The sequence below is a fragment of the Tyto alba genome, unplaced genomic scaffold (genome assembly GCF_018691265.1).
Source record: "Tyto alba isolate M040663 unplaced genomic scaffold, T.alba_DEE_v4.0 Super-Scaffold_24, whole genome shotgun sequence".
NCBI lineage: Eukaryota > Metazoa > Chordata > Aves > Strigiformes > Tytonidae > Tyto > Tyto alba.
In genome coordinates this window covers 259,334-373,759 of record NW_024881298.1, presented here as the reverse complement: position 1 = coordinate 373,759, position 114,426 = coordinate 259,334, and the positions used below count along the sequence as shown (strand labels likewise).

The following is a 114,426-nucleotide window of genomic DNA, read 5'->3' as shown; positions in this document are numbered from 1 at the left end:
AATTAGAATAAATCCCAGAGCAATTTTAACAAACCCCAAAGCAATTATAAACCCCCTGGAAGTATGTATAAAAACCTCCAAAGTATCTCAAATGAATTATAAAATATTCCAAAGTAGTTAGACGTTTTCTCAAAACATTTATAACAAATCCCAAAGCGATCGTGGAAAAAACCCCAAAATATTTGTGAATTATCCCCAAAGCAATTCGAGCAAGTCCCCAAGCAATTCAAACAAAACCCAAAGCAATTCAAGCAAAATCCCAAAGCAAATCAAGCAAAATCCCAAAGCAATAAAAGCAAAATTCCAAAGTAATTCAAGGAAAATTCCAAAACAATAAAAGCAAAATTCCAAAGTAATTCAAGGAACATTCCAAAGCAAATCAAGCAAAATCCCAAAGCAATAAAAGCAAAATCCCAAAGCACTAAAAGCAAAATTCCAAGACAATTCAAGCAAAATCCCAAATCAATTCAAGCAAAATTCTAAAGCAATTCAAGAAAATCCCCCCGGAATTTCTAAATTATCCCCAACAAATCCAAACAAACCCAAAATGGTTAAAAAATAAAAGACAAAATGTTATAAATCGCTTAATTCCGGCCTCTCGGCACCTGCGTCAGAAACGCTGAACACTTCTGAGCGTCCCCAGAGCACCAAATTCTCCAGAAATCCAACAGAATCCATCAGGAATTCCAGGTCATTAATCACTGGCCACTTTTGGACGGCGTCCCCGAGCAGAAGATTGAATTTGCTCTTTTTTGGCCCAAATATTAGCGAGGGGTCGGAGGTTCTTGATTTCCTGGGAAAAATGTTTTCTCCGCCATCCCAGGTGTCTGTTCTAGGAGGGGGCAGGGATGAATCCAGGGCAGGGGTGAGGAAATTGACTTTTTTTGAACAACAACAACAACAAAAAATTAAAAAATGGGCGGAGGCAACGCCCCGAGTTCCAATTTCCAGGTGAAAATTTTCGGGGGGTGCCGGGGAAGAGGGGGAGGGGCCCCCCGGGGGGGGGGAGATGACTTGGGGGGCCCTGGGGGGGGGTCAAGGCCCGAAAGAGGAGCCGGAAAAAAGGTCCGGGGGGATGGTGCGGTCACTGCGAGGTGAAATGAGGGGCACTGAGACCCACGGCGAGGGGAATCGTGACCCAGAGAGGGGAATCGTGACCCACGGCGAGGGGAATCGCGACCCACGGCGAGGGGAATCGTGACCCAGAGAGGGGAATCGTGACCCACGGCGAGGGGAATCGTGACCCACGGCGAGGGGAATCGCGACCCACGGCGAGGGGAATCGTGACCCACGGCGAGGGGAATCGCGACCCACGGCGAGGGGAATCGTGACCCACGGCGAGGGGAATCGCGACCCACGGCGAGGGACGGCGCACACCCCAGCGCGGCCTCCCGCACCCCAAAGCCCGACCCCCCCCCCCCGGCTCCTTCCCGCCCTTCCGGCCCCGAGTGTGCAAAATCCCGGGGGGGGGGGGGGGCAGGGGGGGAGAAAACGGCGAGAAAAAACGTTTTGCTTTTTTTATTTACCTCGGGGGGGAACAGAAATCTGAGGTGTCTCCCTCCCCCGGGGGTTGGGAGGGGGCGGCCACGTCTCTGCTGTCGCCATGATGGGGGGGGGGGGAAAAAAAAAAAAAAAAAAGGAAAAAAATTAAAAAAAAAAAAAGCAAAGCAAAGCGAAACACACTGCCCCCCGCTTAAAAAAAAAAAAAATGGAAAAAAAAATATAGTTTAAAAAAAAATTTGGAACAAATTCAAATATTTGGAACAAATTCGGAGCTCCGAATTTCCCCGAAAGGCGAGCGCAGCTGGCGGGGCCCCCGCTTGGTTTTTGCAACCCGAGATGCGGCGAGCGGAGCTGAAGGAAACACTCCCCCCTTCCCCCCCCCCCCCCCCGCGCCTTCACTATCTCACTCCATTTCCTAATTTTTTTCTTTTTTTTTTTTTTTTTTTTTAAATTTTTACAATTTTTTCGCCCCAAGCCATTGCCGACTGCGAGCGGGACAGGCCGCAGTTTGCAAACCCCTCGGCTGCGCTCTGCAAAAAGCAAAATCCTACCCCCCCCCCCGCCCCCCCCCCCCCCGCCCCCTCCCGGGGTTAATCCCCTCCCGAACCTTTCGCAATCTGCAAACGGCTTCCCCCGCGAAAAGCAAAACTGCTCTTATTTATTTTTTAATTTCCCCCCCCCCCTCCCCCCCGATAAGGAACCCGGATCCCGGCAGGATTCTGCTGGGGTTTGTTTGAAATTTATGGGGGGGGGAGGAGGTGGAGGGTGATTGGCCCAGGTCAGAGAGAGGGGATGGAGAGAGGGGGAGGAATAATCCAGCCGGAGTGCAACTGCAAACGGGGGAATGGTTTAACCCGGTGCAAATGCAAAAAAAAAAAAAAAAAAAAAAAAAAAGAGAGAGAAATAATTAAATCCGATGCAAAAGGTGCAATAATTAAGAATGATGCAGATGCAAAAGGAGGGAGGAATAAACACTCTGAGTGCAAACGGTGCAATGATTAAACCAGCTGCAAATGCAAAAATAATGAAGAGAAAAAATTAAACTTCATGAAAAAGCAAACAGAGCAATGAGTAATCTCGGTGCAAATGCAAAAAGGGGCGAGAAATAATCTAGTTGGGGTGCAAATGCAAACAGTGCAAGAATTAGAAATGATGCAGATGCAAAAGGAGGGAGGAAGAACCAGGCCCAAGTGCAACTGCAAATTATGCAATGGTTAAAGCAGAAGAAAATGCAAAAAAAAGGAGAGAAATAATCCAGGCTGAGTGCAACTGCAAATGGTGCAATGATTTAACACCGTTTAAATGAAAAAAAACCAAAAAACCAAAAAAACGGAGACAAATAATTAAATTCGATGCACATAGTGCAATAATTTAAAATAATGTAGATGCAAAAGGTGGGGGGAAAAACTTGGCCCGAGGGCAAATGCAAACGGGGCAATGATTAAACCCAAAGAAAATGCAGAAAAGGAGAGAAATAATCCAGTCCGAGTGCAAATACAAATGGTGCAATTGTTTAACCCGCTGCAAATACAAAAAAAATGAGAGAAATAATTAAACTCCATGCAAATGCAAACAGTGCAATGATTAATCGCGGTGAAAATGCAAAAATGGGGGAGAAATAATCCAGTTTTGGTGCAAATGCAAACAGTGCAATAATTAGAAATGATGCAGATGGAAAAGGAGGGAGCAATAACCAGGCCCAAGTGCAATTGCAAACTGTGCAATGATTTAACTCGGTGCAAATGCAAAAAAAACCCAGACATAATTAAACTTCATGCAAAAGCAAAGAGTGCAATGCGTAATCTCAGTGCAAATACAAAAATCGGGAGAAATAATCCAGGCTGCGTGGAAATGCAAACGGTGCAATGATTTAACCCAGTGCCAGTGAAAAAAAAAGGAGAGAAGTAATTAAATTCGATGCAAATGGTGCAATAAATTTAAATTATGTAGATGCAAAAGCTGGGGAAAAAAATGTGACGCAAGGGCAAATGCGAATGGGACAATGATTAAACCAGACGAAAATGCAAAAAAAGAAGAGAAATAATCCGGTCTGAGTGCAACTGCAAACAGTGCAATGGTTTAACCCAGTGCAAATGCAAAAAAATGGGAGAAATAATTAAACTTCATGCAAAAGCAAACAGTGCAATGAGTAATCTTGGAGCAAATGCAAAAATGGGGGGAAATAATCCAGTCTGGGTGCAAATGCAAAGAGTGCAATAATTAAAAGTGATGCAGATGCAAAAGGAGGGAGGAAAAAACAGGCCCCAGTGCTACTGCAAACGGTGCAATGATTAAACCCGGTGGAAATGCAAAAAAAAAGGGAAGAAAAAAAAAAAAAAAAAAAAGAATGAAAGCCGCTGCAAACGGAGCAATAATTCCAAATTAGAGATGCAGAAGGAGGGAGGAATAACCCAGGAATCTGGGGGCGCCCATGACCCCCGCTTTGCTTTGCAGCCATGATGGGGTTGGTCAGGATGTTACTGGTGAGGGTTGTACGGGTTGGACTGGGAGGTAAGTGCTGAGGGAGGGGGGGGCTGTCCCTGTGATCCTGAGTCCTTTTTTTGGGGGGGGGGGGGGGTGTCCCTCCTGCCACCATTTTTCCACCCTCGTGTCGCTGCTGCCATCTGCTGCCCCACTTCAGACATGCTAATATATGCAAATACATGCTAACGCACACACACACCCCTTTTTGACCCCCCCCTTTTTGCACCTCTTTCCTTCACCCCTCTTTTTGAACCCCTATTTTACACCCTGTTCCTGCAACCCCCTTTTCCCACCCTCCTCCCGCACCCAATTTTTGCACTCAAATTTACACCACATCCTGCACCTCCCCCTCACACCCCCGCCCTTGTTGCACCCCGTTTTGCAACCCCTTTTTGCAATTTTTCTGTGCACCCCCCCTTTTCAACCCTCTCCCTGTCCCACCCCATCTGTTCCACATTGAATTTTTTCACCTTTTAATTAAAGTTTTTATGAGTTTGGGGTTGGATTGGGTTGGGGTTGGGGTTGGGGTTGGGGGTTGGGTTGGGGTTGGGGTTGGGGGTTGGGTTGGGGTTGGGTTGGGGTTGGGTTGGGGTTGGGGTTGGGTTGGGGTTGGGGTTGGGGTTGGGTTGGGGTTGGGTTGGGGTTGGGTTGGGGTTGGGGTTGGGGTTGGGTTGGGGTTGGGTTGGGGTTGGGTTGGGGTTGGGTTGGGGTTGGGGTTGGGGTTGGGTTGGGGTTGGGGTTGGGTTGGGTTGGGGGTTGGGTTGGGTTGGGGTTGGGGTTGGGGTTGGGTTGGGGTTGGGGTTGGGGTTGGGGTTGGGTTGGGTTGGGGTTGGAGTTGGGTTGGGTTGGGGGTTGGGTTGGGTTGGGGTTGGGGTTGGGGTTGGGTTGGGGTTGGGGTTGGGGTTGGGTTGGGGTTGGGATGGGTTGGGGTTGGGTTGGGTTGGGGTTGGGTTGGGTTGGGGTTGGGGTTGGGTTGAGGTTGGGGTTGGGGTTGGGTTGGGGTTGGGGTTGGCGTTGGGTTGGGTTGGGTTGGGTTGGGTTGGGGTTGGGTTGGGTTGGGTTGGGGTTGGGGTTGGGTTGGGGTTGGGTTGGCGTTGGGTTGGGTTGGGGTTGGGTTGGGGTTGGGTTGGGGTTGGGGTTGGGTTGGGGTTGGGTTGGGGTTGGGTTGGTGTTGGGGTGTCAGGATTTTGGGGGTTCCCAACTGGAGCATCTTCAAGGGATCGAGGTGCTGGTGGGGATGTGACGGGGAACCCCAGGGGGTTCTGGGTGATTTTGGGGAGGTCCCACCTGAAGAATCCTGGGGGGATTGCGGCAGCGGGGTGGGGCGGGGGGGTTCAGGGTAATACAGGGGGACAATTCCTTCACGACAGACCCAAAAGCCTCGTTTCTTCCCCCAGTTTGCTGCAGCTCCCCGGCTCCTTCCGGCATAAAGGAACGGAAAAAAAAAAAAAAAAATAGGGGAAAGAAATTGTTTTCTCTCCTGGTGCTTTTCTCTTCCCCCCTTTGCCCCCCCCCCCCCCCCCCCAAGAATACAACATTCCACCCTGGGGACCCCAAAACACCGTGGGGTTCCCCCAAACCACTCGAGGAACCCCCAGGGCTCCCTGGGGTGCCCCTAAACCCCCTTGGGGCCCCCAAAGTGCTCCAGGGATCCCCCAAATCACCCCCCCAAACATGTCAGGTGACCCCTAAACCCCTCAGGGACCCCCCCAAAATGCTCCAGGGATCCCCCAAATCACCCCGGGACCCTCCACCCCTCCCAGGGACCCCCTTAACAGGCCTGAAGCCCCCAAATCCCTCCAGGGGACCCCCCCAAATCATCCCAGTACCCCCCTAAACTACCCCAACGACTCCCCAATCCCCCCAGGGACCCCCCCCCCCAAACCCATCCGAGGGCCCCCTCAGCACCCCAGAACCCCCCCAAAACCCTTCGAAGGACCCCCCCAAATCCCCCTTGGGACCCCTTAAACCACCCCAGGGACCCCCCTAACCCCCGAAGGACCCCCCCATACCTTCCCGGGACTTCCTCAACCCCCCTGAATCCCCCCAAGCCCCACGAGGGGACCCCCCCAAATCACCCCAGTGACCCCCCCCAAATCCCCGGGGGTGTCTCCAGCCCCCCCGGGGACCCCCACGGTCCCCCCGAATCCCCCAAACCCTCCCGGGGACCCCCCAAATTATCCCAGTATCTCCCTAAACTATCCCAGGGCCCCCCCCCCCCCAACCCCTCTGGGGACCCCCTAATCCACCCCAGGGACCCCCCCAATCCCCTTGGGGAGTCTCCAACACCCACCCCCCACCCCCCCCGCCAAGGACCCTCTCACTCCCCCTAAACCCTCAATCCCCTCCAAGGGACTCCCCAAATCCCTCCAGAGAACCCCAAAATCACACCAGGGACCCCCAACCCCAACTGAGGGCCCCCCCCAAACTGCCCCGGGGACCCTCTCAACCCTCCTGGAACCCTCAAAACCCTCCAGGGGATCCCCAAATCCCCCCCGGGAACCCCAAAACCATCCCAGACACCCCTTAAACAACCCCCAGCAATCCCTGCACCCCCCTCCATTGACCCCCCAACCCCCCCCTGGGGACACCCTCAGCCCCCCCCAAAACCCCCAAATTCCCTCCAGGAACCCCCAAACCACCTTAGGAACTCCCTAAACCACCCCAGAAGCCCCCCCAATCTGTTCAGAGACCCTCCCTCCTCCCCCAAGACCTCCCCAAACGCCCCTGGGAACCCTCTCAGCCCCCCCAAAACCCCCAAACACCCCCCAAACCTCTCTAGGAACCCCCAAACCACCCCAGAGACCCCCCAAATCTGCCCAGGAACCCCCTTTCCTCCCCCAAGACCCCCCCAACCCCCCCCCTGAAAATTCTCTCAGCCCCCCCCAAAACCCCCAAACCCTCTCTAGGAACCCTAAAACCACCTTAAGGACCCCTTAAACCACCCCAGGTATTGCCCCCTCCTCCCCCAAGACCCCCCCAAATCCCCCTGGTGACACCCTCAGCCCCCCCAAAACCCCCAAACCCCCTCTAGGAACCCCAAAACCACCTTAGGGACTCCCCAAATCACCCCAGAGACACCCCCCCAATCTACCCAGGAACCCCCACTCCTCTCCCAAGACCCCCCGAAACCCCCCTGGGGATCGCCTCAGCCCCCCCTCAAAACCCCAGACTCCCCCAAAACCCTTGTAGGAACCCCAAACCCACGTCAGAGACCCCCCCCAATCTGCCCAGAGAACCCCCAACTCCCCAAGACCTCCCCCAATACCCCGCTGGGAAACCTCTCAGCCCCCCCAACCCCCCCAAACTCCCTCCAGGAACCCCCCAAACCATCTTAAGGACCCCCTAAACCACCCCAGGGATCTCCCCCTCCTCCCCCCAAACCCCCCTGGGAACACTCTCAGCCCCCCCCCCCCCCCCAAACACGCAAACCCCCTTTAGGAACCCCCAAACCACCTTAAGGACCCCCTAAACCAACCCAGAGACACACACCCCCCCCCCCCCAATCTACCCAGGGCCCCCCAAGACCCCCCTACCCCAACCCACAGGTATCCAAAGGGGGACCCAAGAGTCGGGGGGGGGGGGGCGCTCACGATCCCCTGGAGCATTTTGGGGTGTCAAGCGTCCAAGGGGATGGTCCCAAATATCGGGGGGGGGGGGAGGGTTCCGGGGGGGGGACCCAAGTGTCCGGGCCCCCTCGTTTGGGGATTCTCCGGACCGTGATGCCCCGGTGCCGCCTGTTCATTTACTCAGCAATTAACGGCGACGGGGGAGGGGCTGACCCGCACCCGGGTGGGGGGGGTGAGGAGGGGTGAGGAGGGGTGAGGGGGGGGTCCCCGGGTAGCTGGAGGCCTTTTTTGGGGGGCTGGGGGAGGTCCCCAGATCTGTGATCCCCGTTTTTTTTGGGGGGGTGTGGGGGGTCCCCAGATGCCTGGGCCCCTCAGGGCCGGTTAATTTGGGGAGGGGGGGTACTTGGGTCCCTTTTTAGGGAGGATGGGGGCTCCCGGGTGTCTGGGGCCCTTTTTCGGGGGGGTACCCAGATCCCTGGGCCCTGTTTTTTGGGGGGGTGGGGGGTCTCCGGATGCCTGGGTCCCTCAGGGCCAGTTAATTTGGGGAAGGGGGGGCACTAATGTCCCTTTTTTGGGGGGGGGTGTGAGGGTCCCCGGATCCCTGGGTCCCTCAGGGCTGGTTAATTTGGAGGGGGGGGGGCACTTGGGTCCCTTTTTAGGGAGGATGGGGGTCCCCGGGAGGATGGGGACGTTTTCTGGGGGGGTCCCCAGATCCTTGGGCCCTGTTTTTTGGGTGGGGGGTGGGGGGTCCCCGGATGCCTGGGTCCCTCAGGGCCAGTTAATTGGGGAAGGGGGGGCACTAAGGTCCCTTTTTTGGGGGGGTAGAGGGTCCCCAGATGCCTGGGTCCCATTTTTTTTTGGGGGGGTGGGGGTTCCCTGGATGCCTGGATCCTTCAGGGCTGTTAATTTGGGGAAGGGGGGGGCACTAAGGTCCCTTTTTTGGCGGGGTGGGGGTCCCCAGACACCTGGGTCCCTCAGGGCTGGTTAATTTGGGGAGGGGGTGATGAGAATTTGGGTCCCTTTTTGTGGGTGGATGGGGAGGGGGGTCCCCGGATAGCTGGGTTCTTTTTTGGGGGGGTCCCCAGATGCCTGGGCCCCTTTTTTTTTTGGGGGGGGGGGGTTAAGTGTCCCCAGATCCCTGGGTCCCTCAGGCCCAGTTAATTTGGGGAGGGGGGGGGCACTTGTGTCCCTTTTTAGGGGGGATGGGGCAGGGGTCCCCATGTGGCTGAGGCCCTTTTCGGGGGGTGTGGGGGTCCCCAGATGCCTGAGCCCCATTTTTTTTGGGGGGGGTGGGGGTCCCCAGCTGGCTGAGTCCCTCAGAACAGGTTGATTGGGGGGGGGGGGTAGGGGTTGAGGGGAGGAGATGTTTGGGGGACTCCTTGGTGACATTTGGGGTATCATCCCCAGACACCTGGGTGTCCTGTGTGGCCCCCCCCCCCACTCCCGATGCCTGGGTCCCCGGGTGCTCCATGGGGCCCTGCCCAACACCCCACCCCCCCCAAAAGACACCTGGGTCCGTGGGTACCCCCCCCATCCTCCCCCCCCCACCTTATCTATTGTTCCGGAGAACAAAAGGCTCCTGCCCTGTCGCAGCCCCAATTATCCGGCGCAGGAGAGCAGAGGGACCCAAGTGTCCCCAAACAGGGCCCGGCCCGGCCCCCCCCGGGGTCCGGGGAGGGGGGGGGAAGGGGGTGCCTGGGGGGAGGGGGAGGGAGGGGGGGGGAGGGAGATGCCTGGAGGGATGGAGGGATGGTTGGAGGGGTGATCGGATGGTTGGAGGGACAGAGGGAGAGGGATGAAGAGATGGTTGGAGGGATGGAGGAAGTTGTCTGGAGGGATGGTTGGATGGCTGGAGGGCTGGAGGGTTGGAGGGGTGGAGGGAGGGATGATTGGGTGGTGGGAGGCATGGTGGGAGATGGCTGGATGGATGGTTGGAGAGGTGAAGGAAGAGGGGTGAAGGGATGGTTGGATGGAGGGAGGGATGGAGGGATGGTTGGATGGATGGTTGGATGTTTGGAGGGTTGGAGGGCTGGATGGTTGGGTGGTTGGAGGGATGGCTGGGGGGATGGAGGGATGGTGGAAGGGCTGGAGGGAGATGGCTGGAGGGATGGTTGGATGGTTGGAGGGATGGTTGGAGGGATGGAGGGAGATGACTTGAAGGGTGGTTGGATGGTTGGAGGGATGGAGGAAGTTGTCTGGAGGGATGGTTGGATTTTTGGAGGGTTGGAGGGCTGGATGGTTGGAAGGGGTGGAGGGAGGGATGGTTGGATGGTTGGAGGGATGGTGGGAGATGGCTGGAGGGATGGTTGGAGAGATGGAGGAAGAGGGGTGGAGGGATGGTTGGATGGAGGGAGGGATGGAGAGATGGAGGGAGATGACTGGAAGGGTGGTTGGATGGCTGGAAGGATGGAGGGATGGTTGGAGGGATGGAGGGAGTGATGGAGGGATGGTTGGATGGTTGGGTGGGTGGTTCAATGGAGGGATGGTTGGAGGAAGAGGTGGAGGGACGGAGGGATGGTTGGATGGAAGGATGGCTGGAGGGATGGACAGACGGAAGGTGGGATGGGTGGATGGACAGACGGAGGGAGAGACGGGCAGGGGGATGGGTGGGTGGGTGAAGGGTTGAGCAGAAGGAGGGAGGGATGAGGTGAGGGACCATTGGAGGGAGGGAAGGACAGACAAAGGGATGGAAGGACAGACAGAGGGAGGGAAGGACAGACAGAGGGAGGGAAGGACAGATGGAGGGAGGGAAGGAAGGACAGACGGAGGGACCAACAGAGGGATGAATCATTGGAGGGAGGGATGGAGGGATCGTTGGCTGGAGAGAGGGATGGAGAGATCATTGGATGGACAGATGGACGGACGGACGGACAGATGGCTGGAGGCATCACTGGGTGGACAGACAGACAGAGGGAGAGACCACAGAGGACCCACCCCCCCACACCCCGCGCCCCACTGGCGCCAGCCGGCACCCAGAGCCCTCAAGCCCCAGATCTTATCTCTGCCCTGGGGCCCAAGGTGCCCCCCAGGCCCTGCCCCCCTCCCCAGGGACCAGTGGGGTGGCACTGGGGGGGGGGGGGGGGGAGGGGGGCAGGCGGAGCCAGCACGCCATTGGTTGACGCCACCCCGTTGGCCCCTACAAAAACCCGGAGCCCTTGGAGGAGTCACAGCCCCGTGGCCCCGGCACGGTGAGTCCCGGACATCAGGGACCCCTTTCCATTTTGGGGGGGTTATGGGGTCTGTGGGGCAGGGTGCGGCCAGGATTTGGGCGGGGTTACGGGGTCTATGGGGTCTATGGGGTCTATGGAGCAGGGTGGGGCCAGGATTTTGGGGGGTTATGGGTTCTATGGGGCAGGGTGGAGCCCGGATTTGGGGGGTTTATGGGGACTATGGGGTCTATGGGACAGGCTGGGGCCAGGACTTTGGGGGATTATGGGGTCTATGGGGTCTATGGGGCAGGGTGGGGCCAAGATTTGGGGGGGTTATGGGGTCTATGAGGTCTATGGGGCAGAGTGGGGCTGGGATTTTGGGGGTCTATGGGGTCTATGGGGTCTATGGGGCAGGGTGGAGCCAGGATTTGGGGGAGTTATGGGGTCTATGGGGCAGGGTGGGGGGCCCAGAGGCCTGGGTCTCACATTCCTCTCCCCAACGTGTGGGGCAGATGGGGCCTCCTCAGACGTTGCTCCTCTGGCTTTGGTTCCTGGTGCAGTGCGGTGAGTCCCGTTTGGCCAAAATCCCCGTTTCTTCCCCCAAATTCCAGCCTGCCCCTCTCCCTCCTCCCAGCTCCGCCCATCTCCTCCTGCCCTGCCCTGCCCCACCTTGTCTCCGACCCCAGATTTGGCCTTTCCAGCCCCAAATCCACCTGTTTTTTCCTTCCACCTCTCCTTCTGCCTCTGCAACCCCAAATTTGGCATTTCCACCCCCAAATCCACCCACCCCTTCATTCTACCTCTCTTTTTCCATTTCCAGGCCCATATCCCACATTTCCAGACCCAAGCCCACCCACCTTCTCCTTCCACCTCTCCCTTTGCCTCTCCAGCACCAAATTTGGCATTTCCAGACCCAAATCCACCCACCCTCTCCTTCTGCCTCTCCCTTTCCATCCCCAACTCCAAATCTGGTATTTCCAGACCCAAATCCAGCATTTCCAGACCCAAATCCACCCACCTTTTCCTCCCACCTCTCCCTTTGCATCTCCAGCCCCAAATTTGGCATTTCCACCCCCAAATCCACCCACCTTTTTCTTCCACCTCTCCCTTTGCTTCTCCAACCCCAGATGTGGCATTTCTAGCCCCAAACCCACCCACCTTTTCTTTGCACTTCTCCTTTTGCCTCTGCAACCCCAAATTTGGCCTTTACAGACCCAAACCAACACACATCTTCATTCCACCTCCCCCTTTGCATTTCCAGACCCAAATCCAGCATTTCTAGACCCAAATCCACCCACCTTTTCCTTCCACTTCTCCCTTTGCATCTCCAGCCCCAAATTTGGCATTTGCACCCCCAAATCCACCCACCCTCTCCTTCTGCCTCTCCTTTTCCATCCCCAACTCCAAAACTGACATTTCCAGACCCAAATCCAACATTTTCAAACCCAAATCCACCCACTTATTCCTTCCACCTTTCCCTTTACCTCTCCATCCCAAAATATGGCATTTTAACCCCCAAATCCACCCACTCTCTCATCCCACCCCTCCTCTTGCTTGTCCAGCTCCACATTTGACGTTTCCAGCCCCAAAATCCACCCATCTTCTCCTTGCACTTCTCCTTTTGCCCCTCCAACCCCAAATTTGGTATTTTGAGCCCCAAATTCCCTTCAGAAGGAGCCACAGTGAGTGCTCAAGGCATATTGAAGCCCCTGGGGAATCAACACCCTAAAATCTTCCAAAGAGCACGGGCCCAAGGGAGGAAAGAGTTAAAGTGAGAGGAGAACAAACTCAATGGGGAATTCAGCCTCAGTGGACAACAAAAGAATCTGCCCCACCCAGCGGGAGGGGGTTCTCTGGTGTCTCATAAGGGGTTGGGCTGTTGCTCACTCAGCTCCTGCTTTTTCTCCCGCAGGTGCTGATCCGCCAGCCCAGAGTGGAGCCAAGCTCTGCCGTGGGGTGCGGTGCGGACCAGGGAGCACGTGCAAAATGTCAGACGCCGGGCCCAAGTGTGTCCCCTTGCCCTCGTGTGAAAACTACCAGTGCAAGGGGGGGACCCAGTGCAAGATGGTTGATGGGTGGCCCAGGTGTGTCCCACTCCCTTCATGCAAGAACTTCCAGTGTGGAACTGGAACCCAGTGCAAGATGGTGGATGGGTGGCCCAAGTGCGTCCCACTCCCTTCATGCAAGAACTTCCAGTGTGGAACTGGAACCCAGTGCAAGATGGTGGACGGGTGGCCCAAGTGTGTCCCAATCCCTTCATGCAAGAACTTCCAGTGTGGAACTGGAACCCAGTGCAAGATGGTGGACGGGTGGCCCAAGTGCGTCCCACTCCCTTCCTGTGAGAACTTCCAGTGTGAAACTGGGACACAGTGCAAGATGGTTGATGGGTGGCCCAGGTGTGTCCCACTCCCTTCATGCAAGAACTTCCAGTGTGGAACTGGAACCCAGTGCAAGATGGTGGATGGGTGGCCCAAGTGTGTCCCAATCCCTTCATGCAAGAACTTCCAGTGTGGAACTGGAACCCAGTGCAAGATGGTGGACGGGTGGCCCAAGTGCGTCCCACTCCCTTCCTGTGAGAACTTCCACTGTGAAACTGGGACACAGTGCAAGATGGTGGACGGGTGGCCCAAGTGTGTCCCACTCCCTTCATGCAAGAACTTCCAGTGTGGAACTGGAACCCAGTGCAAGATGGTGGACGGGTGGCCCAAGTGTGTCCCACTCCCTTCCTGTAAGAACTTCCACTGTGGAACTGGAACCCAGTGCAAGATGGTGGATGGGTGGCCCAAGTGTGTCCCACTCCCTTCATGCAAGAACTTCCAGTGTGGAACTGGAACCCAGTGCAAGATGGTGGATGGGTGGCCCAAGTGCGTCCCACTCCCTTCATGCAAGAACTTCCAGTGTGGAACTGGAACCCAGTGCAAGATGGTGGACGGGTGGCCCAAGTGTGTCCCAATCCCTTCATGCAAGAACTTCCAGTGTGGAACTGGAACCCAGTGCAAGATGGTGGACGGGTGGCCCAAGTGCGTCCCACTCCCTTCCTGTGAGAACTTCCAGTGTGAAACTGGGACACAGTGCAAGATGGTTGATGGGTGGCCCAGGTGTGTCCCACTCCCTTCATGCAAGAACTTCCAGTGTGGAACTGGAACCCAGTGCAAGATGGTGGATGGGTGGCCCAAGTGTGTCCCAATCCCTTCATGCAAGAACTTCCAGTGTGGAACTGGAACCCAGTGCAAGATGGTGGACGGGTGGCCCAAGTGCGTCCCACTCCCTTCCTGTGAGAACTTCCACTGTGAAACTGGGACACAGTGCAAGATGGTGGACGGGTGGCCCAAGTGTGTCCCACTCCCTTCATGCAAGAACTTCCAGTGTGGAACTGGAACCCAGTGCAAGATGGTGGACGGGTGGCCCAAGTGTGTCCCACTCCCTTCCTGTAAGAACTTCCACTGTGGAACTGGAACCCAGTGCAAGATGGTGGATGGGTGGCCCAAGTGTGTCCCACGCCCTTCATGCAAGAACTTCCAGTGTGGAACCGGAACCCAGTGCAAGATGGTGGATGGGTGGCCCAAGTGTGTCCCACTCCCTTCTTGTGAGAACTTCCACTGTGGAACTGGAACCCAGTGCAAGATGGTGGACGGGTGGCCCAAGTGCGTCCCACTCCCTTCATGCAAGAACTTCCAGTGTGGAACTGGAACCCAGTGCAAGATAGTGGACGGGTGGCCCAAGTGCATCCCACTCCCTTCATGCAAGAACTTCCAGTGTGGAACTGGAACCCAGTGCAAGATGGTTGATGGGTGGCCCAAGTGCGTCCCACTCCCTTCCTGTAAGAACTTCCAGTGTGGAACTGGAACCCAATGCAAGATGGTGGACGGGTGGCCCAAGTGCGTCCCACTCCCTTCATGCAAGAACTTCCAGTGTGGAACTGGAACCCAGTGCAAGATGGTGGACGGGTGGCCCAAGTGCGTCCCACTCCCTTCATGCAAGAACTTCCAGTGTGGAACTGGAACCCAGTGCAAGATGGTGGACGGGTGGCCCAAGTGCGTCCCACTCCCTTCCTGTGAGAACTTCCACTGTGAAACTGGGACACAGTGCAAGATGGTTGATGGGTGGCCCAGGTGTGTCCCACTCCCTTCATGCAAGAACTTCCAGTGTGGAACTGGAACCCAATGCAAGATGGTGGACGGGTGGCCCAAGTGCGTCCCACTCCCTTCATGCAAGAACTTCCAGTGTGGAACTGGAACCCAGTGCAAGATGGTGGGCGGGTGGCCCAAGTGCGTCCCACTCCCTTCATGCAAGAACTTCCAGTGTGGAACCGGAACCCAGTGCAAGATGGTGGACGGGTGGCCCAAGTGCGTCCCACTCCCTTCCTGTGAGAACTTCCACTGTGAAACTGGGACACAGTGCAAGATGGTTGATGGGTGGCCCAAGTGTGTCCCACTCCCTTCATGCAAGAACTTCCAGTGTGGAACTGGAACCCAGTGCAAGATGGTGGACGGGTGGCCCAAGTGCGTCCCACTCCCTTCCTGTGAGAACTTCCACTGTGAAACTGGGACACAGTGCAAGATGGTTGATGGGTGGCCCAGGTGTGTCCCACTCCCTTCATGCAAGAACTTCCAGTGTGGAACTGGAACCCAGTGCAAGATGGTGGACGGGTGGCCCAAGTGTGTCCCACTCCCTTCCTGTGAGAACTTCCAGTGTGGAACTGGGACACAGTGCAAGATGGTGGGCGGGTGGCCCAAATGTGTCCCACTCCCTTCATGCAAGAACTTCCAGTGTGGAACTGGAACCCAGTGCAAGATGGTGGATGGGTGGCCCAAGTGCGTCCCCACTCCCTCGTGTCAGAACTTCCCCTGCAAGGGCGGGACGCGATGCCAGATGGTGGCCGGGAGACCCAAGTGCCTCCCCACGCCCTCGTGTCGCCTCTTCCGCTGCAGTGAGGGCACGTGGTGCAAGATGGTGGGCGGTTGGCCCAAATGTGTCCACCTCCTGCCCTCCTGCCGGCCCATTCGCTGCCCCAAGAGGACCCAGTGCAAGATGGTGGACGGGTGGCCCAAGTGCGTGCGCAAGCAGCTCTTCCAGAGGGAAGCGCCACCACCTCCGCCTCTCCACGGGCCACCTTCGTGCCGCCACCACCCGTGTCCCAAAGACTCCACGTGCCAGGTGGTGGATGGGTGGCCCCGGTGTGTCCCAACCAAGATGTCCTCAAGGCGACCTTCTTGCGGTGACATCAGCTGTCCCAAAGGGACCACGTGCAAGATGGTGGACGGGTGGCCTCACTGTGTCCAAAACCAACCCTCCTGCCACATCTTCCAGTGCCAGAAAGGAACCACGTGCCAGATGGTGGACGGTTGGCCACGGTGTGTCCCAACCCAGATGTCCCCAACGCAACCTTGCCAGGGCGTCCGATGTCCCCAAGGAACCTCGTGCGAGATGATCGACGGCCAACCGCGCTGTGTCCACAACCCACCCTCCTGCGACGCCGTCCAATGCCAGGTGGGCACCGTGTGCCACGTGGTGGGTGGGTGGCCTTGGTGTGGGCCGCCGAAGCCGTCCCCCTCGCCACCCGTCCCCAAAACGCCGACGTGTGAGGACATCCGGTGCCAAAAGGGGACGGCGTGCAAAATGCTGGGCGGGCGGCCCAAATGCATCGGTCCCCTCCCTTCCTGCAGCGACATCCAGTGTCCCCAAGGCACCGTGTGCAAGATGATCGGCGGTTGGCCCAAATGCATCCACAACCCGCCCTCCTGCAGCGACTTCCGGTGTCCCAAGGGGACCACGTGCCGGATGGCGGGTGGTTGGCCCCATTGCGTGCAGAGAGGGCTGTCCCACCACCAATCAGCTTCTCTGGCTTGGGCGGGAAGCAAAAAACATTCCTACAGCCATCCCATCCCAAAACAAGGGCCCGGTGTGCCACCATCCTGCACCGATGCACTGTGTCCCCCAGGGACCACGTGCAAGGTGACCGATGGCCAACCGCAGTGTGTCCACGCTCCGCCCTCCTGCCGGGACATCCAGTGCCAGAAGGGAACCATGTGCCAGATGGTGGATGGCTGGCCACGGTGCATCCAAACCAAGATGTCCCCAAGGAGACCTTCCTGCAGGGACATCCAGTGTCCCAAACACACCATGTGTCACATGATCAATGGCCAACCACAATGTGTCCAAAGCCAACCCTCCTGCAGTGACATCCACTGTCCTCAAGGGAGCAGGTGCAAAATGACCGATGGGCAACCACGGTGTGTCCAGCACCGACCATCCTGCGGTGACATCCAGTGCCAGAAGGGAACCGCGTGCCAGATGGTGGATGGTTGGCCACGCTGCATCCAAACCAAGACCTCCATTCAGAGACCTTCTTGCGGGGATGTTCATTGTCCCAAAGGCACCACGTGCACAATGACAGATGGGTGGCCTCGGTGTCTCCACACCCTACCCTCCTGCCAGGACATCCAGTGCCAGAAGGGAACCACGTGCCAGATGGTGGATGGTTGGCCACGGTGCATCCAAATCAAGATGTCCCCAAGGAGACCTTCCTGCAGGGACATCCAGTGTCCCAAACACACCATGTGTCAAGTGATCAATGGCCAACCACAGTGTGTCCAAAGCCAACCCTCCTGCAGTGACATCCACTGTCCCCAGGGGACCACATGCAAGGTGACCGATGGGCAACCACGGTGTGTCCAGCACCGACCATCCTGCGGTGACATCCAGTGCCAAAAGGGAACCGCATGCCAAATGGTGGATGGTTGGCCACGGTGTGTCCAAACCAAGACCTCCATTCAGAGACCTTCTTGCAGTGACATTCACTGTCCCAAAGGCACCACGTGCAGGATGACAGATGGGTGGCCTCGGTGTCTCCACAGCCCACCCTCCTGCCTGGACATCCAGTGCCAAAAGGGAACCACGTGCCAGATGGTGGATGGTTGGCCACGGTGCATCCAAACCAAGATGTCCCCAAGGAGACCATCTTGCAATGATGTCCACTGTCCCCAAGGGACCACGTGCAGCTTGTTCAATGGCCAACCACAATGTGTCCACACCCCGCCCTCCTGCCAGGACATCCAGTGCCAGAAGGGAACCACGTGTCAGATGGTGGATGGTTGGCCACGGTGTGTGCAAATGAAGACATCCCTCAGGAGACCATCTTGTAGCGACATCCAATGTCCCAAAGGCACCACATGCAAGATGACGGAGGGTTGGCCTCAGTGTGTCCACGGCCCACTCTCCTGCCAGGACATCCAGTGCCAGATGGGAACCACGTGCCAGATGGTGGATGGTTGGCCACGGTGCATCCAAACCAAAATATCCCCAAGGAGACCTTCTTGCAGGGACATCCAGTGTCCCAAACAGACCATGTGTCAGGTGATCAATGGCCAACCACAGTGTGTCCAAAGCCAACGCTCCTGCCGTGACATCCACTGTCCCCAGGGGACCATGTGCAAGATGACGGACGGTTGGCCACACTGTGTCCACATCGCGCCCTCCTGTGGTGACATCCAGTGCCAGAAGGGAACCACGTGCCAGATGGTGGATGGTTGGCCACAGTGTTTCCAAATCAAGATGTCTCCTCGTCAACCATCCTGCAACGATGTCCACTGTCCCCCAGGGACCACATGCAAGGTGACTGATGGCCAACCACGGTGTGTCCATGCCCTACCCTCCTGCGGTGACATTCAGTGCCAGAAGGGAGCCACGTGCCAGATGGTGGATGGTTGGCCACGGTGCATCCAAGTCAAGATGTCCCCAAGGAGACCTTCCTGCAGGGACATCCAGTGTCCCAAACACACCATGTGTCAAGTGATCAATGGCCAACCACAGTGTGTCCAAAAGCCAACCCTCCTGCAGTGACATCCACTGTCCCCAAGGGAGCAGGTGCAAAATGACCGATGGGCAACCACGGTGTGTCCAGCACCGACCATCCTGCGGTGACATCCAGTGCCAGAAGGGAACCACATGTCAGGTGATTGATGGCTGGTCACGGTGTGTCCACACAAAGACATCCCAGACACCACCTTCCTGCAGTGATGTCCACTGTCCCCAAGGGACCACCTGCAAGACGACAGACGGTTGGCCACACTGTGTCCACATCGCGCCCTCCTGCCAGGACATCCAGTGCCAGAAGGGATCCACGTGTCAGATGGTTGATGGTTGGCCCCAGTGCATCCAAATCAAGATGTCCCCAGGGAGACCTTCTTGCAATGATGTCCACTGTCCCCAGGGGACAACGTGCAAGGTGACCGATGGCCAACCACGGTGTGTCCACACCCCACCCTCCTGCCGGGACATCCAGTGCCAGAAGGGAACCACATGCCAGATGGTGGATGGTTGGCCACAATGTGTCCACACGAAGATGTCCCAGAGACCACCTTCTTGCAGTGATGTCCACTGTCCCCAGGGGACCATGTGCAAGATGACAGACGGTTGGCCACACTGTGTCCACATTGCGCCCTCCTGCCAGGACATCCAGTGCCAGAAGGGAACTACGTGCCAGATGGTGGATGGTTGGCCACGGTGCGTCCAAATCAAGATATCTCCTCAGCAACCATCTTGCAACGATGTCCACTGTCCCCCAGGGACCACGTGCAAGGTGACCGATGGCCAACCACAGTGTGTCCACGCACCGCCCTCCTGCGGTGACATCCAGTGCCAGAAGGGAGCCACGTGTCAGATGGTGGATGGTTGGCCCCGGTGCATCCAATCCAAGATGTCCCCAAGGAGACCTTCCTGCAATGACGTCCACTGTCCCCAAGGGACCATTTGCAACTTGATTGAAGGCCAACCACGGTGTGTCCAGACCCCGCCCTCCTGCAGTGACAACCAGTGCCCGAAGGGGACAATGTGCAGCATTGTCGATGGTTGGCCCAGGTGCGTTGAACTCAAGACTTCCATCACGAGACCTTCTTGCAGAGACGTCCAATGCCACAAAGGGACAACATGCAGAATGAGAGACGGGTGGCCTTACTGTGACCATAACCAACCCTCCTGCCATGATGTCCAATGTTCCAAGGGGACTACGTGTCAGGTCACGGGTGGATGGGCTCGTTGTGTCCCCAAACAAACCTCCTGCCAGGATATCCAATGCCAAAAGGAAACCACCTGCCAGATGATCGATGGTTGGCCACGATGCATCCAAATCAAGACCTCCATTCGGAGACCTTCTTGCAGGGATGTTCGATGTCCCAAAGGGTCCACGTGCAAGATGCTCCATGAGTGGCCCCAGTGTGTCCACAGGCAGCCATCCTGCAGCGATGTCCAATGTCCCCAAGGCAGCACGTGCCACTTGGTCAACGGTTGGCCCCAATGTGTCCAAAAACAACCATCCTGCCATGATGTCCAGTGCCAGAAGGGAACCACGTGCCAGATGGTTGATGGTTGGCCACAATGTGTACAAACCAAGATGTCCCCAAGGAGACCTTCTTGCAGGGACATCCAGTGTCCCAAACAGACCATGTGTCAGGTGATCAATGGCCAACCACAGTGTGTCCAAAGCCAACCCTCCTGCAGTGACATCCACTGTCCCCAGGGGACCATGTGCAAAATGACCGATGGGCAACCACGATGTGTCCACAACCGACCACCCTGCGGTGACATCCAGTGCCAAAAGGGAACCACGTGCCAGATGGTGGATGGCTGGCCACGGTGCATCCAAACCAAGATGTCCCCAAGGAGACCATCTTGCAATGATGTCCACTGTCCCCAGGACACCAAATGTAACATGATTGAAGGCCAACCACGGTGTGTCCACACCCCACCCTCCTGCCAGGACATCCAGTGCCAGAAGGGAACCACGTGCCAGATGGTGGATGGTTGGCCACGGTGCATCCAATCCAAGACCACTCCGAAGCAACCATCTTGTGGTGACATCCGCTGTCCGAAAGGCACATCATGCAAAATGCTGCAAGGGTGGCCCCAGTGTGTCCATCACCAACCGTCCTGCAGTGATGTCCACTGTCCTCAAGGGTCTACGTGCCACGTGGTCAATGGTTGGCCCCAGTGTGTCCAGCACCGACCTTCCTGCAGGGACATCCAGTGCCAGAAGGGAACCACGTGTCAGATGGTGGATGGTTGGCCACGGTGTGTCCACACGAAGACCTCCATTCAGAGTCCTTCTTGCAGTGACATTCACTGTCCCAAAGGTACCACATGCAGGATGACAGATGGGTGGCCTCGGTGTCTCCACAGCCAACCCTCCTGCGGTGACATCCAGTGCCAGAAGGGAACCTCGTGCCAGATGCTTGATGGTTGGCCACGGTGCATCCAAACCAAGATGTCCCCAAGGAGACCTTCTTGCAGGGACATCCAGTGTCCCAAACACACCATGTGTCACATGATCAATGGCCAACCACAGTGCCTCCTAAGACAAATCTCCTGTCATGATTTTCAGTGTCCCCAGGGGACAACGTGCAAGGTGACCAATGGGCAACCACAGTGTGTCCACAACCAACCATCCTGCGGTGACATCCAGTGCCAGAAGGGAACCACGTGCCAGATGGTAGATGGTTGGCCACGGTGCATCCAAACCAAGACCTCCATTCAGAGTCCTTCTTGCAGTGACATTCACTGTCCCAAAGGCACCACGTGCAGGATGACAGATGGGTGGCCTCGGTGTCTCCACAGCCCACCCTCCTGCCAGGACATCCAGTGCCAGAAGGGAACCACGTGCCAGATGGTGAATGGTTGGCCACGCTGCATCCAAACCAAGATGTCTCCAAAGAGACCTTCTTGCAGGGACATCCAGTGTCCCAAACACACCATGTGTCACATGATCAATGGCCAACCACAATGTGTCCAAAGCCAACCCTCCTGCAGTGACATCCACTGTCCCCAGGGGACCACATGCAAGGTGACCAATGGGCAACCATGGTGTGTCCACAACCAACCATCCTGCCAGGACATCCAGTGCCAAAAGGGAACCACGTGCCAGATGGTGGATGGTTGGCCACGGTGTGTCCACACGAAGACCTCCATTCAGAGTCCTTCTTGCAGTGACATTCACTGTCCCAAAGGCACCACGTGCAGGATGACAGATGGGTGGCCTCGGTGTCTCCACAGCCCACCCTCCTGCCAGGACATCCAGTGTAAAAAAGGAAATACATGCCAGATGGTTGATGGTTGGCCACGGTGCATCCAAATCAAGATGTCCCCAAGGAGACCTTCTTGCAATGATGTCCACTGTCCCCAGGACACCACATGTAACATGATTGAAGGCCAACCACGGTGCATCCACACCCCGCCCTCCTGCGTGGACATCCAGTGCCAGAAGGGAACCACATGCCAGATGCTTGATGGTTGGCCACGATGCATCCAAACCAAGATGTCCCCAAGGAGACCTTCCTGCAGTGACATCCAGTGCCAGAAGGGAACCACGTGCCAGATGGTGGATGGTTGGCCACGGTGCATCCAATCCAAGACCTCCATTCAGAGACCTTCTTGCAGTGACATTCACTGTCCCAAAGGCACCACGTGCAGGATGACAGATGGGTGGCCTCGGTGTCTCCACACCCTGCCCTCCTGCCGGGACATCCAGTGCCAGAAGGGAACCACGTGCCAGATGGTGGATGGTTGGCCACGGTGCGTTCAAACCGAGACCTCCATTCGGAGACCTTCTTGCGGGGATGTTCATTGTCCCAAAGGCACCACGTGCAGGATGACAGATGGGTGGCCTCGGTGTCTCCACAGCCCACCCTCCTGCCAGGACATCCAGTGCCAGAAGGGAACCACGTGCCAGATGGTGGATGGTTGGCCACAGTGTTTCCAAGTCAAGATGTCCTCAAGGAGACCTTCCTGCAGGGACATCCAGTGCCAGATGGGAACCACGTGCCACATGGTTGATGGTTGGCCACGGTGCCTCCAAACCAAGACTGCTCTGAGGCGGCCATCTTGCAGTGACATCCAGTGTCCCAAAGAGACCTCGTGCATGATGCTGCAGGGGTGGCCTCAATGTGTCCACCCCCAACCTTCCTGCAGGGACGTCCAATGTCCCAAGGGCACCACCTGCACCTTGACGCAAGGCTGGCCCCGTTGTCTGCCCAGCCTCTCCCTCTACCGATCTGTCTCCTGGGGCCACCCTGCTTCCATCCCTCCATTTTCTCCGTGGATCTCAACGTCGCCTTTGTCCTGCACCGGCCCCCAATGCCTCCCCATTGCCGGGTCCTGCCAACACGTCACCTGCAAGCCCGGCACCGCCTGCGTGGTGGTGCACGGCCACCCCGCCTGCGTGTCCCGCCCCTCCTGCCAGAACCTCCGCTGCGAGGCGGGAATGGGCTGCAAGGTCCTCAACGGGTGGCCCCGCTGTGTCCGCGTCCCCTCCTGCAGCGAGCTGCGGTGCCCGCACGGGTCGACCTGCCGGGTGGCTCAAGGGTGGCCCAAGTGCGTGCGGATGGTGAGGAGCGCGCCTGCGGCCTCCTGCGCCAACCTCTCCTGCAAATCCGGCACCGTGTGTCGCCTGGTGGAAGGTGGCCCCCGGTGCGTCCCCCCCGAGCCCACCTGCGCCGCCGTGCGCTGCTTGGAGGGCACCGCGTGCCGCGTGGTGGAGGGTTGGCCCACCTGCGTCCCCAACAAGCCGTCCTGCGACACCGTCCGTTGCCCGCCAGGGACCACCTGCCAGGTGGTGGACGACTGGCCCAAATGCGTGCCCAACAAGCCATCCTGCGCCGAGGTGCATTGCCCGGCGGGGACCACCTGCCAGGTGGTTGAGGATTCTCCGACGTGCGTGCCCAAGAAGCCATCTTGCAACGATATGCATTGTCCAGCTGGGACAATGTGCCAGATGGTGGAGGACTGGCCCAAATGCGTGCCGAAGAAACCGTCCTGCGATGATGTGCGCTGTCCATCCGGAACGACGTGCCAGATGGTGGCAGCCTCCCCCAGATGCCTCCCCAACAAGCTGTCGTGCAAAGACCTGCAATGCCTGAAGGGGACAACGTGCCAGATGGTGCAGGGTTGGCCCAAATGCATGGCCAGCAAGCCATCTTGCAACGACCTGAATTGTCCATCCGGAACGACGTGCAAGATGGTGGAAACCTCCCCCAGATGCGTCCCCACCAACCCATCTTGCAACGATGTGCAGTGCCCAAAAGGAACGACGTGCAAGATGGTGGAAACCTCCCCCAGATGCCTCCCCGTCTTGCAGCCCCCTCTCGTCTGCCATGTCTTGGGGCGTTGGCGGTACCGGGCCTTTGATGGGAAGAACTACGGCTTGGCCGGAGCTTGCACCCAGCTGTTGGTGACCACCTGCGACACCCAGTTGGCCACCCTCCAGGTTACTGCGGGCGGCCAGGTGGGCAGGGGACCAGGTGCCACCTTTGGCCACATCACGCTCCGCGGTGACGACTACGAGGTGGTTCTGCTCCGAGGAGAGGAGACGATGGCGAGGGTGAGGATACGGCCCTGGGGTCTTCTCCAAGAGGGGACCCAAGCGTCTGGGGTTTCCCACCCCATTCCCAACACCCCGACCCCCATAACTGGGAAGGGGCATCCGGGTGTCCCAGCTGAATGTCCCCTCCCTGCAGGTGGCCGGGCACCAGGCCCGCCTGCCCCTCTCGCTGGCGGGGGGCCGGGTGCGGGTGGAGCGGCGGGGGGGCCAGAGGCGGGTGACAACAGCCACAGGCGTGCGGGTGGCCTTCGGTGGGGACGGCGCAGTGACAGTGACGGCACCGGCGCTGCTGCGGGGACAACTCTGCGGGGTCTGCGCCCAGCCGGAGGAGGGAGACGGCGGGGGACAGGGGCCGCGGTGCAGTGAGTGGGGTGGGGGGAGGACGGGGGGAAGCAGGGGGAGGAATGGAGGTGGTGGGCTGGAGGAGGAGGAGGAGGAGGATGGGGGAGTGGACAGGGAAGGAGTGGAAGGAGGATGGAGGGATGGCGAAGTGGGTGAAGGAGGATTTGGGGATGGAGAAATGGGTGAAGGAGGGTGGAAAATGGGTGAAGGAGGATGGAGGGATGGAGAATTGGGTGAAGTAGGATTTGGGGATGGAGAAATAGGTGTAGGAGGGTGGAAAAATGGGTGGAGGGATGGAGAAGTGGGTGAAGGAGGATGGAGAGATGGGGAAATGGGTGAAGGAGCATTTGGGGATGGAGAAATGGGCGAAGGAGGGTAGAGGGATGGAAAAGTGGGTGAAGGAGGGATGGAGAGGTGGGTGAAGGAGGATTTGGGGATGGAGAAATAGGTGAAGGAGGGTGGAGAAGTGGGTGAAGGAGGGATGGCGGGATGTAAAAGTGGGTGAAGGGAGATAGAAGAATGGGTGAAGGAGAATGGAGGGATGGAGAAATAGGTGGAGGAGGGTTTGGGGATGGAGAAGTGGGCGAAGGGGGGTGGAGGGATGAAGAAGTGGGGGAAGAAGGATTTGGGGATGGAGAAGTGGGTGAAGGAGGGTTTGGGGATGGAGAAATGGGTGAAGGAGTGTGGAAAAGTGGGTGAAGGAGGATGAAGGGATGGAGAAGTGGGTGAAGGAGGGATGGAGAAGTGGGTGAAGGAGGACTTGGGGCTGGAGGGATGGATGGAAGGACGGAGGAAGGAGGAGGAAGGAATGGAGAAGGGGAAGAAGGAGGATTTGGGTGGAAGGAGCGATGGAGAGGCTGGAGGGAGGGACGGGAAGTGGCTGACGATGGGCTGAGAAGGTGGCGGGAGGGCTGGAGGAAGAATCCTTCCCGAAGGACACGGGGCCTCCCCCCCCCCCGCCCCTCCTGTCCCCACAGCTCCACCCTGCTCATCCAAAACCCACCAGGAGCCCTGTGTCCCCACCCCTGTCCCCCCCCGTGTCCCCCCCCGTGTCCCTGCCACTTGTTCTGCCCTGGGCCTGGGCCACCTCCGCACCTTTGACCGCCTCCACCGCGACTTCCCCGTCTCCTGCGTCCACCTCCTGGCCGGCTCCTGCCGCGGCGCCGGGGGAGCGGAAACTTTCCGCGTCCTGGTGCGCGGCGGCGCCGGCGGCATCGTCGGCGCCGAGGTCCTGGTGCAACGCACGCGGGTGGGGCTGGAGCCTGGGCGGGTCACGGTGAGTAGCTCCGAGGGCGAGGAAGGGAGGAGGAAGGCACGAGCATGGCTGCGGGAGGGCGGGGAGGGAGTCAGAGAGGCGAGGAGGGAGGTGTGAAGGTGAGTAACGCAGGAGTTAGGGCTTTCTCCCCGCGCTGGTAGTAAGTGGGGATGCGTTTGTTGGGCAAGTGATGAGTAGCGAGGGAGTAGTGGGCGTAAAGAGTGTTTTAGCCGGTCTGGAGGGCCCAAGGAAGGAGTAGTAAGTGATGAGTGAGGAACGCGTGTGTGGATGAGCAAGGTGGGCGCATGTAAGGAATATAGGGTTGCCCAGGGATGTGTAGTGAGTTAAGGGTGAGTAGCGAGTGAGTAAGCGGGGTGAAAGCAGTGAAATCACGTAAGCTGGAAGCGCTGAGTATTGAGTAAAGCGTAAGTAGTAAGAGGGCTTGTGCCTGTCCAGCCCCTGCCACCGGCTGCCCTGGAGGGCTGGTCCGAACTGGTGAGTAGCAAGTGAGTAAACTAGGAGCAGCCTGTGAGTAAACCATGAGTAGCAAAGAAACGGGGTCCAGGATGGCCGAATGCAGATTCCGCCCCTGTGTTTTGACCCCCCCCTGTTTTTCTTGCCCCCCCCTTCCCTCTCCAGGTGAACGGGGTGCCAACCCACCTGCCCCACGCAGTGGGGGCGCCGGCGGTGACCCTGGAGTCCCGGGGTTGGGAGGTGACGGTGAGGACCCCCCGGGGGGTGACGGTGGCCTTCGATGGGCGCCATGGCCGGGTGAGCGTCCAGGTCCCCGGCGGTTACGGGGGGCGGCTCTGCGGACTCTGCGGGGACTTGGACGGGGACCCCCGCAACGACGCGGCGCCGGGGGGAGAGGGCAAAGGGTGCGGTGAGGTTTTGGGGTGCGGGGTGGCGGGGAAGGGGGAGCCGGAGGGTGGGGGAGGGTGCGGGGTGGTGCTGAGGAAGGAGGGCCCGTTCCGGCTGTGCCACGGGACCGTTCACCCTGAAACCTACTACCGGGATTGCGTCGCTGACCGGTGTCACGGTGAGGGCGTGTGCCGCGTCCTCGCTGCCTACACCGCCGCCTGCCAGGAGGCCGGGGCCAGGGTCCTGGAATGGCGCTCGGACGGGTTCTGCCGTAAGTCACCCACCCAGCACCCCGGGGATCCCGGGAGGGAGAATGGGGGGGGGACAGGGACCCACAGAGCACCCAGGGACCCAGGTGTGCTGGGAGTGGGTGGGTGGGGACCCACAGAGCACCCAAGGGGGCTCAAGGCACTCAGGGAGGGGGGACAGGGACCCACAGAGCACCCAAGGGGGTCCCAGCACCCAGGGAGGCGGGGACAGGGACCCACAGAGCACCCAAGGGGGTCCCAGGTACTAGGGGAGGGAGGGACAGGGACCCACAGAGCACCCAAGGGGGTTCCAGCACCCAGGGAGGGGGGGACAGGGACCCCCAGAGCACCCAAGGGGGTCCCGTCACCCAGGGAGGGGGGGACAGGACCAACACCCGCCTCTCCCCTCCCCCCCAGCACCCAAATGCCCGGCGGGCACCCATTACGCTGTCTGTGCCCCCGGCTGCACCCATGGGTGCCGGGAGGGCTGCGTGTCCCCCCCCGGCACGGGGGGCACCCATGGGTGCTGGGCACCGGAGGGGAAAGCACCAGGTGCCACCGGCCCCCCGGGGACCTGCCGGGCCGTGGGGACGCGGCACTACCTGAGCTTCGACGGGGCGACCGTGGCTGTGCGGGACAACTGCTCCTATGTGGTGGCCCAGAGCTGCGGGTCCCCCGGCGTCCACCCCGCCTTCGATGTCACCGTCACCGACCCAGCCCGGGGTGACGGCAGCGGCGGCCGTAAGGTCACCGTCACGGTGGAGAAGCAGCGCTGGGTGCTGTGGGGAGGGCGCCCCGGCGTCGTGGAGGTGAGAGGGGATGGAGAAGACCGGGCTGGGTGGATGGAGGAGGAGAAGGATGGGCAGAGGGATGGAGGAGGACGTGGATGGATGGATGGATGGATGGATGGATGGATGGATGGATGGATGGATGGATGGATGGATGGAGGGATGGATGGATGGATGGATGGATGGATGGATGGAGGGATGGATGGATGGGTGGATGGAGGGAGGGAGGGAGGGATGGAGGGATGAAGTTTGGATGGATGAGTACATGGAAGAGGATGGAGGGATGAGTGGATGGATGAAGGTTAGAAGGCTGGATGGGGAAGGCTGGACAATGATGGAGGGAGAAGGTGGGATGGATGGATGGATGGAGGGATGGAAGAGGTTGGATGGGTGGGAGAAGGTTAGAAGGATGGAGGGAGAAGGTCGGATGGATGGAAGAGGTTGGGTGGGTGGAGAAGGTTGGATGGATGGGTGAAGGTTGGGTGGATGGCTGGAAGAGGTTAGAAGATTGGAGGGATGGATGGATGGATGGGTGAAGGTTAGAAGGATGGATGGAGAAGGTTGGAAGGTTGGATGGATGGATGGTTGACCTTCTGGAAGGAGATGGATATATAGAAAAGGTTGGATGGAGAAAGTTGGATAGATGAGTAGATGGAAGAGGATGGAGGGATGAATGGATGGATGAAGGTTAGAAGGCTGGATGGAGAAGGATGGACAACGATGGACGGAGAAGGTGGGATGGATGGAAGGAGATGGATGGATTGATGAGGGTTGGAGGGAGAAGGTTGGATGGAGGGATGGATGGATGGATGGATGGACAGATGGACAGATGGATGGACGGATGGATGGATGAACGGATGGATGGATGGATGGATGGACGGATGGATAGATGGATGGATGGATGGATGGATGGATGGATGGATGGATGGATGGATGGATGGATGGATGGATGGATGGATGGATGGATGGATGGATGGATGGATGGATGGATGGATGGGTGGGTGGGTGGATGGATGGGCGGGTGGATGGATGGATGGATGGGCGGGTGGATGGATGGATGGATGGATGGATGGATGGATGGATGGATGGATGGATGGATGGATGGATGGATGGATGGATGGACGGACGGATGGATGGATGAGGTTGGATGAGTGAGTGAAGGTCAGAAGGTCGGCTGGAGGACACGGACAAGCAGCCTCTGGCTAGAAGGAACATGGTGGAGGCCCGGTGGGGCGGCTGACCGTGTCCCCTCCTTGTCCCCCCCCCAGGTGGACGGCACCCCGGTGGCGCTGCCCTTCTGCCCGCAGGGCGGGGCCGCTTGCGCTTCAGCCCGAGGTGCCACCACCCTCCTCATCCTCGCCGCCTTCGGCCTCCAGGTGACGGCCGGCCCCGGGGCCGCCCTGGCCGTCACCGTGGCCCCGCGTCACCGCAATGGCACCTGCGGCCTCTGCGGCGACTTTGACGGTCACCCGGCCAATGACCACCTCCACCGGGCCACCGCCGGGCTCACGTGTCACCAGCCCTGCCCCGGGCCTGCGTGTCCCCCCTGCCACCAGCCCCCCAAGAGGACCTTCGTCCACGCCAAGCTCTGCGGTCTCCTCCGCCACCCTCAAGGACCTTTCGGGGAGTGTCACGCTGTGGTCCGACCCGGGATCTTCTTTGACATTTGCCTCCGGGAGCTCTGTGAGGCCCGTGGGGATGACGAGGTCCTCCACGAGGTCCTCCACCAGGTTCTGGGCGCCTACGAGGCCACCTGCCACCAGGCCGGGGCTCGGGTGGGACCTTGGAGCCCCCCCGACGGATGCCGTGAGTTGGGGGCCACGGGGCCGTGGGTTTTCTGGGCGTGGGCGGGTTCCTCGGTGGCCACCCGTGATGTCCCCTCTGCCTCTGTGGCCCTACCCGTCGCTCTTGACCTCCACGCAATCTTCTCCAGCTCTGTCCACCCACGACATTGTCCCTCCACAGTGTCCCCGTTGGGTGGCCACACCCCCTAGGGTGGCCATCCGTGCCGTCTTCCACCCATGACATCTTTCCGTCTCTCTCCGCGGTGTCCCCTCTCCAGCTGTTCATCTGTGGTGGCCTCCACCTCTCGTCACGTGTCCATCTCTGGTGTCCCCTCTATTTCTCTTCACCCATGACATCCTTGTGTGTCCCCCCATGACGTTCTCGTGACCTCTACGTGTCCATGACATCCTCACATGTCCCTCCATGACATTCTCCACCTCCCTGCCCACCCATGACCTCATCATGTGTCCCTGATGTCTTCTGTCTGTCCCTCCATGACGTTCTCCACCTCCTTGTCCACCCGTGACCTCGTCACGTGTCCCTGATGTCTTCTGTCTGTCCCTCCATGACATTCTCCACCTCCTTGTCCACCCGTGACCTCATCACGTGTCCATCTCTGGTGTCCCCTCTATTTCTCTTCACCCATGACATCCTCGCATGTCCCTCCGTGACGTTCTCCACCTCCCTGTCCACCCGTGACCTCCCTACCCATCCCCTCCATGCTGTCCCCCGCGGTCGCCGTGGCCCCACCCAAGCCCCGTGTCACCCACAGCCCCGTGGTGCCCCGAGGACTCTCGCTGCCGCCCCGGTGACACGTGCGGCTCCCACCGGACGCTGCGGCCCCGGGACCTGCCCACAGGTGAGGGGCCACCACGGAGGGGGGACACGAAGGGACCTCCAGGTGAGGGGCCACCGTGGGGGGTGGAGAAACCAGGAATGGAGGAGGAGTGGAAGGATGAGGAGATGGAGAAACCACTGAAGGCCAGAGGGATGGTTGGGTGGATGGAAAAACCACTGAAGGTTGACGGTTGGATGGCTGGATCCACAGAAGAAGGGTGGACAATTGGGTGGACAAATCCAGATCTTCAATGGTTTCTCCATCCATCTGGTCACGGAGATGTGGATGGAGAAAGGTCTGGAGATGGATGGATGGATGGATGGATGGATGGATGGATGGATGGATGGATGGATGGATGGACCATCAAGGAAGTTCTTCAACATTTTCTCCATGCATTGAAGACGTGTCAATGGATGGATGGAGACACCAAAGAACTTCTCTGGTGGCTTCCCCATCCACCTGTCCCTGGAGATATGGATGGAGAAACCACTGAAGGTGGAGGGTTGGGTGGATTAGATGGATGGAGACACTGTTGAAGGTCGACAGTTGGGTGGTTGGATCCCCAGAAGGATGGATGATTAGGTGGACAAATCCAGGAGATCGTCAAGGGTTTCTCCATCCATGTGGTCATGGAGATGTGGATGGAGAAAGGTCTGGGGATGGATGGATGGATGGGTGGATGGATGGATGGATGGATGGATGGATGGATGGATGGGTGGATGGATGGATGGGTGGATGGATGGATGGATGGATGGATGGATGGATGGATGGGTGGATGGATGGATGGATGGATGGATGGATGGATGGATGGATGGATGGATGGATGGATGGATGGATGGATGGGTGGATGGATGGATGGATGGATGGATGGATGGATGGATGGATGGATGGATGGATGGATGGATGGATGGATGGATGGATGGATGGGTGGATGGATGGATGGGTGGATGGATGGATGGGTGGATGGATGGATGGATGGATGGATGGATGGATGGATGGATGGATGGATGGATGGATGGATGGATGGATGGATGGATGGATGGATGGATGGATGGATGGATGGATGGATGGATGGATGGAGAAACCATCAAGGAAGTTCTTCAACGCTTTCTCCATCCATCCAAGAAGCGTCAATGGATGGATGGAGAAACCAAAGAACTTCTCTGGTGGCCTCCTCACCCACCCGTCCCTGGAGATATGGATGGAGCCACCATCAAAGGGGGTGGAGATGGGGGGCGTGGGGGTCCCAGCAGAAGCCCCCTAACCCCGTTTCCCCCCCTTCAGGGGAGCTGCTGGGAGCACTGCCGCTGCAAGGTCTCGCCCCGGCTTTGGGGACCCCCGGGGGCATCGTGGGGCAGCTCCTGGGGTGGCCCCTCGGCCTCCGACCCCTCGGGGTTGTCCCCGTGGTCCCATAGTTCCCCAGAGGTCACCCGGAGTTGGAGGGGGGAGGGGGGGGGTGGGGGGATTGTCCCCCCTTACCCCCCCCCCCCCCCCCCCCCCCCAGTTTGTCCCCACCCCCAAGTTTTTCGTGAATAAACATTTTTTCGTTCCGGGCTCAGGGGGGGTGGAGCTCTGGTTTGTCCCCAAAATCAATGCGGGGGACACCCCCACACCCTTTGGGGACGTCCCCACCCACCTTGGGGACACCCCCACACCCTTGGGGACATCCCGCCCCGCCCCTCCCAGTACAAACCACACCCAGGACCAGTTCAACCCTTTATTGGCTGTGTGCCCCGCCCTACCCCCCACCCCCCCCCCAAGGTGACACCCGTGTCCCCTCCCCACCTCGCCAGGGTGGGGGGGGTGGCATTGTCACCCCACGGGGACACAGATGTCCCCTCCCCACCCCAGGGGGGGGTGGGTGAAGCTCAGATCTTGCCGGGGAAGGTCCCCTCCTCGCGGTACTCGTCCCACGTTGTCACCTGGGGGGGGGAGGAGGGGGGGCAGGGTGACAGCGGGGGTGACGTCACGGGACACACACACACACACACACACACCCTGTGGGGACACCATGGGGGAGCCAAGAGGGACCCAAGGACAATGGGGACACGGTGGGGAGCCTGAGGAGGACCTGGGGACACCCTGGGAACATGGGGGGGGGGACGGACACCGAGAGTCATGGGTGACACCCTGGGGACATGGTGGGGACACCGAGGGTCATGGGGACACCGGTGAGGACACGGTGGGGATCCTCAGGGCCGTGGGGACACCGTGGGGGGACCCGAGAGGGAGTCAAGGACAATGGGGACACCGTGGGGACAAGGTGGGGACCCTGAAGAAGACCTGAGGACCATGGGGACACCCTGGGGACATGGTGGGGACACTGTGGGGACCCTCAGGGCCATGGGGACGTCGTGGGGACACCCTGGGGACATGGTAGGGACACTGAGGCCATGGGGACACCATGGGGACACTGTGGGGACCCTGAAGAAGACCTGAGGACCATGGGGACACCTTGGGGACATGGTGGGGACACTGGGGATCCTCAGGGCCATGGGGACACCCTGGGGACATGGTGGGGACACCAAGGGCCATGGGGACACCGTGGGGATACCGTGGGGACATGGTGGGGACAGCATGGGGATCCTCGGGGCCATGGGGACACCATGGGGGACCCAAGGACAATGGGGACACTGTGGGGACAAGGTGGGGACTCTGAGGAGGACCTGAGGACACCCTGGGGACATGGGGGGGACACCGAGGACCACGGGCACATCCTGGGGACATGGTGGGGACACCCTGGGGATCCTCAGGGCCATGGGGACATCGTGGGGGACCCAAGGACAATGGGGACGTGGTGGGGACATGGCGGAGACCCTGATGAGGACCTGAGGACACCCTGGGCACATGGGGGGGACACTGAGAGTCATGGGTGAAACCCTGTGGACATGGTGGGGACACCATTGGGACACCGAGGGTCATGGGGACACGCTGGGGACACCGGTGAGGACACGGTGGGGATCCTCAGGGCCGTGGGGACACCGTGGGGGGACCCGAGAGGGAGTCAAGGACAATGGGGACACCGTGGGGACAAGGTGGGGACCCTGAAGAAGACTTGAGGACCATGGGGACACCCTGGGGACATGGTGGGGACACTGTGGGGACCCTCAGGGCCATGGGGACATCGTGGGGACACCCTGGGGACATGGTAGGGACACTGAGGCCATGGGGACACCATGGGGACCCTGAAGAAGACCTGAGGACCATGGGGACACCTTGGGGACATGGTAGGGACACTGAGGACCCTCAGGGCCATGGGGACACTGTGGGGGACCTGATAGGGACCCCAAGACAATGGGGACATTGTGGGGACCCTGAGGAGGACCTGAGGACACCCTGGGGACACCGAGGGCTAAGGGGACACCGTGGGGATACTGTGGGGACATGGTGGGGACAGCATGGGGATCCTCGGGGCCATGGGGACACCATGGGGGACCCAAAGACAATGGGGACACTGTGGGGACAAGGTGGGGACTCTGAGGAGGACCTGAGGACACCCTGGGGACATGGGGGGGACACCGAGGACCACGGGGACATCCTGGGGACATGGGGGGGGACACCCTGGGGATCCTCAGGGCCATGGGGACATCGTGGGGGACCCAAGGAGAATGGGGACGTGGTGGGGACATGATGGGGACATGGCAGGGACCCTGAGGAGGACCTGAGGACCATGGGGACACCCTGGGGACACTGTGGGGATCCTCAGGGCCATGGGGACACCGTGGGGGACACAATAGGGACCCAAGGACAATGGGGACACTGTGGGGACACGATGGGGACCCTGAGGAGGACCTGAGGACACCCTGAGGACATGGGGGGGGACACTGTGGGGACCCTCAGGGCCATGGGGACATTGTGGGGACATGGTGGGGAGCCTGAGGACCATGGGGACACCATGGGGACACTGTGTGGACATGGTAGGGACACCGAAGTCCATGGGGACACTGTGGGTACACCATGGGGACACTGTGGGGATCCTCAGGGCCATGGGGACATGCTGGGGGACCCAAGGACAATGGGGACACCGTGGGGACATCATGGGGGACCCAAGAGGGACCCAAGGACAATGGGGACACTGTGGGGACACAGTGGGGACCCTGAGGACACCCTGGGGACATGGTGGGGACACCGTGGAGGACCCTGGGGGACGTCATGGGGGACCCCAAGTGGTGTGGGGACACTGAGGGGACACTGTGGGGACTCTGAGTGGACCCCGAGGGGTTTGGGGACATCCGGGGGGACACCATGAGGACCCCAAGGGGCGTGGCGACACTGTGGGGACACCAAAGGGACTTCAAGGGGACCGTGGGGGCTGTGGGGACACGCTGGAGACACCAAGGGTCATGGGGACACTCTGGGGGACCCCGTGGGGACACTGAGGGGACCCCCAGGGCCGTGGGGACTTTGAGGGGATCCTGGGGGCAGTGGGGACACTGTGGGGGGACACGGGGACCCCACGGGGACACTGAGGGGACCCCAAGGGGTGTGGGGACACTGTGGGGACACTGTGGGGACCCTGTGGGGCTACTGAGGGGCCTGGGGACACTGTGGGGGGACACGGGGACACCACGGGGACACTGAGGGGACTAAGAGCTGACACTGAGGGCTGTGGAGACACTGTGGGGACACCATGGGGACTTTGAGGGGATCCTGGGGACCGTGGGGACCCCAAGGGCTGTGGGGACACTGTGGGGGGGACAGGGGGACCCCATGGGGACACTGAGGGGACCCCAAGGGGCGTGGGGACACCGTGGGGACCCTGAGGGGACCCTGAGGGGTGTGGGGACGCCTTGGGGACACCGTGGGGCTACTGAGGGGTGTGGGGACACTCTGGGGACTTTGAGGGGACCCTGAGGGCCATGGGGACCCCGGGAGGGACCCTGAGGGCCGTGGGGGGACATGGGGACACCACGGGGACACTGAGGGGACTAAGAGCTGACACTGAGGGCTGTGGAGACACTGTGGGGACATCATGGGGACTTTGAGGGGATCCTGGGGACCGTGGGGACCCCAAGGGCTGTGGGGACACTGTGGGGGGGACAGGGGGACCCCATGGGGACACTGAGGGGACCCCAAGGGGCGTGGGGACACCGTGGGGACCCTGAGGGGTGTGGGGACGCCTTGGGGACACCATGGGGCTACTGAGGGGTGTGGGGACACTCTGGGGACTTTGAGGGGACCCTGAGGGCCGTGGGGACCCCGGGAGGGACCCTGAGGGCCGTGGGGGGACATGGGGACACCACGGGGACACTGAGGGGACTAAGAGCTGACACTGAGGGCTGTGGGGACACTGTGGGGACTTTGAGGGGATCCTGGGGTCCGTGGAGACACTGTGGAGGGGACGGGGGGACCTCACGGGGACACTGAGGGGTGTGGGGACACCGTGGGGGGGCTACTGAGGGGTGCAGGGACCCCGTGGGGACACTGAGGGGACAGCCTGGGAACTTCGAGGGGGATCCTGGGGGCTGTGGGGACCCTGGGGGGACCCTGAGGGGCTACTGAGGGGCGCAAGGACCCCGTGGGGACATCTTGGGGTCCCCGTGGGGACACCCTGGGAACTTCGAGGGGATCCTGGGGGCTGTGGGGACCCCCGCGGGGACCCTGAGGGGCTATTGAGGGGTGCGGGGACCCTGTGGGGACATCGTGGGGTCCCTGTGGGGTGTGGGGACCCCGTGGGGACATCTTGGGGACCCCATGGGGTGCCACTCACCCAGGCGGTGGGACAGAGCGACTTGTAGACGCGCTGGTACCACTGGCAGGGAGCGACATCCGCCCCTTTGGCCGCCATCGCCTTCTCGCAGCGGTGGAAATCTGGGGGGACATGTTGGGGGGGGACCCTGAGGGACAAAAAGGGCCGAAGAAAAAAAAAAAAAAAAAAAAAAAATGGGAGAAAAAGGGACAAAAAAAAAGGGAGGAAAAGGGACCGTACCCAGGTAGTTTTGCCAACAGTTCCTGGTCTGGTTCTGGTTGGGGAAGCGGCTGTCGAACGGCGCCGTCTTGTAGCGCTCCAGCTTGGCCTTGATGTCCTCTGCCATGGCTGGGGAGGCCGGGTAATTAAAAGGGGGTTAATTAAGCAGGGATAATTAATTACACACACACACACACACAGCCCCCCCAGGTCCCCTTCCCGTTGCGAAAAGGGAGGGGGGGTAATGGGGGAAGAGTGTGCTGGGGAAGGGGGAAGCCCTGTAGGGGGGTAATTAGCAGGGGTAATAAACCCCCTCAGGACTAATTAACATCCCCTGGAATTAATTAACACCCCTTAGGCTTAATTAATTAGCCCCAGAAATAATCAGTCACCCCGAGCTACCTTTCTCATAATGAAAAGAGGGAAGGTAACAGGGGGAGAGTGTGTTGGGGAGGGGGGAATGCTGGCAGGGGGTAATTAGCAGGGGTAAATAACTCCCCCTGGAGTAATTAACACCTCCTGGGATTAATTAACACCCCTGGGATTAATTAATTACTCCCAGAATTAATCAATCACCCCCAGCTCCCTTTTTCATAATGAAAAGAGGGAAGGTAAGAGGGGGAGAGTGTGTTGGGGAGAGGGGAACCCCAATAGGGGGTAATTAGAAGGGGTAATTAACTCCCCCTGGACTAATTAACACCTCCTGGGATTAATTAACAACCCCTGGGACTAATTAATAAGCCCCAGAAATAATTAATCATTCCCAGCTCCCATTCTCATAAGGAAAAGGGTGAAAGTAATGGGGGGCAAGAGAGTGTTGGGGAGGGGGAGAACCCCAGCAGGGGGTAATAACCCCCCTGGACTAATTAACACCCCCTAGGACTAATTAACACACCCCAGGCATAATTAATCCCCCCCCAGCTCCCCTTCACATCATGAAAAAGAGGGTGGTAATGGGGGGAGAGAGTGTTGGGGAGGGGGGAACGCTGGCAGGGGTTAATTATCAGGGGTAATTAACTCCCCCTGGACTAACACCTCTTGGGATTAATTAATAAATCACAGAAATAATTGATCACCCCCAGTTCCCATTTTCATAATGAAGAGGGAAGGTAACAGGGGGCAGGAGAGCATTGGGGAGGGGGGAAACCCTGGCAGAGGGTAATTAGCAGGGGTAAGTAACCCCCCTGGAATAATTAACATCCCCTGGGATTAATTAACATCCCCTAGCATTAATTAATAAGTCCCAGAATTAATTAATCACCCCCAGATCCCCTTCCCATTGTGAAAAGAGAGATGGTAACAGGGGGAAGGAGAGTGGGGGAGGCCCCTGCATGGGTAATTAGCAAGGTTAATAAACCCTCCCGACCAATTAACACCCCTCAGGACTAATTAACACCCCCCAAAAACAATTAATAAGTACAAGAAATAATTAATCACTCCCAGCTTCCCTTCCTGTCATGAAAACGGGACGGTAACGGGGGGCGAGAGTGTCGTGGAGGGGGGAACCCCAGCAAGGGGTTATTAACAGGGGTAATTAGCCCCCCTCAGACTAATTAACACCCCCTGGGACTAATTAAGAATACCCCACAGAATAATTAAACCCCCCTGGGATTAACTAACCGCCCCGGGGAATGCGAAGGGGATGGTAATGGGGGAGGGGTGGGGAGGCAGTCATGCTGGCGAGGGGTAATTAACGAGGTTAATTAATCTCCCCAGACTAATTAACACCCCCCTCGGGGCTAATTAATAACCCCCTGAGACTAATTAAGCCCCCGGGACTAATTAAGCTCCGCCCCCCGGGACTGAAAAGGAGGAAGGTGATATGGGGGGGTGTGGGGGGGTAATTAATGGGGTTAATTAACCGCCCCAGTAATGAGGGGGGAGCGGGAGGTTCCCAGTAACGCCCCCAGAGCTGTCCCAGTGCCCCCAGTTCCCCCCCCGCCTCACCGGGCGCCACCGACTCCGCTCAAAGTGACCCTCCCGTCGGAACCAACGAGACGCGACGGAAGCGCAGCGCGCCGCCGGACGTGACGCAACGCGCCCAGAGGAATCCAATGGGAGGAGCAGTGGAGACGCAAGGGGTAGAGCGGCCGAGGCGGAGGGAGGGGCCGGTGAGGGGGAGGACTGCGGCGGCCATAGAGATAAGGTGGGAGGACTGAGGGTCGCCGGCGGCCGAAGGACCCCGGAACTCCCTCAAAACACTCCGAAACCGCCCCAAAACGCCCCTAGGACCCCAAACTTGACATTAACAATCTCGTGTGTCCCCCCCTCCCCCCAATACCCTGTTCTTGTGCTAAAATATCCCCCAGGACCCCCAAATCCTCCCTGGACCCCCAAAATAGTCCAAAATGGTACCAAACACCCCACTCCACCCCCCCCCCCAAATCGTCCAAAACGGTACCCGAAACCCCCAAATAATCCCTCTAGACCCCTAGAATGTCCCCAGATATCCCCCAAGACCCCCCAAATGCCCCTCGGGACCCCCCCAGATGTCCCATTCCTGTCCTCAAATCCCTCCAGGACCCCCCAAAAGTCCCATATTTGTTGCTAAATCCCGCAAGAATGTCCCCAAATCCCCCTCCAGAACCCTCCAAAATGTCTCATCATTGTCTCTAGAACCCCCCAGGACACCCCCAAAGTCCCGTATTTGTCCCTAAATCCCCCCAGGACCCTCATAGTGTCCCCAAATCCCCCCCCCCAAGACCTCCCAAAATGTCCCGTTTCTGTCCCCAAATCCCCCCAGGATCCACAAACACCCCCTAGAACCCCCCAAAAGTCTAATCTCTGTCCCTAAATCCCCCCCCCCAAATGTCCTCAAATCCCCCCAGGCCCCCCCAAATGTCCCATCTGTCTCCAAATTCCCTCAGGACCCCCAATATGTCCCCATATCCCCCTCCAGGACCACCCAAAATGTCCTATTTCTGTCCTCAAATCCCCCCAGGACCCGTAGACACCCATCAGGACCCCCCAAAAGTCCCATATTTGTCCCTAAATCCCCCCAGCAACCCCAAAATGTCCCCAAATCCCCTCAGGACCCCCAAAATGTCCCATTTCTGTCCCCAGATCACTCCAGGATCCCTCAGGAACCCCCAAATCCTGCAAACTGTCCCCAACTCCCCCTCCAGGACCCCCAAAAGCACCATTTATGCCCGAAAATGTCCCCAAATCCCCTCAGGACCCCCAAAATGTCCCATTTCTGTCCCCAAATCCCCCCAGGACTCCCCAAATCCCCATCCCTGTCCTCAGATCCCCCCAGGACCCCCCAAATCCCCATCACCGTCCCCAAACACCCCTCCAGGACCCCCAAAAGCACCATTTCTGCCCCCAAATCCCCCCGAAGCACCCCTTAAAATGCCTCAGCCCAGTCCCCAAATCCCCCCAGGACCCCCAAAAAGTCTCACCTCTGTCCCTAAATCCCCCCCCAGGACCCCTGATTTAATTGACTGAAGTCCAATTTCAGAATAGGCGTACAATTTTATTTGGGTTCAATCAATTCAGGGTGAGAAGCAATAAGCAAAGCAGCGCGGGGAGTCTCAGCTCCGCGACACGCACCCCGAGTTCTAACAGCAGGGTCCTTTATGCCCTTGCACCGGCGTCTTGGCCAAACCCCGTTGTCCTGCTCTTCCTCCACTGGATCATTCGAGTTGCTGGGGTACGTGGCCGTCCCCTGTTGAGTCCTTTGAAAGTCCGGAGGTCTCTGCCTCTTGCCTCGCTGTTCTCCTGTTGCATCTTTTGAAAGTGGCGGGGTTTTGTCTTTTCGGCGGGATTTCCCCAGCAGAGGTTGCTGCAGCTCAAGGCGGGGTTTCTAAGAAGCGGTTGCATTGTTCCGAGCAAGAAGCACACTCATCTAATAAAATTATTCTTGCAGAGTCTCGATTTGATTCCGACATTCATCACAATTACTATGCCGGTTGTAATGATCACACATCATTTCAGATCCACACAGGGTACAACAATTACACTTATCACATCATATTCTATTTAGACACGAATCGTGCCTGTGTTTTCCACAATTCCCCACTTTGTTTATCTCATTGATTCATGTCTTGGTTTCTAATTCGATAACAGCTTTCCGTGCTGCCGTTAAAGTTGGGGTTGTTTCAGTCCCTAATACCATTAATGGTGTCTTATTATTCTTTATTTCCGATTGCATACTTTGCACCACCGATCGTATTAACCAAGTAAAACATGGAATTATACAAGGGATAGTTAACAACCCTCAAAATATCCCCAGGAGTAAAATACCCACGTTAGTAATCCAATCACCATTAAAGAATGACATCCATGATCCTAAATTTCCAGTGTTAAACCCATTCCGCGTTTGCACTGGGACATGGGCTACTTTCTTCATTTCTCTAACCAGTTCATCTACAGCCCTTCCTTCGTCATCTATTTGTATACAACAATTGGTGAGGTTAAATTTCCCACAAACTCCCCCTTCTTGTGCCAACAGGTAGTCCAACGCTGAACGATTTTGGTATATTGCAGTTCCCATTTTTGCATTTTGTTTTGCAAGTAGGCTTAAGGCATCTCTGGTTTGTTCACTACTGTTTCAACTACTGCTTGTAGCCGTATAATCCTGTTTAACATATATATCGGAGTTCAGTAGCCCCAAGATCCATCCTCCGCCCATGTTGCAGGATCATAATAGGCTATTATTCTCTCTGGAGGCCATTCATTCTCTTTCCAATTCCCAATTTGTAAATCTCTCTTGTATCTCCTCAACTTATCAGATTCTGTACACACAGGAACCCCCAATCGTTCTCCCCTACCTATTGGCAACAAGAAGCAGCTACATCTAATTGTACCTACTATACATGACCCAACCCAATTCTTCGGTAAAGCTGCGAAGGCTAATTTTCCACAAATCCAATAGTGTCCCTCCGGTGCAGGCCAACCACTAGGTATATCGTTCCCATTTGTCCAGCTGGCCACTTGTGGATTTATTTCCATTGGGTCCCCCCATTTATCCCAATCCTTCCTCGTTTTATTCCATATATAGCCTCCTTCACAAATTAAATTTCCCACTGGCTCCCCTTTCTTGGCTAGGTGTTAAAAACAGCTTCTCCCTATTATATTAGCTTGTAAAATCCACGGTTGTCTTCTATCCTGACTATTTATCTTCTAGATCCTAGGGTCAGTTTTATTACTCTCTAAGGCTTCCCAAGGCCAATGTTCTCCCTGATTTGTCCCTCCACACACATAACAATTCATTACTTTTAGCACTTTTGCTATATTTTCAGTTCACAAACAGATTTTTAGCAACTGTGGGAGTTTCATACTGGACTCCTGTTTCCATTTCATGATAAAACGAGTTGAATAACAAACAATGTTGTATGGTTTGCCTTACTTCTTGATGATAAATTATTCGGATTATGGCTCCTGGATTGTAACCAGAGGCCCAAATCTTGATTCCGAAATCTGTTACCTTTTTTGTTACTCTCCAGGACAAGGGATCTATAATTGTCCAATTGACCAGCGTACAGTTATAAAGTCCACAAGTTGAGCTTGCCTTTATCTTTTCCAATTTGGCCTTCAGGTGGGGACAATGATGTTCCTAGCCCCAGTTAGTTGTTGCCCAACACACACCCTCCCATGTATTTCCACACAAGTGGCCTCCGTGGACCCCGGAGGTGAGATAAGAATTTCCACGATTCATACACATGTATTTTTCAGTTTTCCTGTATTGTCTCCTCTGATATATCTCCACAGTCAGCAGAGTAATAGTCCCTATCTACCGCTTGGCAGACATCAAAAATGACCGATACCGGGGAATTAGGACTATAAACCGGATTACTTACTGCCAAAGTTTTCCATCCATCATATTTATATTTCCCTTTCTTCATGTATCCCTCTGTTTTCAATTCTATCCAATAGAGAGTTGGAAGTACTTCAGGATTATAGCACATGACTGTGTTGGCTGAAAGATCCTTGCGGAGTTTATATTTGGTTATATATGCAATCACCCACAATCTGCCCTTTACATTCGTAGTGGCCATGGTATATCAATGTATGCGAGACTCTATCACCTTGCATTGTTACAGCAACACACTCACTGCAATGGTGGGAAGAGGAGTCCACACCTTCCCGCAGGGTTCCAGTCAGGACCCACACCAAGAGAGGTCCGGTCAGGATCATAATGCTCAGCGGTCACCGCCCCAGGGGTTGCAGCCCTCGGCAGACCTTGTCAGCTGCAGCACCGATTCCCTCCGGGCTTGCCCTCTCTGGCTTTCACCAGGGTGTGCCTTCCTTCTCTTTGTGGGTCATAGGAATTATTTTACTCCATACAGGACTTTCAACACGAACAAGGGCTTGGAAAAAGTGGGGAAAAGCGGGTTCCTTTAGTCAAAAGATAATGTCTGCTCCCTGTACGCTGTTCAATTAGAATTTACCTTGTTACAGGAGTCAATATGAACCTCCCTCAGCCGTCACACCAAGTCCTTTTAAGGGTAGGTTTGGTATTTCCAGGTTCAGTTACAACCCTCCATTCCTTTATAGTTCCCTTCACCCTTGATGCATGTGTCCATCCCTTTTCAGCTGTCCTTATTGCCGTTTCTGTGGTTAAAGGAACAAGAAACGGACCTTCCCATCGGGGGTTAAGGCTGTCTTCTTTCCAGCTTTTTACCAACACTTTATCTCCCAGCTGAATTTTGTGTATTGCAAAATCCAAAGGGGTGCTCTGGGCTAATAATCCTTTAGCCCTCAGCTCCTGCATGTTTTTCTTCAATTCTATGATATAATGTTGAATAGTCATTGCGGAGCCGCGGACGAACGACACGCTGAGATGGGTTCAGTGTGGGTGATAGAGCATCAATCAACGTGTGTTTTTATTGGTCCAGGGTACATATATTTATACAGACAATGATAATTATTATGCCTACTAGTCACTAGCTGATTGGCTTAAGCTCTAAAGGTCGTATTCGCACGGTCCACCTACTTGCAGTTAGCTTAAAGCCCAAGCTTCTCATAACACTAAGTTTCTCATGCTACTATTTCTGATTCCTGTTGACTTGTTTTCAATACACGACAGTACCGTAACACAATGTTTCTCAGACCACCGTTACCATAACACTGGGTTTCTCAGACCACTATTCCTAATTCCCCTTAACCTGTTTTTGACACACCACGGTACACAGGGCTGAAGCGTCCTTGACATTCCTCCTGTATCAGCAGCTGCGAGCAGCTGCAGGCAAACCCTAGTGAGGCCCAGCATCAGCAGCTAGAGCAGGCTCTGATCATACAATTGCTCGGTGGGCTCAGGACCCTTGTCTCTGAGCCATTCTCCAACAATTCCCCCTTTTTCTTTTTGTATGAGCAGAGCCTGCGCTAACGTTCATTCAAAGATTTTCTTAATACATGACAAGGCACAACTTAGGCATGCAGGCTTACAATCTACTGGCTAAAGGCACAGGACCCTTGTCTCTGAGCCATTCTCCAACAAGTCATATCTTCCAATTTAGGATGATCTATTGGCAACCCTTGGGCATAAGGCATTCCATACAACATTTCAAAAGGTGAAATTCCAGTTCCTGAATTTGGCATAGTTCTGATGTTTAACAAGGCCAGGGGAAGACACTTTATCCCTGACATTTTTGTCTCAATCATAAGTTTGGATAACTGATATTTTAGAGTCTGATTTACCCTTTCCACTCTTCCAGAACTTTGGGGATGCCAGGGAGTGTGATAGTCCCATTGGATTCCCAAAGCTGATATAACATTTTTAAGAATCTTAGATGTAAAATGAGATCCTTGATCTGAGTTGATTACTTTAATCATCCTGTATCGGGGAATGATTTTCTCAAGTAATTGCTTTGCTACTGTCTGAGCCGTGGCTCTTGTAGCAGCGAATGCCTCAACCCAGTGTGTTAGCTGATCAATGACCACCAAAAGATACTTATAACGTCCCACCTTTGATAATTCAGTAAAATCCACCTGTATCCTTTCAAAGGGTCGGTGAGCCAGAGGCCTCCCTCCTTTTGGTGTCTGTCTTATTTGGTTTTTATTAATTTTCTGACAAATTAAACAATCCTGCACCTCTCGTTTTGCAATTTCAAAAATTCCTATACACCCGTAAAATTTTAGGAACTGATCCACAAGAGCTCTAGCTCCCCAATGCATCTGTTGATGTAACCTTTGCAATATCCTTCTGGCATACCCTTTTGGTAACATTTCCCTTCCATCTGGCAAAATCCATTTATCGTCTTTCTGTTTAGCTCCTCATTTTTCATATTCCAATATTTCACGTTCGGAATAAGCCTTTTGTTCATTCGTTTGTTCCTCTTTCAGTCCTGGTTGCTGACTGGTTGTCAAGGTTAAGAGAGCCGCTCGCTTGGCTTCTTCATCTGCTAAATTATTTCCGCTAATTCTAAATTGCAACCCTTTTTGGTGTCCTCTAACATGAGTTATAGCTATCGCCTTGGGTTCTCATATAGCCTGCAATATTTGTTTTATTAGTTCTTCATGGACTAATCCCTTTCCCTGGGTATTTATTAAACCCATTTCCTCCCATATTTTTCCAAAGGTGTGGACTATTCCAAAAGCATATTTTGAATCCATAAAAATTGTTCCTTTTTGATTTTGCAATCTTTTCAATGCCCCCAAAGGGCGTATAATTCAAATGCCTGCTCTGACCAACTGGCACTCAGTGGCCCAGATTCTACTACTTCAAAATTGTTCCCGTCTATGATGGCATACCCTGATTTTCTCTTCCCTTCAATCACTCGCGAAGATCCATCTATAAATAATCTTTCCCTTTCCTCCAACTCTTCTTCCTCTAGATCAGGTCTAATTTTTGTTTGCAACTCTACTAAATCTAGACAGTTATGCTTGAGTACCGCGGCCTCCTCCCATCCCCCAAACAAAAACTGTGCTGGGTTCTGTGCCACAGTCATCCTTAAATCCAAATCGGAGGAGTGAATTGAAATAGCATTGTATTTTAATAATCTACTGTCGGTAAGCCATTTATCTGCTTTCTGTTGGAGGATCCCTCTAATGTCATGAGGGGCATATACTACTAAAGATCCCCCGAATGTAACCTTCCTCGCTTCTTCGACTAACAAGGCCACAGCCACCACTGCTTGCAAACACGTTGGCCATCCTCTGCTTACCGGATCTAATAGTTTTGAAAAATACCCCACGGGCTTTTTACTTCCAGCCCGATCCTGAGTAAGCACTCCATAGGCAGTATAATTACTGGTTATTTACAAAGAGTTGGAACGGTTTATTTAGGTTGGGAGACTCAATACAGGAGCCGTTACCAGGGTATCCTTAAGACTTTGGAATTTTTCATCATCCTGTGACGACCATTTTATCACGTTCGAAGTAAGTTTTTCATATAAACACTTTACCTTCTCACTGAACCCCTCCATCCATTGTCTGCAATATCCCAGCAGTCCCAGTAATTGTCAAATTTCTCTTTTTGTTTTTGGAGCCGTCAAGGCAACTATCCCTGCTATCCTGTCTGGGTCTAATTTCTTCTTCCCTTTAGTGATCCAATGCCCTAAGTATTTTACCTCTGGTTCAGTAAATTGCAATTTACTCCGTGACACTTTCAGTCCCCTTTCTCCAAGAAAATTCAAAAAATCTATAGTGTTCTCCCAAACCTCCTTTTCCGATTTCCCCGCTATTAACAAATCATCTACATATTGTGGGAGTTTTACTTCACCTTTAGTTTCGAAGGACGTGAGTAATTTTTCTAGTGCCTGTCCAAACAAATTTGGAGATTCAGTAAAGCCTTGAGGTAGTACTGTCCACCTCAGCTGTTGTCTTCTGCCTGTGACCGGATCTTCCCACTCAAAGGCAAAATAATCCCTACTGGCTTCTGATAGTGGGCAAGCCCAAAAAGCATCCTTCAAATCTATTACACTGTACCAGATATGTTCAGGGGATAGTTGATTCAATAAAGTGTGTGGATTTGCCACTACCAGGAACCTAGTGATGGTCCTCTGGTTGACGGCTCTCAAATCCTGGACCGGCCGATAACTACCATCTGGTTTCTTAACTGGAAGGACGGGGGTATTATGTGGGGACATGCAAGGCTCCAAAGTCCCTTTTTGAATTAAATCATCAATTATTGGTTTTAATCCTTTTCTTCCTCCTAACGAGGTTGGATATTGCCTAATTCTTATTGGTTCTCTTGGGTTTATGATTCCCACTCCTAGCGGTTCAATATCCAATTTTCCTATTTCTCCTTTATTATACCAAACCTTCTGGGTTATCCGTTTTTCATCCTCTTCAGTTAAGTGATACAACTTTACAGAGATATTGTGTCTCTCTACCTCTAACCCTATACCCAATTTAATAATTAAATCTTGTCCTAAGAGATTCTTCAACTTCTTCTTCAACTAATAAAAAGTCTCTTTTTATTAGTTGAATAAAAGTCTCTTTTTATTAGTTGAATAAAATATTCTTCTACTTCTTCAACTAATAAAAAGTCTCCTACACATATTCAAGTTTTTGATTCAATTTCTACATTCTTAATAATGGGGACTCTAAAAGGTTTCCCGTTAGCACCCACCACCAGGGTTGTATCCCTGCTGATTTGACAACCTCTAGGAATATGCTGGACCGTCAATTTTTCAGCCCCTGTATCTACTAAAAATGCCACTTCCCCTCCTTAGGGACCTATTTTTAAATTTATCCAGGGCTCCGTTATTGTTCTGGTCCCCAAAATATGTAGCCCCTGACACCCCTATTCTTCATTCTTAAAACATCTCTTCATCTTTCATTCGCTTCCAACAATGCCTTTGGATATGTCCCTTCCGCCTACAATAATAACATTCAGGTATTCCCCGAGGAGAACCCCTATTCCTCTCCCTCGGGATCATTGACTGCCCTCTTTTACCTTCCGATCTGGGAGTTTTTGAGATCGTTCTCTGTTGTTCCTTTTGCAGAATTTCCCGGACCGCCGCTACAAATAGTTTTGCTTTCTCTTTCTGCTTCTCCTCATCTCTCCGCACATACACTTTCTGAGCTTCCCTCAACAATTCCTGCAGTCCTCGATCTTGCCAATCATCCAACTTCTCCAGTTTCTTTCTTATATCTCCCCAGGATCTGGCTACAAATTGGGGTTTTAATAACGCTTCTCCAACCGGAGAGGCTGGGTCCACCCCAGAATACATCTGTAAATTTTTTCGCAACCTCTCTAGCCAGTCCGCAGGAGACTCGTCCCTCCCCTGATATTCGCTAAAAGCCTTGTTAATATTTTGCCTATCACGGGCATTTTGGTTATTCCAGTTTGGGTTCTGGTTAGGCCATTTTTGTTCTCCAGGAGGGCCCTGTTGGTGCCTTCTCTCCCACATCCACATTCCCGCTTGTCTAATCATAGATCTTTCTTCGGCCGTAAATAATATTCCTAAGATAGACTGCATTTCCTCCCGGGTGTAGGTATGAGGACCTAGGAACTGATCTAATCGTTCAGAGGCTCCCAAAGGATCGTCTAGTAAATGACCCATTTCCTTTTTAAAGAGTCTCACATCACCTGTATTTAAAGGTACTGTTACAAATCCAATTCCTCCTATGTCCCCTCCCATCGGTACCTCTTGAAGCGGGGCTAGGGTCACTGCTTCTTCTTTTTCATGAATTTTATCCCTCTCTCTCTGTACTGTTTTGCTCCTGGTGTGACTAGAAGGAGGAGAGGGTGGGGGAGCCAACGGAGAGGGGTCAGGAGGCAGTTGGGGATTTATTCTCTCCTGACGGCCTTCCGCGTTCTGCCTTATATAAGGTGGGGGTAAATTATCTAATGGCTCCCACGATAACGCGTTTGGTTTAGTTTCTATTTCTTCTGTTTCCTTTTCTTTCTTTTCTTTCAAAGGAAATAACGAAAGCGATCTTCCAGTTTCCGAGCCTTTCCACAGTGCAGCATATTCACTCTCTTCCTGGCTAAAGGGTTCTTTACTATTCACATATAGATTCAATACCTGACAGATCCAATCATCAAAAGATCCAAATATCGGCCAATATAGGTGATCGGGCCGAATTTCCTCTTTTGTCCATACTTCCATACAGTAATGGACCATCTTTTCCTTAGTTTTCCCGTTCTGAGATGGCCAGGAACCCCAGTGCTTAAGCATTGTCCCAAGGGGACTGTCTGGGGGGATATCTGGCAATTCTTTTTCCTCCTTTCTTCCCTTTTCAGATTTTGACCCCTTTTCAGATTTTGACTTATTTTGGCCCATTCTTAGGAATTTTGTGGCAACTCCTATCGCCCTTGTAGGGGGTTGGATCCAGGGAGTTGAATCCCTCACCCACCCACGTATCCCTTGGGAATTCTGTGGCAATTCCTCTCGTCCTTGGTTACCGGTAAGAGTGTCTTGCGGGGGGGTTGAACCCTTCACCCACCCACGTACCCCTAGGACCCACGCTCCCACCCACGAGTCCTATAGGATCCGCTTCGGTCCTTCACCGGCCGAATCCCCTGCGGGAGTTTGGAACCGCGGTTAGCAGACCTCCGCACCCGCTTCGGAACTCAAATCCTGGCTCCGAAACTATTTTTGTTTCCAGGGTGAGGTTCCGTCTCAATCACACTCTCACGCCCAAGCAACCGAATCCCACCCAACCGAACGGCAGCCCTTATACTCACGACTCCATCGTCTTCGCTCCGATCTTCGTGCACCGGAATGACGGGTAATTTACACTGCGGTCTTTCCCTTGGAGCTCCGATTCCTTTGGTTATTGCCCCTCTTTTCGCTCGTTGATCCCCAGAGATTAACCCGCACTGCTGCTCCTCGAGCCACAATTTGTGGGGCGTCCCCCGAGGAACAACAATTCAGGAAACCACTTGGAGAGCAAGTTGGGGTTGCCCAGTTGATATAATTGACTGAAGTCCAATTTTAGAATAGGTGTTATAGGTAGATTAAGGCAAATCACGCCCAAATATGGATTAATGAATCTTTATGAAGGTAAGAGAGCAAATGCAGCGCTGGGGTGGCCGAGGAGTCGCAGCTCCGTCCAGGCTCACCAAATTGTTTAAGTTAAAACCCCCCTTTTTATCCACACAGCTGCTGGTTTCAACACCTTCGGCACGCCTCCCGGCTTCTTCTGCGATCTTATCTTCCTCTTTCTTCTCCTCGCTTCATATAATCTTAACAAAGCAGTTAGCTACAAATTTCGTTAACACAAGCTGCTTCCCATGCTTTTGGTTACCCAGGGTCTTACTCGAGATATGTTGCTATAGAAACATAACCTTGTGGTTTCTTTAATGTTTACTCGTATATCAATGTTACAGAAGCCATGCTTTGTTCCCTTCTCAGACGGGATGTAACCGTCTGGTTTCAACATCCTGTGCAGGGGCCCCCAACCGTAGGTTCTTGTCTGACTACTTAATACTTTCCCTATTAAGCTCCCTAAGCAAAGCAAGAAATTCAAAGGTTAAATTCTTAACATTCAGCAAATTATCTTTTAACCATGTATAACAACTCCTGCCCTTTTCTATTTACCCTTAATTTGCTGATGCAACTTCGCTAATACATCACGAGCTGCTTCTAATTCAGGATTTTCATCTAATATTGTTTTCATCTCTATTTCAGATTGTCTCACCACCATCAGTTGTACCTTCTCTAATCTATTTTTAACAAAGGCTACAAACTTATTAAGAATACATGCCCCAACTGTCAAAGCGATCAAGATCATTACGAGAGGTCCAACCAGAGTGGATATTAAAGTAGTTAACCATGGTGACTGATTGAACCAAGATTCGTACCAGGAGGATTGGGCCTCCCGTTCTCGCTTTCTTTTCTCTAGTCCCTCCCTCAATTTGGCTAATGAATTTCTTACAACTCCAGTGTGGTCGGCATAAAAACAGCACTCCTCGCCCAAGGCGGCACGTAGTCCTCCTTGTTGCAAGAACAAAAGGTCCAATCCTCTCCTATTCTGTAGAACTACCTCAGATAGTGAGGTCAATGACTTTCCTAAATAGGATATAGGTTTCTTAATGCGGGCTAAGTCCTCATCTACTGCGGCTCTTAAAGAGGTTAGGCCCTGTTGTTGCACCAAGGAGGTTACACCTGTAGCGGTTCCAGCAATTCCCAATCCTAACAAGGTTGTGATAGTGATAGCAGATACAGGTTCCCTCTTGCTGAGTCGGTGTGCTGAGTTACTCCAATGTGAGTACATAGCTTCTTCTCCATATAGGAGAATCCTTGGTACCGCTGTGACTTGAACACAGAATTCAGAGGTATTTTGTTTAATAGTGGTGATAGATAGGCAGGGTGTTAGCCCACCATGCCCCTGGACTTGGTAATACCCATTTAGTGGTGGGCGAAAAGTTCTGACTCTGGTTTGTGCATAAGGCCTTTCTCCCATTTGTTACTCTCCCTATGCACCAACCACTCCCTCTGACCTGTTGGAGAGTGGTCCCTGCTTTCCGTTCTCTCCAGTTACATCTGGAGGGGCTCTCCTCATCAGAAGTGTTGAAAGGAGAGGAGACAGCTATTCCTTCATAGAAAGGCGGCTTAATGTCATAGCATAACCAACAGGAGATAGTGAAATTTGGATCTGTAGCGTTTAAAGCCTGATAGGCTGCCTGCTTTACAGCCCAAAGGGATACATCAGCCTTTTGCTCATCGTTCATCTTAAGGGTACTGGTTGGATCTGACCCCTGAGATATTGTAGAAGTCTCTACTTTTTTATCTTTTTCCTTTTACCCTTTTGTTCTTTAATAATTCAATTTGGGCCTATAACTTGGGAATTTTTAACCTCATGTTTTTGAATACGTATTAGGACCCCCCTATCGGTCCCAGGTTCCCAAAACCTTATTCCCCAGGTTCGTCCCGTTAGCCATCCGGGATCTTGGTGTTGCAATATCGAGACCCTCAAGGACTTGCAAGTCCCAGCTCGATTTATTCCACCACCGTGATTATAGGCAGGCTTCTGACACTTATTGGGCCACCAGTCAACACTCAAAAATTTGTCCCTGTTAGGTGCCTCCCATCCTCCAGTGGTTATGGTTTCACAACCCCAATAGGCACAATAATAGTGGTTAGGGAAGTTGCAATAACTTTTGCCGGGATTTGAACTGGGACACCAGTAGGTAGCTTTTAAATTTGTCGCTCCCCAGGAATATTGTCTAGAGGGGTGACATTCAGAGTGTTCCGTGCTTCCAGCATATCCTACTGTGGAGTCTAATAATTCACAATTGGTCATGTTAAAGGAGGGTGCACCCGTCGTAATGTTAATCTTGAGAATTTTAGAATCGTCCCATCTAGCGATGGTCCAAATGAAAGGCTGATGATATTCACTCTCGATGGTGAGGCCAAATAGCAATATTAACAGAATACCTGTTTCCATTTTCTCCACTATTCAATATCTCTCTGCCTTTTCCTTGTCTACTCCCTTGCAAGGAGCAACAGGATCTCAAGGTCTTCTTGCCAGCAGTAGATAGTCTTCAGGGGAATAGAACAGGCACCAAGTTACTCCTGTTCAGGGCCCTCTTCTTTTCTTACCTCCAGGGGGCTGCGGCCACACCACTTTCTCTGGTACACCAGAAAAAAAAAATGCCTACTATCAATACCCCAAAGGTGACAATGAGCACTGTTAGCAGCATGGGTTCAGCTACTAATAGGTCTGGGATTTATGCAGTGAACTTGCAATCTTGGCAACACACAGTCCTAATGCTCTATACCAATCGGTTTTGTAAATTTCCCAGCGTTCAGGCACTAATAATTCCCACCCACAGAACAATTTGCAAATTTCCACCTGGGCTTCTGGACTCCTGTTGATTATGCCGCGACACTTCATACAATATGGTTGTCTTCTAAATGATATACAAGACCATTCCTTATTACAATTAAAGCATTTACACACTACCCAACATAAATGTTCTGAATCAGGGTGCTTGATGCAGGGAATGTCCAGCAAATCTCCGAATTGGGGTGTTTCAGGAATCTCAGTCTCTACCTCACAACATAATACAACATACCAAAGAGTATCCACCAATCTATATATTCCAGCACCGCCTGTTTGTTCAGGTAGTGGTTCTTTTATGCTCCAGGGTGCAAAGCGAATTCTCCATAGTGTCCCTCCTGGTAGAACCTGAAAGAATCTATTTAAAGTGTCACTTATCTCCTCGTCAGGGTTACTCATTCACTCAGTTCCTGCTTATTTTCACCCGCAGTGTCCCGGGCTGTGGAGTGGCAGTCCACTTTCTTGGTGAAACCGGCCCTTCAATTCTGCTGGCGTGTGTCCACCCCTTCTCCGCAGTCCGCACAGCTGTATCTGTAGTGAGCAAAACAACAAAAGGCCCTTCCCAACAAGGTGTTAGGGAAGTCTCCTTCCAGGTACTTGATCTCCAGGTCGCATTTTATGGATTGCAATATCTAGCGGAGGCCGTTGCACCACTAAACCCCTCCTTCTTAACTCCTGCCTCCTCTTGGTAAGTTCCATAATGCATTCTGTTAAAATCTTATTTTCAACCTTAGGGTGTTCGACTGGTAAGCCGAAATCGTATGGCATTCCATATAACATTTCGAAGGGGGATGTACCAGTGTCTGTTCGTGGCTGAGTTCTAATGTACAGCAAAGCTAGGGGTAGGCAGTTAACCCAATTCATTTTCGTTTCTATCATGAGTTTTGTTAAATGTTTCTTTATTTCCCCATTCATTCTTTCCACCTTTCCAGAACTCTGTGGATGCCAAGGAGTACGATACTCCCATTTTGTACCAAGTAATTCAGTTGTTTCTTTAATTATTTTAGATGTAAAATGTGGACCGCGGTCTGAATCAATTACTGCAATTGTCCCATATCTTGGAATGATTTCTTCCAGGAGAATTTTAACAACCGTTTTTGCAGTGGCTCATACCACTGGAAAGGCTTCCACAAAGTGGGTAAGATGATCAACCAGAACTAACAGACGCTGATACCTCCCAGCCTTCGGTAATTCAGTGAAATCTACTTGTATCCTCTCAAAGGGTCTTTTAGCTAACTCCCGACCTCCATGAACCCTCTCCCTAAGTTGTCATTTATTTACCTTATGGCAGGTTAAACACCCCTCTAAAATTTTCTTGCCTAACCCATATATCCCTACACAAGCGTAATTTATTTCAAATTGATCTATCAAAGCTTGGGTTCCCCAATGTGTGGTCCGGTGTAATTTGTTCAATATCCCCCGGGGCTAATCCCTTAGGAAGGATCTCCCGGCCGTCAGGCAATAACCATTTATCGCCATCTCTCCCTGCCCCGATTTGCTTTAATTTGTCCAATTCTTGGGAAGTGAAAGTTTTATCCGATTTAAACTTCTCTAATTTTGGTTCCTCTTCTAAAGTTTGGACCACTAAAAATGCAGCTCCTTTTGCCTCCGCATCAGCCAAATTATTTCCCCTTATCAGGGGGGTGAGCCCTTTCTGATGTCCTTTGATGTGAACTACGGCTATCTTCAATGGTTCTCTTAATGCTTTCAGGACTTCTAAGATTAATTTCTCATGAACTAATCCCTTTCCTTGAGTATTAACCAGGCCTCTCTCTTCCCAGATTTTTCCAAAGGTATGTACCACCCCGAATGCATATTTTGAGTCCGTATATATGGTTCCAATCTTATTTTCCAGGAGCTTTAACGCTCTCAAAATGGCGTATAATTCACATGCTTGCGCGGACCAGGCTTTATTCAATGGCCCTGATTCTTTTACTTGGAAAGTATATCCATCTATGATGGCGTATCCTGATTTCTGTTGCCCTTTGACCACGCGTGAGGAACCGTCTACAAATAATTTTTCGCCTTCGTCTAATTTGTCTTCCTCTAGATCTTCTCTTATTTTTTGTCTGCAAGCTTATTAATTGGAGGCAATCATGTGTTAAATTTTCTTTAGGCTCCCCGTACAAAAATTGGGCTGGATTCTGAATAGAGGTTGTTTCCATTTGTAGCCTAGGGGAGTTAATTAAAATTCCCTTATATTTCAATAACCGACTGTCTGTGAGCCACTTGTCCGCTTGTTGTTGTAACACCCCCCGGATGTTATGTGGAGTATACACTTTCAATTCACCCCCTAGAGTAACTTTCCCAACCTCTTCTGCTAATAATGCAGTAGCCATTATCGCCTGTAAACATGTGGGCCACCCCCGACTCACAGGGTCTAATATCTTAGAATAATACCCCACAGGTTTCCTTTGCCCTGCCCATCCTTGGGTCAGAACTCCATAAGCGGTCCCTTTATCTACATTAATAAAAAGCTGAAAAGGTTTACGAATGTCAGGTAAACTGAGGACGGGTGCTTCTGTTAGATCTCTTTTTATAATTTCCCAATGCTCCTCATCCTCCATCCTCAGGGGTCCATTTCACCAGTCCATTTTTAGTTAATTTTTCATATAAGAATTTCACCTTACTGCTATAATTTTCTATCCATTGCCGGCAATACCCTAATAATCCCAATAACTGTTATATTTGTCTTTTAGTAGTGGGTGCTGTCAAGGACAGAATCCCTTTAACTCTCTCAGGATCCAATTTCTTATAACCCTTTGTAAGCCAATGTCCCAGGTATTTTACTTCTTCTTCAGTAAACTATAATTTAGGCTTGGAGACTTCTAGTCCTTTGAGACCCAGGAAGTTTAACAATTTGATACTTTAATTCCTGACTTCTTCTTGAGTTCTTCCAGCGACTGGTAAATTGTCTACATACTGTATTAGAATCAATTCCTTACTGAATTCGTAAGACTCTAATAGTTGTTCTAAAGCTTGTCCAAATAAATTCGGAGATTCTGTAAACCCCTGGGGTAAGACAGTCCAGCGTAATTGTTGTTTCCTGTGAGTCTCAGGGTCTTCCCATTCAAAAGCAAAGTAATCTCTACATTTTTCCTCCAGGGGACAAGCCCAAAAGGCATCTTTTAAATCTATAACACTATACCATTTGTAATCTGGACTCACTTGGTTAAGGATAGTGTGTGGGTTGGCTGCTACAGGGGAACGAGTAATAGTTTGTTCATTGACCGCTCTCAAATCCTGTATAAGACGATAGGACCCGTCCGCCTTCCTTACCGGCAGGATCGGGGTATTGTGAGGGGACATACAAGGTTCTAAGAGACCTTGAGCTAAAAGTCTCTCTATTATTGGTTTTAATCCCTCCCTTCCTTCTCTAGAGATGGGGTATTGTTTCATTGTAATTGGCCAGTCCGGGTCCCTGATAGATATGGTTATTGATTTTATATTTAATTTCCCTACTGACTCCGAGTCATACCATGTTTCTGGGTTGATTTTCGCTTCATCCTCTGCGGTTAAGGCATAGAGCCTCACCTTTAGTTTTTCTTGGTCTATTTCCAGGTTAACCCCTAATTTTACCATTAAGTCCCATCCCAGGAGATTGTATTCAGCCTCCGGGACTAATAAAAACGTTCCTATCCTGTATTTATTGGGGGTTTCTGTTGTCACATCTTTCACCAATGGAACTCTAAAAGGTTCACCTTTTGCTCCAATTACTTGTAATTTTTCCTTTGATTCCGTACAGCCCGATGGTAAACGCTGAACAGTTGATCTTTCAGCGCCCGAATCTACCAAAAATTCAAACACTTCGTGCTGGGGTCCCAGTTTTAATTTTATCAAGGGCCCCGTGGTCTTAGAGGTCCTCAGCAGATGGAGCCCCTGACCTCCCTAATCTTCCTTAAAGACCTCCTCATCCTGCATTCTCTTTCTGCAGTTTTTCTTTAGATGTCCCTTTTTATGACAGTAAAAACACTCCATATTCTGCAGGTCCGGTCTCCTATTTCCCGCAGGATTCTTTCGGGGGCTCTCCTTTCTCCTATCATGATTTTGTCCTTCTCTCACGGCTGTCATCAGGATTCTGGCCTGCCTCTTTTGGCTTTCCTCCTCTCTTCTTACGTACACCCTCTGAGCTTCTCGTAATAACTTGTCTAACCCTTTGTCTTGCCAGTCTTCTATTTTCTCTAGTTTTTTTCTTATATCCGTCCAGGATTTAACCACAAACTGGGTCTTAAGTAGGGCCTGACCCACCGGACTATCAGGGTCCAGACCCAAATATAATTGCAAGCCCTTCCTTAGATGCTCTAACCATTCAGTGGGGGTCTCGTCCTTCTTTTGTTGTTCATTGAAGGCCTTATTAATATTCTGCCCCCTTGGTACTGAATCTCTAATTCCTTGAATTATCATGTCTCGGAGGTCGATCATATTATTTCTATGGACCGGGTCTTGATTATCCCAATTAGGTCGCTGGGGGGGCCACTTTGTATCCCCAGCGGGTCCTTGTTGATGTCTTTGGTCCCAGTGTCTCATCCCAGCGGTTCTGATCATTCCTCGTTCCTCACTAGTAAACAGGATTCTCGAGATGGATTCCATCTCATCCCAGGTGTAAATATTTGGGCCAAGGAACTGATCAAACCATTCTGCCACCCCTAGAGGGTCCTCCAATAAGTGTCCCATTTATTTTTTTTCTTAAATTCTCTCACATCCCCGGAGCTGAGTGGGATGGATACAAAACCAGCTCCAGGCTGGGCTCCTCCCGTTGCTGTTTCCCTTAACGGATATAATAATGTTTCCCTTCTGCTTTCCCGAGTCTGACTTCTAGTCGTCCTCCTAGGTGGAGGAGGAATTACTGCCTCATCAGACTCAGAATTTAATTTTTTAATTAACGGGGACTCTGGGGTAGCGGAGGGAGAAGAATTCCGCCCAGAGTCTTGGGGCGGATTAAAAGGGGGAACATAGGGAGGAGGAGGAGGTGGAGTGTCATCTATATCCTTATTTTTCTTGTTGTTTTTCTTTTCCTTTAGCGGAAATAAATTTGAGGTTTGTGATGTACTTAGAATCCATAAGAAAGCGTATTCACTCTCCTCCTTATTAAATGGCTGTTTGTCATTTACCTAAATATTGAATTGTTGACATCTCCAATCTTCGAAAGAGCCATAAACTGGCCAATATAAATCCCTTCTTATCTCCTTCCCCCCCCCCCCCATACTTCCATACAATAATGGATCATCTTTTCCTTAGATTTTTTCCCTTCGGGAGGGGGAACTATCCCAACGCTGAATCATGAGCCCTGGGGGTATTTTAGGGAGCTCTGTCACACGAGTCCCTCGCTTTCCCCCGTCCGTGGCCCCCGCCCTCGCGGGCAGTGGGAACCGCACTAGTGGGAGGTCCACGCTCCCTTCGCCCCTTGGACTCCTAAACCCGGCGGACGCCTCGGTCACTCACCCTCCGGGGACCCAGTCCCCAACCGAACGGTATCGCGATATACTCACTCAGTCCAGAGTCTTCATTCGGTCTTCGTGCACAAATATTCCGGGGAACGGCCGTCTTGGGGTGTTACCGGGGAGCCCGATCCCCCACCCCGTATCCTCTTTGCTCTCCTATCTCGGTTCGGAAAATCCAGATGAGCTCGGTCGGGATTCCCCCCGGGACCATCCAAGGATGGGGCGCCCTCCCAGAGCTGAATTCCGAGTCAGCTGTCTGGATCCGAGTCACGGCACCGAATTTTGTTATAGGTAGATTAAGGCAAATCACACCCAAATATGGATTAATGAATCTTTATGAAGGTAAGAGAGCAAATGCAGCGCTGGGGTGGCCGAGGAGTCGCAGCTCCGTCCAGGCTCACCAAATTGTTTAAGTTAAAACCCCACTTTTTATCCACACAGCTGCCGGTTTCTTATCTTCCTCTTTCTTCTCCTCGCTTCATATAATCTTAACAAAGCAGTTAGCTACAAATTTCGTTAACACAAGCTGCTTCCCATGCTTTTGGTTACCCAGGGTCTTACTCGAGATATGTTGCTATAGAAACATAACCTTGTGGTTTCTTTAATGTTTACTCATATATCAATGTTACAGAAGCCATGCTTTGTTCCCTTCTCAGACGGGACGTAACCGTTTGGTTTCAATATCTTGAGCAGGGGCCCCCAACCGTAGGTAGAACAACTTGTTTTTCTTGTCTGATTACTTAATACTTTCCCTATTAAGCTCCCTAAGCAAAGCAAGAAATTCAAAGGTCAAATTCTTAACATTCAGCAAATTATCTTTTAACTATGTATAACATCAGGACCCCCAAAAAGTCCCATCTCTGTCCCTAAATCCTCCCAAAATGTCCCCAAACACCCCACAGGACCCCCACAAAAGTCCCATCGTTGTCCCTAAATCCCCCCCAGGACCCCCAAAATGTCCCCAAATCCGCTCAGGATACCCCCTCTCCTCCCCGCCCCCCCCCCCCAAAAAGGTGCCGGCGGGCACTAGGACCCGGCGGAGCCCCTCCCCCTTCCCGCCGTCGGAAGGCACTTCCGCCCGGCCCGGGGCGGGGCGCTGACTTCGGGTGGGTGGAGGCGCATGCGCGGCGCCCGGGAAGGGGCGGGGCTGGCAGGGAGGCGCTTCCGGTTCCGGGGGAGCGACGCGTGCGGCCCCGCGTGGAGCAGCGGCGGGATGAGGCCAGGTTCGAACTGGGAGGAACTGGGGGGGGGGGGGGGGGGGGGCGTGATTGGGAGCTACTGGGGGTCAACTGGGAGGGACTGGGGGGCGTTAGAGGGTGACAGGGGTATACTGGGAGCCATTGGGAGGGACTACGGGGGGGACTGGGGGGGCACTAGGGGGTGACTGGGGGGGACTGGGGGTGCGCTAGGCCGTGACTGGGAGATACTGGGAGACAGTGGGAGGGACCAGGGGGTGACTGGGGGGCACTGGGAGAGACTGGGGGCACTAGGGGTGACTGGGAAATACTGGGGGGCACTGGGGGGTGACTGGGAGATACTGGGAGCAACTGGGGGGCACTGGGGGGTGACTGGGTGGGACTGGGAGCGACTGGGGGGCACTAGGGGTGACTGGGGGGCACTGGGGGGTGACTGGGAGATACTGGGAGCAACTGGGGGGCACTGGGGGGTGACTGGGTGGGACTGGGAGCGACTGGGGGGCACTGGAGGGTGACTGGGAGCGACTGGGGGGCACTGGGGGGTGACTGGGAGGGACTGGGAGCGACTGGGGGGCACTGGGGGGTGACTGGGAGATACTGGGAGCGACTGGGGGGCACTAGGGGGTGGCTGGGAAATACTGGGAGTGACTGGGGTGACTGGGGGGGCTGGGGTGTACTGGGAAGCACTAGGTGACTGGGAGATACTGGAGGGTACTGGGAGGGGGATGGGGTGTGCTTGGGGGGTAACTGGGAGGGACTGGGAAGGCTAGATGTAACTGGAGTTCAACTGGAAGGGTGGTGGGAGGGTGCTTGGGCCAAACTGGGCCGACTGGGAGCCCGGCGGGGGGTGACTGGGAGCCTCCTGCCGCCGCCCCAGTGCTCCCAGTTGCCCCAGTCTGATGCCATCCCCGCAGGTTTCAGCCCCCGGGGAGGGCGCGGCGGCTTCCGGGGGGGCCGAGGTGAGCGGGTCCCCTCCCAGTAAGGCCCATCCCGCCTCTACTGGGAACCCCCTTTCCCCCCGCATGCCCAGTTTCCCCTCCCAGTATGCCCAGTCCCCTCAAAGTTCTCCTCCTGCCTGCCCTTTTCCCCCCCAGTTCTCTCCCAGTATGCCCAGTTCCCCCAACTACCCCCCAGTTCCCTCCCAGTCCCCTTCCCAGTCTGTTCACTTCCCCTCCCAGTATGCCCAGTTTTTCTTCCAGTATGGATCATTCCTGCCCAGTCTCACTCCCAGTTTGCCCAGTTCCCCCCACATACCCCCCAGTTCTCCTCCCAGTATGCCTAGTTCCCTTTCCAATACCTCCAGTATACCCCAGTTCCCCTCTCAGTATGCCCAGTTCCCCCCCAGTGCCCCCTAATCCCCCTCCCAGCATGCCCAGTCCCCCCCAATTCCCACCCAAATATCCACCAGTCACTTCCCATTTCCTCCCAGTCCCCCTCCCAGCATACCCAGTCACCCCCACTTCCTCTCCCAGTACGCCCAGTTCCCCCCTAAATACGCACCAGTCCACTCCTATTCCCCCCCAGTTCCCCTCCCAGTATGCCCAGTTCCCCCTCCAATACCACCAGTATGCCCCAGTCCCCTCCAGTGCCCCCCAGTCCCCCTCCCAGTATGCCCAGTTCCCTCCCAAATATCCACCAGTCACTTCCCATTTCCTCCCAGTCCCCCTCCCAGCATGCCCAGTCGCCCCCAGTTCCCCTCCCAGTATGCCCAGTCCCCCCCAATTCCCTCCCAGGCCCCCCCCAGCATGCCCAGTCCTCCCCAGTTCCCCCCAGTCCCCCCCCAAATACCAAGCAGTCCCCTCCCAGTCCCCCTCCCCGCATGCCCAGTCCCTCCCAGTTCCCCCAGTAAACCCAGTTGCTGTTGGCAGGTGGTGGCTTCCAGCCCCGGGGGGGCCCCCGGGGGGGCGGGGCCCGGGGGCGGGGGAGGGGTGGCCCCGCCCGGGGCGGGAGAGGTGGCCGCGGCGGCTTCCGAGGGGGGAAGAAGGTGACGGTGGAGCCACATCGACATGAAGGTACCCGGGGGGGGGTGGGTGTGTTTATGGGGGGCCTGTGGGGCAGATTGGGGGGTTATGGGGCCGTTTTGGGGGGCTGGGGGGGTTATGGGGGGCTATGGGGCAGATTTGGGGGGTTATGGGGCGGTTTGGGGGGGCGGTGGGGCAGAATGGGGGGGTTTTGGGGGGCTGGGGGGGTTATGGGGGGCTATGGGGCAGATTGGGGGGGAGTTATGGGGCAGTTGGGGGGCACTGACCCCCCCCCCCCCCCCGCCGCCAGGGGTGTTCATCTGCCGCGGGAAGGAGGACGCGCTGGTGACCCGGAACCTCGTCCCGGGGGAGTCAGTCTATGGGGAGAAGAGGATCTCGGTGGAGGTACTGGGAGGGACCTGGGGGCAACTGGGAGGGACCTGGGGGCAACTGGGAGGGACCTGGGGGCAACTGGGAAGGGGTAAGGAGGGACTGGGAGGGAATTGGGGAAGGTTCGTTGATACTGGGGGCAACTGGGAAGGGACTGGGAGTAACTGGGTGGGACTGGGAGGGACCTGGGGGCAACTGGAAGGGACTGGGAGGGGCGGAGGGGCAACTGGGAGGGAGTAAGGAGAGACTGGGAAGGAACTGGGATTGGTTAGGAGATACTGGGGGTAACTGGGATGGACTGGGAGAGGTGGAGTAGATCACCAGAACCTTCTTAGACTCTGTACTGGGAGCGCTGGGAGGTGGAACTGGTGGGCACTGGGAGGCTGGGGGTGTCTCAGTGGGGGGTGACGTGTCCCCCAGTATCCCCGTCCCCAGGGTGGGTGACACCAAGGTGGAGAACATCTCCAGAACCTCCTCAGAGCCCATACTGGGAGCACTGGGAGCTGGCACTGGTGGCACTGGGAGCACTGGGAGGTGGCACTGGGTGCCCACGGAGTGTCCTGGGTGGGGGGTGACGTGTCCCCCAGTGTCCCCGTCCCCAGGGTGGGTGACACCAAGGTGGAGAACATCTCCAGAACCTTCTCAGAGCCCAGACTGGGAGCACTGGGAGGGGACTGGCTGAGGGTGACACGTGATGTGTGTGTCCCCGTCCCCGTGTCCCTGTCCCCAGGACGGTGACACCAAGGTGGAGTACCGCGCCTGGAACCCGTTCCGCTCCAAGTTGGCAGCGGCCATCTTGGGTGGCATCGACCAGATCCACATCCGCCCGGGGACGAAGGTCCTTTACCTGGGTGCGGCCTCGGGGACAACCGTGTCCCACGTCTCCGACATCGTGGGACCGGTAAGGACACGGGCCACCGCGCCCTTGGGGACATCAGCGAGGGGTCGCGGGGTGAGGGGACAACAGGACAGGGTCATCAACCCCATGGGACAACCTGGAGGTGGCACCTTGGATGTTCTGGAGAACATTTGGGGACGTCACCATGGGGTGAGGGGACAAGGTGGTGGCACTGTGACCCCTTGGGGACATCACTGTGGGGTCACGGGGTGAGGAGACACCGGGACGGGGTCATCAACCCCATGGGACAAACTGGAGGTGGCACCTCGGATGTTCTTGAGAACATCCTTGAGGTCATTTGGGGACATCGCTGTGGGGTCAGGGGACATTCCAGTGGCACTGTGACCCCTTGGGGACATCGTTGTGGGGTCACGGGGCGAGAGGACACCAGGGCGGGGTCGTCAACCCCCATGGGACAACCTGGAGGTGGCACGTCAGATGTTCTGGAGAACGTTTGGGGACGTCACCGTGGGGTGAGGGGACATTCTGGTGGCACTGTGACCCCTTGGGGACATCGCTGTGGGGTGAGGGGACATTCTGGTGGCACTGTGACCCCTTGGGGACATTGCTCTGGGGTCATCAACCTCATGGGACAACCTGGAGGTGGCACCTCAGATGTTCTTGAGAACATCCTTGAGGTCGTTTATGGACATTGCTGTGGGGTGAGGGGACATTCTGGTGGCACTGACCCCTTGGGGACATCGCCATGAGGTCTCTGGGTGGGGGGACGTGTCTTGGGGACACCAGGGTTGTCCCCAGGGGTGGTGGCACCGTGTCCTGGCGGTGTTCCCCACCCCGCTGTCCCCGTCCCCAGGAGGGGCTGGTTTACGCCGTCGAGTTCTCCCATCGCTCGGGCCGGGACCTCATCAACGTGGCCAAGAAACGCACCAATGTCATCCCCGTCATCGAGGACGCCCGCCACCCCCACAAATACCGCATGCTGATTGGTGAGCCGGGGGGGGGGTGGGGCCAGCAGGGGGCGGGGCCGGTCCTGCGGAAGAATTTGGGGGGTCTTGGGAAGGTCTAGGAGAAGATTTTGGGGGTCTTCAGGGTGTTCTGGAAGTCTGGGAGAAGGTCTGGAGGCAGCTCGAGGTATCTGATGGAGGTTCTTGAGGTGATTTTGGGTGTTTTGGGGGATCTGAGGTGGATTTTGGGGTGTTTTGGGAGACCTGGAGAAGAATTTGGGGGTTTTGGGAAGGTCTAAGAGAAGATTTTGGTGGTCTTCAAGGTCTTTTGGAGGTTTGGGAGAAGGTCTGGAGACACCTCAATGTATCTGGTGAAGGTTCTTGAGGTGATTTTGGATCTCGATGAGGTTTCTGAGGTAATTTTGGATTTCTTGAGGGATCGGAGGTGGGTCTGGCAGCATTTGAGGGTTCTAGAGAAGAATTTGGGGCTCTTGGGAAGGTTTAGGAGAAGATTTTGGGAGTCATCAAGGTCTTTTGGGGGTTTGGGAGAAGGTCTGGTGGCACCTCGAAGTATCTGATGGAGGTTTTTGAGTTGAGTTTGGATCTCAATGAGGTTTCTGAGGTAATTTTGGATTTTTGGGGGGATCTGAGGTGGGTTTGGCAGCATTTGAGGGTTCTATAGAAGAATTTTGATCTCTTGGGAAGGTCTAGGAGAAGATTTTGGGAGTCTTCAGGGTGTTTTGGAAGTTTGGGAGAAGTTCTGGAGGCAGCTCGAGGTATCTGATGGAGGTTCTTGAGGTGATTTTGGGTGTTTTGGGGGATCTGAGGTGGATTTTGGGGTGTTTTGGGAGACCTGGGGAAGAATTTGGGGGTTTTGGGAAGGTCTAAGAGAAGATTTTCGTGGTCTTCAGGGTGATTTTGAAGTTTGGGAGAAGGTCTGGAGGCACCTCAAGGTATCTGATGAGGTTTCTGAGGTAATTTTGGATGTTTTGAGGGCTCAGAGGTGGGTCTGGCAGCATTTGAGGGTTCTAGAGAAGAATTTGGCGCTCTTGGGAAGGTCTAGGAGAAGATTTTGGAGCTTTTCGTGGTGTTTTGGGTCCCCCTCACCTTGGGGTGTCCGTGTCCCGCCCCAGGCATGGTGGACGTGATCTTCGCGGACGTGGCGCAGCCCGACCAGACCCGGATCGTGGCCCTGAACGCCCACAACTTCCTGCGCAACGGCGGCCACTTCGTCATCTCCATCAAGGTACCAGTACACTCCAGTCCCCGCCAGTCCCCAGCACTGGGAACCAACACTGAGCTGCAGCAGGGCAACAGGAAGCAGAAAAGGGACGGGAGGAGACAGTAACGACCAGTCATGTGGCACTGGAAACCAGTAAGGACCAGTATTAGATCACTAGAAACCAGTCAGGACCAGTGATGGGGCCCTGGGAATCAGGAACAGACAACTGGGAACCAGTGTGGTCCAGTGTCAGGTCATTAGGAATGAATAAGGAGTAGTGATGGGGCACTGGGAACCAGTAAGGACCAGTATTAGATCACTAGAAACCAGTAAGGACCAGTATTAGATCACTAGAAACCAGTAAGGACCAGTATTAGATCACTAGAAACCAGTAAGGACCAGTATTAGATCACTAGAAACCAGTAAGGACCAGTATTAGATCACTAGAAACCAGTAAGGACCAGTGTTAGATCACTAGAAACCAGTAAGGACCAGTGTTAGATCACTAGAAACCAGTAAGGACCAGTGTTAGATCACTAGAAACCAGTAAGGACCAGTATTAGATCACTAGAAACCAGTAAGGACCAGTGTTAGATCACTAGAAACCAGTAAGGACCAGTATTAGATCACTAGAAACCAGTAAGGACCAGTATTAGATCACTAGAAACCAGTAAGGACCAGTATTAGATCACTAGAAACCAGTAAGGACCAGTATTAGATCACTAGAAACCAGTAAGGACCAGTATTAGATCACTAGAAACCAGTAAGGACCAGTATTAGATCACTAGAAACCAGTAAGGACCAGTATTAGATCACTAGAAACCAGTAAGGACCAGTGATGGGGCCCTGGGAACCAGTAGACCTCCAGAACCTGCCCGATCTCCTTCAAAGCCCCGCCCCCATATCCAAGCCCCGCCCCCCCACCTAATCTCCCAATCAAAGCCCCACCTCCAAACCACGCCCCTCAGCCAAGCCCCGCCCCTCTCACCACGCCCCACCCATCCCTACAAACCCGGCCCACTCACCTCCCTTCTCCCTTTGCCCTGTCCTCCCCTGCTGAGCCGTGGCCCCCCAATAAGCCACGCCCCTCCCGCCTCTAAACCCCACCCCCATGAACAAGCCCTGCCTACCCCAAACCCCGCCCCTCACCCAAGCCCTGCCTCCTATGCCTCCCCCCACCCTATCTCACCTCCAAACCCCACCCCCTGGCCAAGCCCCGCCTACCAGCTCACCTACCCAATCCCCAACCCAAACCACGCCCCCCCTTGCCAAGCCCCGCCCCATCTCTCCAAACCCTGCCCCCCTCCCCTGCCTTCCCCCTGCCCTGTTCTCCCCATCAAGCCCCTCCCATGCTAAGCCCCGCCCTCTCACAAACCATGCCCTCTGACCAAACCCCACCCCCTGGCCAAGCCCCGCCTATCAGCTCACCTACCCAATCCCCAACCCAAACCACGCCCCCCTTGCCAAGCCCCGCCCCATCTCTCCAAACCCCGCCCCCCTCCCCTGCCTTCCCCCTGCCCTGTTCTCCCCATCAAGCCCCTCCCATGCTAAGCCCCGCCCTCTCACATACAAACCATGCCCTCTGACCAAGCCCCGCCCACCTGCTCACCCACCCCAAGCCCCACCCCCTTTCTAAGCCCTAGCCCATCACTCCCAGCCCCACCCTCCTTCCCCCTTCGCCTTGCTCTCCTGCACCAAGCCCCGCCCCCCTGGACAAGCCCTGCCCCCCCATTCAGCCACCCCAAGCCCTGCCTTGAAGCCACGCCCCTCTGCCAAGCCACACCCCCTCTCCAAGCCCCTCCCTCCTTCCCCATTGCCCTGCTCTCCCCTGCCAAGCCCTGCCCATTCATCCACCCCAAGACTGATCCCCAAGCCCCGCCCCCTTTCCAAGCCCCGCCCCATCTCTCCCAGCCCCGCCCCTTCCCTCTTGCCCTGCTCTCCCCTTTCCAAGCCCCGCCCCCTTTCCAAGCCCCGCCCCATCTCCCAGCTCCACCCTCCTTCCCCCCTTGCCCTGCACTCCCCTCCCCCCCCCCCCCCCCCCCCCGGCCCAGCCCCGCCCCCGGTGGGCGGGTCTGAGGGCGGCCCCGCCCCCAGGCCAACTGCATCGACTCGACGGCGCCGGCGGAGGCCGTGTTTGCGGGGGAGGTGCGCAAGATGGCGGGGGAGCGGCTGCGGCCCCAGGAGCAGCTCACGCTGGAGCCCTACGAGAGGGACCACGCCGTGGTGGTGGGCGTCTACCGGTGCGACTGGGTGAAGCTAGGAGGGACCGGGACAGACTGGGAGGCGATGGGAAGGGATTGGGAGGCGATGGGAGGGAACTGGGAGGCGCGGGGCGTGGATCGGGTGAGGCTGGGAGGGACTGGGAAGGGGTTGGGAGGCGATGGGAGGGCATCGGGTGAGGCTGGGAGGGATGAGGGGGGCACTGGGAGGGGACTGGGTGAAGCTAGGAGGGACTGGGACAGACTGGGAGGCACTGGGGAGGGATTGGGAGGCGATGGGAGGGGATTGAGTGAGGCTGGGAGGGACTGGGACAGACTGGGCGGGGCTTGGATGGTGCTGGGAGGGGCTTGGAAGGTATGGGGCGGGGACTGGGAGGGGCTAAGGGGGACTGGGAGGGGCTAAGGGGGACTGGGAGGGGCTACATGGGGGTGTGTCTATAGGTGGCACTGGGAGGGCACTGGGATGAACTGGGCGGAGCCAAAGGGGGGGGTCACGTGACCGGTGTGCCCCTCCCCCTTGTCCCCAGGCCCCCCCCCAAACAGAAGTGATGCCTCTTCCCTTCAACCCCCCCACCTGCGGGGGGGGGGCGGATCCTGCCCGGGGGGGGGGGGGGAGTGGGCGGGGCTTCTGCCCCTCCCCCCCCCTCCCCCCTTCACTTTTGGGGCAAATTGTGGCGATTTTGGGGTTTTTTGTGGTTTTTTTTTGGGGGGAGGGAGGGCAGAAAGAGTGGGTTATTAAAATAAAGGGAAAAATACAGTTTGTGGTTGGGGGAGGTAATTAAATCTTGAAGGGGTTAATTAATCCCTGGGGGGTGGTAATTAATCCCCGGGGGGGTTAATTAATCTGGGGGGAGGGTAATTAATCCCTGGGGGAACAACTAGGGGGTTAATTAAGGGGCAATTAACCCCTGGGGGGGTGCGGGGGGGGGGGGTGTGGGTGGTGTTAATTAGTCCTGGGAGGGGGGATTAATTAGCCCATGGGGTGGGGGGTGGGGGGGGCAGAGGAAGAAGATTTATTAGCCCCTGGTGGGTTTAATTGGTCCCTGGGGGGGGTGTTAATTAGCCCTTGTGGAGTCAATTAGTCCCTGGTTGATGTTAATTAAGACCTTGGGGGTCAATTATTCCCAGGTTGTTAATTACTCTGGGAGGGCAGTTAATCCTTTGGGGGGGCTGTTAATTATCCCCTGGTGGGGATAATTAGCCCCTGGTGGGGTTAATTAGACTGTGAGAGGTGTTAATTACTCTGGGAAGGCAGTTAATGGAGGGGGGTGTTAATTAGCCGCTGGGGGGCGTTAATTAGCCCATGGGAGGGTTAATTAGCCCCTCTGGGTGGGTTAATTACCCCGGGGGGATGATGGGGGCGGGAGGAGCCTTCCCCTCGCCCGCCGCTGAGGGGCGGGGCAGAAGGGGGCGTGGTTTGGCGGCGCCCCACCCCTACCCGGAGCCGGGGGCGTGGCTACGCCGAAGGCCCCGCCTCCCCTCTGGGCGCCGGGAGGGGCGGGCGCACCGCCGTGATGGATGGGTGAGGATGGGCCGGAGCGGCACTCTGATTGGTCGGGCGCGCCCCGGCTCACTCGCCGCTGATTGGTGGAGGGCGGGGGGCGGGCGGCGCCTGCGCCCGCTGGCGGAGCGGCGGCGGCGGTTTGTTGTGGCCGCCATTTTCCCTGGGCATTACTGGGAAATTCGCCGCAGCTCCCGCTCCCGTTCCCGCCGCTTCCCGGCCCCGGCCCCGGCCCCGCCGCTCCCGCTCCCGGCCCCGCCGCCTCCGCCCAGCGCCGCCGCCGCCGCCGCAGGTGAGACCCTTTCCCGCCCCCCTTCCCCCCCCCCCCCCCCCCCTCCACGGTCCCCTCAGGGCCCGGCTGCGCCCTCAGGGCCCGAACCGGGGGAGGGGGGGGGGCAGGTACCGGCTCCCCCCGGGCTCCCAGTGCCCGGCACTGGCACCAGTATGGCCCTGCCAGCACCAGCACGGGCTCCTCAGGACCAGTACGGGCTCCTCAGGACCAGTATGGCCCTGCCAGCACCAGCACGGGCTCCTCAGGACCAGTATGGCCCTGCCAGCACCAGCACGGGCTCCTCAGGACCAGTACGAGCTCCTCAGGACCAGTATGGCCCTGCCAGCACCAGTACGGGCTCCTCAGGACCAGTATGGCCCTCCCAGTAACAGTGTGGGCTCCTCAGGACCCACATGGCCCTCCCAGTAACTGTGTGGGCTCCTCAGGACCAGTATGGCCCTGCCAGCACCAGTACGGGCTCCTTAGGACCAGTATGGTCCTCCCAGTACCAGTATGGGCTGCTCAGGGCCAGTATGGCCCTCCCAGTAACAGTGTGGGCTCCTCAGGTCCAGGTTGGCCCTCCCAGTAACAGTGTGGGCTCCTCAGGTCCAGGTTGGCCCTCCCAGTAACAGTGTGGGCTCCTCAGGTCCAGGTTGGCCCTCCCAGTACCAGTATGGGCTCCTCAGCACCAGTATGGGTTCCTCAGGACTGGTATGGTCCTCCCAGTAACAGTATGTCCCTCTCAGTACCAGTATGGGTTGCTCAGGACCAGTATGGGCTCCTCAGACTGGTATGGCCCTCCCAGTAACAGTATGGGCTCCTCAGCACCAGTATGGGTTCCTCAGGACCGGTATGGCCCTCCCAGTAACAGTATGGGCTCCTCAGACTGGTATGGCCCTCCCAATAACAGTATGGGCTCCTCAGCACCAGTATGGGTTCCTCAGGACCAGTATGGCCCTCCCGGTAACTCTATGGGTTCCTCAGAACCGGTATGGCCCTCCCAGAACCAGTATGGGTTGCTCAGGACCAGTATGGCCCTCCCGGCACCCATATGGGTTCCCCAGGATCAGTATGGCCCTCTCAGAACCAGTACAGATTGCTCCGGACCAGTATGGCCCTCCCATGACCGGTACAGACTTCCCGGGACCAGTATGGCCCTCCCCATACCAGTATGGATTTTTCAGAACCGGTATAGCTCTTCCCATTCCAGTAGGGACTCCTCAGCACCAGTATGACCATCCCAGTACAAACATGACCCTCCCCATCCCAGTATGGATTGCCTGGGACCAGTATGACCCAGTGCCATTATGGATTCCCCAAGACTGGCATGAGTCCCTGTATCAGTATGACCCTGCCACTACCAGTATCGATTCCCCAAGACCAGTATGACCCTCCCCATACCAGTATGGATCCCCCAGGACCATTATGATTCTCCCAGTACCAGTACATATTCCTCAGAACCAGTATGACCCAGTATCAGTATGGATCCTGTGGGACTAGTGTGACCCTCCCATTACCAGTAGGGATTCCCCAGTACCAGTCCGACCCTCCCAGTACCAGTAGGGATTCCTCAGGACCAGTATAACTCTCCCAGTACCACCATGGCTCTCTCAGTACCAGTATGGATCCCCCAGTTCTCCCAGTACAGGTGTGACCATCCGAGCACGACCATGCCTCTCCCCATACCAGTACGGATGTCCCAGTCCCACCCAGTACCAGTACAACCCTGCCAGTACTAGTGTGGGTCTCCCAGTTTTCCCAGTACAGGTATGTGCCCACCCCCCCCACTGGTTTGGGTCCCCCAGTACCGGTTGGACATTCCAGTCCTGGCCTTGTCCCTGTTCCTCCCAGTTCCAGTTTCCCCCCTCACCCCATCCCAGTCCTGTCCCCATTCCTCCCAGTCCCATCCCAGTTTCCTCCTCATCCCATCCCAGTGCTGTCCCAGTTTTCCCCTCATCCCATCCCAGTCCCATCCCAGTTTCTCCCCCCACAGTGTCCCAGTTGCCATCCCAGTTCCTTCCAGCTCCCCCCAGCTCCATCCAGCCCCATCCCAGTTTCCATTCCAGTTCCCCCAGCCCCATTCCAGTTCCCCCAGCCCCATCCCGGTTCCCCCAGCCCCATCCCAGTTTCCCCCCAGCCCCATCCCAATCCCCCTCCCCCTCCATACTGGGCCATACTGGTTTTCCCTGGGTCCTTCACCCCTTTTAATGCCTCGGTGGGGGGGTGTGTGGGGGGGTATTGCTGCTAATTACCCCCTGGAGGAGGGGGGGGGCCGGATTTGGGAGGGCAGCACCTGCCCTGTTCACTCTGGGCCCTACTGATGGCTCAGAAATGGCTCCCCCCAGGCACTGGGGGGTGGGGTGGGTGCTTGTTACGTTCACTCTGAACCCTACTGATGGTCAACAGCGACCATAGCTCCCTAGAGTGGGTTTGGGGGGTGGTTTTTTGAAGGGGGGGGTGTGTGGTATGCGTGTGTGTGTGTCCCCACAAACCCCCCCACCCCCAGTTTTTCCCCACAGGTGGCGGCAGCAGCGCAGGATGCCTGGGGCCGGCCTGGCCGGGGCGTTTGGCTCCGCTCTGAGCCCACCATGTCGGGTCAGCCCGGCCATGCCCCCTTCGCCAGCCTCCAGCCCATGGCCGAGCCCCCCCAGGTACCCCCAAAACGGGACAGGATGGGGGGGCACGGGCACCCCTGGGACCCCTGGAATGGGGATGGGGGGGGCACTAGGACCTCTTGGACTCCCGGGGGGGGGGACGGGACATGGACACCCCTGGGACCCCTGAAATGGGGTTGGGGGGGGGCACTAGGACCCCTCGGTTTCCCTGTGGGGGGGCACGTGGACACCCCTGGGACCCCTGAGATGGGGACGGGGGGCACTAGGGCCCCTCGGACTCACTGGGTGGGGGGGCACATGGACACCCCTGGGACCCCTGGAATGGGGATGGGGGAGGCACTAGGACCCCTTGGACTCCCTGGGAGGGGACATGAGGAACCCCTGAAGTGTGTGTGTATGTGTGGGGGGGCAATGGGACAGCCCCCCCCCCCAATAACTGTGACCCCACCCCCCCAGATCCTGCCAGAGCTGAGCCTGCTGCCGCGGCGCCTGCCCCCCCAATTTCGGGACGCGGGGAGCGCCCCCCTCCGCAAACTCTCCGTCGATCTCATCAAAACCTACAAACACATCAATGAGGTGGGGGGGGGGGCGGGGCATGGGAACCCCTACAGGCCCCCCCCCTCCCTCCATGTCAGCCCCCCCCAATCCCTCCCCAAGTCCCTCTCAACTGCCCCCCCCCCAATTCCTTCCCTTCCCCCTTAACCCCCCCACCCCAAACCCCCCTACTGACCCCCCCAAATCCCATGCCCCCCCCAGCATCTTAACCCCCCTCACACCTCTTCAATCCCCTAAACCCCCCCAAATCCCCTTTTAACCCTTCAAACCCCCCCAACCCCCCCAAATCCCCTTTTAAACCCTCACCCCCCCCCAAAACTCCCCCAAATCCCCTTTTAAACCCTCAATCCCCCCCAAAACTCCCCCAAATCCCCTTTTAAACCCTTCAAACCCCCCCAAATCCCCTTTTAAACACTCAAAACCCCCCTGAAATCCCCTTTTAACCCCCCAACTCACCCCCGAATCCCCTTTTAACCCCCTAACCCCTCCCAAATCCCCTTTTAACCCCCCGAAACCCCCCCAAATCTCCTTTTAACTTTTCAAACCCCCCCAAACCCCTTTTAAACTCTCAAAACCCCCCTAAAATCCCCTTTTAACCCCTCACCCCTCCCAAATCCCCTTTTAACCCCCCGAAACCCCCCCAAATCTCCTTTTAACCCCCAAATACCCCTCCAAATCCCCTTTTAACCCCCCAACCCCCTCCAAATCCCCTTTTAACCCTTCAAACCCCCCAAATCCGCTTTTAACCCCACAACCTCCCCCCAAATCCTCTTTTAACCCCTCCAACCCCACCCCAAATCCCCTTTTAACTCTCAACCCCCCCTGCCCGAAATCCCCTTTTAACCCTTCCAACCCCCTCCAAACCCCCCTTTAATCTTCCCCCCCCTCCTCCCCAAATTTCCGTGCCTCCCCCCCGCCCCCCAGGTGTACTACGCCAAGAAGAAGCGGCGGGCTCAGCAGGGCCCCCCCGACGCCGCCGGCACCAAGAAGGAGCGGCGCCTCTGCAACGAGGGCTACGACGACGACAACCACGACTACATCGTCCGCAGCGGCGAGCGCTGGCTCGACCGCTACGAGATCGACTCCCTCATCGGCAAAGGCTCCTTCGGACAGGTTGGGGGGGGGTCCCGGGGGGGGCTGGGACACACACACACACACACGCCCCCCCCCCCAAATTCAACCCGCTGCACCCCAAATCTCTTGGTTCCTTCCCGCTTCAGCCCTGGGGGTCCCAACGTGGAGCCCTGGCGTCTCTCAGAGCATTTTGGGGGGGCCCCTGATAGTTCTGGGGGGCCCCTGAGAGCCTTGGGGTCCCCAAATTCTCCCAGGGGGGTCCTCACTGCGCCCCAAATCTTTGTTTCCTTACAGGTTCAGCCCTGGGGATCCCCACATCAGCCCTGGGGTCTCTCAGAGCATTTTTGGGGTTTCTGTAACAATTATGGGGGGGCTCTGACGGTCTTGGGGTCCCCCCAGGTCACCTCAAGGTCCCCAAATTCTCCCAGGGGGGTCCCCGCTGCGCCCCAAATCTTTGTTTCCTTACAGGTTCAGCCCTGGGGTCCCCAAAGCATCCCTGGGGTCTCTCAGAGCATTTTGGGGGGGGACCCTAATAGTTCTGGGGGGCCCCTGAGAGTCTTCGGGTCCCCAAATTCTCCCAGGGGGGTCCTCACTGCGCCCCAAGTCTTTGTTTCCTTACAGGTTCAGACTTGGGGGTCCCCACATCAGCCCTGGGGTCTCTCAGAGCATTTTTGGGGTTTCCCTAACAATTTTGGGGGCCCCTGAGAGTCTTGGGGTCCCCCAGGTCACCTCAGGGTCCCCAAATTCTCCCAGGGGGTTCCCCGCTGTGCCCCAAGTCTCCGTTTCCTTACAAGTTCATCCCTGGGGTCCCCAAAGCATCCCTGGGGTCTCTCAGAGCATTTTGGGGGGGGGGCCCTGATAGTTCTGGGGTGCCTCTGAAGCTCTTGGTGTCCCCAGATTCTCCCGGGGGGTCCCCACTGCGCCCCAAATCTCTCTTTCCTTACAGGTTCAGCCCTGAAGTCTCTCAGAGCAGCCCCGGGGTCCCCAAAGCATCCCTGGGGTCTCTTGGGGCATTTTTGGGGTTCCCCTGAAAGTTTTGGGGGGCCCCCAACAGTTTTGGGGTCCCCCAGGTCACCTCAGGGGTCCCCAAACTGTCACCAGCACATTCCCCCTCCACCCCCAGTCCCCCAACTCCCTCCAATGCCCACAACTTTCAGGGTCCCCAACAACTTTTGGGGTCCCCCCCCCCGATTTTTGGCGCCCCCTCTCACTTTTGGGGTCCCCCCGGGGTCCCCCCAAATCCCTCCCCAGTCACCTCAGGGGTCCCCACCCCCTCCCCAGGACATCCCCCATCTCCTTCCAATTCCCCCCCATCCACTCTCAGGGGGTGTCCCCTGACATTTTGCAGGGTCCTCCCCATTTTTAGGGTCCCCTCCAGACTTTCAGGGCCCCCTCAACTTTTGGGGTCCCCCCAAATCCCTCCCCAATCACCTCAGGGGTCCCCACCCCCTCCCCAGGACATCCCCCATCTCCCTCCACTTCCCCCCTCTCCATTCTCGGGCCGCATCCCCCCACATTTCACAGGGTCCCCTCCACCTTTTATGCTCCCCCCTCAATTTTCGGGGGGTCCCCCCTCACTTTTGGGGTTCCCCCCCTCCCAGGTGGTGAAGGCTTACGACCACCAGGCCCAGGAGTGGGTGGCTATCAAGATCATCAAGAACAAAAAAGCGTTTCTGAACCAGGCGCAGATCGAGCTGCGGCTGCTCCAGCTGATGAACCAGCACCACACTGAGATGAAGTATTACATCGGTCAGTGGGGGGGGGGGGGGGGCACTTGGGGGGCTGGCCCCACAGTGGGGGGGGGGGGGGGGGGGACGGGACAGGGAGAAGGGCGGGTTTTGCTGCGGGGGAGGGATTTGGTGGGTAGATTGTGCTTCTAAGGAGGGGGGAGGGCAGATCTGAGCATGGGGTGGGATTTGGGGGGGGGGGGGAAGTTGTGGGGCAGATGCTGTTGGGGGGGGCAGTTGGGGGGTAGATTTTGCTGGGGGGGGTAGTTGTGTGAGGGGTTGTGGGGCTGATCCTGCTGGGGGGGGGCAGTTATGGGGTAGATCTTGCTAAGTGGGGGGCACTTGTGGGGCACGGAAATTCCAGGTGTCAGTGTGGGGCTGGGATTTGAAGGCGGTTGTGGTGTAGATCCTGCTGGTGGGGGGAAGTTATGGGTTAGATCTTGCTGGGGGGGCAGTTGTGGGGCTGATCCTGCTGGGGGGGGCAGTTATGGGGCAGAGAGATTCCAGATGTCATTGTGGGGCTGGCATTTGGGGGCTGTTGTGGGGCAGATATTGCTTGGGGGGGGGAGTAGTTGTGGGGCACTTATGGGGCAGTCGTGGGGCTGATCCTGCTGGGGGGGGGGCAGTTATGGGGCAGGGAGATTCCAGATGTCAGTGTGGGGCAGGGATTCGGGGGTGCTTATGGTGCAGATCCTGCTGGGGGGGCACTTACGGGGCAGTTATGGGGTAGATCTTGCTGGGGGGGGGGCACTTATGGGGCAGGGAGATTCCAAATCTTAGTGTGGAGCTGGGATTTAGGGGCAGTTGTGGGGCAGATCTTGCTCGAGGGGGGAAGATCCTTCAAGGTGGCTGGCAGTTATGGGGCAGGGACACTCCAAATCTCCCCACGGGGCCAGGATTTGGGGCCAATCCCACTGGGGGGGGGGGGGAGGGGGGTTGTCTCCCTAAACCCCGCCCCCCCAAAACAAACAAACAAACAACCCCCCAGTGCACCTCAAGCGCCATTTCATGTTCCGCAACCACCTCTGCTTGGCCTTCGAGCTCCTCTCCTACAACCTCTACGACCTCCTCCGCAACACCAACTTCCGTGGCGTCTCCCTCAACCTCACCCGCAAGTTCGCCCAGCAGCTCTGCGCCGCCCTCCTCTTCCTCGCCACCCCAGAGCTCCGCATCATCCACTGTGACCTCAAGCCCGAGAACATCCTCCTCTGCAACCCCAAGCGCTCCGCCGTCAAGATCGTCGACTTCGGCAGCTCCTGCCAGCTGGGCCAGAGGGTGAGGAAGGAGGGAGGGGACACGCCAGGGCCGCCTGCCCCCTCTGGCTCCGCCCACCGGGCCAGGAGGACCCGCCCCTGGGAGGTGGAGGCATTGCCAAAGGGGATTTAGGGCTGTAAAACCACAAAGCCCCGCCCCCTCGTGAGTTAAGCCCCACCCACACTTCAGAAAGACACACCCCTTGTCTCTAGCTCCACCCACCGGGTTAAGAAGTCCTGCCCCCAGGAGGTGGAGTCAATGCAAAAGGAGATTTTAGAGCTTTAAAACCACTAAGCCCCACCCGCGCGTGGGTTAAGCCCCACCCACACACGCTAAGGACACACCCCTTGTCTGTAGCTCCACCCACTAGGTTAGGAAGTCCCACCCCCGGGAGGTGGAGTCATTGCAGAAGCAGGTTTAGGGGTATAAAACCACTAACCCCGCCCCCTCGAGGGATAAGCCCCGCCCACACTTCAGAAAGACACACCCCTTGTCTCTAGCTCCATCCACTGGGTTAATAAGTCCCGCCCCCAGGAGGTGGAGTCAATGCAAAAGGAGATTTTAGGGCTTTAAAACCACTAAGCCCCACCCCCTCGTGGGTTAAGCCCCACCCACACTTCAGAAAGACACACCCCTTGTCTCTAGCTCCACCCACCGGGTTAAGAAGGCCCGCCCCCGGGAGGTGGAATCATTGAGGAAGCAGCTTCAGGGGTATAAAACCACTAAGCCCCGCCTCCTTGAATGATAAGCCCTGCCCACACACCCTAAGGACACACCCCTTGTCTCTAGCTCCACCCACTAGGTTAGGAAGTCCCGCCCCCAGGAGGTGGAGTCATTGCGGAAGCAGGTTTAGGGGTATAAAACCACTAACCCCGCCCCCTCGAGGGATAAGCCCTGCCCACACACTCTAAGGACACACCCCCTGCCTGGGCTCTGCCTATCAAGGTGAGAAGTCCCGCCCCCAGGAGGTGGAGGCATTGCAAATGGGATTTAGGGCTCTAAAATCACTAAGCCCCGCCCCCTTGAGGGATCAGCTCCACCCACACACCATAAGGACACACCCCCGTCTCTAGCTCCACCCACTGGGTTAGTAAGTCCCGCCCCCAGGAGGTGGAGTCATTGCTGAAGTGGGTTTAGGGGTATAAAACCACTAAGCCCCGCCCCCTTGAGGGATAAGCCCCGCCCAGACCTCATAGGGACACACCCCCCTGGCTTGTCTCCACCTACAAGGGTGGGAAGTCCCGCCCCCAGGAGGTGGAGTCATTGCTCAAGGTGGTTATAGGGCTATAAACCCACTAAGCTCCGCCCACTTTAGGTATAAGCCCCGCCCACACACTTCCATGACACAGCCCCTGTCTTGGCTCCACCCACCGGGATGGGAAGTCCCACCCCCAGGAGGCTGAGCCCCGCCCCATGTACATTGGGGGGGGCAGTGGGGTGTGCTAAGCCCCGCCCACCTGGAGGGCTAAGCTCCAGCCCCTGAATCTCTAAGCCCCGCCCCAACACTGTGAAGACATTCCCCCTGCTGTGGCCCCGCCCCCTCCTCTCCCAGCTCCTCTGGGTGGGTGGGTGAGCCCCGCCCACTTCACACCAAGCCCCGCCCTCTTTGGAGTAGCCACGCCCTCTGAGGCACTCACCCCTCGCCTGTTTAAAGAGACAGACCCCCCTTTTCCTCCCGAAGGGGCTCTTTTATCGCTAAGCCCCGCCTCTGGGTGGCTTGGCCCCGCCCTCCCGGCACGGCCCCGCCCCCCATCATGACCCCGCCCCCTCCCCAGATCTACCAGTACATCCAGAGCCGCTTTTACCGGTCCCCGGAGGTGCTGCTGGGGCTGCCCTACGACCTGGCCATCGACATGTGGTCCCTGGGCTGCATCCTGGTGGAGATGCACACGGGCGAGCCGCTCTTCAGCGGCGCCAACGAGGTGGGCGGGGCTTGCGGGCGAGGGGGCGGGGCCTCCTGGGGGCGAAGGGGCGGGGCATGGGGAGAGGGTGGGGCTTGGAGTGAGGGTGGGGCTGGGAGCGGGGTCAGAGCTTGGGGGGATGCACACGGGCGAGCTGCTCGCCTGCAGTGTTAATGAGGTGGGCGGGGCTTGGGGGATAAGGGGCGTGGTCTCGGGGCAGGGCTTTGAGGGGAAGGCGGGGCTTGGGGCGGGGTCAGAATTTGGGGGGGTACACAACGATGAGCTGCTCTGCAGCAGCGCTAATGAGGTGGGCGGGGCTTGGGATTGAAGGGGCGTGGCCTCCTGGGTGAGGTGGCAGGCCCTTGGGTGTGGGTGGGGTGGGCGGGGCTTGGGGCAATGGGAGGTGGGGTCTGACCTTATTACTGGGGAGCTGGTCTTCATTAGTGCCCAGGGGGTGGGCGGAGCTTGGGGTGAGGGGGCGTGGCCATGCCCTGTGGAGATGCAGGTTGTGGCGGCTCTTTCACTTCTCCGTGGAGGTGGGCGGGGCCTCACTGGAAAGGGGCGGAGCTATGAGTGCAGGGGGTGTGGTCTCACTGCTTGAGGGGTGGGGCTAAGAGTGGGCGGGGCTTTGCCTGGATTGGCAGGACCAGCCCCCGGGTGGCCTTGTGGACCCAGGGGACACCCCAAGGGGGTTGCGGTGGCCTTGGGGACACCCCCGAGAGGGACGGGGTGGCCTTGGGGACCCTGGGGATGTCCCTGGTAGGGCTGAGGTGGCCTTGGGGACATCAAGGAATGTCCTGAGGGAGGCAGAGGTGGCCTTGGGGACCCCAGAGACCTCTCTGAGAAGGTCGGGGTGGCCTTTAGTGACAGACTTGTCAGCGCTGAGGTGGCTTTGGGGACATCAGCGATGTCCTGAGCAGCACCGAGGTGGCCTTGGGGATCTTAAAAATGTCCTGGACGGGACCAAGGTGGCCTTGGGGACCTCAGAGATATCCTGGACAGGGCCGAGGTAGCCTTGGGGACATCAGGGATGTCCTCACAAGGCCAAGGTGGCCTTGGGGACATCAGGGGTGTCTTTGGAAGGGTTGAGGTGGCCTTGGGGACCTCAGAAATGTCCTGGGAAGGGCCGAGGTGGCCTTGGGGACATCAAGGATGTGTTTGGAAGAGTTGAGGTGGCTTTGGGGACCTCAAAAATGTCCTGGATAGGAACAAGGTGGCCTTGGGGACCTCAAAAATGTTCTGGACAGGACCAAGGTGGCCTTGGGGACATCAAAGATGTGTTTGGAAGAGTTGAGGTGGCCTTGGGGACCTCAAAAATGTCTTGGACAGGGCTGAGGTGGCCTTGCGGACATCAAGGATGTCTTTGGAAGGGTTGAGGTGGCTTTGGGGACCTCTGGGATGTCCTGGGCAGTGTTGAGGTGGCCTTGGAGACTTCAGGGACATCCCAGGTGGCCTTGGGGACATCGTTGTCCTCGAGCCACCTTGGAGAACCACCACAGTGCCACCAAGGCTGCCACATCCCCCCTTTTCCTCTCCCCCACTTCTCTTGGGTGACCTTGGGGGACACCACGGGCGTCATCACCGGTGGGGTGGGCGGGGCCACGGGGACAGCAGTGACGTGTGTGTGTGTCCCCTCCCCCCTGCCCCCGTGTCCCCAGGCCGACCAGATGAACCGGATCGTGGAGGTGCTGGGGCTTCCCCCCCCACACATGCTGGAACAGGCCCCCAAAGCCCGCAAGTACTTCGAGAAGCTGCCAGAGGGGGGGTGGGCCCTCAAGAGGAACAAGGAGAGCAAGAAGGTGAGCAGGAACCTCCCAGTATGGACCAGTAGGCCCTTCAGAACCTCCCAGTGTGGCCCAGGAGATCTTCAGAACCTCCCAGGTTCCACCTAGTTGCTCCCTGGTGCTTCCCAAGATGTCTTAGTGGCTCTGGACTGTATCCCAGTATGGCCCAGTGGCCCTTTAGGGACTCTCAGTATGGCCCAGTAGCCCTTTAGCAACTCCCAGGGGCCCCCCAAACCCCTCTGATCACCTCCCAAAGACCCCCAAACCCATCAGATCCCCCCAAGGACCCCAAAACCCCTCAGATCTCCTCCCAAGGACCCCAAAACTTCATCAGATGTTCCCCAAAACGCATCAGATGCCCCCAAAGACCCCGAAACTCCTCAGATCTCCACCCAAGGACCCCAGAACTTCATCAGATGTTCCCCAAAACGCATCAGATGCCCCCAAAGACCCCGAAACTCCTCAGATCTCCACCCAGGGACCCCAGAACTTCATCACATGTCCCCCCCAAACCCATCAGATGACCCCAAAACTCCTCAGATCTCTACCCAAGGACCCCAGAACTTCATCAGATGTTCCCCAAAACCCATCAGATGCCCCGAAGGACCCCAAAACTCCTCAGATCTCCTCCCAAGGACCCAAGAACTTCATCAGATGTTCCCCAAAACCCATCAGATACCCCCAAAGACCCCAAAACTCCTCAGATCTCAACCCCAGGACCCCAAAACTCGATCAGATGTTCCCCAAAACCCATCAGATGCCCTCAAGGACCCTGAAATTCCTCAGATCTCCAACCAAGGACCCCAAAACTCGATCAGATGTCCCCCCCCCAAACCCGTCAGATGCCCCCCAAAGGAGACCCCAAACCCCTGCAAATCTCCCCCCTCCCCGCCCCACCTCCTGTCCCCTCCCCAGGAGTACAAGGTGCCGGGGACGCGACGTCTCCACGAGGTGCTGGGGGTGGAGAGCGGTGGCCCGGGCGGGCGCCGGGCGGGGGAGCAAGGCCACGCCCCCTCGGACTACCTGAAATTCAAGGACTTGGTCTTACGGATGTTGGACTACGAACCCCGGAGTCGCATCACCCCCTTTTACGCTCTCCAACACAACTTCTTCAAGAAGACCAACGATGAAGGTACCAACACCAGCAACAGCACCTCCACCAGCCCGGCCATGGAGCACAGCCACAGCACCAGTACGACCAGTTCCATCTCCAGTTCGGGTAGGGAACCCGACCCCCACCCCTCCTGCACTTTCGGGGTGGTGGGATTTGAGGGCTTTGGGCTTGTGGGGCGGCGCGGTGGGCTAGTGACGTGCTCAGGTGGGGTTGGTGATAGTCTAGAGCCAGCGTTGGGCCTCCTGGTTCCATGTTCTGGGTGATGGCTCCTTGGGCCACCACCAGATGACCACCAGGGTCATTTGTCCCCTCCCTGTCCCACCAGGCTCCAGATGGTGGCTCTCCAGGCTACCATGAGCTTCTGGTCATCTCCTGTCTCCATCCCTGTCCCACCAGGCTCCATGTCCTGCTGGATGGTGGCTCCCAAGACCACCACAAATTCCTCATCCTCTTCCATCCCCATCCTTGTCCCACCAGGCTCCATGTCCTGCTGGATGGTGGCTCTCCAGGCCACCATGAGCTCCTGGTCATCTCCTGTCCCCATCCCTGTTCCACCAGGCTCCATGTCCTTCTGGATGGTGGCTTCCAAGGCCACCATGAGCTTGTCATCCTTTCCCATCTCCATCCCTGTTCCACCAGGTCCCATGTCCTGCTGGATGGTGGCTCTTCAGGCCACCACAAGTTCCTCATCCTCTTCCATCCCTGTCCCTGTCCCACCAGGCTCCATGTCCTGCTGAATGGTGGCTTCCAAGGCCACCATGAGCTTGTCATCCTTTCCCATCTCCATCCCTGTTCCACCAGGCTCCATGTCCTGCTGGATGGTGGCTTCTAAGGACACCGTGAGCTTGTCATCCTCTTCCATCCCTGTCTCACCAGGCTCCATGTCCTGCTGGATGGTGGCTTCCAAGGCCACCATGAGCTTGTCATCCTTTCCCATCTCCATCCCTGTCCCACCAGGCTCCATGTCCTGCTGGACGGTGGCTCTCCAGGCCACCACAACCTCCTGATCATCTCCCATCTCCATCCCTGTCCCACCACCCTCCGTGTCCGGCTGGATGGTGACATCTCCCCAGGCCACCCCATCCCCTCGGGGACCTCCCCGTCCCGTGCCACCGCCGCTGATGTCCCCCCGTTGTGTCCCCCCCCCCCCCTCCCCCCCGCAGGTGGCTCCAGCGGCTCCTCCAACGACAACCGGAGCTACCGCTACAGCAGCCGCTACTACGGGAGCGCGGCCGCCCCGCACGGCGACTGCGAGATGCAGAGCCCCCAGGTACCGCCGGGGACACCCGGGGGTGGCCCCACCCCACCCCGGGGACACCCCGCTGCCGGGCGGGTGGGTGATGGGGACCTTGGGGACAGCCTGGTCACGGTGGGTGGGAGACATTGGACCTTGGGGACCTTAGGAACCCCTCTGGTGACACCTGGGAGGGTGACATGGACCTTGGGGACATCCTGGTCACGGTGGGTGGGAGGACATGGACCTTGAGGACCCTTGGGATCCCTCTGGTGACACCAGGAGGGTGACATGGACCTTGGGGACATCCTGGTGACACCAGGAGGGTGACATGGACCTTGGGGACCCTTGGGACCCTTCTAGTGACACCAGGAGGGTGACATGGACCTTGGTGATGGCCTGGTCACAGTGGGTGGGTGACGTGGACTTTGGGGACCCGTGGGATCCCTCTGGTGACACTAGGAGGGTGACATGGACCTTGGGGACCTTAGGAACCCCTCTGGTGACACCGGGAGGGTGACATGGACCTTGGGGACCTCCTGGTGACACCAGGAGGGTGACATGGACCTTGGGGACCTTAGGAACCCCTCTGGTGACACTGGGAGGGTGACACGGACCTTGAGGACCCTTGTGACCCTTCTAGTGACACCAGAAGGGTGACATGGAACTTGGGAAAAGTTGTGGTGACACCAGGAGGGTGACATGGGCCATGGGGACATCCTGGTCACAGTGGGTGGGTGACATGGAGCTTGGGGAGAGCTTGGTCACCAGTGGGGGGGTGACATGGACCTTGGGGACCTTTGGGCTCCCTCTGGTGACACCAGGAGGGTGACGGGGACCTTGGGGACCTCATGGCATTAAGGTGGGGACCCTGGAGACCCCATAGCCACATGTCACCTACCCAGGCCACCCTGGGGACCGTGTGGCCACAAGGTGGTGACCTTGGGGACACCATGGCCTCAAGGTGGGGACATTGAGGACCTCATGACCTCGAGGTGGGCACCTTGGGGACCCCGTGGCCATCACGTGGGGGTCTTGGGGACCCCATAACCACGTGCCACCCACCCCAAAATATTTTGGGGACCCCTTGACCATGACTTTGGCATCTTGGGGACCCCGTGGCCATGACGTGGGGACCTTGGGGACCCCATAACCACGTGCCACCCCCCCAAAATATTTTGGGGACCCCTTAACCATGAGTTTGGCATCTTGGGGACACTGTGGCTTTGACTTGGGGACCTTGGGGACCCCATAACCACATGCCACCCTTCCTCAAAATATTTTGGGGACCCCTTGACCATGACTTTGGCATCTTGGGGACCCCGTGGCCATGACGTGGGGACCTTGGGGACCCCATAACCACGTGCCACCCCCCCAAAATATTTTGGGGACCCCTTAACCATGAGTTTGGCATCTTGGGGACACTGTGGCTTTGACTTGTGGACCCTGGGGACCCCATAACCACATGCCACCCTCCCCCAAAATATTTTGGGGACCCGTTGACCATGACTTTGGCATCTTGGCGACCCCATGACCACGAGGTGGGCACCTTGGGGACCCCTTGACCATGACTTGGGGGCCTTGGGGACCCCGTGGCCATGACATGGGGAATTTGGGGCCCCTTAACCACGTGCCACCCCCCCCGAAATATTTTGGGGACCCCTTGACCATGACTTTGGGATCTTGGCGACCCCGTGGCCATGACGTGGGGAATTTGTGGACCCCATAACCATGTGCCATCCCCCCAAAATATTTTGGGGACCCCTTAACCATGACTTGGGGACTTTGGGGACCCCGTGGCCATGACGTGGGGACTTTGAGGACCCCATAACCACCTGCCACCCCCCTCAAAATATTTTGGGGACCCCTTGACCATGACTTTGTCATCTTGGGGACCCCATGACCACGAGGTGGGCACCTTGGGGACCCCGTATCCATGACTTTGGGATCTTGGGGACACTGTATCCATGACGTGGGGACCTCGGGGACCCCATAACCACGTACCACCCCCCCGAAATATTTTTGGGGACCCCTCAGCACCTTGGGGGACCCCATGACCACGAGGTGGGCACCTTGGGGACACCCTTGACCATGACTTTGGGATCTTGGGGACCCCGTGGCCATGACGTGGGGACCTTGGGGCCCCCATAACCACATACCACCCCCCCCGAAATATTTTGGGGACCCCATGAGAAGTTGGGGGGACCACCCCTTTGCTCTAACCCCCCCCTCTCTCTCTCTCTCTCTCTCTCTCTCTCCCCCCAGGCCCCCCCAGCGCAACCGCCCCGACCTTGGCCCGGGGGGGACCCGGCCGCACCCCCCGCCTGCACCGACGCCTTCACCCCTTTGGGACCCCCCAAGCCCCCCCAGATCTTACCTGGGGGGGGAGGAGGAGGAGGAGGAGCCCCCCCCCCTTTCCCACGCCCCCCCCCGGCCCCCCACCCCTCCCAGCACCACCAGCACCACCAGCAGCACCAGCACCACCCGCCGGGGCCCCCCCTTTCTCTCCCTGGGGGGGGCTCTTTAAGCGAGCGGATGATGGATTTGGGGGGGCCCCCCCCGCCTCCTCCGCCGCCCCCCCCCCCGCCGCCACCTCCGTTGCCCCCCCCTCCTCCTCCTCCTCCTCCTCCTCCCCCCCCACCCCGCCACCACCCGGACTGTCACCCCTTTGCCCCCACAATTTTCCGGACTCGAGGGGGGGTCACCGGTTTTGGGGGGGGGCGGGGGGGGGGGGCGAGACGACGCACGGCACCACCGCGGCGGCGGGGGGGGGGAGCACACACCCCCACCATCCCCCCCCCCCTCCCCACCACCCCCACCGCCGCCACCATGACAACAGGGGGGGCGGGGGGGGGGCAGCACCCCCCTTACGGGGGTCCCCATTTCCGGGGGCGCCCCGAGCACGAGGACTCGGCCATTTTGGGGGGGGGCGTCCCCCAAAGTACGGCCGCCAGCTCTTGACAAACCCCTCCCTCCCCCCCCCCCCTTTTTTATTTTTTCAACCCCCCCCCAGCGGCGCTTTATTATTATTATTATTATTGTTATTAATTATTATTAATTATTATTAGAGGAGGGGGGGGCGGTAGGAGATGCACAAACTGGCAGCTCGGGGCGGGGGGGGCACCCACTTATTTTGGGGGGCGGGGGGAGGAGCACCCACTCCTTTCCGGGGGGGGTGAGCACCTATTTTGAGGGGGGGGGCACCCACTCCTTTTTTGGGGGGGGGGTGGGGGCAACCACCCATTCTGGGGGTGCACCCACTTATTTGGGGGGGGGGGCACCCATAATTTTGGGGGGGGGTGTCACCCACTCCCCTTCCTTATTTTTCTCAGCACCTCCCCCCCCCCCCCAAGCTCTCTGTGGGGGCACCCACGGGGGGGGGGGACACCCACGGCGGGGGGGGCTGTGCCCCCCCTCCTCCCCGTCTGTTTTTGTCTAATTCATTGTACCAAAGACGGTGCCCCCCCCCCCGCCACCCATGGGTGCACCCCCCCCAACCCCCCCCCCATGGGTGCTGCCCCCCCCCCCCGCCCCGTGGGGGCGTGTCCCTGGGTGGGGCCGGTGAATAAACTGGTGACAGCAGCACCCGCGGGTCCCCTCACTGCTCCGGCCATAGGGGGTGGCTATAGGGGCCGGGGGGTGCTATAGGGGCTGGGGGGGGCTCTGTAGGGGGTGTAGGGACTTGGCGGCTCTATAGGGGCTGGGGGGCTATATGGACCAGGGGGCTTTATAGGGTATAGGGGGGCTATAGGGTATAGGGGGGCTATAGGGACTGGGCGGGCTCTATAGGGTATAGGGGGGGCTATAGGGACTGGGGGGGCTCTGTAGGTTATAGGGGGGTATAGGGACCGGGGGGGCTTTATACATTATAGGGGGCTATAGGGACTGGGGGGGCTCTATAGGGTATAGGGGGGCTGCAGGGACTGGGAAGCTTTATACAGTAGAGGAGGGTATAGGGACTTGGGGGGGCTTTAGAGGGTATAGGGGGCTATAGGGACTGGGGGGGCTTTAGAGGGCTATAGAGACTGGAGTCTCTATAGGATATGGAGAGGCTATAGGGATTGGGGGGCACTACAGAGTATGGAGGAGCTATATGGATTCAGGGGCTCTATAGGGTATAGGGACTTGTGGGCTTTATAGGAGCTGGGGGCTATAGGGACCAGGGGGGCTTTATATTGTGTAGGGGGGTATAGGGACTGGGGGGCTATGTAGGGTATAGGGGATATAGGGACCAGGAGGCTTTATATAGTAGAGGGGGCTATAGGGACTCAGGGGCTCTATAGGGACAGGGGAGCTTTATACAGTATAGGAGGCTATAGGGACTAGGGGGGCTCTATAGTGTATAGGGGGATATAGAGACCAGGAGGGCTTTATATAGGAGGATATAGGGACTGAGGGGCTCTATAGGGTCTGGGGAATGCTATAGGGACTGGGGGGCTCTATACAGTATCGAGAGCTATAGGGACTGAGGGGTTTATAGGGTATAGGGGGCTATAGGGGCTGGGGGGGCTCTATAGGTTATAGTGGGCTAAAGGGACCATGGGAGCTTTATACAGTGTAGGAGGCTATAGGTACCAGGGGGGCTCTATAGGGTATAGGGGGGTATAGGGACCATGGGGCTTTATACAGTACAGAGGGGTATAGGGACTGGGGGGCTCTATAGGGTATGGGGGGGCTATAGGGACCACTGGGCTTTATACAGTATAGGAGTCTATAGGTACCAGAGAGGCTTTATAGGGTATAGGGGGCTATAGGGACCGAGAGGCTTTATACAGTATAGGCAGCAGGGGGGCTTTATATCCTATAGGGGACTGTAGGGATTGCGGGGCTCTATAGGGTATAGGGAGGGTATAGGGACCAGGGGGGGATCTATAGGAATGGGCGGTTATAGGTACCGGGGGGGGCTCTATAGGGTAAAGCTGGAATATAGGGATTGAGGGGGGGCTTTATATGGTATAGGTTATAGGGGCTGGGGGGGCTCTATAGGGTACAGGTGGGTATAGGGACCAGGGGGGTCTCGACAGTGTATAGGGGGGTAAGAGGCACGGGTAGTATAGGGACCAAGGGGATCTATAGGGTATAGGGGCTTCAGGGGGGCTCTATATAGAGTATAGGGACTAGGGGGGCACTATAGGGCATGGGGGGGTATATGGACTGGGAGGAACCCTATAGAGTATGGGGGAGCTATAGGGCCGGGGGGGGGGCAGGGTTGCTATAGGTACAGGGCCTGGAGAGGGGTCCCTATAGGGTATATAGGGGAGCTGTGGGGATGGGAGAGGGACCCTGTAGGATATAGGGAGCTATAGGGTTGGAGGGGTCCCTGTAGGGTCAGGGGGACCTGTAGGGGTTGGGGGGGGACACACCCTATAGGGAATAGGGGAGCTATAGGAACTGGGGTAGCTGGGAGAGCTATAGGGACCATGTAGGGTCAGGTGGGGCTATAGGGGGGCTGGGAGGGACTCGACAGGGTATAGGGGAGCTATAGGGACTGGGCGGGGAGGGGGGAAAACACTCTAGTGTATGGGAAAACTATAGGGGCCAGGGAGGGGGCACATCCTATAGCATATGTGGGCCCTATAGGACCTTTAATAGCTTCAGAGGGAGCTGTAGGGACTAACGGGGGGACCCTATAGGATTGAGGGGAGCTATAGGGACCAGATAGGCCTTTTATAGGGGTGGGGGGAGCTGTAGGGACTAGAGGGGGATCCTATAGGAGACCTATAGGGCCTGGGGGGATGACACGCTCACAGTTCTGTAGGGGCCGGGGGAACCCCATAGTGTATAGGGGACCTATAGGGTTGGGGGGGACCGTCTGTAGGGCCGGGGGGAGCTACATATGGGCTGGGGCAGACTACAGGGTGTAGTGAGTCCATAGGGAGCCCAATCTATAGGGACCCTGGGGGAGCTGTGGGGACTAGATGGGAGGGAAAGACACTATAGTGTATGGGGAAGCTATAGGAACAGGACCTTTCACAGGGTTGTGGGAGCTATAGGGACTAGGGAGGACCCTATAGGTTATAGGGGAGCTATAGGGTTGGAGGGAGCATGTATAGAATGGAGGAGAGGTACAGGGAGCAGGGGCACCCTATAGAATATAGGGGAGCTATAGGGACTGGGGTGACCATGTAGGGCCTGGGGGAGCTGTAGGGACTGGGGAGCTCTCTATAGGGTCAGGGGGAGCTATAGGGATGTCCCTATAGGGTGTAGAGGAGCTGTAGGGATGGGGGAGAGACCCTATAGGGGAGCTATAGGGACAGGGTTGTTGGGGGAGGGGTTGGTGGGGTACCCTATAGGGTATGGGGATACTATAGGGGTTTAGGGAGACCCTATAGGGTATAAGGGAGCTATAGGGAGCAGGGGGATCCTATAGGGTCAGGGAGAGTTATAGGGGCTGGGGGGACCATATGGGCTTGGGGGGTGCTATAGGAGCTTGGGTGGAGGGGTCTGTATAGGGTATCTATAGGGACTGCTGGGACCCTATAGGGTCAGGGGGAGCCATAGGGACTGGTGGGACTATAGGGTCAGGGAGAGTGATAGGGGCTGGGGGACCATATAGAGAATGGGGGTACCCTATAAGGTGGGGGAGAGGTATAGGGGCTGAGGGGGACAATATAGGGTCAAGGGGACCTATAGGGCCTGGGGGAGTATAGGGGATGGAGGGGACCCTAGAAGTTATGAGGGAGGACCCTATAGAATAAGGGGGATCCATAGGGTCTGGGGGACCCTGTAATAGGGTCAAGGAAGCTGTAGGGACTATATGGATCATATAGAGCCTGGGGCTGCCATAGGGACTATGCTGACCATATAGGGACTAGGGGGGAGACCCTTTAGAGTTAGGGGGAGCTATAGGGGTTGTAGACACTCTATAGGGTCAGGGGGAGCTATAGGGGCTGGGGGGAGGACATGGACCCTATAGGGTGAGGAGGAGCCGAGGGAGTGGTGTGACCTGGGGGGTGCTATAGGTGCCGGGGAGCCGTAGAGGGGCTGTGTCACACAGTGGCTCTGGGAGGGGGTGGTATATACCACTCTATAGGGGCCATATAGGGGCAGGGGGGCCCCTATTGAGGCTGGTTTCCCATCCCCCATAGTGAGGGACTTATGGCTCCTGGGGGGGATGTATAGGACCCTGGAGCAGCTATAGGTGTGGGGGAGGGTCCTATAGGGGGTGGGTCCCCCCCTGCCACATGCCTGCTGGACCATATAGGGCCTGGGGGGGGCTCTGTAGGGCCTGGTACCCGCCTTGGTGGGGTCTATAGAATGTCCAGGGGTGGGTATAGAAGCCACTATAGTGCCTGGGAGTCCCTATAGCTCCAGGAGGTCCCTAGGGCACCTGGGGGTCCCTATAGGGCCTGGGAGGAGCCCCTATAACATCTGGGGGTGTCTATACAGTCCTGGGGGCTCTCTATAGATCCCAGGAGCCCCTATAGCCCCTATAGAGTCCAGTGTTATCTCTAAATACTTACGGGGACCCCCCCTATAGCCTCCCCAGGGCCCCTAAATATGCCCTGGAAGCCCCTATAGAACCTCAGGTACCACCTATAGACCAAGCAGGGCCCCTAAATACCCTCGGGGGATCCCCTATAGCCCCAGCAGGACCCCTAAATAACCCCTGGCACCTCCTATAGCTCCCACAGGGCCCCTAAAGAACCTTCAGGGACCCCCAAAGAACCTTCAGGGACCCCCCTATAGACCCCCAGAGCTCCTAAATACTCATTGAGAACCCCTATAGACACCTCAGGCCTCCTAAATACCCTCCAGAATCCCCTATAGATCCCCCAGAGCCCCTAAATACCCCCCTGTGCCCCCTATAGCCCCACCCACCCAAGCCCCTAAATAGCCCCTGGGACTCCCTGGAGACCCTAAAAAACCTCAGAGACCCCCTACGGCCCCTAAATACCCCCTATAGCCCCATATAGCCCCCCAGGGCCCCTAAATGCCCCCCTTGGACCCCTATAGAATTTCAGAGCCCCTAAATACCCCCTGTAATCCCCTATAGCACCCCAGGGTCCCTAAAAACCCCCCTTGGACCCCTATAGACTCTACATACCCCTTATAGCCCCCCATGGCCCCTAAATACACCCCTTGGACCCCTATAGACTCTCAGAGCCCCTAAATGCCCCCTATAGCCCCCCAGGGTCCCTAAATGCCCCCCTTGGTCCCCTATAGAATTTCAGAGCCCCTAAATACTCCCTACAATCCCCTATAGCCCCCAGGGTCCTTAAATACCCCCCTTGGACCCCTATAGACTCTCAGAGCTCCTAAATACCCCCTATAGCCCCCTATAGCCCCCCAGGGTCCTTAAATGCCCCCCTTGGATCCCTATAGACTCTCAGAGCCCCTAAATACTCCCTACACACCCCTATAGTGCCCCAGGGTACTTAAATACCCCCCTTGGACCCCTATAGACTCTCAGAACCCCTAAATACCCCCTACGACCCCCTATAGCCCACCAGGGTCCTTAAATACACATCTTGGGCCCCTATAGAATCTCAGAGCCTCTACATACCCCCTATAGCCCCCTATAGCCTGCCTATAGCCCCCCAGGGTCCCTAAATGCCCCCCTTAGACCCCTATAGACTCTCAGAGCCTCTACAAACCCCCTATAGCCCCCTATAGCCCCCCAGGGTCCCTAAATGCCCCCCTTGGACCCCTATAGAATTTCAGAGACCCTAAATACCCCCTACACACCCCTATAGCCCCCCAGGGTCCTTAAATACCCCCCTTGGGCCCCTATAGACTCTCAGAGCCCCTAAATACCTCCTATAGCCCCCTATAGCCCCATATAGCCCCCCCAGGACCCCCTGGGGCAGTTTTGCCCCTTCACTCGGCCCATTTTCCCTGTTTCTGCCCCTTTTCGCCTTAATTCTGCCCCTTTTTACCGTTTCTGCCACTTTTCGCCCCAAATCTCTTTTCACCTTAACTTGGCCCCTTCTCACTGACCCGGCGATTTGAGTGGGTTGGGGCAATTTGGGTATTTTGGGGGGCAATTGAGGGTGTTTGGGGGAAAATTTGGGTATTTTAGGGGCAATTTTGATATTTGGGGTGGGGCTATTTGGGTGAGTTTGGGGCAATTTGGGTGGTTTTAGGGCAATTTGATGTTTCAAGAGGCAATTTGGGAAGTTTGGGGGCAATTCGGTATTTTGAGGGGCAATTGAGGTTGTTTTGGGGAAAAAATGGGTATTTCAGGGGCAATTTCAATGTGGGGGGAGCAATTTGGATGAGTTTGGGGCAATTTGGGTGGTTTGGAGGAAATTTGATATTTTGAGGGGCAATTTGGGTATTTGGGGGGCAATTTGGGTGGGTTTAGGGTAATTTGGGGTTTCGAGGGCTAATATGGGTGATTTAGGGGCAATTTGGGGGGATTTGGGAAATTTAGGTGTATTGAGTGGTAATTCGGATGTTTTGGGGTCAATTTTCATCTTTCAAGGAGAAATTTAGGTGGTTTTTGGGGCGATGTGGTGGTTTGGAGGAAAATTGATATTTTGAGGGTAAGTTTGGGTGGTAGGGCAGTTTGTGGTTTCAAGAGTCAATTTGGGAAGTTTTGGGGCAATTTGGTATTTTGAGAGGCAATTGAGGTGTTTTGGGGAAAAATTGGGTATTTTGAGGGGCAACTTGGATATTTCGATGGGAAATTTGGGTGGGTTTGAGGCAATTTGGCTGGATTGGGAGAAATTTGATATTTTGAGGGGCAATTTGGGTGGGTTTGGGGCAATTTGAGGTTTCAAGGGACAATTTGGGAAGTTTTGGGGCAATTTGGTATTTTGAGGGGCAATTGATGTGTTTGGGGAAAAATTTGGGTATTTTAGGGGCAACTTGGGTATTTTAGGGGCAATTCGGGTGGGTTTGGGGCAGTTTGGGTGGTTTGGAGGAAATTTGATATTTTGAGGGTCAATTTGGGTGGGTTTAGGGCAGTTTGTGTGGTTTTAGGGCAATTTAGGGTTTCAAGGGGCAATTTGGGAAGTTTGGGGCAATTTGGTATTTTTATGGGCAATTGAGGTTGTTTGGGGGGAAAATTGGGTATTTTAGGGGCAATTTGGGTGAGTTTGGGGCAATTTGGGTGGATTGGGAGAAATTTAGTATTTTGAGGGGCAAGTTGGGTGGATTTGGGGTGGATTTGGGGAAATTTGGGTTGTTTTAGGGCAATTTGGCATTTTGAGGGATAATGTGGGTGATTTGGGGGCGATTTGGGTGGATTTGGGGAAATTTGGGTGCACTGAGTGACAATTCGGGTGTTTTGGGGTCAATTTGAATCTTTCAAGGGGCAACTTGGGCAGTTTTGGGGCAAATTGGGTGATTCTGGGGTAATTTAGGTCTTTTGAGGGCCAATTTGGGTGGTTTGGGGGCAATTAGGTATTTTGAGGGGCAATTTGCATGGTTTTTGGGCAATTTGGGCTTTTGGGGGGCAATTTGGGTGTTTTTGAGGGGTAATTTGGGTGGTCTGTGGGAAATTTGCTATTTTGAGGGGCAATTCATGTGTTGGGGGGGGCACTGGGGTATTTTGGGGCAATTCGGGTGGGTTTGGGGCAATTTGGATGTTTTTGAGGGGTAATTTGGGTGGTTTGTGGGACAGGGGAGAAGCTGCAGTGGAGGACTGGGACCAGTTCGGGTCCCTCTGCTATGTGGGACCAGTGCGGTCAGGACGCTGGGACCCCCCTAATTTCCCAGATCCCCCCCCAAATTAATCACACCCACACCCCCCCCCACCTAATCGCAGCGCAGGGTCCCCTCCCCGTCCCCCCACATTCTCCCTGACGCAAAGCATCGTGGGAGCTCCGTGCAGGCCGGGACAGCCCAGGTTAATTAGAGCCGAGTAATTATGACCCGTGAGGACTTGCCTGGAGCTCAATTAACACCTGAGCTCATTAAGAGGCCTCTTAATGAACCCGGAGCTGATTGGGTAACGATGGGCCCAGGGCAAGTCGAGGCGATCCAGGAGGGGCTGAGTCAGCCCAGCCCAGCCCAGTGACAGGGCAGGGTTCAACTGGGATTTCCAGCGAACTGGCAGGACCCGATCCAGTCGGCGCCTCCCTGCCCCCGAGGCTCCTGGGAGGTGCCCCAGGGTCCTCTGGGGTTGGACCGGGAGGAACTGGGAGGCCCCGGGGGGGGGTGGAGGAAGAGGAGGCGATGAGGGAACATCTCTTCTTCTTCTGGAGGGACCAAGAGAAATGGTCTGGTGGCGTGGCGTGGGGTCACCGTGTTTCCCCTCCACCCCCCAACCTTGGGGGGGGGGGCCACGTGAGGGGTTGGGGGTGGCCACGGGGAGCTGGAGGTGGCCACCGGTGAAGATGAGGATGGAGAGAAGGAGAGAGGCTGAAGGAGCCAGAGGGGAAACGCAGGAAAACGGGCGAGAGGAAGGATGAGCCACGTCTTGGTGCTCCTCGGCGGCCCGTGGCCAACCCAACGTTCTGCGTCCAAGGAGGAGCCACGGTTTGAGGTTGGATCTCATCAGAGCCACGTCCCAGGAGCGCTCGGGCAACCCTGATCCAATGAGGAGCCACGGTTTGGGATCGACCCCTAAAGGAGACAGGTCCTGGTGGTCTCTCGACCACCTTCTCCATCCTTAGGTCCTACATCCACCAAGGAGCTATGTTTTGGGGTCCAACCCTCCTTGAAGACGTGTCCTGGTGCCTTCTCAACCATCCCCACGCAACCCAAGGTCCCATGTCCCGCGAGGATCCACGTTTTGGGTTCGATCCCACCAGAGCCGTCTCCTGGTGCCTTCTCATCCAAAACACCTGCTCATGCGCTGACCAGGGAGCTCCAGTTTGGGACCGAGCACACCACAGATGTGTCCTGATGTCCTCTCGACTGTCCTCATCTACCTGTGGGGTCCCACACCCAACCAAGAGCCACGTTTTGGGGTCCAGCCACAGCCTGGTGCCCTCTTGACCAGCTTTGTCCATCCTCGGTTTCTGCATCCGATGAGGAACCGCGTTTTGGGTTTGATCCCCGCCGAGCGGTGTCCCAGTGTCCTCTCTGCTGTCCTCGTGCAACCCCGGGTCTTGCGCCCAACGAGGAGCCACGTTTTGAGGTTGAGCCCAGTGGAGATGTGTCCTGGTGCCCTCTCGACCGCCCTCGTCCAACCCCAGGTCCTGCCTCTGGTGAGGAGCCACGTTCGGGGGTTGAACCCCCTGGAGATGCGCCCTGGTGCCCTCCCAACCACCACTTGGTTCTAGTGCCCATCGAAGAGCCACATTTGGGGGTTGAACCCCCCTGGAGATGCGCCCTGGTGCCCTCCCAACCACCCTCGGGTGTTGGTGCCCATCAAGGAGCCATGTTTGGGGCTCGACCCCCCAAGAAGTTGCACCCCAGTGCCGTCCCAACCACCCCCGGGTTCTGGTCCCCATTGAGGAGCCACGTTTGGGGGTTGAACCCCCAATAAGTTGCACCCCAGTGCCCACCCAACCACCCCCATGTTCTGGTCCCCATCAAGGAGCCACATTTGGGGGTTGAACCCCCTGGAGATGCGCCCCAGTGCCCTCCCAAGCACCCTTGGGTGTTGGTGCCCATCAAGGAGCCATGTTTGGGGCTCAACCCCCCAAGAAGTTGCACCCCAGTGCCCACCCAACCACCCCCGGGTTCTGGTGCCCATCGAGGATCCACATTTGGGGCTCGACCCCCCAAGAAGTTGCACCCCAGTGCCCACCCAACCATCCCCAGGTTCTGGTGCCCATTGAGGAGCCACGTTTGGAGGTTGAACCCCCTGGAGCTGCACCCTGGTGCCCTCCCAAGCACCCTCGGGTTCTGGTGCCCAACGAGGAGCCACATTTGGGGCTCGACCCCCCAAGAAGTTGCACCCCAGTGCCGTCCCAACCACCCCTGGGTTCTGGTCCCCATTGAGGAGCCACATTTGGGGGTTGAACCCCCAATAAGTTGCACCCCAGTGCCCACCCAACCACCCCCAGGTTCTGGCGCCCATTGAGGAGCCACGTTTTGAGGTTGATCCCACCACCCCGGCCCCCTCCTGGCTCCGTGTCCCCCCCCTTCCCCATCCAGCAGGGTCACCCCACGGCCCCGGGGTTTCCTGGAGCCGGGCGGAAGATACCGGAGCCGCGGCTGGATTAGAGGAGAAGGCGGAGGAAGCCGTTTCCTCCTCCAGCCCCAGATAAAAACCCGGGGTTGGCCGTGGCAGGAGGAAGACGCGCCCGCGGCCGTGGTGCTTCACCAGCTCGGGTGGAGCTTCCCCTCCCCGTGGCCGCGCGGCCCCACGCCAACCCCCGGTAGGAAGATGGGGGGGACCAGGGGTTGGGGAGGGGGGAGGGGGGGCCCCTGGGGGGGGGTGTGGGGGGGTCCCTGGGGTGGCCCTGGATGGGGGGAAGTCAGGGCAGCTCTTGGCCTTCCCTTCTTTCTTTCAGCCCTCCCCCATCCCTCCCTCTGGTCTTTCCCATCCTCCCGTCCCTTCCCCCTTTTTCCCATCCTCCCTCCCCCCCTTTTCCTGTCCTCCCTTCCCTCTTTTCCCCTGTCCTCCCTCTCCTCTTTTCCTTCCCCTTTTTTCCATCCTCCCTCCCCTCTTTTCCTGTCCTCCCTTCCCTCTTTTCCCCTGTCCTCCCTCTCCTCTTTTCCTTCCCCTTTTTTCCATCCTCCCTCCCCTCTTTTCCCTCCCCTCTTTTCCCTCCCCTCTTTTCCCTCCCCTCTTTTCCCTCCTCTCTTTTCCCATCCTCCCTCCCCTGTTTCCCTTCCCCCTTTTCCCACCCTCCCTTCCCTCTTTTCCCTTCCCTCTTTTTCCCTGCCCTCCCCCTCCTTTCCCTTCCCCTTTTTCCTTCCCCTTTTTCCTTCCCCTTTCCCCTTCCCTCTTTCCCCTTCCCTCTTTTCCCTCCCCTCTTTTCCCTCCTCTCTTTTCCCATCCTCCCTCCCCTGTTTCCCTTCCCCCTTTTCCCACCCTCCCTTCCCTCTTTTCCCTTCCCTCTTTTTCTCTGCCCTCCCCCTCCTTTCCCTTCCCCTTTTCCCATCCTTCCTCCCCTCTTTCCCATCTCTCTCTTCCCCCCTCCCTCCTTTTCCCCGCCCCCAGCCCCATTTACCTCCTCTCCTCCCGACACCCCGTGTCCCCAAAGATCCGTGTCCCCACCCTGACCCCCCACCCTGCCACGGGCCACCCAGGACTGGTGTCACCCCCTCGCCATCTCCCCACAGCTCCCGGCCCTCCGGCATGAAGGTCCTGCTGGTGTTGCTCCTGGCGCTGGTAGCCACAGGTAGGAGAGGTCCTGGGACCCCCCACGTCCACCCGTGGGACCCCCGTGTCTGCCCTAGAAGGTCCCACGTCCACCCGTGGCACCCCCACGCCCACCCCAAGGGGTCAGGTATCTTCCCCAGGGGTCCCACGTCTGCCCGCGGGACCTCCCCACATCTACCTTGGGTGACCCGTGTCCTGCTGCCGGACCCCCGTGTCCATCTTGCAGGGCCCGTGTCCACCCGTGGGACCCTCATGTCCACCTTGGGTGCCCCACATCCAGCTATGGGACCCCCCCACACACGTCTTCTCCAAGGTGTCGTGTGTCTTCCCAGGGGTCCTGTTTCCACCCATGGGACCCTCCACAGCCACCTTGGGTGCCCCACATCCACCTGTGGGACCCCCGTGTCCACCCGTGTCCCTCCCCAGGGGCACCACAGCTGCTCTAGGTGCCCCACGGCTGTCTCAGGGACCTCCATGTCCCCCCGTGGGACCCCCCCTCCATCTACCTGGGGTGTCCCTTGTCCCCCTGTGGAACCCCCCAAGGCCCACCTGTGTCCACCCCAGGGGTGGTTCCACGTCTACCTGTGGGACCACCAAGCCCACCCTGGGGGCCCTCCTCTCTCACGGGCGTCCCCCTGGCACCCCAAACCCACCTTGGGTGCTCCTCCCACTGTACCCGAGACCCCGCACCCACCCATGCCACCCCCATGCCCACCCCGTGGGCCCCACGTTCACTCGCATCCACCCCAGGGGCCCCAGAGCCACCCATGGGACCCCCCCCCATTCACCCCAGGGACCCCCCCGGGTGTCCCCTGTCCACCCCACGGACCCCATGGTCTCTCCCACGTTGGACTGGCCTCTTCCACCCGTGGGACACGGGGCTGAGGCCACCATGTCACACCAGCGGGTCCCAGCCTACCCCATGCCCCCCGTGTCACGGCCTTTTGTCCCCGCAGCCTCGAGGAACGTCCTGTGGGTGATCGAGGGGACCTCCTGCGACCTGCCCTGGCAGGCTGCCCTCTTCAAAGGCGAGAAGTTCATCTGTGGGGGGACACTGGTGGCCAGGAACTGGGTGCTGACGGCTGCCCACTGCCACGTCCCCGGGTAGGAGGCCACGGGGCCAGCGGTGGCCGGTGGGTTCGGTGTCGATGGGCTGAGGCCAACCAGGAATTGATCCGGGTGGCACCTGGGCTCCTGACAAGCAGGTTGGGAGGTTGATGGCATCTCGGCGGGCTTCGCTCTGCCCCTTTCCTGCTTGTTTTTAACCTAAAATTCCGCCCTTTTTTGGGGGGAAAGACACAGCCTAAACTCTGCCCTTTTTGGGGAAGCCATAACCTAAACTCTGACCTTTTCTGGGGGGAAGCCATAGCCTAAACTCTGCCCTTTTTGGGGGGAATCCATAACCTAAACTCTGCCCTTTTTTGGGGATGTCATAACCTAACTTCTGCCCTTTTTTGGGGGGGGAAAGACATAACCTAAACTGCCTGTTTGGGGGAAAGACTTAACCTAAACTCTGCCCTTTTTTGGGGGGGGAAAACATAACCTTAACTCTTTCCTTTTTGGGGGGAAGCCATAACCCTTTTCTGGTCAAGCGATAATGTAAACTCTGCCCTTTTTTTGGGGGGGGGGGGGGCGGGGGGGGAAAGACATAACCTTGCCTCTGCCCTTTTTCCGCTTCTTCTGCCCTTATCCCCACCTCCTGGGACCGCGGCTCTGCCCCTGCTTTGTGTGGATCCCCGTGGCCCCTCCTGCGTCCAATGTGGACACCCCCCCCTTCCCCCCCCCCCCCAACCCTGATGCCTTTGGCTCCATCAGCATCATCAACGTGCGTCTGGGGGGCCAGAGCCACAAGGACTCGGGTGACACCAAGCAGTGGCGCCGCTCGGCCAAGGTCTTCAAGCACCCGCGCTACAACGAGACCAACAAGGACGGCGACCTGATGCTCATCAAGTTCCTCCTCCCCGCCCACGTCAACAAGCACGTGAAGCCGCTGCCGTTGGCCACCCACTGCCCCGTGCCCGGCACGACCTGCCAGATCTCCGGCTGGGGGTCCACCACCAGCCCTGAAGGTATGAAGCCGCTCGCCTGATATCTGGAGGTGCACTGATAACCCTTCCCTGAGGTGTCCGGGCTCCCCCCAAAGTCCCTTTTCCCAGTCCTGTTGGTCCCACTCTGCCCTTTAGGCACCCGTGACCCCTGAGGGAACCCAAGGCGGCGGGGTGACTTCTTCAACAAGAAGCCTTGGAGCTCCTGCTGACCAAAGAAGGGAGATGAGCTCCAAGGCGAAGACCGAGCGGTCCAAGCTGGGTCACTGTGTCTGTCACACCCCCCCGCCCCAGGTGACCTCGTGCCCTCTTGTCACCCACAGTCACCTTCCCCGAGGACCTCCACTGCGCCAAGGTCACCATCGTCTCGGAGGAGCAGTGCCGGCGCATCTACTCCGACTCCATCACCACCAACATGGTGTGCGCGGGCGAGTCCCGCAGCCGGGCTGACTCCTGCCAGGTGGGTGCGGGGTCCAGTCGTTTCGGGGACACCCCCTTCCCCCCCTCCACTCCGGGGTGAGGAACCCCCCGAGGGAAAGTTTTGGGCTGAGAACGGGCCCAATCGGGTGAGACGGGGTCACTCGGCGGGGAGAGGAGGTGGGTGAAGATGCTGGGACAGCCCTGAAATGGCCCCCGGATTTGGGGGTCATTCTTTGGGGCAGGCCATTAGTCGCAGCTCTCCTTCCCCCCCCCCCCCCCCCCCCCCTTTTTGCCTCATCAGGGTGACTCCGGGGGACCCCTCATGTGCGATGGGCGGCTCCAAGGTATCGTCTCTTGGGGTCCGGGCGTCTGCGGAGACCCCAAAAAACCCGGCGTCTACGTCAACCTCTGCAAATACACCTGGTGGCTCCAGGACACCATGAGAAGGAACTGAGCCCCCGGCCCCACCAGCCCTGGGATGGACCCCACAGCTCCTCCTCCTCCTCCTCCCTGATGAAGGTCCCCAGAGCCGGCCGGTCCGAGCGCTGGGGCACAAGCCCTGGGCAGGGGTGGGGGCGGCGGGTGGAGGCAGGGGTTGACCATGGTGGGGGGTCCTGTTGAGACGTCCACGAATAAAGTTTTTTTCGACGTGGCTTTTCACCATGTCTTTAACAGGTGGAGCAGAGCTCAGGTGGGTCAAGGTTGCCCTGATGTTGCCCCACATCTCCTAGGGGCAGGGGAAGACCCAGCTCACCATCTTGGGGGTTGACCCGTTGGCCCTGTCATGGGCTTGACCTCTTGACCCCACCATGAAGTAGACCCATTGACCCTACTGGAGGTAGACTTCTTGACCTCACTGCAGTAGACCCGTTGACGCCCCCCACCCCCCATGGGGTAGAGCACCCCGAGGTAGACCCGTTGACCCCGCCATGGGGCAGATGACCACCTTGAGGTAGACCCGTTGACCCCACCGTGGGCTAGACCGCCACGAGGTTGACCCTACTGCAGGTAGATCTGTTGCCCACCCCTCATTGGGCCAGACCTGTTGCCTGGTTTAGGGTCACCCAGAGTTCTTTGCACCACCACAAGGCGGGGGGGATGACGGCCATCTTGGTGTCACACCCCCCACCCCCACCCCCCCCCACACACACAAGCTCTTGCAATACCTTGAGGCCAGACCCTCCTTTTGGGTGCCACCATCCCAGCCCCATCTCCATGGGCCAACGTGTGACCGGGGGAGAACTTCCCATCCCCAGAGGGGACAAATTTCCCCATGACTCAGCGGGAGCAGAAGGGGCCAAATTTCCCCACCTGGGGTAACGCGGCAGCAGATCCGGGAAGAAATCACCCGCTGGAGGCCAAATTTACCCGCTCGCGTGGAGCCGAGGCCTCTGTTTCACAGGAGCGAGGAGGATTTTTTTTCGCCTCCGTGGGGGTTGGGGGGGGGGGGTCATCACGGCCCCATCTTGGTGGTGGGGGTGGGATGGAGAGCGCCTTCACCCCGGCGTGTCTACGGGACACGGCGGGAGGGTTGGCGGGCCGCGAGAGCGCCTCGCTGTCTTTCCCCGGCGCAAGAGGAGAACCTGGCAAGGTCAGACCAGCACGTGTCGTCCCCCATGGCTCAGCGGGGCAGGGAGCGACGCCGGTCGCCTTGCGCAAGGTGTCACCCTCCCTCTTCCCCCACGTGGCCGAGGCCCGGCGCGTTGGAGGGTGTGGGCCTCGTCTGGCCGCCGCGGTGGGGAAAGAGGTTTTGGGCCGGGTCCAAATCTCCAGGGAGGTGGAGGAGCCCACGGCGGCCACCGGTGACTTCTGCGGGCTCTCGCTCGGCGTTTCGCGGGAAGGTCGGACCACCTTTCAGCAGCCCGTGAAGGGCGTTTGACGGGGAGGGTCCCACCTTGGTGGCCGTCAGCTGTGGTGGGCTGCCACAGCGGGCTCCGGCACCGGCTGCTTTGGGTCCTCCATCATCCGGGGAGGGCTGGTCGAGGTGTTTATTGCTTCTCATCAACGTGTTCAGGGAGGGCTGGTCAATGTGTTCATGGAGGGGTGGTCGACGCATCCACAGAAGGGTGGCCGACGTGTCCAGGGAGGGGTGGCCAACATGTCCATGGAGGTCTGGCCAACGTCTCCACGGAAGGGTGGTCAACGTGTCTATGGGAGGGCTGGTGGACATGTCCAGGGAGGTCTGGCCAATGTATCCAGGGTGGGTTGGTCGACGTGTCCGTGGGATCTCTCAACGTATTTCTGAAGGCACAACCAAGGCGTCCATCAGGGTCTACCTAAGACGGCCGCGGAGGTCTACTCCCCGTGCCCACGGAGGGTTGGCCATCACCTCGTTGGGGTCTATGCAACAAGGTCTGGTCACTGCAACCCTTGGGGTTAGGTCCAGCTGTCCGTGGAGGCGCAGGTGCCACAGTCATGTCCGTGGGGGGTGTCCGGTAAAGTCACCGTGTCCACGGAGGTGAAGTTCAACCATCCCTTCGTCGAGTCAGGACCACCACGGAGCCCGGTTCTGCTGCCCGGGGCAGTGAGCCACCAGCGGGGAAGGAGACACCCACCTTGGGTGCCCCAGGAGGTCTCCAGGTCCACGTGGCTTCAAGGGTGGCTGTGGGACCACGGTGGGGGAGGTTGGGGGTGGGGGGAATGGAATTTGCGTTAGCCTGAAGGTGAGGGTGGGCACGGCTCTGCCAACAGCCGGCGTGTGGCCACTGCCACCGCAGCCGAGAGCCGGGCACCGGTGTCACCACCCCCCCACCCCCCCCCCCCATTCTTGTGTCACCCGTGTCCCCTGAGCCACCTCCTGTGTCACCCGGGGCACTGCCACCCCCTTGTGTCACCCGGGGCACTGCCACCCACGGCGCTACCAGCCCATGTGTCACCCAGGGCCACCACCACCCCACCACCCCCCTGGGTCACCCAGGGCACTGCCACCCCCCTTGTGTCACCCGGGGCACTGCCACCCACGGCGCTGCCACTCCGCGTGTCAACCAAGGCCACCTACGATGTCACCTAGGGCACTGCCATCTCTCGTGTCACCCGGGGCCACCCTGGCCACAGCACGCCCAGGGCTGTGAGGACATCTGGGAGGGGACAGGAGATGGAGGAGGGGGGGGTGGCACGTCCCCTCCCTGTCACTGTAAGTCGGCAGGGGGGGGTGGGGGGGGTGGGGAGGGGGGTGGGGGGGTTGTGTGTGTGCCAGGAGGTCCTGGGTGGCCCTGGCAGTGGGTGGCAGGCCCAGGCTGGCTCTGGGCTAATTAGGTAATTAGCACTAATTACGCCACCGAGATGGGAGCTGAGGAACTGGGAGAACTGGTTGGGCCCAGCCCCAGCCCCCAGCGCTGCGCTAACATCATCACCACCCCACCATCCCCCCCCCCTCCCCCCAGAAATCTCCGTGGGGCTCTGGGGCCCCTCGTGTCCCCACACCCCCTCGTGCCACCTCTTATTCCCCGCAGTGCCCCACGTCCCCTCACTTGCCCCCCCGCCCCCCCTTCCACCAGGGTCCCCCCGTGGGCTCCTGGGTCCCCCACGTCCCCCCCGGGTCACTTAATGTCCTCCCCTGCCCCCTCGACTCTCCCCACATCCCCTCCTGACCAGCCCCACCCCCCCCTCCATCTTCCCTTGTGGGTCCCCTCCACATCCACCCACGACCCCTTGTGTCTTCTCATGCTCTCATGTCTTCCCCCCTCCATGTCCCCTCACACATCATGTCCCCGTGGCTCCCTCATGTCACACACCCCCCCCTCTATGAGCTCTCCTCTCCCCTCACACATCCCCTGTTCCCCCCTCCCCCCCCAACCCAGGATCTCAGGGGAGCCCCCGCGTCACCTCACAAAGTCCCCCTCGTGTCCCCAGGGGATCAGGGATCCTCACACGTGGGATCTCTGGGGACCTTCATGGTGAGGATGTCCACCCAGCAGATCCCCACGGACAGGATCCCCGTGGACGGGACCTCTGGGGCCCACATCCCCACGGCTGGTGGTGTCTGTGGGGCGGATCCCCGGGGACGGGATCCCCGCGGGTTGAAGCCTTGCAGAATTGACCTCCGTGGCCCAGGGTGACCGTGTCCTCTCCCTTCACAGGGGGCATCTCCATGGACGGGATCCCAGTGGATGAGATCTCTGCCCGCCACGTCTCCCCACCAGGATCGCCCCCGGGGTGGGATGCCCACGGCTGATCTCTGCAGCTGGCCACTCCACGGACAGGATCTCCACGGACCGGATCCCCGTAGCGGAGATCAATGTGGACCAAATCTCCACGGATGGGATTTCCACGGACCAGATCCCCATGGGTGGGATTTCCACAGACACGGTCTCCGTGGGTGGGATTTCCACAGACCAGATCCCCATGGGTGGGATTTCCACGGACCAGATCCCCATGGGTGGGATTTCCACAGACACGGTCTCCATGGGTGGGATTTCCACAGACCAGATCCCCATGGGTGGGATTTCCACGGACCAGATCCCCATGGGTGGGATTTCCACAGACACAGTCTCCATGGGTGGGATTTCCACAGACCAGATCCCCATGGGTGGGATTTCCACAGACACGGTCTCCATGGGTGGGATTTCCACAGACCAGATCCCCATGGGTGGGATTTCCACGGACCAGATCCCCATGGGTGGGATTTCCACAGACACAGTCTCCATGGGTGGGATTTCCACAGACCAGATCCCCATGGGTGGGATTTCCACGGACCAGATCCCCATGGGTGGGATTTCCACAGACACGGTCTCCATGGGTGGGATTTCCACAGACCAGATCCCCATGGGTGGGATTTCCACGGACCAGATCCCCATGGGTGGGATTTCCACAGACACAGTCTCCATGGGTGGGATTTCCACAGACCAGATCCCCATGGGTGGGATTTCCACAGACACGGTCTCCATGGGTGGGATTTCCACAGACCAGATCCCCATGGGTGGGATTTCCACGGACCAGATCCCCATGGGTGGGATTTCCACAGACACAGTCTCCATGGGTGGGATTTCCACAGACTAGATCCCCATGGGTGGGATTTCCACAGACACGGTCTCCATGGGTGGGATTTCCACAGAGCAGATCCTCATGGATGGGATCTTACTGAACCAGATGGCCTTGGAGCCTGGCGGACCGGATCCCGGTGGATGGGATCTCTGTGGACCAGATCTCCTTGGGAGAAGGTCACCATGACTGGTGGGTTACAACTCCACGGCATGGGATCTCCGCTGCACGGCCTCCTGGTAGGCGAGACCTCCGTGGGCCAAGCCTCCACAGATGGGCTCCCCAAGGCCACGACCTCTTCGTTGACGTTCTCCCCAGACCAGATTTCCGTGGATCTGCTGGGACAGTTGCTCTTCCAGGAGCTCCAGCTTCACTTCCAGGTTTAGGACCAAAGCCAGACCCAGGCTTCCGCTTGCCACCAGCAGAGAGCGAGATCAGCATCTCCAAACGGTGATTCATCCCAACCAGGCCTTTCCTTTCATCAGGACTCAGCTCCTGGGCTTCTCCGCCCTTAATTGCTCGTCAGGTTGTTAATTGCCTTGAGCTGCTCCCAGCCTCGGCTCCTCTCCCGGCCCTGCCGAACGGGCCGTTGAAGAGGCACAGAGGTGCCTCCACACCACCCCTGGAGCTCCTGCACCCACATCGCAGCTCCGGTCCCACCCCGTCAAGGATGGGGTGGCTTTCGAGGACCCATCGGTGCCTCAAAACCTCTTGAGACCTTCCCACCGTGGGACGTGCCGGAGCTCGGACACGGCTCTTCCACGGGGAGGGGAACCACGGGCGGAAAAGGGCTTGAACCTCCCGGAAAGAGATTACTGGGGGCTGGCGACCGCTGATGAGCTCAGCAGGAATTTCGGGCCACCCGCCCCGTCTGCCCAGTGCCTGGCACACGTCCCGGCACGCAGGCGAAACCCGCCCGGGGAAGGGCCGGGAGACGCCGCCGGGGTCCCCGGCTGTTGCCACCACCCCCGGGCGGAGATGTCCCAGGTAGCCCTGGGGACGGCGGGTGACACCGTTTGCACCTGGGTCACCATCTCGAGGGGCGAGGGGTGGTCACCTCCCACTTTGGAGACTCCCCCCACCCCTCCGTGCCGTTGTGAGGAAGAAGGAGGTGACGCGCCTCTGGGGTTGGGGACAATTGTCCAGCCCGGGGAGTTGGGGGTGAGGTGGGGGGTGGTGTGTGACAAGTGGCACCCCCATCTCCGGTGTCCCCCTTGACTCACCAGAAGCGACTCGCAGGGTTGGCGACGGGACGGGGCCTCGCCCAGCGCTCACCCACATCCGTGGCGTTACTCATCGGGGACGTGCAACCGCTGCCGGGTGCCACCGGAAGGTGACACGTAGGTCCCTGGGGACCTCCAGGCTGGTGACATCCTCCAGGAGCCATGTCCCCCACCCCGGAGTTATTTTTTTGGGGGGGGGGGGGGTCCCTATTTTGAGGTGGCCCCCTGGGCTGGGAGAAGACCCCCGTGCTCTTTTTGCGCACACCAAGCTGTTCTTGCACATGCAGGAGCATGTGTGTGTGGGGGGGGGAGCGTGTGCACACGCTTGTGCGTGTAATGTGGTGTCTGCTGGGCTTGGGGTGTGGACGGATGGACAGATGGATGGGTGGATAGATGGACAGAAGGATGGAGGGAGGGATGGAGGGAGGGATGGATGGATGGATGAAGGGATGGATGGATGGGTGGATGGATGTATGGATGGAGGGAGGGATGGATGGATGGACGGAGGGATGGACAGATAGATGAAGGGATGGACAGAGGGACAGAGGGACGGACAAGTAGATGAAGGGATGGATGGAGGGATGGACAGAAGGATGGACAGAGGGATGGACAGGTAGATGAAGGGATTGACAGAGGGACAGATGGACGGATGGATGGATGAAGGGATGGATGAAGGGATGGATCAGTGGGTGGGCAGATGGGCAGACAGATAGGAGGACATACAGACAGACAGCTCACTGGAAAGACAGGTGGCAGGGTGGCTGGACAGACAGGCAGACAGCTGGGCAGATGAGGGAATACGGTGGAGGTGAACAGCTTGAGATGCGAGCGGATTGACTGCTGGTGGGGAGACGGACGGGCTGATGGAGAGATGAATGATGGACAGACTGGCGAACAGACGGACGGACAGTGAAGCAGCTGGCTGGCTGGCTGGGACGGAGAGATGGACAGAGAAGCTGTTGGACAGATGGACTTATGGACTTGCAGTCGGATGGATGGATGGATGGATGGATGGATGGATGGATGGATGGATGGATGGATGGATGGATGGATGGATGGATGGATGGACGGACGGACGGGCGGACGGATGGACTTACAGCAGGATGGACAGAGAGGATTATAGATGGATGGGGGACAGACAAACAGATGGACAGACTTACAGGTGGACAGCGGGATGGCCAGACTGACAGAGGGGTGGACATGGAGACAGATGAACGGCCAGGCAGGTGGGAGGACAGACAGACGGACAGCTATCCGGACAGGCTTACAGTTGCTTGGACAGACAGATGGCTGGGCAGGTGGACAGAGGGATGGGACAGAGGGATGGATCACCAGACAAACGGATGGACAGGCAGGAGGAAGATCCCCCGTTACCTCCCACCACCCCTGGGGGCTGGGTGGGCACCCCGACACCCCGGGTTGTTTTTTTTTGGGGGAGCGGGGGAAACAGACACACACAGGACTCCTCACCCTCCCCGTGTCCGTGGGGAGGGCTGGGCGGTTCCCCCGTTCGGCGAGGAGCCCGGCGGTGTTTCCTCCCGGACATCAAAGCGATAACCACCGGCGGGGCCGGGGAGACACCCACGGGCCACGCTCGTCCCGCTGCCGTGTGGCCCGGTCACCCAACCACTCTTGAGTCACTCCGCCGGAGACACAGCCTACTTTTCGCCCTGGGTATAAATACGCCTGAGCCACCGGCTCTCAGCTTCCCGACACTCCGAGCCGGCCCCGTCCTTCTCCTCCGGCAGGTGAGCCCATCCCCGTGGACCTGGGCCACGGATTTCCCTCCCACCCCGCCGAAGGATGGACGCTGCGGGGCGGCGTGGGAACCAGGGGGTTCCCCAGCTCTCGGTGGGCGTTTCCCGCCAGTCGGCTCCATCCGCCCGCCACGCGCTCAGCCCACGCGGTGGGCTCCGGTTTGGGTGGGTTTGGTGGGAACACCCTCCGTAGCCCGGTTTAGCCCGGATCTCCCAGTCGCACACCCATCGGAGGCGGGGTGGGCGGCGGGGGTGGTCCTTCCTGAGCTGGTGCGGGGGTGGGTTTGGTGCCACCGGAGAGCTCGACTCAACCAAAAACGGGGTGGTGGAGAGGGGCCAAGACCACCCCGAGGTCCGTCAGGGTGAAGGTCCACCAAAAACACCACCAGCAGCTCGGTCACTTCGCCTCCATCCCGTGGGGAAGGCAGAAGGACACCAGTGAGGACCTTCCCCGTAGCATCCACGTGGCACCAGCCTCTCTCCTGCAGCCCCAGGGCTGATCCGGTTTGGTTTCTCTGCTCCAGGAATGGCTCGTGATGGCCACGGGACCTTCGGCTTCATCCCCATCTTCATCCTGGCAGCCAGCCTGCTGCTAACAGCCCTGCCGCCGGCGCGAGCTCAGGTGAAGGGCAATGAAGGCGACGAGCGTAAGTCAAGGCGGTGGCCAAGGAGGGAGGACGGGGCCACCACGGGCTTTCCCTGGGCATCTTGTAAGGGAACGTGTCCCATGGGATGGGGTGGGATGGGATGAGGAGATGCCTCCTCTTGGCTCGTGGGAATCTTGCCGACGGGGAGGTTTGGGCATGGCCCTACCGTTTCGAAACCTGTTTTGGTTTCGAGCTGAGAGAAAGCAAACACCCCCCTCGACGCAGAGAAATGGGCTCAAAAGATCCGCAGAGGAAAATTCCTGCATCCCATCGGAGGCACTGGGATTTCCGGGATCTAACCTTCTCTCCCACCTCTGGAAGTTCTGACGGGGATTTCTGTCACAGCGGCAAAAAGGAGACAAAAAAGGGAAAGAAAGGAGAGACCGAATCCTGATGGCACCATCCCCTTCCCTTCTTTTGGCCTCCAAAATGATGCGGTGCCAAAGGAGATCCCGACTGGACAGAAAGAGGAGGCCTGGGATTTCCAACGGTTGGATGCAAAGACCTCGGATCTGACCTGATCTCGGGGCCTTTTAACCCAAACTGGTGTCCCCAAGAGCTGAAGCCAAAATGCCCAGGTCCTGAGGAGAAGGAACAGGGTCAAGGCCAAACACGATGGCTGGATAATTTGTCTCCGTGACTGTTCAAGAACTGTTTTTTTTTGGGGGGGGGGGGGGGGGCAGGGTTATCATTTGGGATGGAGCCACCATCTTCTTGGTTGGAGCTCTCCAGCTTCTGGAAATCCAGGCGATGGATTCTACCACAGGGCAGGATCCACCATCTTGCGTTGCCAACGTCACCGCTGATCCACCTTTGTTGACGGATACCCCTCCACTGTGGGGGAGCTCGGGGAAGCCTCTGAGATGCCCTCAAGATGCTCGGTGGAATCTAAACATGCTGGTTGGTGTCCAAAGGCTCAAGGACGGCCCTCGGGATGACCATGGACGTTTCCCCCGATGAGCACTGGCGGGAGGATGATTCCCACCCTCCGACTCTGGCAGCGCTGCTGGGACCGGATAGGGGCGAATGCCAGGCACCTTGAAACTGGGGCGTCTCCCACTGCCACCCGTCACAGGTTGCAATCCCCACTGGCACAAACCAGTCCCACCAGTAAATTCCAATGTCCCAACCTTCGGTGGAAGGCAAGATACCGTGGACCGGAGCCACCTCGCACACGTTCGGGATCAATACAGGGCTTCCCCAGGGCAGCCAACACTCAGAGGTGACACAACTGCGAATTCTCCCCAAAATAGCCAAAAAACGGGTGGGGTGCCCCAGGCCACGGCAGGGAGGACTCAGCCCCCAAACCCATGAGGACACCTCGGGGAGCAAGGACTTGATATCGCCCATTTGGAAGTCCTACTGCGTGTTTTTGGGGTGGGAGGAGGGTCTTTTTCTTGAAAGAACACATTTTTTTTTACACTGATTATCCTCTTTTTCTTTTTTTTTTTTTTTAAAAAAAAAAAAAAAAAAAAACAAAAAAACAAACAAAACAATCTTGCCTCCTCCCACTCGGACACAACTCAGCATCAGGGGTCTTCTCCAGTGGCCTTGGCGGAGTTGCCACCTGAAGTTCCCCAAAGGCCTGCATGGAGCTGTAGGTGGAGGCCAGGAGGGACACCGGGAGCACGTCTCAAGGCTTTGGACTCCCCTTGCGTGGCCACCCAAGAGGAGCTCTGCGTGGTCACAGCCTCCAGATGGCCACAGCCGCCAAGATGGTCAACGGCCTCAAGATGGTTGCCCCGCGAACCTCCTTCATCACAAATACCCTGACGAGGCGAGGGGCACCTCACCTTGTAGACACCTGATGGTGGATGGGGGTGGGATTGTCTCTCAGAACGGTCCCTTCCTCTCTCCAAGGACCATCAATGTTGGGCAACTCCAGTGGACATCCCCCACCCGCTGCAGCCACCTAAAGCAAAGAGAGATGCCTCCAGGGACCTCAAAAGGATGGCAGATGGATCCCGGGACCTCAAAAGGTTGGGAGATGGCTCCAGGGACCTCAAAAGATTGGGAGATGGCTCCCGGGACCTAAAAAGGTTGGGAGATGGCTCCCAGGACCTCAAAAGATTGGGAGATACCTCCCTGCACCTCAAAAGGTTGGGACATGCCACCAGAGACCTGAAAGAGCGAGAGGACCTTGTCAGAAGCGGGGGCTGCAAGTGGCGCGACGCTTTTTCTAAGATCTGATCAAAGACCCTCCCAAGCCAAGGTGGTGGCACCTTCTTCTCAATCAACCCGATGAGACCAAGACATCTCGGCTCCAGAGCGACGTAAGGACTCGCGTTCCTGAGCGAACTCCTCATTTCTCTCTGCATCAGGGCTTCTCCTGGTCATGTTGATGCAACCATCTCCTACCCTGGCCCCGACGTGGGGACGTGAGCCACCCAGGAGGTAGGAGGATTTTCGAGCTGGTCCTACAGGCTTTCTCACCAACCAAGGACGGAGAAATCAGCTCTTTTAGAGGTGCGTCATCTCCCTTTTGGAGTCCAATCTTGGGCTGGGAGGAATCTCAGGGGTGGAACGGATGCCCCTCCCAGAAGCACATGGCGAAACCAGAGGAGATAAGTGGCTCCTGGTGACTTCCTGATGCGCAGTGACTTCCAGGACAGCTCATTGGCACAACGCAGCCTGACAGACCGGTCCCAGGGGTCTTCCTCCTGGGAGGTCCCACCTCAGTCCTCTGCCTGGGATGGGCGGGCAAGTCGTGGAGTCCATCAACCGGCGCCAGGAGAAAACAGACCTTCAAGGACCGGTTCAATCTTGGCTACAGACGGTTGGATCTCAACTCATCCCCAAATCATCGTTTTTTCAATAAAAAAAAAAAAAGCCTGGTGGGACCCCGGTAGGATGATAGGTGACTCAGTAAATTAAAAAAAAAAAAATATTAATTTTAGGTTTTTAAGACGCTTTTGAGTGTTCTGATGGGAGTTTAAGGCTGAAAAAAGAGCGACCTTTTCTTTTTCTCTTTCATTTCACCTTTTCAAAGACGTTTTTTGCAACGTTTCGCTGCCTTTTCAACCCAAAATGGCAGGTTTGGGGTTGGTTTTTGTTGTTTTTGTTTTGGTTTTGGTTTTTTTTTTTTTTTGAAGAGTTTGCAGGCTCCATCCATGCGTCGCACTCACGGCACCCTTGGGTGCTCTGTGTTACAGTGCCGGAGGAGGACGAGTCCCGGATCATCGGTGGGAGACCCTGCTCCATCAGCGACAGACCTTTCCAAGTTGCCCTCATCAAGAGAGGTCAGATCCTGTGTGGGGGAAGCTTGATAGACGCCCAGTGGGTCCTGACCGCCGCCCACTGCAAGCAGCCAACCAGGTAAGGTGGGGCCGTGCTCACGTGACCCATGGCTTCCGGTGAGCCGATGTCACCTTTCCCAGGACTCCGCAATGACCAAGGGTGAGAGGTGGGTCCTCCAGGTGTTGGCGCCCAGCCGCTGGAAGATGATGCCTCCAAGTGGTGGCATCCGGAGAAGCCCCAGATGTTGGCGTCTCCAGGGGTCCGTTGCCTCCAGATGTGGACACATTCAGATTTCGGTGGCCAGAAGTTGAGGCTGGCACCTTCAGGAGTTGGGAGCTCCAGGGCTGGGGACCTCCAGAGGTTGGTACGTTCAGATATTCATACCCCAGATGTTACCTTCAGAGCCTGGAGGTCCCCGTGGCCAGTAGCTCCAGATGTTGATGTTCCAGGCCTGGGTGTCTCCAGATGTTGGTGTTCAGGTGGTGGCACCTCTTGAGGGCAATGAAGGCACAGCCATCCCACCTTGGCTCGTCCCCCCCCTCCTCAAACCAAGTTTCTCCAGCTTCGCCCCAAGGTCCTGCGAGAGGGCGCTGGACCTTTTGGAGGGGAAATAATGAAAAAGAGCCGGCAAAAAGTCGGCAAGCGGTTGGGCTGAGGGCAACAGCGCTGAGATGTTGCAGGTGGGGCTCCTGGAGTCAGGAAGAGGAAGTCAAGACACGCCACAGTTTCCCGTGGAGATGGCAGACGCCCCCAGGGCACCTGGGCCATCAGGGAGCTCTTGGAGAAGAGCTGGCTCATGAATCCGCAAGGCAGTAGCGTGTTTTCCTGGCCTCCTCCCCAGGGGAAACGGGATATGGTGGTCACCTTAACTCTACCTGCTCAATGTGGAGAAGCTCCAATGGCCAGGTCTTGACCATCTCCTTGAGGCCAAGGGTTTATGAGTCCCCTCTGGAGGGACCAGCACTGATTTCTTGACCTTTTTCCCCCGGCCAGGGACCTGAGGGTGTTGATCGGGACGAACACGTTACAAGACGGGACAGGGGTAATGAGGTCGATTTCGAAGCTCCAGGTCCACCCGGCCTACAACCCCCACAAGAACGACAATGACTTCATGCTCTTGAGGTTGAACAAGCCCGTTCAGTTCAGCAATAACATCAAGAAGATCCGGTTAGCCACCAAGTGTCCCACGGATGGGATGAGGTGCAGCGTCTCGGGTTGGGGCACGACCAAGTCCCCTGGAGGTACTGACTCGTGACGGAGACCGCGGTGGAAGAGGCGGGATGAAGGGTGGCAACTGGGTGGGGGGAGAGGGTTTGCCAAGGAGACCGGGTGACCTTCTCAACCGGGACAACAGGACAAGGGCTTACTTGGCGTCACCTTAACTCTGCCCAGCACCTTCCCACGGAGAACGACTCCCAGTTGGCTTTCACTTCCGGGGTTGGGTTTCCTTTGCTTTGACCTCCCCCTCTCTACTGGAAGCATCTCCGCCCTCCACCTCCCCAAGAACCCTATGGGAGGTGGCACGAGGTCTCCTCCAGCCTCAGTGTTGGCGGTGGTGGAAGGGGGGAGTTTCTCCTTCTCACCGCCCTCCTTCTCTCCCCATCCCCACCTCGTTCCACAGCCAAGCTGCCCCGAAATCTCCAGTGCGCCGCCATCCAAGCCTTCGGGAGGGAGAAGTGCATGAGGGCGTACGGATCCGCCATCACCCCCAACATGTTCTGCGCCGGCGTCCCCCAGGGGGGCATCGATTCCTGCCAGGTACGAAGCGGGTGACGTCCCTCAGGCCACCTCCCAGGATGCCGCCGGGGAGAGGAGGGTCTTGGTGTGGCTTTGAGGTCAAGGCCAAGGGGGTGAGCTGGGGTTTGGGTTCCTGCAAGGCGAGCCAGGAAAGCGAGGAAGGGCCACAGCGCGTGGGTGGTTCTAAGCAAGGTTTGGGGTTCCACCAATGACGTTCTTCTTGAGCCATGGAGCTGGAGCTGGGTCCCAAGAGGTGGAGGAGTCCATGCAAGGTTTGGGTTCCTCCACAATTATCTCCAACCCAAGGCACGAAAGTGTGGAAGGTCCACAGCATGTGGACGGGTCCATGAAAGGTCCACGGTGGGTGGAGGGGTCCATGGAAGGTCTGAGGTTCCACCACCAGCCTTCTCCTTGACCTGCAGAGCTGGGTCATGGCACGTGGATGGGTCCACTCAAGGTTTGGGGTGCCACCAGTGACCTCCTCCTTGACCCACAGAACTGGGCCACAGCACGTGCTTGGGTCCACTCAAGGTTTGGGGTCCCACCACCAACCTTCTCCTTGAGCCACAGAACTGGCGATGGGACACAGCACATGGAATGGGTCCACTCAAGGTTTGGGGTGCCACCAGTGACCTTCTCCTTGACCCACGGAACTGGGTCCCGGCACATGGAACGTGTCCACTCAAGCTTTGGGGTCCCACCAGTGACCTCCTTGACTCATAGAGCTGGGCCACAGAACTTGGTTGGGTCCACTCAAGGTTCAGGGTCCCACCACCAACCCTACCCTTGACCCACGGAGCTGGGGATGGGTCACGGGACATGGAACGGGTCCACTCAAGGTTTGGGGTCCCACCAGTGACCTTCTCCTTGGCCCACAGAGCTGGGCCACAACATGTCATTGGGTCCACTCAAGGTTTGGGGTCCCACCACCAACCTCCTTGACCCACGGAGCTGGGTCATGGCACGTGGATGGGTCCACTCAAGGTTTGGGGTCCCACCACCAACCTCCTTGACCCACGGAGCTGGGGATGGGTCACGGCACGTGGAACGGATGGGTGTGTGGGGGGGTGTGTGTGTGTGTGTCCCAGTTGACCCCACCCCGTGTCCTTGTCCCCCCACTCAGGGCGACTCGGGGGGCCCACTGGTGTGCAATGGGGAGCTGCAGGGCGTGGTCTCCTGGGGGATGGCCGTCTGCGGGCGCCGTGGACAACCCGGAGTCTACTCCAACGTCTGCCGGGCCGTGCCGTGGATCCGGAAATACATCGGGAGGCAGTGAGACCCCCCCACGAGGGATTTCACCCACCCCCCCACGAGGGACTTCAAAACACGCCCTCCCCTTTTTTGGGGGGGGGGACGTGGGAGCAATGGGAATTTTCCCAGAATGCACCTGGGGAGCAGTGAAATGGCGGGGCGGGGCGGGGGGGGCCAGATGTGTGAAATAAAAGGAAAGAGTGAAACATGAGTGGGTGTGGGACACACACACACCCCCCCACGCGCACACACACACACACCAGTGGGTGTGGGGGGGTAACTGGTTTTGGGGGGCAGTGGGAATTGGGGGCACTGGGAGCACTGGGGGGGTAACTGGTTTGGGGGGGCAGTGGGAATTGGGGGCGCTGGGGAGGGGGCCCAGTGGGAACTGGGGGGTAACTGGTTTGGGGCGCGGGGGGGGTCACCATCTGTTTAATGAGCAACATGGAGTGATTTCCCTCGTTAGCGTTAACGAGAAGAACCTCCATTTCCCATCCCCCTCCCCCTCCCCTCCCGCTGCTGGGAAAGGGCCTAATTAATCAGACTAATTAACAAGACTAATTAATAAGACGTCCTGATTAATAAGACTAATTAATGGCGATAATTAATCTTCAGTCCCGATCCGTTCACACCTCCTGGTGCTGGGACTCTCGAGGCAGCCATCGTGGGCTGCGGGGGCCCCGCCCTCATTAATTACCTAATTAATGACTGAATTAATTTGCAGCAGTCAAGGAGCGGAGGCGGCGCTAATTGGGAGGCTCGGGGAAAGCCGAGGTCACCCGTGGGAGGGGCAGTGGGGGGGGCGCTGGGGACACGGGGAGGCGGGGAGAGGGACAGGGCCACCTTGTTAGGGTTAATTAGTCTTCTAATGAGCTGAAGGCGGGGTAGGGGGAGCTCAGCCCACGGGTGACGTCAGCACCCCCGCGGGTGACATCGGTGCCTGCGAGGGGTCTGTCCCCACGGGGGATGCCTGACCTTGGACTTAGGGACATGTGTCGCCCCTCCGCTGGTGACATCAGCACCCCCACGAGTGACATCAGCACTTCCACAGGTGACAATAGCGCCTGCGAGGGGTCTATCCCCACTCGTGACACGTGACCTTGGACTTGGGGACACGTGTCCCCCTCCCACGGGTGACATCAGCCCCCCTCCCACGGGTGACATCACCACCCCCACGGGTGACATGGGTGCCTGCAAGGGGTCTGTTCCCACAGGGGACACGCCAGGGTGGGGGGTGTGGCTTGGGGGGAGTGGGCGTGGTTGGGGAAAGGCACCGCCCCCTCACCCCTGATGCCCCTCCTCCAAGTGGATCACCCCGCCCCTCACCCCCTTAGCCCCACCCCCCATTTAAAGGTTCCCTTAGCCCCACCCCCTCATTAGGGTTCCTGTAACCCCGCCCCCTTTGACTCCACCCCTTCCTTCCCATTCCCCTTAACCCCACCCCCTTCTAAATGTCCCCTTAGCCCCGCCCCATTGGGGGGCACTTGGCCCCTCCCCCTCTTTAGGGTCCCATTAACTCCGCCCCCCTTTGACCCCCGCCCCCTTATTTCCCCGTTCCCTTTAGCCCCGCCCCTAATTTGGGATTTCCCCTTAACTCCACCCCCCGACCTCACGTGACCCCACAGTGGGAGGGGCCTGCAGGAAGGGGGGTAGCCCCAACACCCCCCTCCCCCACCCCACCCCCCCCCCCGCAGAGAAGCAAAGGATTGTGGATCGTTTGGGGCTGCCTGGAGGTGACCTGGGAGGGGCACTGGGACATACTGGGAAGCAGAGGGAGGATCAGATAGGTGTGGGGGTGAACTGGGGGGCACTGGGGAGGTCAGGGAGGGAACTGGGGGGCACTGGGGAGGTCAGGGAGGGCACTGGGGGGCACTGGGGAGGTCAGGGAGGGCACTGGGGGGCACTGGGGAGGTCAGG

At 57.3% G+C, this 114,426-nt stretch overlaps 7 protein-coding genes across 8 annotated transcripts; 4 read left to right on the top strand and 3 right to left on the bottom strand.

Annotated features, from left to right (window-relative positions):
* Positions 1 to 31,895: 31,895 nt before the first annotated feature.
* LOC116963785 (cytochrome c oxidase subunit 6B1) lies at positions 31,896 to 38,140 on the bottom strand. Its single transcript, XM_033001523.2, has 4 exons — positions 38,047 to 38,140; positions 36,121 to 36,228; positions 35,902 to 36,002; positions 31,896 to 32,113 (listed from the first exon to the last, which is right to left on the bottom strand). The coding sequence occupies exons 2-4, from the start codon at positions 36,224 to 36,226 to the stop codon at positions 32,060 to 32,062; spliced, it is 261 nt and encodes an 86-aa protein (XP_032857414.1). The 5' UTR covers positions 36,227 to 36,228; positions 38,047 to 38,140; the 3' UTR covers positions 31,896 to 32,059.
* Positions 32,120 to 35,891, bottom strand: LOC122153844 (leucine-rich repeat extensin-like protein 5). The gene is made up of 4 exons (XM_042797223.1): positions 35,116 to 35,891; positions 34,637 to 34,773; positions 33,791 to 33,881; positions 32,120 to 32,968 (listed from the first exon to the last, which is right to left on the bottom strand). Exons 1-4 carry the CDS (start codon positions 35,323 to 35,325, stop codon positions 32,384 to 32,386), a joined length of 1,023 nt encoding a protein of 340 aa, XP_042653157.1. The 5' UTR covers positions 35,326 to 35,891; the 3' UTR covers positions 32,120 to 32,383.
* A 7,148-nt stretch (positions 38,141 to 45,288) lies between the features above and the next one.
* Positions 45,289 to 57,561, bottom strand: LOC116962722. Its single transcript, XM_042797221.1, has 2 exons — positions 57,270 to 57,561; positions 45,289 to 52,311 (listed from the first exon to the last, which is right to left on the bottom strand). The coding sequence occupies exon 2, from the start codon at positions 48,273 to 48,275 to the stop codon at positions 46,803 to 46,805; it is 1,473 nt and encodes a 490-aa protein (XP_042653155.1). The 5' UTR covers positions 48,276 to 52,311; positions 57,270 to 57,561; the 3' UTR covers positions 45,289 to 46,802.
* An 804-nt stretch (positions 57,562 to 58,365) lies between these two features.
* FBL (fibrillarin) lies at positions 58,366 to 66,716 on the top strand. 2 transcript variants are annotated; one of them, XM_042797224.1, is made up of 9 exons: positions 58,389 to 58,444; positions 59,332 to 59,376; positions 60,286 to 60,429; positions 60,689 to 60,783; positions 61,499 to 61,669; positions 62,481 to 62,613; positions 63,705 to 63,817; positions 65,888 to 66,033; positions 66,540 to 66,716. In XM_042797224.1, the coding sequence occupies exons 1-9, from the start codon at positions 58,435 to 58,437 to the stop codon at positions 66,559 to 66,561; spliced, it is 879 nt and encodes a 292-aa protein (XP_042653158.1). In that variant the 5' UTR covers positions 58,389 to 58,434; the 3' UTR covers positions 66,562 to 66,716. The 2 variants fall into 2 exon arrangements, with proteins under 2 accessions (XP_042653159.1, XP_042653158.1); XM_042797225.1 differs by lacking the exon at positions 60,286 to 60,429 and having other exon boundaries at positions 58,366 to 58,444; positions 66,540 to 66,715.
* Positions 66,717 to 70,350: 3,634 nt separating this feature from the next.
* On the top strand, positions 70,351 to 84,003 carry LOC122153830 (dual specificity tyrosine-phosphorylation-regulated kinase 1B-like). Its single transcript, XM_042797187.1, has 10 exons — positions 70,351 to 70,435; positions 70,856 to 70,975; positions 71,879 to 72,067; positions 73,630 to 73,777; positions 74,744 to 75,030; positions 76,785 to 76,931; positions 78,569 to 78,709; positions 79,610 to 79,913; positions 80,972 to 81,078; positions 83,308 to 84,003. The coding sequence occupies exons 1-10, from the start codon at positions 70,373 to 70,375 to the stop codon at positions 84,001 to 84,003; spliced, it is 2,202 nt and encodes a 733-aa protein (XP_042653121.1). The 5' UTR covers positions 70,351 to 70,372.
* A 10,141-nt stretch (positions 84,004 to 94,144) lies between these two features.
* LOC116963034 (kallikrein-8-like) lies at positions 94,145 to 98,325 on the top strand. The gene is made up of 6 exons (XM_042797229.1): positions 94,145 to 94,262; positions 95,173 to 95,231; positions 96,169 to 96,316; positions 97,028 to 97,281; positions 97,581 to 97,717; positions 97,979 to 98,325. The coding sequence occupies exons 2-6, from the start codon at positions 95,189 to 95,191 to the stop codon at positions 98,129 to 98,131; spliced, it is 735 nt and encodes a 244-aa protein (XP_042653163.1). The 5' UTR covers positions 94,145 to 94,262; positions 95,173 to 95,188; the 3' UTR covers positions 98,132 to 98,325.
* A 7,196-nt stretch (positions 98,326 to 105,521) lies between these two features.
* Positions 105,522 to 112,715, top strand: LOC122153845 (kallikrein-14-like). Its single transcript, XM_042797226.1, has 6 exons — positions 105,522 to 105,628; positions 106,162 to 106,284; positions 109,437 to 109,599; positions 110,515 to 110,762; positions 111,143 to 111,279; positions 112,382 to 112,715. The coding sequence occupies exons 2-6, from the start codon at positions 106,164 to 106,166 to the stop codon at positions 112,532 to 112,534; spliced, it is 822 nt and encodes a 273-aa protein (XP_042653160.1). The 5' UTR covers positions 105,522 to 105,628; positions 106,162 to 106,163; the 3' UTR covers positions 112,535 to 112,715.
* The last annotated feature ends 1,711 nt before the right edge of the window (positions 112,716 to 114,426 follow it).

Coding starts and splice junctions, on each gene's coding strand:
- LOC116962722 (XM_042797221.1), bottom strand. CDS start 48,275: ATGGGCCAAAATAAGTCAAAATCTGAAAAGGGGTCAAAATCTGAAAAG.
- LOC116963785 (XM_033001523.2), bottom strand. CDS start 36,226: ATGGCAGAGGACATCAAGGCCAAGCTGGAGCGCTACAAGACGGCGCCG. Junction 36,003..36,120: donor CTGTTGGCAAAACTACCTGG/GTACGGTCCCTT, acceptor ATGTCCCCCCAG/ATTTCCACCGCTGCGAGAAG. Junction 32,114..35,901: donor CGCTCTGTCCCACCGCCTGG/GTGAGTGGCACC, acceptor TCCCCCCCCCAG/GTGACAACGTGGGACGAGTA.
- FBL (XM_042797224.1), top strand. Junction 63,818..65,887: donor ACTTCGTCATCTCCATCAAG/GTACCAGTACAC, acceptor CCCCGCCCCCAG/GCCAACTGCATCGACTCGAC. Junction 66,034..66,539: donor GTGGTGGTGGGCGTCTACCG/GTGCGACTGGGT, acceptor CCTTGTCCCCAG/GCCCCCCCCCAAACAGAAGT.
- LOC122153830 (XM_042797187.1), top strand. CDS start 70,373: ATGTCGGGTCAGCCCGGCCATGCCCCCTTCGCCAGCCTCCAGCCCATG. Junction 75,031..76,784: donor CCTGCCAGCTGGGCCAGAGG/GTGAGGAAGGAG, acceptor CCCCCTCCCCAG/ATCTACCAGTACATCCAGAG. Junction 81,079..83,307: donor GCGAGATGCAGAGCCCCCAG/GTACCGCCGGGG, acceptor CTCTCCCCCCAG/GCCCCCCCAGCGCAACCGCC.
- LOC122153845 (XM_042797226.1), top strand. CDS start 106,164: ATGGCTCGTGATGGCCACGGGACCTTCGGCTTCATCCCCATCTTCATC. Junction 110,763..111,142: donor CACGACCAAGTCCCCTGGAG/GTACTGACTCGT, acceptor CTCGTTCCACAG/CCAAGCTGCCCCGAAATCTC. Junction 111,280..112,381: donor GGGGCATCGATTCCTGCCAG/GTACGAAGCGGG, acceptor CCCCCCACTCAG/GGCGACTCGGGGGGCCCACT.
- LOC122153844 (XM_042797223.1), bottom strand. CDS start 35,325: ATGGTGTCCCCAAGGCGTCCCCACACCCCTCAGGGTCCCCACGGTGTC. Junction 34,774..35,115: donor CAGTGTCAGCTCTTAGTCCC/CTCAGTGTCCCC, acceptor GCTCTTAGTCCC/CTCAGTGTCCCCGTGGTGTC. Junction 33,882..34,636: donor TGTCCCCGTGGGGTCCCCGT/GTCCCCCCACAG, acceptor GGATCCCCACAG/TGTCCCCAGGGTGTCCCCAT.
- LOC116963034 (XM_042797229.1), top strand. CDS start 95,189: ATGAAGGTCCTGCTGGTGTTGCTCCTGGCGCTGGTAGCCACAG. Junction 97,282..97,580: donor GTCCACCACCAGCCCTGAAG/GTATGAAGCCGC, acceptor TGTCACCCACAG/TCACCTTCCCCGAGGACCTC. Junction 97,718..97,978: donor GCCGGGCTGACTCCTGCCAG/GTGGGTGCGGGG, acceptor TTGCCTCATCAG/GGTGACTCCGGGGGACCCCT.